The sequence below is a fragment of the Manis pentadactyla genome, chromosome 9, assembly GCF_030020395.1.
Source record: "Manis pentadactyla isolate mManPen7 chromosome 9, mManPen7.hap1, whole genome shotgun sequence".
Lineage (NCBI taxonomy): Eukaryota > Metazoa > Chordata > Mammalia > Pholidota > Manidae > Manis > Manis pentadactyla.
Genome location: NC_080027.1, coordinates 58,325,626 through 58,427,653, shown reverse-complemented (window position 1 = coordinate 58,427,653; position 102,028 = coordinate 58,325,626). Strand labels below are relative to the sequence as shown.

Sequence of the window (102,028 nt, the reverse complement as noted above, 5' to 3'; positions counted from 1 at the left end):
GTTAGAAATCTGTTGCTTTCCTTAATTTAAGGAGCCAGACAGGGCACATGTATGCATTCCAAAGCTGCAGGGCTGTGAATAACCTAGTCATCTGTTTTCCTTGCCTTCAAAAGTTCTTTTTCTTTCTGTATTTCTCAGGGTGGCAGCAGAAACCAGATGGCCTAAAATGGGATTATTGACAAGAGTTTAATCAAAGGACTATTTACTGATATGGGCAGGTTTAGGCAAAGTAATATAGAACTGTTACCTTTACCCCTAAGGAAGCAATAGCAAGTAGACTTAACATCACTAGGCTTGAAAGGCAAGGGGAAGGAGAAGTTACCAGGACTCAGGGGGGAGCCAGCCTGGGCTGACTGGGCCCTGTTCAGAGGCAGGGAGGGTTCCTGGGCTCCATGGCCTGTTCTCAGCAGTCCTCCACCCATCTCTTCCTCAATCCACATTGGATGGGCTTCACTTCCTTGCTACTTACAAAATGTGCCTATTCTAGTTTAATAAAACCCAAGTAAATCTCCATCTTAGATTTGTCCCTGAGAGTCACTTGCTTCCTCCCTGCACTGCTTTCTGTGTATAGTAGACATACCACCCTGGTAATGGGGCTGCAGGCCTGGTGAAAGGCGAGGATGCTGACACAGACCTGTGAGTTCAACCCCAGGCTCTACCACTCTTTGGCATGAGCCCTGGAGCATATCACTCAACCTCCTCTGCTTCTGTTTCCTTGTGAGCAAGATGGGAATAATATTAGCCCTTGCCTCATATGGCTATATAGAGGATTAGAAGATGTCGTACCAAGGAAGCACTCAACCAGCTGCTGCTGCTCACCTACAGGTGAGATGGTCCCTGTTTGTCATTTGAAATCTGCAAGAGCATCTCTCTTTTCACTAAAAGTCCTCCTAAAGTAGAAATAAGCACTTAAAAAAAATCTCCCCATACAAGAAGATATGTCAAAGAAATAATCAATCTCCCCAGGTTTTCTTCCGCCTGCTACTTCTATAGCTTTCCTCCTTCCTTCCTAATTACAACCCTTAAATAGAATTCGTGCCACATATCGAATTTACCGAGTATCATAATTCTTCCAAGTGGTAAAGACACCTCAAGACAAATGCTGGGCATAGAAGCCACAGGGCATAAATATGCAAAGAAGTAAAAAGCTAACCTTTTCAAACAATAAGGTTTCTCTCTCACTTACCAACTTAACATTTCCCTGTATGGCCCCGGAAGATGACTGGTTAGCCAGAGACGGGTAAGATTCCTCAAGGGAGGAACAACCTAAGACAGGCACAGTCGCAGGGGGGCCATCTGGTGAGAAAATGGGGATCAGCAGAGGTGAGGCTTAGAACCTCACCCCCCCCTGTTCTGAGAGAAATCTTCTGCATACGTGGATGTTTTATTGCCCTTGCCGAGCTTGGATTAACACATAGTCTACAGGCACACACCTGATCATCTACATTTGCTCTCTTACAACACTAAACTATGTTTTCTACCTTTATCTTAAAACTACCTACCACTTCAGCATTTTATTAAAAATAATAATAATAATAATAAAGGGAGAAATGTGGGATCCACATATAAATCAAGTATAAAAAGCAAATGAATATTCATATTTGAACTGTTTATAGTTCATAACGCATGAGCAAAACCGAAAGCTTCTGTGATGACTGCCCTTGTACTGTTTACCATGTAACTTATTCACTATGTAAGAATTTGTACTCCATGTAAGAACTTGTTTGTTAAGCTTCAAAAAATTGGAGACTGACGAAAATTAGGCTTGGGGTGGATTAATGATTGTGCATTGAGCATTGTCCCCCCCATACAGAATTTTATTGTTGTCAACAACCATTTGATCAATAAATATGAGAGATGCCCTCACACACACACACACACACACACACACACACACACACACACACACACACAAAATATATATATATATATATATATATATATACGCACTTCCAATTGTAAAATAAATAAGTAACCGGGATGTAATGTATAGCATAAGGAATATAGTCAAGATACTGTAACAGCTTGGTAGGGTGATAGCTGGTACCTAGAATTATCATGTATATAAATGTTGAATCACTGTGTTGTACACCTGAAACTAATGTAATACTGTGTGTCAACTACCCTTCAATAAAAAATTTAAAAATTTAAAAAAATTAAAAAAAAATCTCCCCACCCAAGAGCTCTCCTATACAAATGATTAATCTGCAAAGAAAACTTGACTCAAAATCACATGGTGGGGGACAAGGGGTGGGTTTTTATCTCATATAAAAATCACCTAATAATCCTCCCTCTGTATCTCTATGCCTCAGCTACCCCCATTCAGACCCATCGTCACCTCTCTCCTTTCCCAACCTTGTTTCTTATTCTTAAAGAAATTCAGCTAAGCTCTGAATCCTCTCCCTAAACTATGAACTTAATCCTCTAGGTGCTCACTAAAGCCATATGCTGGCCCTCCCTGGGTTGGAGACCATCTAGTGACCCTCTCAGATATTTGTGCAGGCATAAGGAATTCTTCCAAATACACCACAGCTTTCCACAAAACGAATAATGATGAATGAAATTTTCTTCAATTCTTTGCATGCATATTTTTTGGTGACTAATTTCATAAGAATTTTTGTTACATTGAATCCAAATTTTCCACAACCCTTAGGCTCCCCATTCATTCATTGACTAAAATTTTCTTGACTTCCCATTGTGTCACTCACACAGCATTAAGCCCTAGGGGCACAGCAACAGACAACAGTAAAGCACTCCCTGTCCTCATAAAGCTGACACCTTGAGTTATTTCTAGCACAAGAGGTTAAGAGGTTGGAGCACCCTCACACTGCCATAGCCAGAGATCATATTCTCTTCATGACCCTAAGCCATGACCTTTCTCCCTGGTGGGTAGACCATTCTCAGGCACTGAGATTGTCCACAGTTCATGCCTAGGGCTTCTGACTTCCTGCTCTGGAGCAGAAGCCATTGTCTTGGAGCAGAAGCAATGCTGGGCCAACTCCTGTTGCCATGCCACACAGCCTGTCCAGACTTACCTTCTCTTGCCTCCAAGGGATGTGTCTTGGCCTAGGACAGTGGGTGAGGATGTTTAGACCACAGATAGTCCCCTGTCAGTAGAGGGTCCATGTTGTAGTAGAGAGAGCCTAGGCTTTAGCATCAGAGAGAACTGGATTTAAACCCAAGTTCCAGGACTCCAAGGCTGTTGGCCTTTGGTGAGTATCTTGATCTCGGCAAGCCTCCTTTTCCCCCTCTGTAACAAGGGGACGGTAATCCCACGTAACAGGGTGGCCCTGAGAATTCATGATCATATATACAGCAGGTGCTCGAGTCTTGTTTGAGTTCCCAGAGAAACCCATGGAGGGTAACCCTGGGAACACACATTGGGGAAGTGATGAACAGCCTCTTCCCTGGTCAGTCAAAAGGGACTTTTAGAGTCAAGGCTGCCTTGCCAGACTTGGCAGTTATTTACTCTCTTCTCAGTCTCATATCTCTGAAGTGCCTCAGTGGTTCCCCAATGTCTTCAAATAGATCATTTTTATTCTGGCTTTTAGTTTTTCTCAGAGAAAGCATTAGTCTAAAAGTTGTACATCTCCATCCTTCTTGATGTTACCAATAAATTTCTCATGTTATCTTTCTCTGTATTGTCCTTATTGAATGCTTTTTCTTTGCAATTATCATTGCAATGGTAAGAATCCTTGTCCAAAACCATAAAACACCCTTGTTCATAATTGTTTTCTACCTGATATTATAGAAAAAGAAGGTACCTTATTTTTCTCTCAGGCTATGTTCCCCTAAGATTCATGTTCAGTCTTGTGATTAGGAACATTCTGCAAGTAGAAAGCTCAAATAAATGAGTTATGCTACTTCTAATCTCATTGGGTTCCCTGAGTTTTAGGAAAATGTCCTTAGAGACATATTTTCTACCTGCAAAAGAACAGTCCAGGAAATTGGACTTATGAAAAGTCCTTTGGTGGCACTTGTCCCTGGCATGGTGACAAGCTGGCCTCAGGTTCTAGTAAAGAAAACCATGCCCTTTGCCTTTGAGAGCTGGTAAATGGCTGTTAAACTCTTGCCTTGACTAACATAAAATCTAGAAATATGTCCCACCAGTTCCAATTTGGCCATTGCAACCTCTGTGTCGATTTCAAAATAGAAATATCTTGGAAACCGTTTATTATTAGCTTACACATATTAGTTTTGGGAACACTCTGTAAGTCTCAAGATTTTGTACTGACTGTTCTGGCTGTGACTTTTAGTCAGTTTCATAGCCAGTCTCCATGAGGAGCAGAATTGAAAACATCTGATCCTCCCGTAGTCAAGTCAATTGTATTGATAAAAACAGGTTCACCACAGAATTCTGGACTGTTCTCTGCCAGTGATTACTCATTCCTCAGAGAACTCAGGCAGACAGGAAGGGGCCACCATGAGATGGTGTGACAGCACAACAGACTGTCAGCTCCTCACAGGCAATGAAGCTGCCCCTCTGATTTACCCTCAGAGAGAGGAGCTGACAAGTGAAATCTGAGTATCAGGGTACAAGGTAGCTATAAAAATAATACCACCTACAGTTGCCAATTTTTTCAACCAAATATATGCTTTATTCTTATAACACAGTTTAGTACTCAGAAATCAGTTTCCCTGACTCCAGATATAATGTTCTTCCCAGTCTAGCACTCTGCTGATTCTGTACCCCACACACATCCCTTGATTTCTGAATGCTTTCTTAGGGCTTGGCCATAGGTGAGGGCTTCCCAGCCACCGCAGCACACAGTGAACTCACCTGGCCCTGCATCCCTCTATTACAGCAACTATAACATTGTACTATAACAATTTGTTTCTGTGTCTCCCTCCTCCAACACACTGTGAGGTCTTGAAGAACAGATTGCATGTCTTTGAATCCCTAGTGCATGGGACTTGTCCTGCAATTTAGAAGATTCTCAGCAACTATTCTTCTCAAGAAGCTCCACCTGGAAGTCACAGTGGTGTCCAACTTCTTGAAAAGCCTGGCTTGGTCACCAGGTCTCACAGTACCTCCGGTGGGCATCTCCCACTCAAGAGAACAGAAAGTGTCCTCCGGAGCCGTTCAGTCTGAGGAAGGCTCTCACCTTTCATTGCAGGTCTGCTTGCTGTCTCTGGGAAGAAGAATAGAGGGAAGGAAAGAGTTGCTCAAAGCTGCCTTCTTTCCAAAGCCAGTGATGGTTTTTCCTTGTAGCTTCACCATAGGGTGGATCATGCAGGATAGACAGGAGTTCCTGTTGGGAAGACAGAAAAGATAGGAAAGTCTCCACTGGCACCTCTTAGGAACTGTCACCCACAGCTGTTTAGTTACGCATGAATTCAACAAACAGTATTTGAACTTACTTGATCAAGCACTGTGCTGTTTCTGTATAGAGCAAACTCCTTATAAATAAATATCTGGTTGATAGACTCTGTTTAAGCAACCTTGTCCATTTCATCTCAAAAATGTCTTGATTGATATCTAGTAAACACTGAACACTCAGGGCAGTTCGCTGATACTCTAGTACACCTGGACACCAGAGCACTGAATTATCTGCTTCACAAGAACCAACAGAGTCTGTTTCCAGCTCTGATTCTGCCAGTTGGACTTGTACAGGTAATTATCTAGTTTGTCAAAATACAATGTAAATCAATAAAATATGAATATGAATGGAGAATTATAATTTTTATGTAAATTTAAGATGAATGCTTAAAAGGGCAATAAAAGCTAGTCTCAAAATTATTGTATTGAATTAGCCTAACAACACTAAATTGAAAAGATTTAGCAGTATTAAAAGTATCCTCATGCAGAATGCTACATAGATAATGTTAGGATCTCCACTTTAATAAATCCAAATTGCATATTATAGATGATGCTTAATGGTTTGTCTGCAAGAAGGAATAGAGCTCTATTTGTTGACCCATAGTCAAAGGAAAGTCCTTCTTTCTCTTTCACTTTTGGTGAATGAAGTCTAAGTAAAAATAAAATATTTTTATTTATTCGAATGTATCTTTTTTTTATAATTGCTGTTGAACAGAAGTTCCAATTAACTATCTACTTGTAATCTTGAAAATATCACTCATAGCAAAGTCTCTCAGTCATTCTGTTAATTCTATAAATAATAACTGAGCATCTTCTGTGTTCTAGCCCACATGCCAAACACTGGAGATTCAAAGACAACATACCCATCTTCAAGGAGCTAACAATTTTCTCATGTAGGACAGACTGCCGCACAGAGTGATACATGCTATCATAGACTGATGTTGCGGGGTGGTCAGTGGTGCTCAGAGGAGAGGTCATCTAGAAATTCTAAGTTGTCTTGCTTTTCTATCCTGAAGAAGAGTGTCACATCTAACAGTCCCCGTGAAGCATGACAGTATGGATCCAGGAGGCCCCTCGTGATGGACAACATCCTCAGCAAAAGTTTCAGAATTGATAAAATCATTAAATTCATTATGCTGAATCCCCTACCAGCTCTCAGTCTGCACTCTTGACACCACACCAATGCACAATCTGTGAAAACATTTTCCAAGGTGAGTGTCTGCAGATGCTCAGGCCACAGTATTACACCACTACCTAGTCCCACTACCCTGTGTTCCAGCAGAGGAAGCCCTTGCCCCCAGGCAAGCCCGCTTCAGCATCCTAGGACATTCAGGAATGCAGACCCTCCAAGTCCTGGACTGGGAAGAACACTGGACCTAGAGTCAGGGAACCTGGATTCTCATGCTTTACTCCATGAACTGTTCGAGTCATTAGCCCATCCTAGGCAGCCTTAACAGATAGTGAGGTCATGGGACTGCCCCAGTCTGAATCTTATGCCATTTGTTGTTGGGTACCTGTTTTTGGAATAAGTGGACTTCACCACAGACATGGACTAAAGGTAATTCTGTTACACGTCAGGCAGCCTCAGTGACTACAGTCACTCTGACTATAATCATGAGCATATACTCTTCTCACCTGAACCTGTCTTTGGCAGCTACCTGGAAATCAGAGAGCTTGCCTCATGCTCTTTCTGTTTGACGGTAAGAGAGTGTCAATATTGTCAATACATCAATGCTGGCTATAAAAATAGACAAGATTTTGTTCCTGTTCTCCAGAAACTTACAGCAGAGTGTGGAAGAAGAGAGTTCCTTACACACACCTATCATATTGTTTTAATTGGCTCTGAATCTTTCCAGGATACAAACACAGAGATGGGGAGCAGAGAGGAAGATTTTGTTCATTAATGTGTATGTGGTGGCAAGTGGATCTGGCAAGACTTCTTGAAATACTTGGAATTTGAACTGATGCCTCCAAAGTTACCAAGCAAGTACCCGTGTCACTTTGGCCATCCATACCAACCTTTTGAGACAGGCAAGGAAAGAGAAATATGATCTGGACAGATGGAAGTGGGAGAAGAGGTGATTCATAGCGGCATTGTTAATAAAAGCACAGAGGTTGTTTAGAGAATGGTGATCTGCATGCATTCATTCCCTGTAACACCCCAAGTATCTGGTCATGGTTGCTAGATCCCTCTTAGGAAGGATCATAAGGCTGCAGTGCTGTGAGCAATGAGCAATGAGTAATGTCTGTGGTGGTTTTGAAATGATAGAGGTTGGCATAAGTTTTGCAAAATTAGTTGGAGTCAACTGTACAATGCTGTCAAATCCAGAGAAAGCAAAAATGGCAAATCCTGCTCCCATGACCTTCCTCCTTGGAATATGCCCAACTCTACAGCATCAGAAACCACAGCTACAAACAAGGAGAATGGTGGTAGGTTAAGAGGAAGAGAGAAGTGCAGAATGTACCCCCTCTCTGCTGCAGTCTTTTTGCCTGCAAAAGGCCAAATTGGAGCAGGGGAGATGTTCTTTAAATTGAATTAAATTCATCTTTAAATTAAATTCAACATTTTATTCTTCACAAAAAAATTCAACTCAAATTTTTTATAGCTTTGATATGAATGACGGGTTAAGAGTTGGTAAGCAGTTACCAGAAATCTCATGTTTAAATTCTGCATTTCATCTTGTACCTCTTTTGAAGTGTAGTATCTATAGTATCTTGATATTTAGATCAAAACTTCTGTTTTAACATTCTGTTCCACATATGAGAGAACAGTGCATATCAGCTCCAGAAACTCTGAGGAGATCATTGAGAGAAGATATGCAGGCTAGGTGTTGACGTGTAGCTAAAATTTTATTTAGTCATTTTGAAACAGAGATTAGAAGCAAATATGACAAAATTGTAAATATATTGCTCAATTTTAATGGTGGGTATGTGTAAGAATGCCCTGTCCCAACCATCTTCATACACACACAGTACATTACCGAACTTCTGGGTCCTTTATATTTCAGTGAGTAAAATAGTCTGTGTAATTTTAATTTGCATATCTCTTATTTATAAGTTTGGCTTCTCGTCTTTCCATATGTTTAAGAACCATTTTTCATTTTCTAGACACTTTGAAGTCAATTGATCCACTTGTTAATTTAAAAATTAAAGGTAGAAGTATATTTACTCTTCTGAGCTAACAATAATAAAAGATGTAAGAATGGAAAGTGGCCCCTAGAGAAAGGGACTCTGGGAGACTGTCACTTTGTATACACTTGTCTATCATTTGAAAAGAAATTGTACATATGAATCCATACTGCTCTGATAAAGGAAACAAACAAACAAACAGAGATCAGGCCATGCTGAACTTTCGATCAGCTATCTTATACTTTATGCTTTAGGGATAAAGTCTTACAATGCAAGCTCACATTGCTTGACATTGCTACCCAGCTCACGATTGTCAGTTACAGGCTCCAGAACAGAAGTCACTTCCTGGCAGGTGGACAGGATGGGGTCGGATGGGAGAGGCTGATACGTGGAAGCGGGCAAATGCTGAGAAACATCTCAGTGAGGGATCGTGTCTCAAACAGCTCTGCTCTCTGAATTGCCAGCAGTCCCTGCACGGGAAATCACGGGTCTGTCCAGTATCTTGATAAGCCTTGCCCAGCCACCAGTTTTCACTCCAGCTCCTGGATGCATCTCCTGATTGAGAGGATAGAGAAGTGTCCTCTGGTGTCACTCAATCTCAGAAAGACTCCCCTTCTGCCCAGGTCAGCTCTCTACCTCAACCAGGAGACTGGAGGAAGGTAAGGAGATATACCAGCACGAGTCTTATTCTCAAAGCCAGTTATGATTGTTGCTTTACGTTCCCATTTTGTGTTTCTTTTTAGGGTTCTACATGCTGGGGTCCTGGTGCATCCCTTACAGAAAGGCAGCTCTACTAGCATCTTAGGGTGCTTGCAACCCCAACTATGAGAGATCCCAATGGGGATCCATCTCTCCATCTTCTGATCCATCTCCCCATCTTCTCCCCTTCGTTCCATCCATCCAAACCTGCTGTCATGGAGAGCATGTGGCCTCTGGCATTACCTGAAGGAGCAAGGTAATGTGTGGCATTACTTGCCAGGGCTGAACTACTATTAACCCAGGTTTCACTGTTTGGCTAGCTTTGTAAAGCTCTTTTGTCTTGTGGATCTAGCAGATACCCAGGAGAAACAACCCAAATTGGGATAAGTGAGGGGTGTTTCATGAGGGAAGTATTTGCAAAGACGGGCAGGATTAAGGGGAAGTGATGGTGCCCCACACGGATGGAGAGGAGCTGCCCTGGCCAATACCCAGCCCAGCAAGGAGAGAGCCAAGCAATGGAAAGCCCACATCTTCCACTCCTGTTCTTGTCTCCTGCTATGTCCCAGTGGCTCAATTCAACCAGAAACAGGAAGGGCAGGAAACCCCCTGCAGAGGTACATGGAAGCCACCCCCTGGGATGCCAAACAGAGTAGAGAAGGATGGGAAGGAAGTGCTCATGGTAAATGGAGACTATCCTTCAAGTCTCCTCATCCTCCTCACAGTTCTGGAAAACATAGCTCAGCCTAGCCAGGTTGATGCTTTCAAACCCACCAAGTTGACCCCTTATCAACTTGGCACTTAAAAACACCTCATTGCAGCATAGTTAATTCCAAATAAATATAATAAAACAAAGTCAAGCTTCTCCCTAGCACATATACCTGCCCCACATATACTTGAAGCATACCAACCTTTTCCCCAAAAGAGGATACATCTTTTCATGCACTATTGACCATTTGTATCTTTTATAGACATGTCTGCTCAAATCGGCTATCCATTTTTACTGGGTTGTTTGTCTCTTTATATTGATTCATTGGAATTCTTTATATATGCTAAATAAAAATCCTTTGTACAGATTTATGTACTGCAAATATTTTTTCCCAGTCTGGGACTCGCCTATTCATTTTTGAAGTATCTTTAGGTGGATAGAAGTTTTTGTTTTTTATGAAGTCTAATTTATCAATTTTTTTCTTTTATGGCTAGTGCTTCATGCATTCTAAGAAACCTTTGCCCACAGCCAAGGAGACAAAAGTATTCTCCAATGTTTTCTTCTAACAGCATTATAGTTTTTGTTTTTACATTTAGAAGGATGACCCATTTCAAATTAATTTTTGGGACAGAGTTTGAGGCAGGGGTCAAGGTTCATTTTTCCAGTAGAGCTATCCAGTTGTTCTAGCACTACTTGTTGAAGACATTCTTTCCTCCCTATTGAATTATTTAATCCCTCTGGCAAAAACCACCTTTATATGTATGGGAATATTTCTGGGCTGTCTGATATGTTCTATTAGTCTAGTCCAGTAGTCAACAAACTACAGCTTATGACCAAATCCAGCTCATTGCCTGTTTTTGTACATAAAGTTTCAATGGAACATAACCCTGTCCATTTACTTAGATATTGCCTGTGGCTGCTTTCACACTATGACAACGGAGTTGAGTAGTTGTGACAGAGACTACATGGCCAAAAAGCTGTGATATTTACTACCTAGCCCTTTACAAAAGAAGTTTTCTGAGCTCTGGTCTATTCTTAAACCAATACCCACTGTTCTGATGACTAGCTTTGCTGTAAGTCTTAAAATCAGGTAGTGTATGTCCTCTAACTTTGCTTTTCTTTTCAGAATAATTTTAGCTATTAAATCTTTCATACTTGGATATAAATTTTAGAACAAACTTCTCATTTGCTACAAAAATCTTCATGGGATTTAAACTATGATTATGTTGAATCTAGTAATTAATTTGGAGATAATTGACATCTTGGAATAAAGAGTATTTGAATTCATGAACATTGTATATCCTGCTAACTATTTAGGTCTCCCCCAATTTTCCTCAGCAACTTTTTGTAGTTTCTACTATACAAATTTTTGGGACAGAGTTTTGTCCCAAAATCTTGCACGTCTTTTGTCAAATGAGAGTTTTATGTTTTCTGATGCTATTGTGCATGATATTTTTTACTTCCTTTTCTGATTGCTTATTGCTAGAATGTAAAAATACAATTGGGAACAAGATGGCCGGACAGGAGGCCCCTGACTTTCCCTCTTCTCATGAAGGATCAATTCCCTCTGAGAGAAATCCGGAAACAAGTTGAGTGACCCTACACACCAGGAGACAGGGAAAATGAGAACTTATTTTTGATCATGAGAATGAAGGAAAGAAAAAGAGAAGGAAAAGAAGAAGAGCTAGGAAGATGGCAGATGGCTGGCTGGGTACCAAGTAGGGCAAAGGCCCAGTGAGAAACCTCTAGTGAGAGAAAATGGACATGTTTATTTATAAAGAGAGTATTCATTTATGTGATGTAATATATGCCCTCTTCCCATGACCCTCACATTGTCAATGAAGTTTACACCACAGTTAACAATAAAGTGGGTAGGTTGGTGGGTGGAGGGGTAATTGTGTGTGTGGGTATGTGTACCTCAGGTTAGATGAGCTTCTCTCTGGGAAGATACACTAGAGAAAAAAAGAGATCAGCTATAAACCAGATTCTGGAGTCAAAGGTACATTAAGAATGTAAGGCCCCCAAAGACATCTGGTTTATGCATTACAGTATAAATTGAACATGAGGCCAAAAACTAAAGAAAAACATTCAGGTTTGGGGACAAAGTGATGCCAGGAATGAGACTGAAGTGCCAATCTTGCAAACTCCTTTATGGCCCTGAGTTTTATAGCAGTCAACATAAAAACCAAAGTCTTGTTAGTCACATATTCATGATATACAAATAAGCCACCTTTCCAGGAGAACAACAAGTGTACTTGGTCCTAGAGTGTACTTTGCCCCCAGGACACTCTTACAACAACATTCTCAACTACATCCTGACATCAGACACAAACACAAGCCTTGGAGCCAGCTACAGACCTGGAGCTCATAACTCATTCATTCTCCCTCTCTTGCAACTTTCACTACAGACTGTGGCCACCCAGGATCCTGGAGAAGCTGAGACAAGAGGGAGTGAATTCAGTATGAGAAGCAAGTGGATCCAAAAGCAAGTGGTGTGAGAGGTGGACTGTAGCGGGTGCTGTCAGAATGCCTGAATTCCTTTTTCCAGTTTGTTGTTCTCATCCCCTAGCTGCCAACTGAATTCCTGCTAACAGCTCACACTTGGAATCCACCAACCAATTGTCCTTGGGGGACCGGAGCCACCTCCAACCCAGGCTGCCTGTAACGAATGACTGCCCAGTGTTGGCGCGTGTACAGAAGCCCAGCTCCCTTGACCCCAGATGGGACAAACTCTGGTATAATTTACACTCCAGAGCTCCCTGTATGATCATGCCAAGGCTAGACTTCACTGAAATCAGATTCTTGCTCAGCCTCTTCCCCTTCTGCATCTGACTTTCCCCATTCCTCACAGGTTTCTCCTGAGAGCACAGGAATCCCCACGTTGGATTCTGCTTCTAGAGATCCTGACCTGAGACTACAAACTGATTTTGATTTCAATGTGAACACAAAAATTTAAGTGAAACTTAAATTGAAGTAATGACCAGTGCAATTTGAAAGTCATCCTCTAGACCACTGAGTCCCAGCCCTGTGATTGAAATCACCTAGCAGATTTCTTATAATGTCATTTCCTAGGTCCAATCCTAAGACCTCCTTAACCAAAACTCTGCAAGTGTGACTTAGGAGTGTCCATTTTTTTTAAGTGCTCCTTGTATTTATGGTTATTAAGGTTTTGGAACCCATTCGTTTAAACAAATCATTTGCATTGGATGCTATCAATATACCTCTATATGACCTTGTGAGATGTGCAAGATGAAACTTTGAGGTCGCTCCCAATACTACATGTCTGCAATTCAGTTAACTATTCATGATAAACCAAATCCCTTGCTCGAATAAAGAAGTGATCTTGATTTTAAATCAAACTGAAGATGATTATTTACTACAAATGTAACAACGTGAAATTTGACATAAAATGCTTAAATATCATACAGGTTTAATTGATTACATTTTACAAAATGGTAATGATCCTTTTTATTATATAAATTATACGTGATCCTATACTGATTAGAAGAGAGTAGGTAATGCTGCGGTAACAAACACCACCGAAATCTCACTGATATAACAGTAAAAGTTTAGTTCCTTTTCATACAAAGTCCACACAGCATGCCTGGGCACCTCTTCAGGGCAGCTGTCCACCAGGTCTACCACTCAGCAGTGCAGGAAGCTTCCATCTGAAGGTACTTCCATCTAAACAGGAGGCATAGAGTTCACTGATGCTGGAAAGATTCACACTGGCAATTAAACGCTGTAGCCCTGCAGCAAACCTGACCATTTCCATTGATCACCCAGGTCACAACCCATTGGCCAGAATTAGTCATATGATCCTACAACAAGTCCAAGAGCCTAGGAAGAGCAATCCCCAAGGAAGGGTAATCCTGCCATATGACCAGAACAAGAAGAGAGCTGCATATTGGGTAGCAATGTCTACAACAGTTATTAAATTAAATGTGGAAATTTAATTTAATTAATTAAATTATTCAATTTTAATATAATAATTAAATAAATCATTTATTTATATTTATATTAATTTATTAATAAACAAATAAATTAAATAATTAATATAAATTAATTAAATAATTTATATATATGTATTAGATTTTGGTTTATTTCTTTTTAATCATTGAAAATGCAAGTTATTTTCAATAACATTTATTTTTATCTTACAACTATGTATCCTCACTGTGGAATATTTTAAAAATACATCAATGTATGCTGAAAAAACTTAAAAGCCTTGCAATCTCACCTCTAAAACATAACTACATATGATTTTTTATATCATTAATGTACAGTTACTTGAACAACATTAAGGTTACTAGACTTCCCCCCATTATCAAGTTCCCCCAACATACCCCATTACAGTCACTGTCCATCAGCGTAGTAAGATGTTATAGAATTATTACTTGTCTTCTCTGTATATATCTGCCTTTCCCGTGTACCCCCCCTACATTATGTGTGCTAATCGTAATGCCCCATTTTCCCCCTTATCCCTCCTTCCCACCCATCCTCCCCAGTTCCTTTCCCTCTGATAACTGTTAGTCCATTTTTCGGTTCTGTGAGTCTGCTGCTGTTTTGTTCCTTCAGTTTTTTCTTTGTTTTTATACTCCACAGATAAGTGAAATCATTTGATACTTGTCTTTCTCTGCCTGGCTTATTTCACTGAGCATAAAATACCCTCTAGCTCCATCCATGTTGTTGTGAATGGTAGGATTTGTTTTCTTCTTGTGGCTGAATAATATTCCATTGTGTATATGTACCACATCTTCTTTATCCATTCATCTACTGATGGACACTTAGGTTGCTTCCATTTCTTGGCTATTGTAAATAGTGCTGCGATAAACATAGAGGTGCATCTGTCTTTTTCAAACTGGGCTGCTGCATTCTTAGGGTAAATTCCTAGGAGTGGAATTCCTGGGTCAAATGCTATTTCTATTTTTAGTTTTTTAAGGAACCTCCATACTGCTTTCCACAATGGTTGAACTAGTTTACATTCCCACCAGCAGTGTAGGAGGGTTCCCCTTTCTTGACATCCTCACCAGCATTTGTTGTTGTTTATCTTTTGGATGTTGGCCATCCTAACTGGTGTGGGGTATATGTCATTGTGGTTTTAATTTGCATTTCTCTGATGATTAGCGAACTACATATGATTTTTAATCAAAGTTAGAATCACACTATTTACACCTAATTGTAATACACATGCTCTCCTTATCAATATACAAATTCAGTTTTTAATTTCAATTTGCTGATGATCATTCACTGTGATTTCATGCAAGAAACTTCTCTCTGGGCCCCAGTTAGACCATCTGCAAAATGAGGATGTGAGAAGAGATAATCTCTGTAATGCCTTCCATCCAGTAATTTTTGAGTACATGCAACTCCTGATGCCTGCACATGTTCCTCTCTGCCTCCTCCTCTCACCCACAGGCTACACTCAGGACTAATTATACCTTGGAGAATGAAGACCTTAAATGAGACTACCTCTGATTCAAATGTCAGGACACAAAACAGCTTCCAGAGGTAGGGCTCCTGTGTATCAAGGTGACATCCATAGGCTTCAGTGCTTTCACTCTGATAATGCAAAATGTCCTCAGGGCCCTGAGTCCCTGGCCAAAATTACTGTTACAAATTTTTGTCAAACTGGACTAACCATTACTTGGAATGGATGAATCTTAGAATCTCTGATTAGAAAAGAACATTGGGAGTTGTTACTCCGCAGTAAAATATAAGCTCATAAAACAAAGACTTTTCTTTGTCACAACTTGAAAACACACAGATTGTACACCCTGTCACTTAGGAAGTTTCTGGGATGTAGTAGCTACTCAGTAAGTATTTGATCATTTGAATAAGTGAATCTACCCTACCCTTTTTGAGCATTTCCCAAGGTCTCCTGCAACATCTGCTTTTACATCTCTGACAACTGAGAGTTGACTATGTCCTGAAATAAACAATCCCACTGTTGTACTGAGAGACTGGTGTAACTGGAGGGCAGTGGTGTTGAATTCAATGTATTCTCTACCCCAACTGCTAAGTCAAGAACTGAATAGTAGGGATGGATGTGCCAAATGGGCAGAATTGGCTTTGAGAGTAGAAATACAAGCCTCAGAGACTATAACCGTCCCTTTTAGACTGTTTTTTACTTTACAGAACATTTTTGCCCTTTTTTTAATCCTTCTTTGAGGGTTAGGCAGAGGCAGAATTTAAGCTCACGAAGTATTTGTTGAATGACTGAGGCTTTCTGCAATTTTCCATAGGTCACCAGGGGGCGCACTTGTTGCTTAAATGGTCACAACACAAGGATCCCTGTGGCCAGAGACCCCCAGAATCTGAGGGCAATAATGGACTTAAAGAGTAAATAATCACAGGCATTTAGGTCCTGTCACCGGCCCGTTCTGCAACAAAGAAATGATGCTAAAAGTAAGATTACACAGCAAGGCAGGTACTCTGGCCATACCACATCTACTGAGAGCAGTGGGCAGAAATCTGTCCTTACCACTGATTGCATAGCCAGAAGAGAGCCAGAGGACAGCAAACCACAGACCTAAGGCTGAATATTATGGCTCAAGGTGAAGCAGCCACAAGGCCTGCATGACCTTGAAGGAGAGTCATAGAGACATTACCTGCTGGGGCTACCTTATTTTCTAAGTCTCTGGCAGTCTCCTTCTAAAATATTAGGGCTAGAAGCATTTCCTCCAACCTTCTATTTACAGATGGAGAGACTAAGGCTCAGAGAAAAATCAATTGCCTCTCCAAGGTCAAATGACTAGTAGGGGCAGAGCCAGAATTAGAGGTCTTTTTGCTGAGTATTTAATGTTTTGTCTAGGGAGGAATGGTCTTTCGAAATAGCCTTTTGGATTCAGAACAGCCTAGACTATTGGATTGATCTTTTTAGAAAGGGTTATTGGTTGTGACATCTTTGCTCAAAAGAGAAAAAAAAGAGACAGAAAAAGAGAAGTGAGGGAGAGAGGGAGGAAGGGAGGGAGAGGAGGGGGGAAGAAAGGAAGACAAGAGTTTTCTGATGGCCTTGTCTCCAGGCAGCCTCGGCTTCTCTCCTCTTCCTAGCAACTGCAGCCATGCTGCATTGTTCGAAGTACTCATCTTTTCTCAAAATCAAAAGACGAAGGATAACCTCCCAAAACAAAAGGAGTTTTTTCTTCCAAAGGCTTTGATAAATCTAAATTCAAGGGCCAAAGAGTCAAGGGTGAGCAAGCCTTCAAAAGCCATCCACAGAGTAATGAATTTTTGTAAGTAGCACAACTCATTTCTGAAGTGCAGACTTGGAGAGCCTTGGAAGCCAGACCCAGGAAAGGCCTTGAGATCATTGTATTCAAACACCTCACTTTATAAATGAGGAATGTGTGGTTCACAGATGGGAAGGGGTAGTGTCATACCTCAAATGCTTTCAGAGGCCAGGGAAATTAAGCCAGTGGTGATCAAATAAGAGAGATTTTATATATGTTACAGAAGATATGTGACTTTCCCCTTTAAGAAAAACAACAGAGCAAGTTAAGAAATGGCAAATAACACATGCCCTCAATACTGGGGATAAGAGTAGGGACTGTGGCAAACTGGACGTGCCCCACCTCAAGGGAACAGCTTCACCCAGCTACTTTGGTCTCTGCCATGGAGGCAGGTGAGCCTGAAGTTGCCGTATCTTCTGTTATTTTTTTTAAATATGAATTTGTACTTGAAATGTCCTAACTTTTTTTAGTGATGGCAACTATTTTGAATTAGTTGCAGACCAAACAGAACCCTTCTGAAGTCTGGATTCAGCCACAAGTTTCTGGACTAAGCACACAAGATTCAGGGCCCTCTGGACTAGGTTACTGGGAGATGGTCGGGAAGGGGCCTTCTGGGAAACCCTTCTTAGTTCAGCCATCACTTGCTTTGTGACCTTCCAGAAACCACCTTTCTCTGGCCTCTGTTTCCTCATCTAATGTATAAGGGAGATGAAGCAGGGGATCTCTAAGGTTTGATCTGACAGTCTCAGGGTTTCTGAGTGTTCTTTACAAATGGAGAGCCTAAATTAGCAAGGCATTGTAGGTAGATCATGAAATCTGGAGGCAAAAGGTCCACAAATACCAGTATCTCTCCATGTCTCTGTCCCACTGGAACTTCAAACACCGCACATCCAAAACTGAGCGTATCACCTCTCCCACACAAATGGCTCCTTAGCTAGCCTTTACCCACATTGTTAAGCACCGCCCCTCACCTAGCTCCCCAAGTCAAAACCCTTGTCCTCACCTTAAACCCCTCCCTCACCTCCAATCAGAGTCCTGTTGAGTCCATTCTTTCTCTCTCAACTCTGTTCACTTCCTTCCATCTCCAGTGCCAGCATCCAGGCAACCATGATTTTCCCCTGAATCATGGCATCAACCCTGTCTCCCTACCTTCATTCTTGCCCTGCTCCAGTCCCTTCTTCATACTGTAGGCAGAGTTGTCTTCATAAGACACAAGTTCCCAGCTTGAAACCTTCTGTGGTTGCCCTCAAGGTTGCCCAGACTCCTTAACATGAGGCCCTCCGTCTTATTCTGGCCCATGCTCAAGCCCCAGCCCTTTCTCTTGCCACTGTCCCTCATGGTCTGTCCCAGAGTTGGTGAACTCCTAGAGAGACGAAACTGCACCTTATTAACCAGGGAGTTCCCCAAACCAGGTCACAGTCCTGATCCTGACAGCCACTTGCTATTTGATGGGTGAGTGAGTGAATGAATGAATGAATGAATGAGTGAACATATGAGTCCAAGGACTCTTCCACTTACTGGCTGTGTAACTTGGGCATCTGTGCTCTCACTTTCTCCACCGGTTAAAATGCCTATCTTCACAAACTGTTATGAGGAGCAAATTACATAGCAGGTATAAATGAGCTTTGGGACCTAGAAGCAGAATCAGTTACTACACACCTTCTGTGCTTCAGCTGCCTAGCTCAGTATTTGCCTCAGTACCTGCCTCATGGCCTTGACGTGTGAGTTACATTAGTTAACACATGGAGCATGTTTTGAATAGTACCTGGCACTTTGTAAAGTACTGAGTGAATAAGTATTATAATGGTGGCAATGATGACAGTGGTGACTCATCTTTACAAGCCTCTGAGGTGTCAGGTGTAGTGGACATTTTTGACTGCTCTTTTGGTAACAGATACCTGGTTTCCTTTTGGATGAAGTCTCAGGTAAAGTCTAGATGGGACTGTCAATCAAGGTGTGCCCTCCCCTAGCCAGAGGGGTGAGCCCACAACGAGAACTCAGCCAATCAGACTCTGACTCTCCCAGTGAGTCTTGAGTGGCAGAAAGGAAGAAAAAAAAGTTAGGTGCTCATGCATCCTTATTGTGACATCCGGATGTGACTGTGGAGGTGTTCCCACCCTTGCAAACTTCTGGAACCTCCTGACTCCTACCTTTCCAAGCATGGTTCTCCAGCTTTCCCTTCCATCCATAAGTTCTCTCACGGGTCTTCCAATAAACTCCCCTTTGCCTACCTTAGCCAGTAGTCATTTCTGTGGCTTGCTGCCAGAGAGCCCTGGCCATGCACTGTTCCAGGGTCAGACTGGTCAGCCATTAATACCCTGTGTGACCTCGGGCAAGGCATTCCTCCTCCCTGCACCTTGGCATACTCCTCCTACAGTGGAGGCCTTGACCATGCTGATCATTCCCTGCCAATTAGTAGAATCACCTGGGGAAACTTAAGGCTGAGCCTCACCCAGATCCTACTGAATCAGATTTTCCAGGGGGAGGCCTGAGAATCTATATTTTTTAATAGTTCCCCCAAGTGATTCTGAGACACCAGCTTGAGAAACACTGGACTGGACTGCCTCAGAGGGTCCTCTGAGAGCAGAAGGGCTGGAATTCTCAGTGCTACTATGCTGCTGCTGCTCTTCAGGATGCCCACAGTTCAAGTCCAGGTCCCATCAGTCGCCCCACTTAGAAACCTCCTGTAGCTTCCTGGCATATTTGAATAAAACCCAAATGCCTCCCCCAGCTTTCAAGACTTCATGCCGTCTGCCTCCTGCCCTCCACTTCCACCTCATCTCTCTCTGGCCTCCCTGCTTTGCTCAGGAGAGAAAGTTATGCCTGGGAAGCCCTTCCCCTATTCCACATGGCTGGTTTCTTCTGTAACTCAAGTCTCTGTTCAAATGTTGTCTCCTCTGAGAGCCCACTTTGAACACGCAGTCAGAAGTTGCCTCTCTCCACTTTACTCTCCATTACCCCACTCTCTTTGCTTTTCCTTCATTGCACTTACCACTGTTTGAAATTATCCTTTTATTCATTGTTTTAACCTACTTCACTGGCAGTGTGCCCCGCTAGAATGTAAGTTCCCTGAGAGCAGGGAAGGTGGCTGTCTTGTTCTCTAATGTGCACCAGCTTCTGGAACAGTGGCTAGCTCAGAGTAGGTCCTCAATAAAATATGTGTTGAATAAATCTGTTTGCAGAAGCCCAGAACAGTGACCATGATGGGGACAAAGTTCTGACTCCCACTCATCCTGAGACAAGTGTTGCTGATGTTTCTTCCTGGGATCGTCAGCCAGGCACCCTTGGCCTTCACCTTGAGCTGACAGGCTGCTGTCTGCAGCTCCCAGAGGCTTGGCCCAGATCTGTAGTCAGCAACTACAGCAAGATTACATCACACCCCCACCCGCACATATCCCAGCAATTGGTCTCAGCTAGGCTTCTTTTCTGACAGCCCTTGCTAATGTCCTTGGCTTTTCACTCTTCAGGCTTGCAGCCAGCAAATTCGACTCCAGAGTTGAGCTCTTAGGAAACACAAGGATGTCCTTCCCTTTGAGTCAACTGTTCCACACAAAAGCTCTGCTTTTATTTTCCCATCTCCATCCCCATAGCATCTGCTCCAAATCCCAGATCCTTGGGAATGGTACTTGGATACAACTCCTAGACCCCCAAAAGGATCACCTTTGCTGATTTAGGTGTGGGGATAACATCCAGCTTTTGTTGAGAGACCCCACCAAAATCAGCTTCATGAATTCCATTTATGCATTTGCTGTAACAATGATACTAAGGTCATTGGCCCCAGGGATCCTAACGGTCCACCATCAGCAAACCTTCTGAGAGCTAAGTGCTGGAGCTGCCGGAGTTCTTTCTGGACAAGAGTAAGGGAAAAGAAAAAAAGGATAAAAGAGGAAAGAAAATACAAGCTAGCAAAAACAAAGGGACCTACTTAGCCCACCTTAGACATATCAGTCTCTTCCTTCCTTTCTGAAATAATCATTCAAGTGTTCAACAAATATTTATTGAGTACCTACTATATACCAGGCATTATCTGTGACCTTTAGGATATATCAGTGATCCAAATAGACAACAATATCTGCCCACATGGATCTTGTATTCCAGTAGAATAAGATAGGATGTTTAATATCTTAACAGTGAACATAGTAAACAGATAAATTATCTAATTTATACTTCACAAACAAATGTATTAATATAGAATACAGTAAAGGTCTCATATGTTAAATAAAACATATAACATAGTTTATAAATGAATCATCCAATATGTTAAAAGATAAAATGTGCCATTGTGAAAGAAAAATAAAGGGAGATAGGGGACTGCTGAAGAGAGCAGAGAAAGGCAGGCTCCAGTCTTCATTAAGGAGAGAGGCCAGGGAGGCCTCATTGAGAAAGTGACCCTTGAGCAAGGAGTTGAAGGATGGGAGGGCGTCGGTCTGTGTAATTGTTTCCTTTTCTTTTTGACATTAGAGATCAGAACCAAATTTGAGGCTCAAGCCCAGGACTCTAGAAGTCCCTGTGGTCTGCAAATTTGTGGTCATTGTGTCTTAGAGAAACCGGAGAGGACAGTGGTTAAGGGCATGAGCTCCAAAATCAGACTAAATCCAAACACTGGCTCTACTACTTACCAGCCATGTGACCTTGAGCATCCTAGTTAATCCCTCAGAACTTCAGTTCCCTATACCTCAAAATGAAGATAATAATAGCACCTACTCTCAGGGTTTTTTTAAGGATTAAAGGAAATAATGTACACAAATTCCTTTGCACACAGGAAGAACTCAAAAATCAGCTGTAATAATGAAGCCTTGGTCTTGTTTCTCAAAGTTTATTTACATTTTCCTTGGTCCTGAGTTTCTATGCTTATTGATATTTTAACATTGTTTTATGGTTTCTGCTCCTGTGGTAAGCTACTTCAAATCCTTTGTGGATGGGGGTGGTTCTAAATAAGTAAGTAGATAAATAAAAATCTAGATAGAGGAACATTTTCACTGAAGCAAAACATTTCATTACCAACAGAGTGGATTGCAACTGAGGCCAAAAGCAAGAAATATTTACTCCAATCCCTAACGGCCCATCAAAAACCACCACCAAGACACTCACTGGTTACCCAAACCATCTTTCTCTCCCCGCCCACTCCTCTTTCCCCAACCTCTCTTCCTCCCTCCATCATGAGAGGGTCAGTGAATCACACAAAATGGCACAATAGGCCTAAACCCTCACAACCTCATAACAGCGTCACTGCCATAAGCCCCACAGAACTCTCCTTCCGCATCAGAGGAGAGAAAGGAAATAGATGGGGTTGCTTCCCACGGTGATGGGGTTTGGAGAGAGTAGGGCTAGCTCAGTGCACAGAGTCAGACATCATTCATTAGCAAGCACCATGGGCACGGGAAAGTCCCTGGCCCTCTCTGGGCTTCAGTTTCCTTATCAGTGATGACAGTACCTCCCTCCTCAGGTGCCTGTGCAGACTAAAGGAGAGGGTGCAGGGAAGCCACACAGACAGCTTCTTGTTAAAGTCCTTACATAACTGCACCCCGGGGCAGCACTCAATGGACTATGGGAATCTGAAACTCTTCAACAAAAGGGTGTGCAGGGCAGGAACAGGGTGAGAAGAAATGGGACAAGGTATACCCCTATGTGGTAGAAACACCCTACAAAAGCAAAGGTCAAAGAGAATTTTTGGAGCCCCTACTATTTTCTAGGTACATTGTCATGCCTCCTCCTCACCATGACCCTTTCAGATGGGCTTTGCTATCCACATCTGACAGCTGGGGCTGCGCTTGGAACCCAGAGCACAGAGCTAGAAAAGTCTGGGAGGCAGCTCTGGCCCTCTGAAGTAGACTTTATGAAGGGGAACGACCAGCCTCCTTCACGGGCACCACTGACAAGCCTGCGAGGCCCCCGTGCCTCCGTGGCATCCAAGCTGGCTTCAGCAAGAGTCTGGGCCCTGCGAACATGTGGAGGCCCCCCTGGCTCCTCCTACACACCTTCCCGCCCCCCCACTGCCCAGGGCCTTCACTGTCACTGCACTCCTGCTCTGTGGGCTGCGGCTTTGCAACCCACCATGTCTAAATTTGAGACACACACACCTCACACATCAACTGTAAGACGTGAAGTAAGTCACTCATTCTTTCTGGTTCCTCTTCTGAAAATGGGGATAACAAAATGCCTACCTCCAAAAGTTTTCATGAAGAATAAATAGAGCAGCGCATCAAAAACACACAAAATGGTGCATGGCACATACTAAATGCTCATTTATGGTAGCCGTTTGTTACTCTGAGGACATCGGAAAAATCAGCCTTATGCTGGACCACAGCAATGATGCTCTCCTGGTGGAAGAGTGGGTCCTTGAGCACCAACTGACATGTCTACCCACACTTCCATACAGGCCAAGCATCACGGCCTACTTACCTGATATCTGATCCTTCCTCTCCTCCCACAGGAAGCTACTTGAGGATAACAAGAAGACCTTGCTGGGCTCTATGCCCTGCCTAGGAACAAAAACTAATAAAGGCCCAGGCCTCTCGTTTCCTGCCCTTGATTCATAAACATATACTGATGGGCCCTTCTGTGCTGGGAACTGGGGAGAGAGCACAGACCCAGCCCTACCCCAGGAGTCCATAGGGCACTTGGGAAAAAAGACAACTGCTATCACAGTTCCTTGTGACAGACGGGTGAGTGACAGAAAGGAATGAGTGCTGAGTGTCCCTGGGAATATGAGGGATAGTCCCACGGAAAAGGAAGTATCTGCACTGGACCTTAAAAATTAGGAAGGACATAGGGGAATGGCATTCCAGGCTGAAAGCAGAGCGTGAACAAAGCCTAGAAATGGGAAAACAGCTTGTTCAGAGAACAAAGTAGTTTGGTGAGGCTGGAGGACGAGATGCCAGAGGACGGAAGTGAGAATGAGAACTGGCAGTGACCGGCCAGTGAACAAATAGAAGTCATGACTACCACGGAGAAAATGGGGGTGGAGGGTGCCTGCTATTTAAAATAGGATGTCACAGAAGGCGTCTTTGAGGTGACACATTTAAGAGGTAGAGGAGCAAGCCATGTGACTATCTGGGGGGAAGTTTTCCAGGCTTTAAAAATAGTGCAAAAGTACAGAGGCCACGGGGTGGCTGCCATTTTGGTGATGCATTAAAAAGGCCAGTGTGAATGGAGCAGTAGAAAGAAAGGGAGTCAGCTCATGAGAGGCCTCGGAGGCTGTTAGCCTTCTCTCGTAGGAAATGGCAAGCCACTGTAGGATTCCCAGTAAAAGAAGGAACATTGTGATCTGACTTTTGTTTTAAAAGGATCGCTCTGACTGCTACGTAGTGATTCCACTGCAGGGGGCCAAGGGTGCAAGAAGGGAGACCAGTAAGCAGGCTACTGCAGACATCCAGGCGAAAGAGAATGGTGGCTGGAAACATGGTGGTGCACCTCGGTTTCTCCATGTAAAACGGAGCTTAAGATCCCTGACCTCGGTACAGCCCAAGGTCTCAAAAAGCCCCCATAGGATGGAATATCAGGAACCTCCCGCCGGCCAGGTGCCAGCCTGGAGAATGGGGGATTGTGTTGGGACACATGGGCAGCTCCTTGAGCGTCCGGGCTCCTGGTGCCCAAGAGAAAGCCAGGACAGGTGCGCGTTCCGCGACGCGCGTCAGGCAAGCTAGACCAGGCGGAGGGAGGTCTTGCTCCCCAGAGACTGAACAGGGAAGGGTGTGAAGGCGGGAGCCTCCTCCGTGCCCTGGAACGGGTCCTGGGCACCCGGCACGGAGTGCGCCCCGGTGTGCAACCACTCCGCTTGTGCAGGTGTAGGCATCGTGTGATCATCATGCGGGGAGCGCCACAGCACCTCCTCCATGCAACCCACCCCCACACCCCAGTTCTGACCCCTTTGTCTCGCTTCGACCTACTCCCATCTGTCTACCTGTCCGTCCCGCACCAGATTGGTAGCATAGGGCCCCGCCGGGGTCCCTCTGGCGGTCGCCGTAGCGGCACAGCCCGGGCCCGGGGCTCCGGGAAGGAGAAAATCATGAATGGAACGGATGCGGGGCTCCCGCTCCCCCGCCCTCCCAGTCCAAGCAACCTCCGCGCGGGGGTGGCGCGTGCAGGCACTCTGCGCGGAGTTAGGGGGAGGGGGCTCCTGAGATCCGGGTCGGGGATGAAGGGGCCGCGATCCCGCCCTTCTCGGGCCCTGGCGCTGCCGGAGCTCCCCGCCCGGCGGTCCCGGGGGCCCTGCGTAATTCCCGGGAAGCGGCGCCTACCCGCCCGGGGGCGGGGCGGAGCAGGGGCTAGTGGGTGCCGAGCCCACCCGGCGGCTGCGCCCGACACTCCGCAGCTGAAGCGTATTTGATGGGGCGGTGGGAAGAGGGAGCGCGCACGGATCGCGGGACGGAGCGCTGGGCGGACGGACCGACGGACGGCCGCCCCCGCACACGCAGACGCAAAGAGCTCAGCGCGGCCCCCGTCGCACACACACTCGCGCAGACACACACAGGAACGCACGCAGACACACGCACACTCGCGCGCTCACATCCTCCCGCCAGCCTGCCCGCCCGCTCGCCGGCGCCCGGAGCCCGCTCTGGCCGGTAAGTGCGGCGCCTCCGTCGGCGCCTTTGTGTGGGGAACCAGAAGGTGGAGGGCGCCGGGTCCCTCCTGGGGCGGCCCCACAGCTGAGACCTCCTCCAGCCCCCAAGGCCGAGAAGCCGGAGCCCGCCACCGCCACGCCCCCATGGGGCTCCCGGCGCCCCCGGACTGGGGAAGGGGTCCTCCACGCAGGGAGGGGGCCCGGCACTGGGTAGTGGGGACAGAGCAGCAGCCACTCCCCACGACGCTTGTGCACAGTTCCGGGGAAGGATCAAGTGGTCCCGGGTCCGAGCCTCCGCGGCCGAGGCTGGTGCGCGCGCGGCTTTTGGCTGCGTCGCCTCTCCATGGTCTAAAGCTCCGGAGGGACATTGGAGATCGCCGCTAGCCTGCTGTCTGTAAACCACAGCTCCGAGCCTTCCCCTCGCTTCTTCTCCCCCGGACTGGGTAGCTTAAACTACCCACTCCCCCACCCACCCCCAGAATAAAGCCCAGCGCCTTCCCTTCCCCCAGCATGTCCTTTTTTCCTAGATGAGGCCCAGGCCCCTGCAAAACGTGGAGATGGCTGGGGTCAAAGCCTGAGGGGCTTACCTTACCTAGGACCACGTGGCTTAGAGGCTCGGGACCAGATGAACCTTTGGAACTCATTTAAACCCTTCATTTTATAGATGGGGAAACTGAGGCTCAATGAGGTGGCCTGAGCAAGGTCGCTGAAGAGTTAGTGACAAAGCCTGCATTGGATTCTGGGGTTCCTGGCTTTCATATTTTATCCCCTCAACACACATAATTCAATCCTAGCGCCACTGAATGCCCACAACCCAAAAACACATGAGTGTACCAGGAAGGTCTTTGTAATTCCAGCCCTGCCCCCACATGGAAAGGCCTGTGCCATTCATTTGCTACCATGCTTACTATTAAAAAAAAAAAAAAAAAGTTTGGGCTTTAATTTGCCTGATACCGACTCAAAGCGGAGCTCTCTTATGCAAGGACTCCAGGTTTGGTACTTAGTTTGGGAGAATGAAGCAGCCCTAGAAAGGAGATCTGATTCCAGGGTATTAGTCCTGGTTCTCCCAGGAATCACTGAGCCTGTGTCCTGGGTTAGGCCAGTTGTTGTGACATTTCAGAGTCAACACGTTCCCCCCCTTTGACCCGATTGTGTGCCTTTCCAGTCTCTCTCCCCTCCTCCTTAAGGACCTAGGTTTTCTAATCCAGCTAAATCCCTGTCATCTGCCCTTCCTGGAGGTCCCAAGTTTTCACGCTGGGCAGCCCCTTCCTCCTTGATGTCTGTTGAGCGCAGCCTCTTGATGTTGCTGACAAAGCTCTGGAGCAGCTTGAGTTACAACCCCATCAGGCTCTGATGGTGAGTCAGTGCAAGGCCCCCTCAAGGGCAGCTGGTGTCCCCAGAGCTGAGCCTGGTGCAGAGATGGAGCCCCAAGAGGTATGTTGAAGGAGTACAAGCAGAATAGTGAATGGAGACTTTGTCAGCCTCTTTAAGGAGACTCCGTTGGATGGGGTAGTTGGCAAGGTGGCAATGTTCCGTCCTCAGGGCCTAAGGCTCTTGTCTCAAGACCTTTCTTGAGTGGGCTGAGCAAAGAGCAGAGCCAAGGTGACCAGGTGGCATAACTCCAGGGCCCACCACCCACAATGTACTCCACTTAAAAGGCACTGTGCTCCAGAAGCACCATTCCTACAGACTTCATGAGTGATGGCTGCAGGTTTTTGCAAGGCAGCAGCCCCGACCCTGAGTGAAGAGATCTGGGTTCCAGGCCCAGTCCCCTCCTTGCTGGCTGGACAGTTTCAGTACATGCTCATAACCTCTCTGGGTCTATTTCTCCATCTGAAAAGAAGGTGACTGGATTAGATATTTTCAGGATATCTTTCAGGTCCGAACTGTTGGAAGGGAAAGGGGGCATTTATATTTATATTTATATAACTGCTGTGGGTCTGGTTTTCCTCTTCCATCACTCTGTGAGGTAATACAATGAGATGAGATAATGTATGTAGGATATTTAGCACAGTGCCTAGGACATAGAAAAAGCTCAGGAATCCATAGCTATAAATACCATTAGGGCTGCAGCCTTACGGCTATATGGTCCACTTCTTTCCCTCTTCACATTGCCCAAGGACCTGGGGTTTTAGAGCCTCAAAATCCCATCCCTCCAAAAATTCCTCCCCAACTGACCTGTTCCTAGACTCAACCATCCTAAGACATCCATGAAACCTCCCTGGGAGAAGGAACATTTTTGTTTATCAGTTATCTGAACCTAAGCATGATTGAATTTAATAATTCATGTAGTGTCAAACATTAAGACACAGAGTCAGCTTCTCTAAGGTGCATACTTTAAAAGTCTCAGAGCCAGAGAGCTGTGCCTCCAGCACAGATCATATGAGTCCAGATTCTAAACTCTTTCTTTCATGTCAGATTGTCTGTGCTTTCCAAGACAAGTCCTAAAAGAGAGACAGATGACCTCTTGGTAAGAGTAGAGAAAAAGGATGGATTTTATTCTCCTGGGAAGTCAGGGATGGCTTTTCGGAGAAGGTAGGGTAGCATTTGCACTAAATGATTTGTATGATAGGAGACTGAAGGGATAGCAGTGGAAACAGCATGAAGAGGAAACAGGCATTGAGGGCTTCCTAGGGCATTTGTAGAAACTAAAAAGTGGTTTGTTCCAACTGGAGCAAAAGGATCGAAGAGCAGCTGTAACAAGGAAGGCTGGGTGGACGTAGAGTCAGCTGCTGGGGGTATTGAGTGCTGAGCTAAGAGATTGTTCTGTAGTTTTTAAGTGGGGAAGAGAGACATGATCAAACCTGGCCATTAGGAAACTCGCTCTGGCTGCCCAGTGGAGAACAGCTTAGAGAGAGAGAGCCTGCTGGCCAGTAACCCAAGTAGGAAACAATGGCATTGGTCTAGATAAGAGATAAGGAGGGTCTGGTCTAGGGGATTGTAAGAATAAAGAGAAAAGGAGTTGTGATGCAGGAGGCCACAGTGTCATCAAAATTGGCAGCAGATTGGACGTGGGTGCTAGGGGGAGAGAGGAATGAGAAGGGATGGCAAGGTTTTGAGCCTGAGTGTCTAAGGATGCTGTTCACACAAGGAGCCTGCTAGGAAGGGGAGTGGGAGGCTTAGGAGCAGGGGCCATGAATCTAACAGGGAGCCATAATGAATCCTACAAAGCTGGCTCACCCAGTACCCCAACTGTCAAGAGCCAGTTTGTTCATTCATTCATTCATTCTCCAAATATACATAAACATCTGTTGTGTGCCAGGCTGTTCCAGGCTTCTGGGGATACATTGCTGAAGGAGAAGAACTTCCTGCCCAAACTCTACCAAGGGAGTCAGAAAATAAAACATAAGCAAAGTTACAATATTTTGAGGGGTGAGCAATGCTCTGGAGAAAAATGAGGGATGGTTGGGGGAGTGGAGGAAGAGATTTGCCTTTAAATAGCATTGTCTGTGAGGAGGTGATAGTTGAACAAAGACCTGAATGAAGTGAGGAGGAGGCCTGGGAGAACAGCATTCTAGGAAGAGGGGCCCACAAATGCAGAGGCCCTGGAGTAAGAATAGCTGGGTGCTTGCAGGGCTCCGGAAGTGTGGCTGTGAGAGAGAGGCCCAGAGGCAGGGTGGTAAGGAGAAGGTAGGAGAGAGAGGTGAGGCCAGGTCATGTAGGTGCTTCCAGGCTGGAGGAATAAAAAATCACGTGGTGCTAAGGAGTCCTGAGTCCTGTTTTCCTTGTATCTTTAGTGCCGAGCAAACCAAGCCTGGCACTCAGCAACAGCTCACTAAAAGGTTGTTGAATGAATGAATATTGGAAATGACTATTTGTGTACAAAACTGCCTATCTTGGACTTATATGAACCACTAAATAGTTATTATGCCATAGTTAGGGCATAGTAAGCTGTAGTGTGATCAAAATGATGAAGCTCAGATGATTTGAATGTGTTGCCATTCAGGCATGAAAATTTGAGACAAATCTGCATATTTAATTCAGTATGGCTTGCTCTCAGCACTGCTATTGATTAAGACTAAACGGTAAAGCATACCTGCACGGATGGTATGGTAACATTTTTGGTCTTCTCTTACCCACCTTCCGCTGCACATCTACAACCTTCTGGCTTCATTCCATATTTCCTCTGTGCAACTCCTTTGCCCTCAGCCACTTCCCTCGGAGAGATTTTAAAGAAACTCATCTCTAGCACAGAGGTCCATACTAGCAGGATAAAGAATTCTTCCCTTCTCCAATAAATTTCCAAATTCCCCAAAAGGCAAGACAGGGCAGTGGGATGAGAGAAATTATTTATAGAAGTATAAATTCTTCAGGCACCTAATTGTTCAAATAGATCTACAAGTGGGAATGGAAAAACTCCAGAAGAATGCTAATCATTTAAAGCTTTCATCTGCGTTACATTGAACACAGGATGTATGTGAACATTTCAAAATAGACAGCACCCTTTACTAAAAATTTTAGAACTCAACAGGTAATACGTTCTTGCCAGCGTGGACCAACACAGCTGTCTGTCTGTAAGCACCTGTGTTCAGTCCAAAGCCTACTCATGGTTAAGTGCCTGGGGCAAGGCCCTTCCCCCTCTCCCAAACTCAGTTTCCCCATCTCTGGGAAGTAGGGTTTGGGTTTCTGGGGCCTCTGAGGCACCAAGCTCTGTGGCCTATGATAGCTGTGGGCCCACGTTATTTTCTTCCCGGAGGACAGGGATCACTGTCACAGTGTGGGGGTGTGGCTGTCTGTGGCACTCAGGTGATTTGGTGGATGGGAGGCAGACAGGTGGTCCTGTCATGGAGAAGATGGGATACTCCCATTAAGCAGATGGAGCCAGATTTTAAGCTGGATATTAGGCAAGTTGACATGTGATCTAAGCCTTCTTAGAATCAGAGACTCTCTAGATTGTCCTGGTCCAAATTCTATCGGATTCTATATGTGTCTTGTCATCTCTAGAAACTGGAAACTCATATCAGCCCAGGAAAACAAGAAACCCTTCTAGTTTTTTAACAAAGCCATCACCAAAAAGCTCCTCCTTCCTTTAAACCATGGCATTATGGAAAATAAGGTTTTCCCCCATTCTTCAACATTGTCTCCATCTTTTCTGCATCTGGTAAGATGTGGGGTGAGCATCTTGGCCACCAAGTCTAGCAAAATTCCGAAATTGCAAGACTCAAATGGAAGAAAGCTTTTACCACTGGTTGTGGCACATGGAGTAAAAGCCACCCTCCTTCCTGTCCCCCAGAAGCAACCCTGACTCTAGTGTCCTTACCTGGGGTACAGTACGGGAATTGGAAGGGATCCCCTCTAGAGAGATGTGGGGATCCACAGTTTGTAGATTGGTGGGGGAGCAAGCCTCCTGCTGAGAATTCCTAACTTTGGACAAATGTAGGGGATAAACTGTTCATGGCCAAATCTCCTAATTACTGTGATGGCAAAATAAAGACCCTAAGTTGCCCTTCCTTTGCATGACAAGGTGGTTGGTCGGTTGAAGTCATTAGAGATATACCAAGCTTCAACATGTCTTTCTTAAGAGTTGAAATATTCCCCCTCTCCCCCAACTCTCTGGGAGCCACTGCTGAGGGACTGTGGCCTTCTGGGATGGGTAGCATGTGGGTGTCTGGAGTCAACTCCAACACAAATTGTGTATTTCATCATCAACCTAACAGTGTTGCCCAACATTTAAAAAACATACATTGTAAAAATAACACAACTATACCATAGAACAAATATGAAGTTACCATGATTTTGTTTGTCCCATTCCATTTCTTCTAATGATCAGTACTTTTTAATAGTTGAAATCCATCCGCAGCTAGTTTTGTACCCTACATTTTTCACTTCGAATTTTATCGTGACCTCTGTGTTCATACATGATCATCATCTTATCCTCAATGCTTAACCGTGTTTTGTTCCACCATGTTTTCATTGGTGGACATGGGCAGTAGTGATTATCAAGCACAGCGTTTCCATCTCAGATGCTCAAGGCATCTGTTTGAGGCATCCTCAAGAGGGCATGATGTGGCCAAGGGGGCTTAGAGAAGTGCGCAAGGGAAAGAGAGTGATGACTGTGGACAGGTGCAGGTTGGTTTCGTGGACACAAATGTCATGGCCCTGGGTTCTGGGGTAAAAGGAGAATGGGATGCTGGAGCGGGAGCTGGAGCCATGGGGATGAGGAGAGCGAAGTCAGGAGTCAGGAGGCCGACGTCCGCAGAGCAGTGAAGGTGAGGGAGGGGCATCCAGCTCTGCCAGACCTCAGATGGAGGCCCTCCAGTATTTTTCTGGTTCACTATGGGGTGCTTTTTAAAAATATGGTAAAGTACCTAAAACTTACTATTTTAACCGTATTTAAGTGGACAGTTCAATGGTATTAAATACATTCACACTGTTGTGCACCATCCCTGTCTATCCATAGAACTCTTCATCTTGCAAAACTGAAACTCTGTTCCCATTACACGATAACTCCTCATTTCTCCCAGCTTCCGATAGCCTGTATTCTCCTTTCTGTCTCTATGGATTCACTTATTCTAGGTACCTCATGTAAGTGGAATCATACGATATTTGTCCTTTTGTATCTGACTTACTGCACTTAGATAATGCCCTCAGAGTTCATTCATGTTGTATTATGTATCAGAATGCCCTTCCTTTTTAAGCTGAATAATACTCCATTTTATATATATAGCCCGTTTTGTTTATACATTCATCCACTGTTGGACACTTGGGGTGCTTCCACCCTTTGGCCCTTTGGATAATGCTGCTATGAACATTGATGTTCAAGTATCTGTTTGAGCCTCTGCTCTCAGTTTTTAGATATATACCTAGAAGTGGATTCACTGGATCACATGGTAATTCTGTGTTTAACTTTTTGAGGAACCATGGAGTGCTTTTTTAAAAAAGGATTTTGGTGGGGCTAGAATGAAAAAGACCACTGAATAAAGTCTTAAGAGTTGGGAGTCTAGGAAGAAGCCATTAATTTAAAAAAGTAAAGTTTTGTGGATTCTGCATGGCCTTGGAGGTCATACAGAGGGTACGAGAGGGGAGGGAATAAAAATGAATCCAGCTTCCACTTCTGAAGAGTTTCTGTGATGTAGAGACATTGTGAGTAGAAAAATAAAGCTCTCAGGAGAGATGTTAGTGGATGGAATTCATTCATGCTTACAGGTGTTTACTGCACCATGAAATCATCACGGCCATGAGAATCCTGCCCTCAAGGAGCTTACAACTGCTGGGAGTGCTGGAGAAGTAACCTGGCAGCAGGGTCTGTATTGATGTGTGCCATCATGATGATAAGCACTGACTTATTCTGAGTGCTTACCACATTATCTCACCTAATCTTCCTAACAGTTCAGGGCAGATTTTTAGCCTCAGCTTAAGGATTCAGAGATCTTAAGCAAACTTCCGAGAACACACAGCAAGTAAAGGGCAGAGCCAGAATTCAGACCTAGGCAATAACTGTGCTCTTGTGACAGGCCAGGGCTGTGGGAACACAGGAGAGGCACCTGCCCAGCTTGGAGGTCCGAGAAGACTTCCTGAAAGAAAGGGCCAGGTGTACATTTTACTGGAAGTCGGCTGTGTTTTTCTGCCCCTGATTGAGGAAGATGGTTTACTGTAGCCGCTGCGTTAGCCAGTCCCATTTCCAGAGACTCTCACTCCCAGGGCACCCCACCTCACTGATAGTCCATTTCAGAAGAAGATGGCCATTCGTTATCTCTGTTGCTTATCATGAGACAGGGAGGCCGGGGTGGGCCATGTCCTTTTCCCTCTGGCATCTGCGGCCTCTGACTACCCTAGCTGTCCTCCCTTCAGCCCCTTGTGGGGGCCTCAGAGGGCAGCCTTGGACCAGCAGGTGGGAGTTGGCCAAATACAAGGCCCAGGAGTGGCAGGGGAGGCCATATGTGCACTTCTGCACCACTTCACTGCCCCGAGATACCTGGACCTTGTGGGCAGCTGTCACCACCAAAGCCCTGCTTTCCCCAAACCCAGATGTAACCAGTTCTCTCTGCTCTTTAAACCCCTTGTGGCTCCCCGTGGCTTGCATACAATATTGTATGATTGCTCAACAAGGACCTTCCTGGCCTTTGAATGGAGAGTTCTTTGTTGTGAAGGCATCCCTGTCCCTATCCCCTAAGTATTTGCCAGTAACAACCTTCAGTCACTGTGACAACCAGCAACACTCACACACTTTTTCCTGAGTGTGTGATATATTTTTAAGATATATTTTATAAACAGGGAAACACACAGACCTTAAGCATTCTGAGTTTTGGTGATTGAAAGAAATCATACTGCCATCACCATGACTGGGATGTGGAGCAGACCCATCATCCCTGAAGATGCCCTCTTCCTCCTGTCCAGTCAGCACCTGCCCTCCGAGGGAACTGTTGCTCCTTCCATTTCTGTCATTGTAGATGGTTTGTCTGCTCTTGATCTTCATGTAAACAGAATCCTAGCATGTGGTCTTTTGTGTCAAAAAGTAGTTTTGGAGACCCATCAGTGTCCTTGCACCTCATCCCCTGACTCACACAGATTTTTAAATGCCACCTAGAATGGCGATCCTGCCTTAATCAGGCTGGGGACAATGGCCCGTGAGTTAAAGGCAGTATGTCTTAGCCTGATGCACAAAGGCCTCTGCCATGTGATGAGAATCCCCTCTCCTGCCCTGTCTCCAGCCACACAAAGGGGCCCTCCACCTGGCTCGCCCTGCCGTTGCATCTGTGCAGGCCTTTGCCCCTGCAACGCTTTCTGCCTGGACTGCCCTCCCCACTGTCTGCTGAACTCCTGCTTGTCCTTGAGATGCTCGGACATCATCCACCCGCGCAGCTTCCCGGACCTTCCTGTCGTGCCCTCCCAGGCCCTCCATAAGACGGCCTCAGTTGACATTTAGCACATTTCTGACTCTACTCGCTGGACTAGAAGCTGGCCGAGGGCAGGGGCTGGGTCTTAGTCATCTGTGTATCCTTATAGGCCTAATCCAGAGCCTGATAGTAAAGAAATGGACATAAAATTATAGCAGACCTTGTCTCAAAATTATCTTGGAGGCAGACTGGGTTTAAACTATCTGCAAAATATATCCCAAGCCACCCTTAAGCTGATAAAAGAAAGGTGGTCAAGAAAAGCAGTATAACCCATATCTGAGTACAGATGATAAATGTAGAGTGAAACAGTGCCAGTGAGGCAGAGACTTCCAGCCCTTCCCCAGAGGACTCTGCGTCATGGGAAATGACATTGATGAGCACAAAGTTGTGCAGCAAAAACAGCCAAGGGGACAGAGAGAAGAACAGAGTCAATCAGGGATGGCTTCCTGGAGGAGGTGAATTCCAAGGGTTTTCAGAGAGGAGTATTGAGCCATGGAGTTACATTATCAGGGGGGATACTCCATAGACAGCCTTCAAGCATGATACAAGGCAGCTGAATCAGGGGCCTGATCTGTCCTCTTAGGACCCTGGTCCTCAGTCTCAGTTGCCCTTGCCTCCTCTGTCACTCCTTTTCACTCTCTTCTTCCTCCTTCCCGATCAGAGTGTATATGAAAGAGCCGAATGCGTATCACCCTGCCTTCCATCCCTCCTCCTCTGCCCTGGGCTCCCTGTCGTGGCAATACAGAAGGAGGCCTGTCCCTAGCCCTTCTCAGCCTGGGCTGCTCACAGAAGCAACAGTTCCCTCGGAGGTCAGGTGCTGACTGGACAGGAGGAAGAGGGAATCTTCAGGAATGATGGGTCTGCTCCACATCCCAGGAGAGCCAGGGAGCAGCCCCAGGTGGGATATAGTCTGTTGCCAGATTCTGAGTCACAAGTCAAATGCTGGGGAATGGAATCAGGCAGAAACAGGTCAGCGTGCACTCGACTCACTGGGGAGGCTTCCTGGAGGAGGCATGAGCTGAGGCAGGTCTTGGTAGGACAGGAGGCCACAGCTCACAGAGAATGAGCAGGCAGAGCTGTCCAGGAAGGAGGAGCAGGGGAGACAGAGTGCGTGTGGCTGGGAGGTAAGGCAGTATGCGTGGCAGAGAAGGATTTGGGGAATCCTACGAAGTTGGGTTTCCAGTTCTTTAACCCACCCTTCCCAAGGGCTCTGGGTCTGACTCTGGGGACCTGGAAACAACATTCCAGGGGGAAGAGGACTCAGTTCCCAGTCATCCTCAAGCTGCTCTGAACTGCATTTTTCTTGTGCACTCCAGGAACCCCTGACAGAGGCTAAGGAAATAGGAAGCTGACCCCTGCTGTCTGGTACGAAGAGCAGGAGCATCTCCTGCACTGGGCTGACTTAGTGGCCAAGGGTGAAGCCTTGAGCAGGGCCAGCAGCAACGAGGAGGAGGGTGTCTGCTCAGGGCACCTGGTGCTCTCTGTCCTTCAGCCACTTCCACAGTCTGCCACAACTCCGTGGCAGGCAGCTCTTACTGCTGCCATGTCCCAATGGAAGAAACAGGCTCAGAGTGGTTAAGACACTGGCCAGGGACCGCGTGGGGAGAAGGTGGCAGAGCACAATATTTCAACCAGGCCTCTCTGTCTCTGAATCCTTCCTCTTTCCAGAGAACCATGGTTGCCTTAAGGTGTGTGACCTCAGAATGGTAAGCCTGTCATGTTCTGGGGCATTTTACCCATGACTGAGGACCTTTGTTGACAGCCCACCCTGGGCCCCAGGCTTCTAGCGGTTCACTGGCACAAGGCAGTAAGAGCATGAGCTGTCCTTGGCCCAGGACCAGGCTCTGTCCTGTGTACTCCATTGGTGACCCAGGTGACCACTTACCTGTGTTCATGCCAGGCCCTAACCCCTCCAAGTGCGTAGTATGACCTATGCAAAATGAGGAAATGATGCCTTTTTCAGCAGGTTGTAGCAAGGGTCTAGTGAAAGAAGGTATTAGAAAGCACATGGCACATAGTAGGTATGCAGCTGATATTTATTAAATCTGAATTCAGGAGGTGAGACCCTTTTCAACCTTGACTCCTAGTCCCATCTGGCTTTCTTTTCTTTTCCATTCCATCTGACTTCCTGGCTCACACTCTGCTCCCTTTCCTGGCAAAGGAGCCTCAGACCTAGCTAATGTTTGCAAATGCAGACTCTGCCTTCCCTGCCTCTGCCTCAGTTTGCCTGAGTCTCCCATCCATCCCTGCAGTGCCAGGATCTTCCCAGCCTGTGGGATCACTGCTCCAGGGTTCGTGCAGTGTACAAGAAAAATGCAGTTCAGAGCAGCTTGAGGATGAGTGGGGCTTCCCCACAGAACTGAGTCCTCTTCCCTCTGGCAGGTTGTTTGCAGGTCCCCAGAGTCAGACCTGGAGCCCCTGGGAAGGGTGGGTTAAAGAACTGGAAACCCGATCACAGAGGGTTAAATCTCAGGGTGGGGGCCATGGTGGAGGACAGACCTCATAGTGGGGCACGCAGGAACTAGAGGCCTCCCTAGCCTCAGGCGGGAGCATATCTAGCTATGAAGCCCAGCTTCCCCCCACCCCCACCCCTTGAGTGCACAAAGAGCAGAGGTGGTGACAAATGGGGCCATCAGGGACAAGCTGGAACCAGGCACAGACCGCCATGGTAGCCCAGGCCGGGTGTTGGCACCAGAGACATGTAAGGCTGAAACCAGAGGCAGGCAGACAACAGAAGCACAAAATCCTTTGTGGTCAGGTGGGTGTGTACCCACCACAGGCTAAGTCTGAATTCTAGCACCAGGTGGAGTGGGGAGAGCCACATGAGTGGACAAGGCCCCAGGCCTAGAAGGCAAATGACCAAGACAGAGACTGCCTGCCAGGGCACCAGGCCAAAGGCCAGGTGCTGGGATTGGGCTGGCAGAGCCAGACAAGCAGCAGAAGGAAGAGTGTTGTTAAAACTCAACGATATTAGGTGACACTGTATGTTAACACTTATGCACCGTGTGCAAGGCATTCTTCAAAGGGCCTTATGTTTACTCAGCACCACGATAGTATGAGCGGGGCACTGCTACTGGTCCTGTTTACAGAAGAGAGAACTGAGGCACTGAGAGTTGAAGTAAAGCTCCTGACCTCCCCCACGACTGGCAGCATCATTCCTAACATCCATAAGTTTGAAATCAGCCATTTGGGAGCACTGACACCATGGAAACTGGCAACTGCCACAAATTAGGGCTTTAAATTATTTATTTATTTATTTTTTTCCTGAGAACCAGTTTACTAGTATACCACAAGACTCATCCTAGAGTCTTCATGGATCTCACCTATCTGGTGAAAGAAGAGCTGTATTAACTGAGAAGCAGGTAACACCTGACACACAAGATGATGGTAACAAACATTTTCCGGAGCTTTCTGGGTCCTGTACTAGCATTTTCTTTGCATCTGATGTAAAAACTTCATGTGAGGATCAAAATTCATTTAATCTTCTTAAGAAACCCTCTGATGTAGAGACACTGTTATCCCCATTTCACAGATGAAGAAACTGAGGCACAAAGAAGTCAAGTATCTGGCCCAGGATCGGGTAGTCACGGGAGGACCCCTGATTCATACTTGAGCAGCCCAATCCCAGAGCCCATGCTCTGTGGTGTTTTTAATGACTGTTCATACATGCTCAAACTCTAGCCCATATTTCATTTATTTTTTTGAGAAAGATGTCTTGAGTACCTGCCTGGTGCCAGATAGAGTATGAGGCAGGGGAAACAGGAAGGTCCATGTCAGAGGCTGTACACTGAGTAGTTTAAATAAAGCTTGGGCCTGGGGTTGAGGCAAACTGAGTCTGATTCTTGGTTCTGCCACTCACCAACTGTGTGACCTTGAGCAAGTGACTCAGTCTCTCCTAGTCCCAGTCTCCACGAGTGTAGGCGGGGGATGCTGACTGTGTTTAGCTCATAGGGTTAGAGTGAGAAGTGAATGAAGTAATGCAGGTACATGGCATGGTATCCAGCACACAGTAGGCACTCCTAAAAGGAGGTAGCCATGATTGTAAACCCCAGGTTTGCATATAGGTAGCCCCGCATGAGTCCGAGATACAGGCATTGATAGATGATTACCAATCAGAGGTGAGAGCAGCCGGGGGAGTACCAGGTCTTCCTAAAGAGGGTTGGGGGGTTCTGCAGGAGAGGTGGCAGGGGAACAGGGTCTTGAAAGGGTTTAAAGCAGAGAAGGGACAAAGGGGCTTTTCCAGTGAAGCAGAAAGTGCTTTCCAAGGCTTATAGGTAGCAGTGAGCGTCTAACTGAATGGAGATACCAGAACACCCCCACGAGAGGTGTGATCGCGCCTTCATGTTTATGATTGTCTGTTTTCTCATTGTAAACTAAACTGTACCTGGGGGAGGGGAGCTGTAGAGAGAGGGAGCAGAATGGAGTGTTTCCAAGTCTTAGAGAACAGAGGGTTAAACCAGATGACCTTTGAACTCTGAAATCCTGCTCTTTAGTTGATCTTTGGGCTCCACCACATGCATAGGACTATCTGATCGTCACAGCTGAACCTGGCAACCATCAGTAAATGGCTGGGGTGGATCTGCCCTCCACACTGGAAGGCTGGGCAGCCTTTGCCAGACTTCATGGACCAAGGCCTTGTTTCCCTGGTACTGGGAGCACCCTCTGCTGGTTCCCTGCCACTCCACCACCATCCACTTCATTAAACCTTGGCAGCCCTGGAATTGAAGGTTGACCTTAAGGAAAGGCCTATAAAAGGCAATAAATTCAATTCCTTTGATTTTCATTTGGGGCTACTAGGACTCAGAGGAAATGACTGGCCCAAGGTCACATGGTGGCCTAGGACTAGAGCCCAGGGCTGGCCAGTGAGTGTATTTGTTGCTCTAATAATGGAACACAGCTGCCACCATCCCACTCCTTACTCAAGCCAGCCTCCCAAGGAGGCATCCCTGGGCTGCTGCTTTCGGTAGCGAGACCTAAGCACATGGTCCAGGGCAGGACATCCAGTCACTGTATCCCTGGGGAGGGCACACAAAGCTGATGGCCCCATGACAGTGAGCTTCAGGGCCTTAGTCAGGGGCCAGGCAAGATGGAATCACCTCGGCTCCTCCACTAATCCACCCACTGTGAGCCTGGCAGAGTCAGCTCAGTCCCTGAACTTTAGTTTCTTCATCTGTAAAATGGGGTTACTTCCTCATGGACCTATGGTGAGGATTTGTTAAAAGAACACATACAGCACAGGTGCTGTAGTCTGCTGTTTTATTCATGTTCATCTCTTCCTGTTTTCAGAGCATTGTTTTCAACAAAGGCTGGAAGCCAGAAGAGAAAGGGCTCAGGAACATGGCCAGTGAGGGGCAGATCTGTCATTACTAGCTGTGAGGCCTGGGGCAGACCACTGTACTCCTCTGAATCTCCATTTCCTCATCTAGAAAATACAGGTGTGAAAGTACAGTCCTTCTAGAGCTGCTCTAGGAATTCAGGGCTGCCTTACCTCTCTGGAAGGAAGGAGATAGAGAAGCAAAACAAGAAGGAAAAATGTCACAACAAGCATTTCAGTCAATTTCCCTGTCCCATGTCATATTCCTTTTCTACGTTCCCCTTATCAGACTGAATTTCTCCCCATTCCTTGAATGTGCCCTGCTTTTTGTCAACTCCAGGCCCATTCACATGCTCCCCTTCTGCCTAGAACACCCCACCTGCCCCTGTCTTATTCCACAGCTGCTGACCCTGCTCCTCCTTCAAGCCTCCTCACAGCTCCCTTCCTGGGAATCCTATTAGGGGCCTGGTCAGCACTCCCACAGCACCCTGCATTTCTCCCATCAAATAGGACACCAGCGGCCAAGCATGGCCACTGCCATTTGCTTACCTGAATTCCCATCATTCTGTGAGAAGCTCTAGTTCATGGTATTCCCAGGGTCTTGGACCAGGGCCTGCACACGGTAGGTGTTAGCTAAATACCAGCTGAACAAAGGAATGGTCCAGACCCTGAATCAGACTCACGTGAAAGATGGAAAACTGTGTTGCCTGAGCCCCTCTGTGGGCCAGGCCTCTCTAGCTCCCTCCTGTCTTCCCTTCCCTTGGGTCTCTGCCACACCTACAACCTGGTCTCCCACCCACAGAGCAAGTAAGGAGAAGTCACTTATCTGGGCACATCCCAAGAAGAGAACACGCAGACCCTGTGTTTGGGATCCAGAACACTCCAAGTTTGCAGTCTGCTCAGACATGGGGACAGATGGCTGGACAGTGGGCAGCTGGGCAGGGCGGGTAGGCAGCTTGGCAGGATGGAAATAGCAGTGAACTGAGCGTTGGGAGTCCTGGGCTCAGAGCCTGCCTGCTCCACAAGTATGCTGCCTGCATCAGTCTGAGTTCTTCAGTTGCCAGCAACAGAAACTAAGTAACGTGGGCAAAAATAGCCATTTATTAGAAGGTTTTGGAATATGACAGAGAATGACATGTAACTGACCTCTGGTCTTGGGCCCTCCCTGTGGCAAGGAACAGACAGAGCAGCAGGGGAAGGGAGAGGTAACTCCCAAAAGGAAATCTGGATTTTGTTAACTACCTGAAAACAACTGTTCACACACTGTGTATGACCTGAGGCAAGTCATTTAACCTCTCTGGCCTCAGTTTCCCTCTCTGGATGTTCTAAAGCTGGCCTCTTCTCCATTCATATCTCCTGTGTGCTTTTTGCTAAGAAAGCTTCTTGCCCTGGCCGCAGATGGCACCTTTGCCCATGCTGACTCCTTGGGAATGCGTTAGGAGCCAGAATGCTTACGCTTCCCTGCAGCTCACCCCGAGAAGGGCGAGCTGCCTCCACATGCCTGCTCTGGGACCCATGACTCGTTTGCGTGAGATGGTCAGCTCAGTCATTTGCTTTCCATGAAACCAGCATGAGCTCTGCCCCTCTGTGCTGAGCATACTGGATGGCTTTATGGGCCTCTTTCTGGCTGTGGTCTGGCCATTTTTTCTAGATTGGCAAACTCCTACCTAGATTCTCCTCCACCCCTGAGTCCCCTCAGCCACTAACCCTGAGACCCTGCCAGTGCCCTCCATTTGACCTTTAGCGTCTTTATCAACAGGCTTAGGCCCTGAACACCTGGGATGCAGAGGTGGCTGAGGGGGTGGGGATGCTCTCAAGTCATTGGAACCTGTGGGGGGCAGGTGCAGAAACAGCTAACTATAGCCGCAGAACAAAGTAAGAGGCGGAGAGGAGTGTGAGCCAGGGGCTGTGGGGGAGCTCAGAGATGGGAGAGAGCTTAATTCCTCCCCAGAGATCAGGGAGTGCTCCATGGAAGAGGTGACATTGAGAATGAGTAAGATTTGGTAGAAGAGGAAAAGGAAATTCCATGCTGAGGAAATAGCATGGACAAAGGCTTATAAGTGGGAGTGGATGGGTTTGATTCAGAAAATAGAGATATCTGGTGGGACAGGAGCTTCAGAAGGGTAGAAAGAGCTCCATGGTGATAGTGAGAGGTGTCCAGAGGACGCTGGGGCCCCAGGAAGCATGAAGCCCAAGATAGAGGGCATGTCTGCCTGGGGTTGGGACAGCAGGTTCCTGAGGGATGAGCCTCACACCCAGGAATCCTGGCTTTAGCCTTCCAGCTCCTCACCCCTCACCCACCTGAGAAGGGGGCACAGGCTCCTCTGCCTCCTTCCCCAAACCTGTCAGCTATTTCTTGCATAAATCTGGGGTGAAGCTGACAGCCACTCCAGGATGCCTCTTAACAGCACCCACCCATCCCCCTCCAATCCTCCAGGCAGAGGTGAGGTGCTCCCAGCCCTGCCCAGAGAGGCCTCTGTTAGAACTCTTCACCCAGCCCCCTGCAGCTCTCCGCTCTGTGTCTCTCCCACCAGCCGCGAGCTCTGGGAAGACTAGATGGGCTGGTCCAGGCTGGGTCTCCAGCACCCAGCCCTGGTGGAGTAGCTGCATGGTACACATTGCCTTCACACACACAAATGAACAGATGGCAGTGATAACATCATCTTGGGGCTGCAAGGGGCTTGGAGTCTGACCACTTTATTTTATAGATGAGGCCCCAGGAGCCCAGGGTGAGAGAGGATTACCCAAAGTCATAAGCATGTTGGGAGCAGAGTTTAAAAGAGAAGTTTGATTTATGGCAGCACTGTTCACAAGTCAAAAGGTGGAAATAACCTAGACATCCATCACTTGATGAATGGATAGATAAAATGTAATGTAGCCACACAGTGGATATTATTCAGCCATAAACAGGAGTAAAGTACTGGTACATGCTACAACTGGGATGAACCTAGGAAACATGCTCAGTGAAAGAAGCCAGACACAAAAGGCCACATACTGTATGATTTCATTTATGTGAAATATCCACAAGAGGCAAATCTGTAGCGTCAGGAAGCGGATGAGTGGGTGCCTGCGGCTGGGGCGGGGGGAGAAGGGGAGTGACTCCCTAGCGGGGCCAGGGTTTCCTTTAAGGGTGACACATCTGTTCTGGAACGAGATCATGGAGGTGGTTGCATAGCATTATAAATGTATTAAGCGCCACTGAATTGTCCACTTTAAAAATGGTTGAAATGGTGACTATTATGTTATGTGAATATTTACACAAAATAAAAGTAGTAGTTTGGGAGCAGATCAGATGCCACCAGCTGGTCTAACGTCCATTCCTCAAACACATGCCTCTCGTCCCCTTCCCGTCACAGACACCTGCCCAGCCCAGACCCTGAACTGAACCTCTCAGTTCAGGGGAAGCCCTGTGGTGAAGTGGAAGAGGGCTGCCCCACATGGGAGGCAGGATCTGTGGACGTGAGGCCTGCTTCTTGCTGATGTGCCTCTGCCGAGGCTTGGCCCTCCCCACCTCCCAGCCCACTGACCAGCCTGCTTCCGGTTAGTGCCCCATGTTCCCTGCATCTCAGGCCTCTGTGCCTTGCTCCTGCTGTTTGCACTACAAAGGAAGTTCTTTTCCCTTGTGACCCCTCATCCACCTGGAAACATCCTTTAAGAATCAGTTCCTATCTTCGCCTTGCTGAAGACTTCCTCCTCCCACCCCCTCACTACAAGCTGAGCTTCCTAAGGTATGGGGTGCAGATGCCCGTTAAAGCAGGTGTGGGTGCAATCATGTTTGCTCATATGTCTCCCAGAGAAGACTGGAGCTGTGTAGGGAGAGGTCTGGCTTGTCCGCCACTGTATTCCTAGGATAGCTTTTGGTGCCTTGCTCCCAGGAGGCACCCAGCAAATGCTTGTTGAATGAGGCAGTGGCTTTGGGAAGGTTCTCTCCCTCCTGGACATGCTCCATCAGTGAGGGAGGGACAGGCTGGGTGATTTCCAAGTCCCTTTATCTCTGGAGTTCTCCGGTTCTAAGAGCCAGCAGTAGGGAGCCAGGCCAGCTTTCTGCTCCTGTTGCCCAAAGGAGGGAGAAGGAGCCTGCAGTAATCCCCTCAAAGCAGCTATTACCGCTCTTTGCAGGGAGGAAGGAGAGCAGTGCCCAGAGACTGGGTCTCTCCATCCAGTCTGAATGGACCATCTCTTCTCTTTGGAAATCTAACGGAAACCCTGCCCTGAACAACCTAGACATGCGGTGTTGGCTGAGGTTGCCTGGAGCCCTTCAACCACAGGGTCCAACAGCACATTCTCGCTCCGTTTTCCTCCACAGACGAGAGGTGCTACTCTTTCAGCTTTTCTGATTATGAAATTAGTCATTTTCTAGGAAGCTTATTTATAGAGTCTGCTGTACACATGCAGCACTGAGCTATTCTGAACACAGCTTGGGGCCTGGGAGGCTCAAGGTGTGAAAGCAGCTGTGAGTCACATATGGGTCCCCTTCCAGAGGTATCTCAGGACCTTGGTTCCCTTTCTGCACCCAAGCCAGGGACCAGCCCTCATGGGGTGCCCTCCAGCTGGGGTGCCTTTTAGGATAAAAAAAGAAAAAGCTCAGAATTGGGAGATGGGGATAGGTGTTCTCAGTCCCAATCTCCATGGCCACCAACTCGCTATATCACCTGGGGCAAGTCAGAGCCCCATTCTGTGCCTCAGTTTCCTCCTCTGCTACAAAGGGCCTTCCAGATAGGTGACTGCTTTGGACAACAACCGTGGAGGAGGGTTCCAAGTGGCATCACAGAGACCTGCCCTCAAGTCAGCTTAGATAATGGCCATGTCTGGGGCTTCTGAGGCTTTTTCAAGAAGGTCAGAGTGATGTTCACTTATTTAACAAGTATTTACTTATTGATGACCTACTATGAGCTGGGCATCATGTGAGGCTTTGAAGATACAGAAATGGTAGTCCCTGTCCTCATATAACTTATTTCTAATGATAGTCAAGTAATGACATAAATTAAAATGAAATTTCAAACTGTGCCAAGTGCTATGAGTAAAGAGCCCTGAGAAGTAGGGCTGGGGAAGCTCTCCAGGCAGAGAGAGAGCACATGCAAAGGTGTTGTAAAGAAAAGAGCCTGTTCAGTGTAGCTGGAATGAGAGATCAGAGAAAAGAGGCAGAAAATAATGTTGGAGGGATAAGCAGGAATCAGACCATGTAAGATCTAGTAAACTGTTCAAGGATGTATATCTTTGCCTTAAGTGCGATAGGATGCCATTAAAGTATTTTTTCAGGGAAGATTATATGATAAATGAGTTTTGAAAGAGTTGAGTCTAGCTCAGGCCTGTCTCACTGAGTTGTGCAGGTTGTAAACTGTATAACCTGGGAAGCCATATGTATTGGAGCCTATCCGGAGAACGTTTTGGAGGCCAGCACGAGTAGATGCTGGAGGACCACCAGTCATCAAAGGACTGCTGCGGTAATCTAGACAAAAGATGCCAACTTGGACCAAGATGTAGGTGGTGGAGATGGACCAAAGTGGAGGGACTCAGAAGACATTTAAAGGGCCTTGATTCCAGCAGCCCTTTCTCCACAGGAGAGAGGGAATTTGGGATTCTCAGAGGCTCTGCCATTTGAAGTAAGGAAAAGATAAAATAATGCAATTCCAGTTGAGAGCAGATGTCAGAGGGTCACCCTTAAACCAGACTGTCTCCTCTTAGTGTTTCAGAGCTGCATCTGGGCCCAGAATCAGCCTCAGGACCAGTCCAAGAGGCAGGATTGCAGGACTAGTGGGCAGAAAGGCAGCTGATCTCTTAGACTTTCTAGAAGTTTTATGCTAGCAAGATTGTATTAAAGTTTCTTTTGGTTGCTAAGTTCAGAAATCAAAATCCATTGGCTGAAGCTAAAAAGTTGAAATTTATTGAAGGATCCTGGGGCATCTCATGGTCTTGACAGACACATTGGCCAGTCAAGGCTCAGGATGGGCAGAAACAAAGCAGCTCTGAGGCCCTCGGCAGCAGATGGTTTGGGACCATCTCTCCAGGGCACTGTGGCTACCATAGTTCAGCACCAGCAACTGCAGGCTCCAGGCCCTCCAGAAGGCATCTGAGAAGTGCAGGGGAAAGGATCTAATTAACCCCGTCTGGTTGGTGGGTCCAGCCCTGGATCAGTCAGCTACTGCCAGGGGTCAGAGACACGAAGGACAGGTGGGGCCACTGGAGCCCACAGCTGCATATCAGGCCATGCCCAAAGGGGGGGAGCCGCTGTGAGCTGTGCAGTTGCCTCAGGATATGTCTGTGCTGTAGACACTTCATGGGGTCTGGCTCATCTCCAGCAACTTTTTTCTACTTTATTGGGTAAAAAGCTAGATGCCAGTATAGTCCTAGAGGGTATCCTGATGGGCTAGAAAGAGGGTTTTCTGATTTCAGAAAGAAATAGAACATTTAGAATATATGAAAATACATATATAGCTACCTTTTTATAGCTATCTCTGGAGAAGAGTTTTGCATACCACTTCCACTGCCTGAGGCAGAGGGCACTTGCAGGCCTCGGGCTGCCGGACACAGACTGTGTGTTACCCAGACCCCTCTTCTTGCTCACCCATGGTTCAAACCCACAGGAATTAGGAGACAAAGTGACACAGCAGTGGGAGTATGAGCCTGGAGTCCTAGACCATAATTTCATACCCAGCTCTACCCTAATGGGTTGTGTGATTTTGAACAAGTTACTTAACTTCTCTGAGTCTGTTGAATGATCCCTTATTCATGGGGTCATGATGGAGACTCAGTATGATAAGTTTGTTAAGTGCTTTGCACATTGTAAGCCCTCCTTCCACGGTAGAGATGATGGTGATGAGGATGGTTGAAGAAGCTTCTGCTGGTTATTCCACATGGAAGACACCTGCAGAATTGTGCTCCTCCTTCTGCAGTTTGGCTCCACCGTGGGCTGGTCTTTGCCTTGGTCCCCATGATGGAGTGGGGTTATTCAAAGAGGCATAGTGCAAGAAACAAAGGCTTTTTATTTTTATCTTTGCTCAGGGTTTTGTCTTGATCCTGGCTCAACAGCATCATCTCACATTTTTCATCCTGCTGCAGGAGAGAGAGAACCACACTGCTGATGACTCCAAGAGAGGGGCCCTGGACATGTGCTGCAGCGAGAGGCTGCCGGGTGAGTCTTCACAGTACCTGGGTGCCCCTGGGCCCCGAATGGAGGGATAGAACCCCAGATGACACTAGGGCAGGGGTCAAGCCTGGTTACCTGTGAACTTGCTCAAGAGGGATGACTTAGCTGGGCCCTAGGTCTTCATTTAAATGAGGATTTGTTTTCTGATCCCTGAAGTCTTTCTGACTTGTCATTTGGAGCTGCTCTGGGCTCACATGGATGCAAGTGCAGGCAGCTGAGGGTGTGCTGGGAGAACAGAACAGAGAGCTGGGGAGTCTGGGTTGATCGGGCCGTGACACCGAGCAGTGGTGTGTCAGGCAGCCTTCAAGAGGTAAGGTTAGGAAACACAACCTGAATGTGACTGAACCAAGGGTGGAGTGGATAGTGTGGAGAACTACCTGACAGCCCTGTCGGGAGGCCTGGCTACAAGCATCAGCTGTGTGAGTGACCACGCTTGTGCGGAGCCTATCTGGCTGGACCACGGCCATTACAGTCACCCCAGAGATGACATCAGGGCACTCCTGCCCATCGGGTGGCAGCATGTCCCAGTTGTAGACCAAATACCCAGGTCAAATACCCAGGAATAAAGGAAAGGAGGTTGGGGTAGTTTTTAATGCTTTTTTGTTTGTTTTTAAAGAAGGGTGTGTTTTTTTCCTTCTTATAACATATATCCGTTAGAGAAATATTAGAAAATAAAGACAAGTGAAAAAAAAAAAACAGAAAAGTGATCATAATCCCACAACACAGCGTACATTTTCCTGTCTCTTCTTCTAAACCTTTTTGTTCAAAAGCAGCCTTTTGAATTCTAACTTTGAGGTTCCCAAACCTGTAGCTTGTCAGAAACCTCATGATTGGCAAGGAAATACAGAGTGGAGTCCTCAGTGACACTCTTTAAGACAGACGTTGAAAACAACTAGGTATGACTCTGGAATGATGACTCTAAAATAAGCAGTGATTTCAGTCACAGCGGGGAGCCAGTGCTCTAGCTGCTGATGAAGCCCCTCAGGCCTCCAAGAGTGAACCCTCTGAGGAATTCACGCCTTATCCAGTAGGGTGCGCCATTGCTCAGAACACTTCGGATGGCCGGTTGAGATGCCCCAGGATGGGTGTCATCTTACAGTGGTCGTTGTTGGGTCACAGAATAGCTAGTTTGAAGAAAAGAATTCTCCAGAGGGATATATAGAGCTATCTGCACAATCTGAAAGGCTGTCTTGTGGAGGGGGCAGCATAGTCATGCTGTGTGTATTTTAGGAGGCCAGCATAAATCCAATACATAGAAATTAAAGAGGCCTGTGGCCCGTGGGATGCAGAACTTTCTTTCCAACCCTAAAAGTGATCCAGCCATAGAACTTGATAATTCAAGAGGAAGACAATGAGTGCTCCATCACTGGGAGCATTCAAACACTGTCTGGATAGATATTGGAGAGGAAATTTCCACAATAGGTGGGAAGTCGAGATGACATCAAAAATCCCTTTCAACCATTAAACAGTTCTGTGATTCAGATATGAGTCATAGAATTCCGAGATGGTTCTACAACCAAGGATGGCCCCACTGGCTCGAAAAAAATCCACGGAAAAACAGGACATGACATATAGGCGTCCAGAGAGTAGCATGGTGTAGAAGAAAGCATAGGGTTCGGCATTTGAATCTGGCTGTTCTCCTTACAGGCTGTGTGTTTATAGACAAGTCACTTACCTTGCCGGGCCTCTAGTCCTCATTTATAAGTGGAAAGAACAACAATATGAATATTCGTTCTCACAGCAATATAAATATCCTTACAAGGATTAAATAAATGTAATCACATCAGCATTCATTCAGGAAGTACTTACTGAGCACCAACTATGTGTCAGGTACTGTACGAGGTGCTAGGGACATAGTGGTAAATAAAATAGACATAGTCTCTGCTCTACTTAGAGCTGCTTCTGAAAAGTGGGATGAAGCCACAGCAGAGAGGCTACAGTAATAAGCATAACATGTTTAATCCCAGCCCTCTCTCACATTCCTCCCTGGAAGCCAGCAACCAGTGTAGAATGGAAGAGGAGCTTTGGTCATCTCCATTGGAACTGGCACATTGCCTTCCTTGTGCCTGGCACTGTTCTAAGTGCTTTTATGTGTATGCCTCATGTAATCCTCTCCACTGCTCCAAGAAATCTGGATCATTTGTTCTCCCCATCCTAGAGGTGAGAGGACCAAGGCCCAGAGAGGTTAGGGAGTCTGTCCAAGGTCACTTAGCTAGTACTTGGTGGAGTGAGGATTTGCCCAGGTAGCCTGTCTCCAGAGCACATGCTCTGGGCCACTCCCTCATTCTGCCTCCACTGTCACCACAGAGCTACCATCATCCTCCGGCACGCTGTGGACTGTGGCAGGAAGGCCTAAGGTGTGTCTGTCCCCAGGCAGAAGTTTGGAGGAGACGGGCGATGTCACTGTGCCTGTCCCCATCTGTGTCCTTCCCTGGAAAGCCCCACCTGCTAGGCACCAGGCATGTTAATGCCTCTCAAAACTCCCATGATGCCATCTTGATGTGATATTGAAATAAGCTTTTGTCTCTTTACGCCATGGGACCATGAACTCTTTGAAGGCAAGTACCTGTCTGTTTCATCCTCCATGTCCAGCATTCATGAGCTCATTGCTTCATTCATTCACTGACTATTCATTGAGCACCTACATGTGCTGCATACTCTCATAAGCACTGGAGATTCAACAATGAATCAAACTGAGAAAACTCCCACCCTCACAGGACAGCATTCATTGTGTCCTGGTTGAGAGTAGGGATTCTGGGCCCAGGCTTGGCTCCACCACTTACCACTGGGGTGATTACCAGGAAGCTCCTTAACCTCTCTGTGCCTCCCATTTACAAAATGACAAGAACAGTATTCACTCCCATGTAGAGTTGTTAGAGGATTAAATGAATTAATAGAGGGCTCAGAGCAGTGTGTGGCATGTAGCAAGTAACATAAAGGCATTTGCTATTAAGGGAAAGACAATAAATAAGTAAAATATATAATAGTATGGCAGATGGTAAAAAGTGCTATGAAGAAAATGAAAGCCAAGGAGGGGAGGTGGGGAAGGACTCAGGGGTGGTTTGGCATTGTAAATAGGGTGGTCCTGGAACCTGGTAAAGAGCAGGCTTCCGCAAATGTGCATCAGCCCAAACCGCTGACCTGAGCAGCACCTTGGATATAAAAGGAAATGGAGGTATAAAGGCAAAGAGAATTGGGGTGCTGGGCCTTAAGAAGGAGCCCATGGGCACTGCAAGCAATTACATAATGATGGTGTAAAAATACAGCTCTTGAGTAATCTCTCCCTCTCCCTGCTGCCTTCCCACTGGGCAAGAAGAGAGGCGAGATAGAGTGAGAGCCAGATGTTCCTTGGTGACTCATACATTCCCACACGCACTGCCGGTGGGGGCAATATGGCTAACGCTCTCGGCCATGGTCACCTGGACCAGAGCCAGCACCAGGCGGGTCATATAGTCCTCCCAGATTGAGATTTCTGGGTGGAGACATCCTCAGGCATTGCCAGCCACTGCCCCTCACCCCACCCCGAGCCCGCAGCTGTCCCCAGGACAAGAAGTGCACTGTCACACCCCTGGGGCACCCTATGCATATGCTCACACGCTTGTGTTTGCTCTCATTTGTCACAGCCTTTCACTCACGTGCACGTACACACATACCCACGCACAGGTACCCAGGCATGCACCCTCTGTTGCGCGCCACCTTGTCACACACCCACCTTTAAGCTCCCTTGCCTGCAAGCTTCTTCCTCTTGCACACTCAGGATCTCTTAGCTCCAGGGCTCCATCATCCACCCCCTTCCACCAGACATGCTCTTAGTGACAGACAGACTTGCTTGTTCTCCCATTCTGAGTTAGGTCTCTTCCTCTCTCGCAACCGCATCCCCTTCTCACGCGCGTACAGACAAGCAGGCACATTCCTTCCCTCCCGTGCTCTGTTACCTGCTCAGTTACACCCAGTCCACAGGGACTGTGGCAAGCACTGGTGTTTCCCAGCATTATCGCCACTCCACACACACATATTTTTCTTCTCCCTCGTGCACACACCTTTTCACATGGTCACTCTCCTTTCCTGCTCTTTCAGGCCCCTTTACTTGCTCTATTACTTGCTCACCATCACCCAAACACATTTATACATTCACGCTCACACTCCCTGCTTCTCTGTGTGTAGGTGTTCACATTTGCAAGAAACCAGGCAACCCTGCTGATGGTGGGGCTTCTGCTCCTTCCCAGCCAGCAAGAGTGAGGGCCTCGCCTAGAACTAGCAGCTTCCTCAGGGGCACTTGGTAGAGGCAGGGGGTAGGCAAGGTAATAGTAAGTGTCAATGTTGGTTCCACATCATCAAGTGCTGCTCACAGTATCTCCAGGGGGCCAGCTCATGGGCAGGCCTACTCCTAAGATTTGCACACTGAGGCCAGACTGCAAGTGAGGCCCCTAGTGGTGCACCATGCCCTTGCTCAGCCCTGCACACAAGGGCCCTTGTGTGCATGCACGTGGGCACATCAGTCTGCGTGTCCAAGCATGGTCCACACCCAGCCCAGTAGCTGCTCTCTGGCCACTCTCAAACCTAAAGATACCCAAGCAGGAGGCTGTGTCCATCCCTCGAAGGGTGTGCCTGCACCCATGCAGGCTTCAAGCCATTTGGGCAGGGAGCTGTGGAGTCCTCATAGCCAGAGGATGGCCTGGAAAAGGGAGCGTGGGCACGCCTCCTGAGTACTGTGGAGTTCCTGCCCTATGGGGAGCGTCATGGCCAAAGGCAAGGGAGCAGAGGGCCCAGGTCTACTCACTGCACCCTCGCCACTGCACAGGAGGAAACCTCTGCTTATGTGCCTCCAAAGGGACTGTATGAGAATTTCCTTGAGCAGAACCACCAGTTTTCAGACTTCTATTTCTACTTCCCAGACTGGTTGTACTGCCAAGGATATGGAAGGCGGCAGAGCAGGGAGAACCAGGAGGAGTGGTGTGGGTGGGATGGATAAAGGCTGGGGGGATCAGCAGGGCCCGTGCATGCTGGGCCTTTATTGGTGGCCCTGACAAGGATTTTGGTCTTTGTCGGAAGAACAAAGGGAAGCCATTGAATTAAATTAAAGCAGGGGCTCAGATTTATCTTTTAAAAAATAGCAGCAGTGAATCTTTAGCACTGGAAAGGCCCTTAAAGACCCCTAGTCATGCTCTTTGGCTTCACAGAAGGCCTCTGAGGCCCAGGGAGACAGTGAGATGCCCCGGGGCCACATGTGCACTGGAGGCGGAGCTAGGACTGCTGCGCTCACCCGCCCATCTCAGGACGCTGTGTCCGCAGTGTGAGCCTCCCTGGCTGCGGAGGGCCACCTGAGGGCAGCTCACTCTAGGCTTGGGATGTGTCAGTCTGCTGTCTTGGTGATCTTGGATCGCTCGTGCTCGCTTGCTGTCACCTGGGCTGTCCTAGACATCTGAGGGCACTTGTCAGGACCCGGGCATCTGCTGCCATGGGGCTTCGGCTTCAGCCTTCAGATACTCACAGGCAGCCCCTGTGAAACTTCCCATGCTGGCTTAACGAGCAGGAACTGAACCAGAGGGTTAAAGATGCACATGCAATCCTGGCTCTGCTCTCACTCTCTGGACCTCAGTTTCCTCACCTGTGCAGTGGGAGGGTGGAACGAGATGCTCTCTCAAGTCTTTCCCTTCCTCCCAACGCATGAGTGTAAAAGCGTATAAGCACTTGAGACCTCTGGTACCCCGTCACCCCAGGGTCTCTCTGTGGGTTCTTTTAGTTCCCAACGTGGGCAGCTGGGACAGAGGGACTGCTCTCTCTGAGTTTCATTGACCCTTTTCACCCTGTACTTCTGGGCCCCCACTCCAGAGAGGCACAAAGAACTGAGCCTTTGTCTGCAGCAACAAAGCTGTTTGCAGTTTCAGATAGAGCCATTTTCTTATATCCCATCCAGAGAGTACTTGAGTTGTGTTTTGTTTTGAAAGCTTGTTAGCATTCCAGATTTAATTAACTGGCAGAGACAAAGCTGTGCCACTTCCACCACCCCCAGCGCATGCCCACTTCATCCTCCATCCCCAGTGGGCAGCCAGCAGCCGCCAAGCCCCTGCCCACGTGGGCCAGGGCACCCATTGTCCTCCTGGGGGCCCACCTGGCAGATGAAAGGGAAGTCCTTTCTGCTGCCTCTCCCTCATGCTTCCCTCCCCTTCTCTTCCCCTCCTGTCTAAATACTGCTACTGTTACCGAGCGTGCACTGTGTGCCAGGCAACAGACTAAGCACTTTGCATGTTTTCCCTTATGGTATCCTCAAAACAGGTGAGTCTTAATATATCTTTAGTCCAGAGGAGAGATTAAGTCACTTACCCAAGGTCACAGACATAATAAATGGCAGCGTCGGACCTCAAACCTAAGTCTGTGTGACTCAAAAGTTTTTGCCACAAGCCACTGCAAAAACCTACCTCCCTGGAAACAAAGCCACTTGTGGGGACAGGAAGAGCTGCACACAGACTTGTAGATCCAGGTCCTAGAAATATTTCTTATTGCTCAGAAATCGGCCTCCTGAGAGTACCCACGCTGGTCCCCGAGAGCACCCACACACGGGACCCCGAGAGCACCCACATATAGGTCTCATTCTTGCCTTCAGCATGCCCCCTTCCCAAGCACAGCCTCTCAGGTGTCTGTGAACAGCGTGCACATTCCCCATCCTCCTCCCAAACCCCGTCTCCAGACTAAGCATCAGACACCCAGCTCCCCAAACTCTTTCCCTCATCTTCATCCCAGTCCTGCTTTTTCTGCCCCTGCCACTCCCTGCCATGCTGGGTACAATGGACCGTGTCAGGAGAGAAGGCCTGTCCCCACTGCTCTGGGATGGCCCCTGTCGGCTCTGTCCTGCAATGGGCTGAAGCTCCTTCTCAAGCTGACTTCCCCTGACAGGCAGGGGGAAGACGCAGCAGCGGGCCAGCATGGGGTCTGGTTATGAAGACAGATGCTATAGACCAACTGCCTGGGTCTGAGCCCTGGCTCTTCTGTCCACAAGCCGTGATGGCCTTGGGCAAGTCACTTAACCTCTCAGACTTCTGTTTTCTTGTCTTTAATGTGAGGACAGTCCTCTTGCCCATCTCCTATAGTGGTTATAAGGATTGAGAATATATATTTATAAAGCAGCCATGAGGGTACTTAGCACTGTGCCTTGTTAGGCCTCTTAAGAGAACAGACAGAATAGAATTCTGTGGCTTGAAGGAGGCAGAGTTTGTTTAACCCAAAGCGCAGACCCACATCTTTCACTTTGGGCTAGTCTGAGAACCAGGGTCCCCAGTTTGAAGCAAGTCATTCAGGAGAGTTCTGGAAGGTTCTGCATTGGACAGGAGGTAGAATAATACAGCTACCCACCCCCTCCTCTTTTGTGTTCTGACTTTCTCACCTTGCTGGAGGTGGTTCCCAGAAGTTGACTTTAAACACAATACCCAGAAGTCCCATACAAATGACTGCTTGACTGTGCACCGGGGCCTAAGGTGCAGGTACCCCCCTGCTTCATCAACCCACCCACTGAATGTCAGGCTGATGGCCTCGATTCAGCATTCAGAATTTCCTGAGCACCCACAGTGTCTAATGTACTTGCTATCTCTCATTCTCACTCTCTCTCTTCTCTCTCTCAGTCTCTCTCCACCAGGCAGCCTCGGGGTAATTAGATTTTCACCAGGGCCACTGCAGGTTTCCAGAGCAAGTGTCCCGAGAGAACAGCCACTCCGTGGACTTCTCTCACCTAGCCTTGACAGTCATACTGAATCACTTCTGCCACATTCCCATCTTTAAGGCAGTCATCAGTTAATGGGGAGAGGACCCCTGTGGATGGGAGGCTTGTTGAAGAATTCACAGACCACCCCAGGATTCAAGTTAGAGAGGTTAAACAGCTTGCCCAAGTCATGTAATTAATAAATGGTGAGCACCCGTGTTCTATGCCAGAATCCTCTTCACCAAAATCTCGTTCCTCTTCCCATGCCATGCTGCCTGTCAGGGGCACTCAGAGATGAACAAGACTTGGGCCCCACCCTCACCCAGCTTGCCATCCTGCTTACCCAGAGGGATCAAGCACCTACTCCCTGCCAGTCCAGTCTCTTGTCATCTCTCTCCCTCCTTCTGTGGATTGTCAGCCTTGTCTCTCGCTGACGATCAGGACTGATGAGATGGACATGTTGCAGGGAGCTGGCACACATTCCCAGAACCCCACACCCACCATCAGTTTGCCTTTGCCCAGAGAGGCTGGAATTTTTTTCACCAGGGCTTTTCTCACCCCTAGGAGTTCTGATGGTCAGTATTAGGATCGAGACACACAACATCTCAAGGGCAAGAGCTGGTGCTTGGTAAATGTTTGCCAGATGAAAACATTGTTTTAGGAAATCTCTCCCCCAACACACCTCATCTGACTCCTAGTTTGCCTACTGTGTACAAAAGTTAGCAGCAGGAGGCCACCACTCCAGGCTCTCCTGGTGAGGGCAGAGACCACAGAAGTGCCTGTGCCCGGTGAGGCCAGGCTGTCCTCCTTACAGCCCAGGGCAGTGCAGAGGAGTGTGAGGGTAGAAATGGCTGATTGGGCCTATTTCTTCTCAACTCTTCCACCCCTTCTCAGTTCCCCTAGCAGCCCCTCCCTCACTTCTGCATTCAGGACTTACTTAAACAAAACTTCAGAGTAGGCCTGGTCAGCCTGCCCTGCTCTATCTCCTGTGAGTTTCCAGACCTTTCTGTGGAATAACAGAAAGATCATAGACTGTGGAGGCCCACAGAACCCAGGTTCAAATCCTAGTTCTACCACTTCCTAGCTCTGTGATCTGGGGCAAATTGCTGAACCTCTCTGTGCCTGTATGGCTCCCCATGTAAAACCTGGATAATAATCTCAACCCGCAGCATGGTTGTGGGTATTGAATGGCATGAGTCTCATGATGTGCCTGGCTCAATGTCGGCAGAGTAGGAGCCTAATGGAGGGTGAGTCTTTCCTCTTGTTAACCCCTCCGCAGGAAGGAGCTGTTTGGAAATGTGCAGGCTTACCCCTCATCCCTGGCACACTCCCCTCCAGCCCCACAATGAGATAAGAGCAATAATCCTATAAACAAGTGTCCGTGTCTAATGATGGCACTTCAGGCACAGTGATGGGCTGTGGAAGCCAGCACCATCCCCCAGACAGATGAGGCCATTCTTGTGAGACACCGAGGGGTGGGATTGTTGGAGCTCTCTTAAAGATGATGTGGTGTGGAGGGCAGAATACCTGAGTTAGTCTCATCTGGTGTGTTGGTTAATGGTGTGGGCTCTGGAGAGGACTGCCTGTGTTCTAGTCTGAGCTTACCCAGTTATTAGCTAAACTTGGCTAAGTGACTTGACTTCTGTGCCTCAGTTTTTATCTGTACAATGGGAGTATGAATAGCACCTTCCTTCGAAGGATTGCTGCGAAGATTTGGTGTGTGAATATATGTAAAGCACTTAGAGCAGCACCCAACACATGGGAGGCACTCAATATGTGTTAGCTCCTAATAGTGGTCTCTGTAGCAGCTGATGTCCTGGCTCTGCCACTGGCTGTTGTGCAAGCCACTTGCCCTCTGGGCCTGTTTTTCCACTGGAGGAATATTAGCATACTGTAACAGATGCCAGGTTTGGGGCCTGGCAGGCTCTGACCGTCAGTGGTTCTAGAAGCCCGGGTGGGACTGAGTGTGACGTTCTGTCGGCCAGGGCCCCCTGTGACTGTGTGGTAATTGGTTGCACGGTCATTCCTGGCCATGTTTGGGAAGGGCAGAAAGGCTGAATGGGACAGAATTGGCCTCCTCCTGTAAACAGGAACAGGCTGAGGCAGCCTTCTGCTCAATTCCGGTGGGCTGGCAGCCCGGGAGCTCCAAGGATGAGTCACTGACGGCACAGCCCCGGGTTCTCGAGCTCAAGCGTTCCAACCCCCAGGGCACACGGTAGCTGCAGAGCTTAACGGTGGGATTCAGGTGCTCGGTGACAGGAGAGGGATCGTAGTGTTTCCACATGTCCCAGGTAAAATCCGAAGACTGTTTGCTGACAAGCCTTACCAAGTTCCCTAGAGCTTTGGCCTGGGATGCTGAGCTTGAAGACTTCATGACACATAAGCCTTTGAGGAGCCATCAGCTGGGAATCAGGCACAAAAGCTGCACCACCACCACCCGCACTAGCTGGTCAGGGTTCATGGTTTCCCCGGGCACAGGCATTCCCTCCCTCTCACACCCTCATGACCTCCCTGACTTGGCGACAGAGCCCTTTTCCTGGTAAGTAGTATGTTAAAATAAAAAAGATCACTAGTGTCAGGAAGCCCTGGGTTTAAATCTCAGGTCCGTACTTAACTTGGGCAAGCCACCTATCCTTGCTAAGCCTCGATTTCCATGCCTAGAGAACCCCCCTCACTCTGCACATGAGGCAAGCCCATGAGGAGCCTGATGCTAAATCACTGTCAGCCAGCTGCCTCTGAGTCAGGGTTTCATGCGCAGCAGGGCAGCTACCTCTCTGTGAACTACTGCACACCCTGCCCTCGACACAGGCAGCTGCCTCTCACTGAGAGAACGTAGCTGATGATGTCTGCCTCACAGGGCTGCCGAGAGAAGCACATGCAGCTGCATGCGCAGAAGCGCTATGGGAGCTGCACAGAGCCTTTCCAGGGAGGCGGCATCATCATTCCCAGAGTAGGGCAGTGAGGAAGGGTGGGCAGGCAAGACATAATCCCTGGAGTGAGACGGGGAAGCCAAAAGGGCAGATGGGCCCAGGACCAGTGGTCCCTACAGTGGAGGGATGGTTTGTTCCCTGCTGTATCCCCAGAGCCTAGCCCAGTGCTCGGCAAGGTATACCACGGGTGCTCAATAAGTGTGTGTTGTGCTCTTATGAATAAGCAGAGACTGAAATCAGATACATTCCCAGCCATTTCTCCACCTCCCCTGCTTCCAGCACTTTCTATCACAGACTTCTACTCCACACTCCTGAGATCACAGGACGCCCATAGATCCCCTCCAAAATTATATGCAAAATATAGTAAATATATCTCCCTGAGTAAAGAAATGTTAGATACCTGTCCAGAAAAGCTTTTAAATAAACACTGCTGTGAAAGGCAGGCATCTACCGGGTATTTGGTTGGATCAGTCTGGCCCTCTGAGATATGCATACTAGGCCCCAGCCTGTAGTTTTTCTCCCACTCCCTTACAGTGCAAGGCAGTGAATCTGCCATCTTTCATATGTAAAAGGGATGTATGTGTTAAAAGTGATGATTATGCATCTTAAGGGGGCCTGTCTTCTGAGTGGATGTTCTGCTGGGTGGTCCCCAAAGAGCCATGCAAACTCTATCTCCTGTGCCCCACCATGATTAGGGAGATGTGACAGGTGGAAGTCAGGCCCCAGAACCTGCAATTAACTAGGCCTCCTGGTATCTGAACTCAGAATGAGGATCTCTTTTCTAAATTCTTTTTTTACTATAAATTCATGTGTGTATGTATATACACATATATTTACATATCTTTGTGTATATGTGTTTGCTTATTGGAGGAAATTGAGAATATTTAAACAATGAAAAAAATTGCCTCTAACCTCCCCCTGCCCCAAATAACTATTGTTAATGCCTGGCTTCTGTTCTTCTCATTTGCCATGTATGACATTCACTGAGCACTTACTATGTGCCAGGCATTTGCTGTGCTGCATGCCCTACAAGTACCATCACCTGTTACCCTTTCATCTTAAAGTGGGTATTTTCTGCCTTTTTATATGCACATTTATACTTTCCTAGTTTTCCAGGCCAAGGAGTTCATACCGTTTTGTAACCTTGCCTTTCACACTTCACACCACTGATATTTCTTTCAATGTTATTAAATATTTATCAACAGTCATTTATAACAGTGGCATGATATGTCATTGCAGGCAGGTTCCATGCTTCTCAGACTGGGGTGCGTGTACCCCTGAAGGCAAAGCCACAGGACAAATTATAGCACATTTTCCAGAAGCATATATTTGCCCTCATGCCTTTGGGAGGGGAAAGAAACCATTATTTTAAAATCAAAACAAGTGCAGATGTACCATAGTATAGAACTCAGAGTACCCATGAATTTTAAAACAAAGCAGCAAAGTCCAGGATCATACAAGCTTGCTGTTAACTCCCCCAAAAACCCATGTCCCCTGTCTGCTGAGGATGGCAGAAACATCTGGAAAGCACTGGGTCTAGTTCAAGCCCCTCTTTTTACAGATCAGGAGACTGAGACCCAGGTAGGAAAAGGGATTGCCCGAGGCCCACAGCATGTGCATTGCAGAGCCAAGCCAGATGACCCCTGGTCTGTACCCCTCCCCCCTTCTACATTTGGCATCACCCTCCAGCTGCTTTTTCTGAGGATTGGGCAGATGCCTTGATACTTGATTAATCAACCCTCTGCTTATCAATAGTGGAAACTCCGCTTCCTTAGCAGCAGCTTTTCCTTTATCACTTGCTGGCCAAGATCTGAGTTGTCTGCTCATGTGGTGAATAACTATACCCTCCAGGGGCAAAGGTAGATGCCCATAGACTCCACCAGCACTCAGGTTTTTCACATAATTGTAAACAATGTATCCACTAGTCTGTTTTACCCATGAAAAGGGGAGACTTTTAAGGGAGGAAGTATGTGTTATTGTTATAATCTGACAATTATTGACCACCTACTAAATGCTAGGTGCTATGCTGAGTGTTTCATTTATAACATCTAGAGTCTTTATCACAGCTTTTCCCTTTTATCCCCTTTTATCAGGTAAGAAAACTCAATAAAAGGTTGACACCTGCCCATGATCATTCACTCATTTAGTAAGTACTTACTGCAGACTTACATGCCAGGACTTGTGCTAGATGCCATAGACAATCATAATGAGTAAAACTGATACCATTCCTGCCCTCATAGAATGTACAGAGGAGTGGGGGAGATGATATTCAACAAATGAATTTACAAACTGCAGTGAGTATAATGTAGCCCAGAGCCCTCTAACTACTTTGGTCTGAATCCACCTCAACCACTTACTAGCTAGCTGACCTTGTGCAAGTCTTATAATCCATCTGCACCTCATCTTCCTCTTCTGTAAAATGAGTATCATAGTACTGATTTCATAGGAGTAATGTGAAGAGTGAATAACATGCAGAGCACACACAGCAGGGCTTTGCACTTTCCAAGTGTATTGCTGGGGCTAGTGGCATGAAGGAGCGGCATGGGGTGCTAAGCATGTTTGATAAGGGAGGACCTACTTTGGGTGGCATCTGATTGAGTTCTACAAGATGAAAAGGAGTTAACCTGGCAAAGTGTGTGAGGGGCAGGGGAAAGAACCCAGGCGCTGGAAGGATGTTCCAAGCAGAGGGACTAGCATGCGCCAAGTATGGGAAGGGGCAGGTGCTCACCTGAGAACTGCAAGGAGTGTGGTTGGCACATAGCAAATGGGGAGCAATACAGGGTTAGCGTCTGGAAGGAGAAGCCTGTTAGACAGACATAGCTGTCTCCAAGGCCTGGGCTCTTTGCACCACACTGTTGATCCAGGCCGTGGCAGATGCTCAGTAAATATTTGTCCAGTGAGCAAGCAAGCACATGAACAAACTACGTCAGCATCACGTGGTCTTGGCTGTGGGTGTTCCATTATCCCCAACCAGGAAGGAATTCATACACTACCCAGTGACGTGTGGGCAGCCCCATCCCCTCTCGTGCTATATACTTTCATTTTGCTGGTCCGTCTCTTCTTGGCAGTAGACTGAACCATGTGGGCTTGATTTGGGACCTCCAGCATGTGGGACTCACCAAGGTAGATGCTGCTGGAATCCTTATACTACAGCCAGGGCTCAGCTTTAAGCCAGTGGTGTTCAGACATTTTTATTACTAGAACCCTGTAAATGATCTCAGAGGAAACCCAATATACTGGAGTGGGGACAAGCAAAGCTTCCATGGTTGACAGGCATAGGGACTCAGAGCACTTGGTCATAGTCGGTGCACCTGAGAAAGGGCTGGGGCTGCATAAAGCACAGTTAGAAAACCAAGCACTGGGCCCAACCCCCACTTTCCATGTGTGGAAACTGAAGCCCAGAAAGGGGGTGACTCTCCCAAGGTCACACAACTAGAGACAGACCCAGAACTGGATCCCAGACATTTGATATCTATTCTACTGCACCAGGATTTTCCTCCCCACCACTCTGACCACCCCACCCTCTTCTCACTAGGGGGTCTCGAGGTAGAGGAGGGGCATGTGCCAGTGGTCTCATCAGATACTCACCTTCCAGCCCCAGTCAGGGCACAGACCGTGAGAGACAAAAATCCAGAGGGCAGGCGTGGGTGGGCTGTTCAGGGTCATGGCCTGGTTATAACATGTCTTTTTCTCTCTCTCTCTCTTTTAATTGAGTTTGAGGTGGTTGTTTTTTGTTTCCTTAAGAAATGGAAAAGAATGAGGCTGCGTAAACACAACGATGTTAACTCCCTGAAAAACCTCATGCCATTTTAACTCTGTTACTGGAGAAATAAAAGAGAAATAATTTGTCCACCCACACTTAGCTCTTTCTGACGAAGGTAGGTGAATATTGCTTTGCTAATCGAGGGTGACAGCTGGAAGTGGAGCCACGCTGCCTGATCCCGGACTGAGAGGAAGCCAGAGCAACCCCAGAAGGAGCGGCCCGCCGTGAGTCGGCCGGGCCCGCATCATCGGGCGGCGTGTGCTCCTTCCCCAGGTCTGCCCCAGCCGGTAGTGATGGAGGCGCTGGACATGGCTGAAGGGCTTGCAGACTCACAGAGAGAGATGCCTCCGCCCCCACCTCCTTCACCACCCCCAGAGCCAGCTCTGAAGCCGCCACCTCGAGGAGCCGGGAGCCACTCCCTAGCTGTCAGGAGCAGCCTGTGCCTGTTGGCTGCCTCCCAGTTCCTGGTAAGGACATCACAGGCCTCGTGAGGGCCTGGAGGGCGGGCTGGTGGAGGGACCAGCCCTCCAGTGACTCCCCAAGATGGCAGCCTGGGGTACTGAGGGGTGAGGGGCCTTCTTGGTGTCCCTCGCGGACTCCAAACCCACAGGTTGGTGGGAGAAGGAGGCTGGAGTTCTGAGCTGCAGCCTCGATAGCTAACGCTTGACACCCTGCCCTTCCTAACCTGAGAAGCAGGAACTCAGGCATCGCCCAACTCCCAGCCCTGCAGGGGGTCTCTCTGAGGACTTGCTGACTGTGGAGGCACCTCTGGGAAACTTCCCTTTGTGTGTGGGTATCTGGGTCCCCCCTCTGACACGGCCCTCTTGGCTCCCTGCAGTCAGCTCTTCCGCAGGGAGAGTCCTGGGGCCTTCTCTGGACACACAGTACCTGGGCCCTTCCTTCAGCTACTCAGTTGGGACCTTGGGGGGCCAGGTGGAGGCTGAAGGTGATCTCTGCAGGTGAACGTGGGGGCAAGGAGCCCAGGCTCCGAACTCAGTCCTCTCTCCCTGGCTGCCCCAGCTCGCCTGCGGGGTGCTCTGGTTCAGCGGCTACGGCCCCATCTGGTTGCAGAGTGCTGCAGACCTCATCTCCTCCTTGTTCACACTCCTGCAGCAGCTGGGACCCACGGTAAGTGAGCTCCAGGGAGCCCCAGGGCAGGAGAGAGCAGCTGGGGGGTCTCCAGTCCCACCAACCCCCAGATGGGGCCTCTGAGTTCAGAAGATAGTTCCCTGAAGCTCTTCTCCCTGCTTCCCACCCAGACTTGGCCAGCAGTTTTCAGAGCCTCTGTTTTGTCGCTGTAGAAGCAGGTGATAACTGCCCCTGCCACTATCCTGACCTGTTTGTTCCATGTTCCCCAGGCCTGGCTGGGTGTTAGGACCTGGGAAGTCCCCAGTCTGCTGCTTGTCTCTCTGTCTGTGGTCCTGGTTACCATCCTGGTAAGGCGCCTCCTGACCCAACCTCCGGGCAGCCCTCCTCTGACCCTGGTGCCCCGATCCCCACCAGCTTCCACCTGACCTCCAGGCTAGATATCCCAGGAAGGGGTGGGGATGAGCAGTCAGTCTTCTTCCACCACTATGCCCAGGCTGGGGTGAGAGGCACCTTCTTCCTGAAAATCAGCGTGCGGTGTTCTAGGCTGGGAAAGGGGCTGAGGCGGAGAGAAGACTAGTGTGAGAGACTCCATACCCCACCAAGAAGACCTCAATCTGCAAGAAATTGAGGGTCCAGGGGAGAAAGGGGGCAGGGAGCGCAGACGGGGTGGAGCCTCCCATCTAGGCAAGGGACAGTGCTGTGTAGATAGTTCCCAGGAGAGCAGAGCTTCTCTAGACACATTGAGGGGCAGGGGCACAATCTCATGGGCACCCCATCACCCAGGGGCCCAGTGACATGGTCCTAGGTCCATGGTGCCATATGCCCCCAACCAGGCGTGGCACCTCCTGAGGGCCCCCCAAGAGCCAGCCACTCCAAAGGCCCCCGAGGACAGGCGCCAGTCAGTGAGCCGCCAGCCCTCCTTCACCTACTCGGAGTGGATGGAGGAGAAGGCCGAGGATGACTTCCTGGACCTGGACGCCGTCCCTGAGACTCCTGTGTTTGACTGCGTGATGGACATCAAGCCTGAGGCCGACCCCACCTCACTGACCGTCAAGTCCATGGGTCTGCAGGAGAGGTGGGAGGGGTGGAGGAGGGGCGGGCTCTATGGGCCCTTGAGCTCTCAGCTCCTGATCAGAAGAGCAGATGCCTGACTCTCACTCCCAGGGCCCAGAACACAGCTAGTCTCATAGCTTAGCCACATATTAGAACATATTCACATATTAGAACTCCTCAAGGTGAATGCTGAGAACTGTTACACCAGCACAAAGACATACACAGTATATGCACATGAACCCTCACAATACACTCCTGTGCTCAGGCTTGGGTAGGTTTCTTTACTGCAGGACTTGTCAGGGCCTTTAACATGCTTGTGTTAATGTAAATCAGCAAGGGGGTAGTGTGTGCATTCCTCAGAGTCACTTGACCACAGAACCCTACTTACAGAGTGTCTCATACTGTTCCACATAGCACATTTTGGGAGATGTCAATGCCCTCTTTTCAGAGCTAAACTAGATAAGCCAGATCACACCAGATCAGAGTTACCCCCATATCATGGCAAGAGCACAGGATGAGGAGACAGAAAAACAAAATCTTTTTGTTTCAGCTGTGCCATCCCCTTACCCTGTGAACTTAGGCAATTCTTGTCCCCCCTCTGGAGCTCAGTTTCCATTCTGTATAATGGGGGGGCCATTCCTGTCCTTTGCCTTTAGACACAGAAGAGCTTGTCCAGCGTAGACATCCTTGTTGCCGCCCGGCAGCCCCTTGACCCCCCCCTTTCCCTGACAGCGGAGGTCCCAGCCTCTCCTGGTGAGACGTCCTTGACTCATTGGCAGCCTCATCCTCGGGCTGCCAGGCCCAGACCTGTGATTCAGAGGGTCAAGCCCTGCTTCTGCACTAGGCAGGTGCTCTCTCTGTGAGCTTCCTGGGGACCGAGGGCTGGCAGCTGCTTCCAGCAGTGGCAGAGGAGAGCCTAGGGAAGGTTGTGCTGTAGTTGCCTCAGATGGAACCTTTGGAACTGGGCCGCCAGCCCTGCCTCAGATACTCTGCTGCAGGAGGCAGGAAACAGGGAGTCAGACCCAAGCCTCCGGGCTGAGACTATGTCAGGGATGCTGACACTCCTCCTCCACTTCCTGGGGCCCACCCTGTTTCCACCCCTCATCTCCTGTGGCTCTAAGGCCCCGAGCTGATGCCATCCCTGCCCACTGAGACAAATTCCCCTTTTCTCCATCCTTCCAGGAGGGGTTCCAATGTCTCCCTGACCCTGGACATGTGCACACCGGGCTGTAACGAAGAAGGCTTCGGCTACCTCATGTCCCCACGTGAGGAGTCGGCCCGTGAGTACCTGCTCAGTGCCTCCCGTGTCCTTCAGGCCAAGGAGCTTCATGAAAAGGCCCTGGATCCGTTCCTGCTGCAGGCAGAATTCTTTGTGAGTCTCCCTGAGCCAGCCACCCCTCGGTGGGCAGACCTTTCTGCTCACATTAATCACCCAACTAGCAGGGCAGCAGAGCAGCGTGCCCAGAGCTCATCATCTGGTAGCTGTCCCACTGTCTTGGGCAAGCTGTTTCCCCTCTGAGCCTCAGTTTCCTCATCTGGAAAACTGGGATAAAAATAATAGGAATGTGGCAAGAATTAGAGATTAATAACATGCAGTGTGCCCAACCGGATGATGGGCATAAGTGGTGTCCCGCAGTCTTTATCAGCCACACTGCTTTGAAAAGTCATGGAGAGCCTTCTCTTCTGACTCTCCTGCTTTCCCACCCTCCTGCTGCCCAGCATCACCAAGCTTTGTTTAGCCTCCTTTGAAGTTTCTCCAGGCTCCTCCTCTTTTCACCCCTGTGGTTTGGGTTTTGGCTGGTTCTAAGGTCCTCCCCTCTAGACCTCTGCAGCAGCCTCCACTGGCTCCTGTTGGACTTTGCGGAGCCCATAAATGGCACCCCTGCTTTACCTGCCTGAGCACTCCACCAGTTATTAGCTAAGACGCAGATCACAATATTGCCTCTATTTTTGTTGATAAAGGATAGGTTTGAAATGCAGCTTGTGTATATAGCCATAGTGAGCTTACTAATACCGACCCCAGAATTAACAAACCTTCCACCCACCCCAGGCGGTGCTGGCACATCAGGGGCCTCACCCCATGGAGCACCCCTGTAATTCTTTCAGGGCAGGAGGAGGAAGGAAGGGGCTGGGGCTAAAAGCCCATTCCTCAGTCAAACTGACCCATCAGGTAACTTGCCTACCTGTGTGGGCAGGAATGGGTGAAAGACCATGTGTATTTTGCGAGAGTCCCTCCTGAGAGAAGCCAGAGGGATGGGGGGCACCCTGTGCTATCCTCCCATCTCCCCTCGCCCATGCCTTGGCCCCTATGTGTACCAGGTTTCTCTGCCCTCTGAGAACACCTGCAGATTCTCCAGAACTCAGCACAGCCTGCCTTATTGGAGTTGGGCCAGCCCCAGCCTCCTTTTCTGGCCTTATGCTCTCACCCCTGCCAACCCTCCCACCCATGCCTTTCTCTTCCAGTGCCCTTACTGGGTGTTTCTAGAAAGCCTGCCTTGACCACCCCAGCCTCAGCTCCCACTCTGAGTTCCCTTTGCCATCACCTCCCCTTGAGGAAAGGGCTTGCATCCTCTCTGTCAGTAGATCATTGTCGATTATGCCCAGAGAAACACAAACATGGTCTGCACATCCCCTCCGTGGCACTTCTGTACAGGTTTTTTTTTTTGACAACCCTAGAAGGAGGATATTATGATCCTCATTTCACAAAGCCCATAATCAGTATGTCCCCAGACAACGAACACCAAAACTGTCTGGCCAGCCCTCACCTGGACAGCTGGAAGGGGAGTGAGGAAGCGAGAGGCAGTGGGGAGTCACCCCAGAGGACATGGAGTTTGGGGTGCAGCTAGAGTTGAGCCTTAAAGGTGGCAACTGTTTAGAGATGGGACTGGCAGGGCGGCCGCAGGGAAGAGACCAGCAGAACTGGAGCGGGTTGCCTGAGGGCAGCTGGTGGTAAAGAAAAGGCAGATCCAAGACAACCTCACATGCCAGGCAGAGAAGTTTGGAGTGGGAAATGCTGACAGAGAGTGACTGGCAAGTGCAAAATACAGCCCCGGGAGCTCAGAAGGAGGCTTCTTCCTGCTGGAGGATCAGGGAAGGCTTCTCGGAGAAGGTGGTGTTTAAGATGGACAGGACAGAGAAAGATGAGGATGAGGGTGGCTGTTACCACAAAGCGAGAAGCACAACTCAGGGTCCTGAGGTGTGTCCAAGGCAGGAGCACAGGTAAGCAAAGCCTCTCCACTTGGCTGCAGTACGGGGAGTGTGGGATGAGACCGTGATCAGCCAGGTTGCTTTTCTCTTCTTCGTTGTTCACCATTTATTGACTATCAACTGCGTTCCAGGCTCAGTAAACAAGAGTCATGATAACATTTGTTATGCACTCAGCATGTGCCAGGTACTGTTCTAAACGCTTTTTATGTGCACTCACTCACTTAATAGTAAATACTTGTTGAATGAATGCATGCATTCAAGCAAACCCCTGGACTAGAAGTTAGGGGCGCAGTGACCTCTGGGTTTAGACATCTGTGAGAGCCAGCCTATAGCTGCTCACGTCCATGTCCTCTTGCAGGAAATCCCCATGAACTTTGTGGATCCGAAAGAATATGATATCCCTGGGCTGGTGCGGAAGAACCGGTACAAAACCATCCTTCCGAGTGAGTACTCACTGTCCCGGGGGCAGGAGTCGGCTTGCCCTCACCTAGGTGCCCCCTCACTCTGAGGAAGACCTCACTCCACAGCTGGGTCTCAGGGTCATGCAAAGAAGGGATGGAGAACTGGGGCAGGGTTGGGGGTTGCCCAGTGAAGGAAAACAGCCTGGGTGAGGGCAGACGTTTGTTCGTTCCCTCACGCGGCACTCTGCAAAATGTTTCCCTTGCCAGTGCCTGGCTGGGCTATCTGGAAACCCAGAGAGAAACAATGACCATAAGAGCAGCTCCTAGACCTTGCGTGGTGCCTGAACTATTTTCACATCCTTTATCTCTTCAGAGTGGGCAGATTTTAGGGAGAGGAAATTAAGATTCAGAGAGGGTAAGTGGCTCATCCACAGTCACACAGCTAGGAAGTACAAAACTGAGTTTTAAACCGGGCTTCTCTGACCCCAGCATTGGGCTCCTTTGTCTGCCTTGAGTTCAGTGTGGTTGGATTGTGAGCCCTCCCACAGGCAGAGCCACCCCACAAGACAGTGAGCTGCCTGTTGGGCCATGAGCACCCTGTCACTCAAGGTCTTAAAGCAGTTCCTGGGGAGGTCTGAGAGGGATTTTCCCCTTTGGAGGCAGGCAGACCAGGTGACCTAATGCTCCTCCTTCTGCCCTGGGGTGTCGTTCTCAGGTAGCTTCCATCAGGCCCCTGTGTGCCTGTCACCCCTGCCAAGTTCCGGCCCCAAGCCCCAGGGCTAGCTTAGGGGGTAACTTGCTGAAAGTGAATCCCCACAGACCTACTCTGCTCAGCTGATAGAGTAATGAGGCTTTAAAAAAGCAGTTTTGCTATCAGCATCTCCAACAACATGTAAGATGTCATGACTTATTTTTAACTTTTAAAATATCGACTTGTGGTTGCTATGGTTACACAGTCTCTAGGTAGTTTCAGTTAAACAAAGCACCATTTAAGGCTGGATGCATTATTCAGGGATGCTCACCTCTTCCCTCATCTTGCCCCCTCCACCCCCCGACCCTCCACCCTCCAGAGGGAGCAGGTTGAGTACCCCAGGGCTTTGCTGGCCACTCAGAATGGCTCCTGGGGAGGGTGGTAGCCCGGCCACCGCTCCACCTGGTCCCCACTGGATTGCTGAGAGGCCTTGAGCCACTTCTAACTGTGCCCTCTGCCTCCAGGCCCCCAAGCCCAACAGAGAATCTCTCCATGGCTAGCAAGACTTGGCCATTGTGGCCTCAGAGACGGGGATGGGTCAAGGGAGGTGACAGAGGGCAGGTCTGATTTGTCAGAAGCCTTTCTGATCCAGAACACCCTGAGGTTTGTTCTCTCACTCATTCAGCGCGCGTTTCCTAAGCCCCTGCCCCAGGAGCTAAGAATTCAGATGTGAATGAAACACAGACTCCGTGCACAGGGAGCCTACAGTCTAAGGGCAGAGACAGAACTGCAGGCAGTTATAGTAGAGTGGCGCGTGACCTGGCGGGCAGCCCTGAGGGCAAGATGCAGGGGAGTAGTTTCTGCCCTTTGCCACTGTGTCCCAAGTGCCAATGGCACATAGTAGACATTCTGCTCCTACTTCAGTGAGTGAGTGGATGAAACACTCTCAAGTCTAGCTTTCCCTCTCCTCACTGAAAACTGACTTGTTTGGGGTCAGTGCTTCTATGTCATCCCATTCCAGGGGTACCATGTTCATAGACTGCATTGACAGAACACCCCCTAGAGTTGTGCCAGGTGGGGCAGCCCCAGGACCCCTAACATTTCTTACTTGAATCAGGGCAGCAATCTCCTAAATGGCCTGGCTTCCACATTCTCCCCTCCTATCTGTCTTCTACATTGTCACAAAACTGATGCAAAACAGAAATCCAATCATGTCATTCTCCTTAAACACTGTCATCACCCTTGTAATCCTCAGGTTTAGGTCCAGCCTTAAAAGCATGGTTTGAAAGACCCTTTGTCAAGTGGCTCCTCTCCAGCTCCTCTCTCACCAACCTCCACCCTGCCCTGTGCCCTGGTGTCCCCTACTCCTCCTCCTACTGGACCTTAAACCCAGCCCAGATGTCCCCTCTTCCAGGAAGCCTAACCACTCAAGGGCCCCTTCTGTTCACTCAGCCCCGGTGCTCTCAGACCACACACTGCTAGTCTTCTTCCCAACACTGGGAAGCAGGGACCACATATTGTTTATCTAGGAGTCTCTACCCTCAAACACAGTGCCAGGCACGGAGGCTGTGCTCAGTGGGGTCAGTACCATTCCCATTCCCACGGTGATTCTCATGTATCTTCCCGATAATCCTAGGAAGTAGGCTTCTTTACCCCCATATTACAGATAGGAAAACTGAGGCTTAGGAAGGCCATGTCCTTTCCGAGCATACACAGCAAGTCAGTGATGGTATATACTCAAACTCTTGCTGCCCCTGCTGTCCAGGATGTGTACACTAGCTGATTCCTGTCTTAGCTTTCTCCTCTCCAGAACATGAGGCACAGTGAATACAGGGCAGAGTAAGGGACACAGGCAAGAGGCAGGCATGGATGAAACTGAGGTGGAGATCCAGGGCCTGTCTACCCTCCTGTTCAGCCTGGACCCTCCCCTGCCTGAGTGGGCCATGAGGACGGGCCAGTGTTATGCTACTGGGCAAGACACAAAAGGACTATGAGAGTCCCAGAAGACATGTGGGTGTCCTGAAGTGGGCCAGACAATGTGGACCCTGCACCTGAGGGATTGCGCATGTCAAACCCCAGCCTCACCTGTTTCCTCCCACCCCAGACCCCCACAGCAGAGTATGCCTGACCTCACCAGACCCTGATGACCCTCTGAGTTCCTACATCAACGCCAACTACATCCGGGTACGTAGCCCCATCCTGGCAGTCTTTCTGTAAAAGGGAGGCCCGAGCGGATGAAATCCATCCTCCAGGCTTGTCCGGAAGCCACTGTGGCTTCTGACACCCCCCTGGGAAGGACCCCAGTGTGCCGACTGGGCTGTGGGAGCACTGTGTCTGACCCTGACAGCTGGACTTGGCTGCCTACAGGGCTATGGTGGGGAGGAGAAGGTGTACATCGCCACTCAGGGACCCATTGTCAGCACAGTTGGCGACTTCTGGCGCATGGTGTGGCAAGAGCACACGCCCATCATTGTCATGATCACCAACATTGAGGAAATGAATGAGGTAGGCACCCCTGTATTGTTACCAGGTGTCTTCTGCTGCTTTGGGCCCGAGCGTCTTGTTTCCATGTTAATCCTTACCACAATCTTGTGAAGCTCCAACGTGAGGAAGTGTGAGGTGCATTTGCTCAGGACCACACACATAATCAGAGACAGAGTCCGGATCTGGCCTCTCCGCCTGCAGTGCCCATGATCTTAATCAGCATACTCTGCTGCCTCTGTATGCAAGGCTGACCCTGGCTATTTCTATACCCAGAATAGCCCATTTCACTGAATTCCTAGAAGTCCTTCAGAATGTGTATCACTTCCATTTTCCAGATGAGGAAACTGAGGCTCAGAAAATGGAAGTAACTTATAGGTTATAAAGCTGAGATTTGAATCCAACATTCTAACTGCAATCCTGTTGCCCTTTTATCTCTCTCCCTGCTGGCCCTGGAGGGGCCCTGGGGAGCGTTTGGTTGGGGGGCTGGGAGTGTGTTGCAGCCTGGTCTGGGCCCCTGCAGAAGTGCACCGAGTATTGGCCGGAGGAGCAGGTGGTGTACGACGGTGTGGAGATCACTGTGCGGAAAGTCATTCACACTGAAGATTACCGGCTGCGACTCATCTCCCTCAGGGTGAGGCCTGGGGCTGGGCTGAGCTGGGCTGAGCTGGGCTGTGAGGATGAGGGACAGGGACTTGACTGGGGACTCCACAGATAACAGGGCCTCAGGGTCTACTGTAGCTGAACTCAAGGCCTGTATCACTCCCAGGATTCACTGATAAGCAGGGATGAGGGGTGAATGTACTGGGGCGCCAGGGACAGGACCAAAACCTGTTCATGCTGTTGGGCTGTCTTTCTGTCTACAGTATCATTCATAATGCCTTCCACCTCTGCTTCAAATGCACCCAAGTCCAGGACTGTCTGGATAAGGGGTCTCCAACAGCCTCCAGCACTGTCCTTGTAACTGCAGATCCACTGTGACTTTGAGATCCCACCTAGAAAACAGCCCTTCACCTGGGATGCAGAGCTTCTGGCCTGTAGTACCCACCCTTCCCACCAGAGGGAGAGTTCTTCTTACTGTATATGGGTTGCACGGAGAGGTTGTGGTTACGGAAAAAGGGGGGGGGGAAGACATAAAACATGAGCAATACAAAACAGCCCAGAAGAGTGGGGGAAGGTATCCTCCCACCCTGAAGTTGTGCTTCTCCCAGGCTCAGCATAACAGAGGAGATTGTTCCTTTGGAATCAGGAGGATCAGTGGGTTCTGTTTTTGAGAAAAGATAAAACCCATGTTTGGAGAAGGTGGAGCCCACTATAATAACCCCAAGGCTGGAAGAGGGGAGTCAGGCACCAGGAAGCTGACTCCTTATCCAGAAACAGCCTGAAGCCCGCTGATGCTGGCAGCCACAGGGGCCAGCTCGAGGCCTGAGACTTGTCCCTCTGAGCCCACCCACTACCACTGGAGAAGGTTCAAGGTGGAGTGTCAGGCAGCACTCAGCCCCCAGAGGGCAGTGCACACCTGAGCAGCTCCAAGATGCAGCCCTTGTGGAGGGCATGAAGGGCCAGGTAGGAGAGAGAGGAGGCACTGGTACCTGTCACAGCCAGAGAGCCCAAGGAGCCAGCTTCCTGCTTCCCCAGAAAGCGAAGCTGAGGTGAGGTGGGGCTGCCTCATCTTGTCAGTACCATGGGACTGGTTAGGGCAGAACCAGGGCAGCTTAGGGGTATTTACTGCTGTCCATAAGCCTTTACAAACACCTGCCCTGGGCCTGCTTCTGGGTTGAGTACTGAGAATACAGAACTGTCCAAAGCCTGGACTCTCTCTCCAAGGAGCACCCATACAATGGTAAGTACTAACCCAGAGATAGGTAAGAACACAGAAGGTTACCAGCTGGGGTGCTTCAGGATGGCTTCCTGGAAGCAGGGATGCTGAATGGGGTTTTGAAGGATGAGTAAGAGTTGGCCAGGGGACAGACAAATAGGGAGAGTATTCCAGGCAGAGAAGAAAGTGAAAGGAAGGGCATGGAAGATGGAACAGCTGTGTGTGTGTAGCAGAGGTTTTATCTGTAAACCATTTGGACTGCAGGAGCATTGAGTACCAGTATGCAGGAGCAGGAAGGAACCTAGACAGGTGGACCCTGTCCCATGTGTCTTATTTGCCAGGCTGACGTCTAAGGAGAATGGGTTTTATTCAGAGAGCATTGAGAACCATCAAAAGGTTCTGAGCAGGGGGGCAGCATTCCAGGTCTATGGTGCAGACAGGCCATCTTGATCACTGTGGAGATGGGCAGTCAGGGAGGAGGGAGAGGCCTTGCACCGTGGAGGGATGGTAAAGGCCAAAGGGAGGCGGTGCGATGGAGAGAAGGGAAAACGAGCAACATGGGGGGATTGGGGCAGGCAAAACATAGTGATGAGATTAGAGTCCTGGGGCCCTGGGTCATGTGACTGATGGGTACCAGGGCTGTTTGTTAAAATGAGGACCCAGGAGACAGGCATGAACTGGAGGAGGGAATCTTTGCCTCAGATGATCCTGGAGTTGCTGGGGCAGAACTGATGTGAATGCCAATGCCACTGTCCAGCCTTCACTACAAGACCGGCTCTGGGTCTCTGGTGCCACTGGGCAGGTGGCGTGGATACCAGAGGCCATTGATCCCACCCTCTGTGTCCTCCCTCCTGTGTCCTTCCTCCTCCCATCCCAGCTCCATGTCTGGGCTGGTTTGTGGGCTCAAAGAGTTCACGTGTATCTGGGGCGGGTCTCTGTCTCCTGAACAGAGTGGGATTGAAGAGCGAGGCCTGAAGCATTACTGGTTCACCTCCTGGCCCGACCAGAAGACCCCAGACCGGGCCCCACCACTCCTGCATCTGGTGCAGGAGGTGGAGGAGGCAGCCCAGCAGGAGGGACCCCACTGTGCACCCATTGTCATCCACTGCAGGTGGGTCATCCTGGCCACCCACTAGGGCAGCACGGCCTCTCCCTGCCAAGGGCTGCCCCACTCCTCACCCTGCCCATCTGCTCTGCCCTCAGTGCAGGGATTGGGAGGACCGGCTGCTTCATTGCCACCAGCATCTGCTGCCAGCAGCTGCGGCAGGAGGGTGTGGTGGACATCCTGAAGACCACCTGCCAGCTCCGTCAGGACAGGTCAGCCCATGGGTAGAGGTGGAACACATGGGGAGTGAGAGCCTCAGGGCAGCAGGGAGAGAGACATGCGTGCATGAGGTGAGGGGCAGGGGGGCACACAAGGTATGGATGACTGGCAAATAGGGAGTGGGGAGGACCGATGGGTAGAGGGGCTAGATCCGGACTGTTGGTGGCTGGATGAAAAGGGAAGGGCAACAGCGCTGGTGGGCAGGACAGGGCTGAGAGTGGCAGGGTATGTCATCTCTGTCCTGCTATCTTTGCCAAAACTGGGAGGACAAGAAGGAGCAGAGGGGAGTGGCAGGCAAAGGTTGGCCTGACCAGGCTACACAAAGGCAAGGCCACTCACAAATGATTGGTACTCATGGACTTGGGGGAGCCTCCTGCAGCCCATCCCTCCACAACCCCACCTCCACTGTGCGTCTCTGCCGGGCAGGGGCGGCATGATCCAGACATGCGAGCAATACCAGTTTGTGCACCATGTCATGAGCCTCTACGAGAAGCAGCTGTCCCGCCAGTCCCTGGAGTGACTGCGCCCCTCCCCTGGGGTCCTCTTGGCACCACCCTGCCTGAGTCTAGGCCTTGCCTTGGGTACTGGCCTGCTCCCTGCCCCTGGCCCCCTGCTTCCTTCTCTGCAGTGCTCCCTCCCTCCTCCAGCAGCCTTGGCCTGGCCCCTGCCCCCCAACATAGCTCTTCCTACTGTACATACTGGGGAGAGGGGCAGGGTCTGGGAGGGATATGCCAGGCCAGGCCTGGGGCACCAGGGCATGACCCACACCATGCAGACCTGGGGCCTCAGTTTTTAACAACAGTTCCACTGCTACTCCATGCAGAACATTTCCATGCCGCCCCCAGTTGTCTTGCCACAAGGTGTTCTGTCTGTTCATCCATCTCTGCTATCTGTACCGGACACTGTGTCTCCTCAGCCCAGGAAAGGGGTAATTGAGCTCCAGCCCCTAAGTAGCCCAGGCAGAAGTGCCTGCCTGGGGTCCCCACCCCCACTTCTCCCAACAGACAGATTGCATTTTGCCCCATTATTGGGACCAGGATGGGGAGCTCCTGAGAGGTTGGCAGAGAGATCTCAGCTGGGGCAGAGGTCTCTGGGTTGAGGTCAGGGGAAGTGGTATTGCAGCCAGGCTGGCCTCTTGGTGTCAGATGCCTTCAGGAGGCAGTGGCCAGCATGAGAGGCACTGGGGAGGAAGGGGACAGATGGGGGCCATGAACCCAGGGGACCTGGGCCTGGCAGGGGTGGGAGAAGGGGAGCTCCAAGGGAGGGTGGGGACTGGGCCCCAGATCTGTGCAAAACATTTTTCTGCATCACTGTGGGGAAGGCCTTCCCAGAAGTCTCGCTGTGTGTAGTTCTGCGTGTGTTCCTGTGTCCACGCGTGTGTAGAGAGCCCGTCAGCAGGGCATGCATGATTCTGGCAGCGTGTGTTATCTCGGAGTCACATGTTTTTATTGCTGACTTTAAATATTTATTCCACGGCAGACAGAGACATTTGGTGTCTGTTTATAATTTGCTCGTGGTCATTGAATAGAGCAATAAATGGAGCATTTTGAGCAAAACTAGCCTCTGGATCTGTGTGATTGTCTCTTTCCTGCACTCCCTGCCTCCCTGTGCTCTGGTCTTCCTGAGCCTCCTCGTAGTACGCAGGCTCCTGCACACAGCTTAGCCCCCAAGCTCCCTAGCACCCCTTTGTGGGCATTGGGACTATGAGGCAGATCCTGACTTGGAAAGCCAAGTCCATGCAACAGGATTCTCACACACCCTCCCCACCACCACCACCCAGCCTGGCTCCGTGGGCCATAGGACGCCTCAGGGACAGGTGTGGGAGGCTTCCAGAGAAGGCCAAGTGGCTGGCAGGTGACCAACTCCAACAAATGGGCCAGAGAGGCCAAGCAGGGACAGAGGGACATTCAGGTCACACCCAGGCCCCTCCCTGTTACCCCTACAAGTCCCAAAACTGCAACCTGGCAATTTCCCTTGTAAGGTGTGGGCTAAGAGTGGCCCCTCCAAAGGAGCCCAAGGATTCTGCCTGGGGGCTCAGATCCTGAGCCGTCTGTAAGCTCCTGCTCTATTCTTACCTAGGCCCCCAGCAATGCAGCAAAAGTAGCTGTGGTGCCACTGCTGGCAGGCAGGGGTCACTCCAGGGCAGGACTGCTGACCAACCAGCAGACCTTACAAGATACCAGATCCTATGTGGGCTGGGGGAGGGTCCAGGCACGCAGGTGTGCACAGGCAATGAGGGAAGAACAGGGAGTGGCTTGAGCAGCTGGGATGGGGCACCAGAGGAGGAGGACATGCTCCCCAGCCACCCTCTCACAGGAAGATGGACCCTCCTACCCTTCTACTCAGATCAGGGGATTAGGCTACAGGAGTGGGAAGCGGGGAAGAGAGCTCACGTGTCTCTCTCCCACTGGGTGGGCCTGTGAGGCCACTCATACTGTGCAGGCACCACCACACACGCAGTATGCCATGAATCATGCCCCCTGTATCTGAACACAATGGCTTCCCTGCTTGACCCACCCACTGGGCTGTGTGTGCATATGTATGTGCATGTGCATGCACCCACACACATACACACACACACGCTACCCTGAGCCCCTCAGAAAGGGCTCACCCAGCAGCAGTAAAAACCAAGCCCCTGTTCCCCACAGAGAAACAGGAAAAAGATTCCTGGGCCACCACCCTCATCCCCCTGCCTGCTGACCTGAGCATTTCCTCCAGGACTGGCTCCAGCCTCCCTTCTTCTCCACTCTCCTGCCCCACCAAAGCAGTGTGCCACCTAGCTGAGACAGCTGATAACCCAAGTAAGGGGTCTCCTCTAGGCAGCCAGGCATTTAAGAAAATGATGACTCCTGGTAGCCCCACTGTCCAGGCAAAGGAAGGAGACTGGCCAGTCTACCCCAGGCACTACATGCACCTGCATGGCCGTGGACCCAGCACTCAAGGACTAGGAGGGACTGGTCGTGCCGAGGTAAGTCTTCCCTCTTCCCTCAGGAAAGGGGCAGAGGCTGCTATCTTCTGAGCCCAGAAGGGAACAGCAGAGACCGCATTTGGGGGGAGGGTCCCAGAACCCACAGACAGAAGCAGGCCAGGCAGAGATCTATCATGGGGGGAGATAAGGTTAGGCCTCAAACCACCTGGTTCAGACAAGGTTTTAGGGTCCATTGGAAAGGCACTGGACTGGGAGCCAAGAGGCCAATATTCCAGTCTGACCTTGGACAGGTTATTTCTCTCAGACATCAGTTTCCTCATATATAAAGTAGGGGTTTTAAAACTGCCAGGCTCATTAAGAGGTACATCCATTCATTGAATACTATGTCGCTGTTAACAGGAATGAGAAGACTATGAATGGGTATGGTGATATCTCCAAGATGTAGTAAATAAAGAAGGCGGCTGAATAGTGTGTATGATAGACTACCACATGTGTAATAAAAGGGATGAGTATACAAACACCCCTATTTGCATGAAGGAGCTTCAGAAGTAGTCTAGAGAGGGGGCGCTCAGGAGCAGGAGGGAGCCTTCTCACATACATATTTTTTACATAGTTTAATTGTTTTTTTTAACTATGTGACAGAATTACTGATTCAAAAACAAAGTATAAGTAACTCCGCCTCTGTCTTTAGGATGTCACAGACCAAAGCAGACCTATAGAAATGTGCTGTCGTTGGCCTTAGCATTCCACTAATGCCAGAGGCCCCCGGGGCCCGGGAGGAAAATCTGCAGCTTCCTTCCAAGGCTCACTCCAGTACGGCTTAGTCAGGAAGTCCCTTCTTAGGTCTGACTTCATTCCCACCTGAGGAAACATCCAATCCTGCCTCCCTGGTTCCATGAAGCTATCCACAGATATCCCCAACTCCCTCTGGGCCTTAACAGATCGCCGGGTGACTCTAAGCCTTACATCCTCCTCCAAGAACTTGGAATGGTTTGTGATTACGCCATAGGGGACAGGCTCATTAGTCCTTTAATCAGCCTGGGAAAAGGAGGAAAGAGGCCAGAGAGACAAGGCTTGCTGCCCAACCCCCATCCACCCTCTTCCGTGCACCGCCATCTCCCCTTGTGTCCACCTGCCCTGTCCCTTCCCCCCACACACACACGCATAAAAATCTCTCTTAACCTCCCTCCTACTCCCTTTCTTGTCCTCTATGGCCTCCTCTCCCTGGTCCTCCGAGGTGTGTGCCCACGCCTGCTGTCACCGTGGCGACCATTCACCACAAGCAGATGCAGAAGCACGTGTCCATGGAGCTCTCCACCGCCCACATGCACACCTTCTCCCACAACCAAGATCACAGGATACAAGTAGAGTGGGACAGGGGCAGGGGGTCGTGATGGGACAGGCTTTCTTCCTCCACATCTAACCCCTGGGTGGACTTAGTCTTTGCCACTCCTGAGCCCCTCAGGAGCCCCAGATATAAAGAGCAATGCTTTCCCAACCTAGGCTTCTAATTTGTGCTTTGATGAAGCATCAGCCAGCATTCACCCACAGATCAGATCTCCAAGAAAACAGCTTTGGAAAAATCAGTCACATGGGTGTGTGAATGACTGATGAGTTTAACTGCTTGAGGAGATCAGAGCCAAGGGCCAATACACTTCATTGTGATGGGAAGATTTCGGGCACAGAGGAGCTAAGGAGATAGCTACCTTACCAACTGATGAGTAATGCAGACCCTGCTCCATGTAAGATACGGGAGACCGGGAGCTCCAGTGGAGAGAGCATGAACCCAACAACAAGTGGCCTAAGCTTCCCGACTCTGAACCCTCAGGGACCAGACCTGGCGGAGGTCAGACAGAAGGGGAAGCTGAGAGATGTCTCAGAAAACACATTGTTGGGTAATGTCTCTAGCAGAGAGTGATTAAAAGATGGCAGGGGGCCAGTCCTCCAGGCCATTGTCCCTCCAAGTCCTCTGTGCACAGATGGCAAGGCCAGAGACACTCTATACGAACCCTCCTGGTTAGTGAGGCAGAGCGAGTGAAGAGCCAGAACTCAGGACCAGAAGTTGCAAACAAGTGATTACAGCAGTGATTCTCAGCCCCAGCCACATATTACAGGCATCTGAGTGTAGGGGAAGGAGGGAGGAGAGTAGCAAAAAGAGCCATACCCGAGTGTCCCCCGTTAAATCAGGTGTTCGGGGTTTTCTTTTTAAGCTTTCTGGAGATGCTAATAGGCAGCCAGAGTTGACAAACATGGGCTAACAGAGCCCAGGCAGAGAACATAAATGTGGGGAAAAAAACCGAGGTGAACTGGAAAGGACATACCCCATCTAAGGGGGCAGCCACTATTCACCTCCCACTGATTATTACCATATGAGAATGCGGGACAGTGTTGAGAATCCAGAAATCTGAATTTTCATTTGAACTCTAGATTTTTAGACGTAGGGTTACTCTGTTTGAACATTGCAGAGATCAAATAAAACCCATCTGCATGCTGGGTGCAGCCTGCACACTGCTTGTCTGACCTCTGGTGACTATTTAAAAACAGACCACATAGTTCCCTTACACATTTTTCGCATCTTAGTCCTTCAGGTTACTGAGGATAATGCAGGCTTCTGGTTCACTGGGGTGTTATGAGGATTAAATAAAATAATCTTTGAAATGTGCTTAGCACAGTTTTTGACACAAGAAAAGTGCCTCATGAATTAGAGCAATTATATTAAGTGTTAACGCATCAGCCAACAAGATTTTCTGTAGTTAATACTAAAAAAAACTTGTTTTCCAAACATAAAATTACACTACCATATTGAATATGCTCTTTCAGAAAAGGAGATTCCCATATGTAGTCCCGTTGGAGCAGAAATGTTTCCTGCCCTTCACTCAAGAATCACTACCCCCATGGCAATGAATGCTGAACCCACAGAAGGGCGGGAGAAAGGCCTACAGCAGAGCTAGGCTAAGCTACCAGGCACCAAGCAGCAGTAGGACAGGTTCCCTCCTAATGCTCCTGGGAGGCAGGACTGCCGGGAGAGAAGGCCAAGGGATTGAGAAACTCCCTAAAGAGAAGCCTGCTTTTAAAAGAGGACAGAGAACAAATTGGACACAGGTCTGTGGCCCAGTACACTAGATTGACCTTTGAGGGGTAGGAGGGGAGTTGGCTTCCCCCGGTGGTTAATATTGGCCATAACACAATGACCCACGACTCTGCAGTCCTCTTTCCTTAGCCAAAGCTGGTCCTGCCCACACTCACCTAAACCGCTCAAGAAAGGTCAGCCCTCCAATGCCTCCAATGGGCTGACTTCCAAGTGGAGCCCATTCTGACCTCTCGCCTGCTACCACAGAAGTTGTGTTGAAAAAGTCCTCAAGCACTGTAGAGTTCTTCAGCCTGGTGACCTGGAGTTCTGACACCCCGGCAGGAGAGAGTCCCAGAGTTCGTGGAGAAGCCTCAACCGGTCACTGCAACTGAGGGTGCAGTGCTCCCTGTGTCTCCCCAGATCCCTGGGTGCTTCTCTGTCTTCTCCAGGGCCCAGCCTTCACCACCACCACTCCTGTCCCCTAGAACATAAACACTGGAAGAACCAGACCGAGGAACCCTTCCCTGCCCCGGGGACAGGGTGAGACCCCTGGGAGGTGGCAGGGAGCAGGTCGGAGGTCCAGCCTGGAGCCTAAGAGGCAAACATGCATCCTTTGCCCATTGCAGGGGATAAAGCCGTGTTCCAAGCCCAGGTGCAGGGGAACCCCAAGCCCAGCATGTCCTGGGGGAGAGAGAGTGGCATTCCCGTCAAGGAGTCTGCCAATCTACAACAGCATTAACGAGGAGCGTGTGCTGAAGCTGTGGGAGGTCCAGTCACTGATGAGGCCAGGGACAGGGACCCCCCAAGGTGGACACCGGTCCTCTCAGGAACCAGAGAGCCACAACGGGACCCAATAACTGGGCGATGAGGAGAGGCTGTCGCTGTCCTAGAGCAAGGGCAGGATAAGAGGGGCTGAGTCAAGAGCTGAGGCACTGCCAGAGTAAACAGGGGTCCAAAGTTAGAGGTGAGGCAAGGCAGAGCTAGGGCAAAGACAAAACAAGGAGGGGGCAGGCCCAGTGGAAGCAAGGGGCCATTCCAGAAGGTGAGTGGGCCAAAGGGAATGCAGCACCAAAGCAGTGCATGTGGCTAGGAGGGAGCAGGGACCTTAGTGGGTGGAGCGAGGCTGAGCTGGGGCCAGGCAGGCAGAGGTGCTGATCTTAGAGCAGGGGTGAGGATCAGGGTTCCTGGGCTCCTTGGGGGAGCCTCCCCAAAGAGTCTTGCCAAGGGCCCCTCATCCTTGGGTCTAACCAGCTTCTGCACCCTCTGAGGAAAGGCAGGGATGGGTTACTGGTACACCTAGGCCTATAACTACTCCTGTCACAACTGGTCTTGCCCCAGCTTCACACTGTGAAACACAAAGCACCTCCCCTCTCCACTACGGACGGAAGTTGGTTCGTTCTCCTCCCAGTGATCCCATTGTTGAACCCTGAGCCCCCAACACAAGCTGCTGCAGAGTCTCCCTACTGGCCACCCCTGACATAAACTCATTCATTCAACAAGCACTTTCCAAGAGCCCGCCGGGCTGTAAGTGCCATACTCAGGCACCAAGGGAGCCTTATTCACCAGTTTCCTCTGGGGCTCAGCCCAGTGCCTGGTACACAGGGCTGAATATGTGTTAAAGGAAGTAGTACTCAGCCCAGTGCCAGAAACTGCAGGTAAACTGGGTAAGCTGCAGGGACATAAGAGGAAGCCTCTCTCTTCCAGGAGCTCACGGCCAAGAGGAAGAACACAGGATCAGGCTACAAACATATACACTCACACTGATTGCAGCCTGGTACCTGCAAATCCTAGAGGCTGCTCCATCCTCCACAGGTACACCCATACTCGGCTCCTCCCGCAGTCCCCAAAACATTCTCTTTTCCCATCTCACAGAGAATCTCCCTGTGGTCCCCTCCTCCCCACCGCCCCACCTCTAGTGGCTTTAGTCTTATCCAGTTGGAGCCACTGACCTCGGATAACTAGAGGTGCATTGCAACAATGACATGCAGACACCATCTAAACCGTGTTTTTGCTGGTGGCAGAGTGTGAGCCAACCCCCTAACTTGGCTTTTTCTCCTAGGGATCAGACTCCCCCATCTAAACCTGTCCCTCTCTCTGTCCTCAGGTCAAGATAAAATGGATTTCTAAAAGATGTTGAAGAAGAGGTGAGACTGGAATGCTCCTCTGCTCAGGTGCTGCCCCCACCCTCCAGGCTAGAGCTTCTTGAGGCTTTTCAAAAGAGCCCTGAGCTAGTGGCCCAAGAGCCAAGAATCCGTGCAGTGGGGAGGGAAATCTCAAGGTTAGGAGAGGCTCCCTCTGCTTTCAGAGGGAGGCACTGAGTCCAAGCTCAGTACCCCCCACCCCCTTGGTACCCCCTGCTCCCAAGAAGCAGCAGCAGAAGGTGAGGATGAGAAAGAGATGCTGGAGATTTTGTCCAAGTTGCCCAAGAAGGACTTTGAGAAGGTCTGCATGGAATATGGTTTCACTGACTTTCAGGGTCTGCTCAAAAAGTTCAAAGAAATGAAGAAAGTGGAGGTGGAGGTCAGTGCCAATCGGGGGCAGGGATCTGAAGGTGGGGGGCTGGGCCCCACCAAGTGTTAGTGCCTGTGTGTCTCCCAGCAGCGAGGTCTCCCAACCCTGCACACACACACTCAAAGGTACACTTCCTGCTGCCAGAGCAGGAAAGGAACTCAAGTCACCTGCCTTCTACCTCTCCTCTCTTCACTACTCCCTCATGTGCTTGCATGGACTTGGGAACTACACAGACATGGCTCAGATCCTGGTTATACTACCTTAATAACGGTGTGAACTTTAGGTGCCTCTCTGAACCTCAGTTTCTAATCAGCAAAGTGAAAATTATACTTTCCTCTTTCATTCGTTTTTGTATTGTCATTGCCATTCATCCACTCAACCAGCACATAATTATGAAACATCTACACTGGAGTTAGAGAATCTACATAATGGGCTTAGGTACATAGTGACTGTTGTGCAAATGGTTCCTTTCTCATCTCCCATCATATCTGGCTCCCCCTAAATCTTATAATTGATCAGTGGCAGGAGCTTGGGGGAGCATGGCTATCTAATCAGCCTAGTCATTTCAGGGGACTCCTCCAGTATTGGGGACACAGACTGAGCAGATTCCAGATGACGCTGACCCCTGCCATTTTGTTATCACAATCTCTCAGACCACCCGGATTCTGAAGCCCCTGGAAGACAGAGAGGCCAAGATTGACACCACAGTGGTCTTTGACTTCATCATGGAGCTGAAGGACCCCAATGTCGATGTGATATGGATGAAGTGCGGGGCACATGGCAGGGCCCACCCTCGTAATATCATTTTCTCTCTGCAACCCTTCCTTTGCAGACCGTCCCGTTATCCATCATCCATGTCCTCACTTCCATCCCAACAAAAGGATACCCCCTGGGATGGTGGAAACTGGCTGGGCTCTATTCTTAGCTATTTCACCACTTAGTTGTTTGATTTGAGACAGTTATTTTCCTCCGTCTATGCCTCAGTCTATCCACCTGAACAGGCTGGATTAGATAGTCCTGAAGGTCACTGATGATCTATGGCTCCAAGAGAAAGCATCTAAAGAACTCATGCATATTAGGAGTTCAGGCCTTGGAGGAGGCAGGGACCCTGGATCCCACAGAGCCAGACAATGAAGCTAGAGATCTTAGGGGCCTCTGGGCATGTTTGAGGATCTTAGAAAGTTAGACACGTCACCGTCCAGCTAAAGCTGGTCTCAGGGAATGCGGACCTCTGAAAGTCTCCTCCTAAACCCCTTCATCAGCTTTTCTACCTATTCCATGGGGCAGGGTAATGAACCACTGGGGATCCAGTACTCTCTGGGCAAGTATGATGTGAAGCAGATGGGCACCAAGCACATGCTGGTTATTACCAATGTGAACTTGAATGATGCAGGTGCCTACAGCCCATCCATGGGTGACAACTGGATGAGAGTAGAGCTCACAGTGCTCAATATGAGTGGGCATCAGTGGGCACAAGGAGGACACAGCAGGACCAGGAGGGAGGCAGAGCCAAGGATGGAGTCCATGGGAATAAGGGAGAGAGGACTGTGGGACTGTGCAGGAAAGGACTGCCTGGGGAATGGAAGTTAACAGAGGAGGGAAACATGGGCGTAAGGGAGAAGACTATGAGAGAGTAAGTGCCGCATATGAGAGAGTAAGTGGGCAGTGTAGCATAGCTGTTAAGAGCACAGTCTGTGGAGTCGCACCACTGGGATTCCAACCCCAGCTTGTCATTTATGAGCTGTGTGACTTGGAACAAGTTATTTGACTTCTTTTTGCATTATTCCCATCTGTAAAATGGCAAATAATAGTAAAATCTACCTGCGTGGGAATTGGATGCATTAATATGTGCAAATTGGCTAGAACACCTGGCATATATTTAGAGCTACTTAAGTGCTTTTGAAAATTGCTGTTAATATTAGTGGGGAGGAGACCATAGGAACATCATGGGAAGAGACTCCAGGGCTCACAAGCAGAATGAAAATGGCACTTGCCACAACCGTGGGCTACAGGAAGCCCATGATACCTGAGTCTCCATGTGCCCATCACCATTCCACCCCTCGGAAGGGACCAGGCCTCCAGCTCCATGGCAGCCTTTCCTACTCTGCTGCACATGAGCCGCTGAAGTTCACGGGAGAGATGAAGCCAATGAAGGTCACAGAGCACCAGACAGCTGTGTTTGAGATCCGCCTCCCCAAGAAAGTGCCCAGCTTTGTGTGGAAGTTCAATGGGAAGGAGCTGAAGAGGGATGAAAAATATGACATCACAGTGTCTGAGGATGGCCTGACGCATATACTTAAGGCTAAGGATGCCAGACTCAGCAACAACGGGGAGTTCTCTGCCGTGGTGGGGGAGCTGGTGCAGAAGGCCCAGCTCACTATTGCCCATGAGTGGTGGGGCCAGAGCTTGTGGGGTGGGCTTCATGCCACAGCAACTTCCACGTGGGCAGTCATCCATCCATCCACCCACCCATCCATCTTGTCCTTGCAAGGCCCTGTGATGGGTACTAGAAAGAGAGGGTTCTCTTCTCCATTAACTCCTAGATTAGTGGGAGAGGAAGGAGAGAAATTAAATTAGAACAAAAGTTCTCAAGCCAAGGAATCAAGACATACTGGGGTCTTATTATCAGCTGGGAGATCAAGGACCAAGAAATCATTAGCCTTTTTGTACAGCATACCACTCCTGACTATTCACTGGAGAGTTGCACTTGATGGTGGATACCTCAAGAAGCATGTTACACTTGAACTACACTTGACACTTGTGACACAGAATCATCATTGCTGTGGAGGGAAAGACAGAGGTGGTGTGAGCCCAAAGAAGGGGCACCACCGGGCAGGCAGGAAAGGTGCGATGAGGTGATGTCCAAGATGTACCAAGAGGAACAAAAAGGAGTTCAGGTATCAGAGAAAGGGGAAGAGGACAGGAAAGTATGAGGAGAGGGAACAGCATGTGTAAGCGTCCAGCCACCAGAGAGACAATGTAGTTGTGACTGGAGTCCCAAGGGGGCATTAGAGATCTTAGCTGCAGTGCTTCAGAGAGGTCAAAGTCATTACCCCATTTCACATATGCAGAAACTGAGACTCGGAGAATAAATGCAGTGCGTATGGAGAGCTAACTGTATTATTATGGAATAAATACAGTCAGCTAGCAAGTAAGGGGCAGAACTGGGTTCTCCCAGTTCTGCTAGGTACATTCATGGGTCACATGTTGCTCACAGATACACCCCATGTCACAAGTCACAAGTGGGACCACAAAGAGGAACAAAGCAGCATGAAACTGCAGAAAGGGGAGTAGGAGGTTGATAGCAGGGATAAGCATTTGTCTCTCTGTCTGTAGGCATCCCCATCAAGTTTGTGAGAACCCTCAAGAATGTACGTGTGAAAGAGAGGAGCCAAGCATGCCTATGAGTGTGAGCTGACATCCAAGGATGTGACACTGTCCTGGAAGAAGAATGGGCAGCGGCTGGAGTTTGGCACAAAGTACAGCATGATCCATGAGGGCAAGCAAGCAGAGCTGGTCATTGAGGATGCCCAGCTCACTGAGAGTGGTGAGCACGCCGTAGGGGCCATGCAGGATGGGAACCCCACTGAATACTGCAGAACTGCCGTGGTCACCGGGGAAGGTACACACGCCCCCCCATCAGTTCCCACTGACCAACCCTCCCAACCCTAGCAGTTCCCTACCATAAACATTGATCAACCCTCCTACTAACTCCAGCCCTCACCAGACAATGATCAGTTTCTACCTCCCCACTCTATCCACCCCCATCTCCCAAAGTCTGACCATCTCTGACTTCCCAGCCCCTGAACATTTCTACCTCCTAGACCCTGGTCATCCCCCATCTCTCAAACTCTATCTGAAATTCCTTGATTTGATTCATCCTTCACTTTTAGACTCTGATCATCCCACACCCCTTGACCCTGACCAGTCCCTACTCATTAACCATGACCATTCCCCACCAACCCTGACCACCCTCAATTTCCAGTCACCCTGGGCATCACACAGACCAGCATAACCACAACCAAACATCCCAACTTCACTACCTACCTGCATACCCACCATCTATTCCTTCAGCTTAGCATCACAAGTCCCCACTGGCCACCCTCTGATGATGAGCCCCCATTAGCCATCTCCCCGTCTTCCTGGTCACCATTTCCCAGTGCCACTGACATTTCCCCAGTCCCCCACCTACTTGGTCCAATTCCCCCGCTGACCATTCCCAATTGCCCACTGACCATTTCCATCATAAATGAGTTTGATAGAGTGGTACCCCTGCCCCTCCCCATGGCCACTGCCACCAGGATTTTCCCATGAGCCCCTTCACCCCAACACCCTAACCCAAACCCCTGCTCCTTCTCCCCAGAGCATCTGGCCACAGTGAAGAGTGGGATGTCCGATGTGCACGTGGCTACTGGGAGCCTGACTGAGCTGTACATAGTGCTGAACAACGAGAAGGTGGAGGGCATGTGGCTGAAGGGTGGCAAGGAGATCCGAGGCAGGGGATTGGGAAGGAGACCAAGAAGGATGGGGCTGACTGGGTGTACAGTCGCACTCAACGCCTGCCGCTCGCCCCCAAGATCACAGACTTGCCTGGCATGCAGATTGTGAAGCAGGGTGCGGTGCACATGCTCATCTTCCTCAGTATGGGCCCCGAACATCAGGGCAAGTACATTCTGGGCCAAGGGCGTGGAAAGCAAAGCCTCCGTATTCATTGCAGATAAAGTCTCCACCCACTATAGACAAAGCCCAACCAGACCAGGCCCACCGACAAGCTTGTAGCTCTTCCCCACTCCCTGTGGGCTCCACCGGCTCCTCTCCTCCCCAATCCCTGCTGGGAAAGCTTTCCCTGCCACCCCACCCCACAGATCCTCCTACCATCAACCCATCAATACTGGAGGCACTGGCACTGCACCCCATGACCATGCAGGTGAGCGACACGGCGAACATCGAGGTGCCCTTCCGAGCAAAGCCACTGTCCAAAGTGACGTGGTACAAGGACGGTGTGGAGGTGACAGAGGAGGAACATGTGTCCATGGAGGGTGGGGAAGATGAAGCGCCACTCATCATTTCAGACTGCATGTGTGAGGACAGCAGCCTCGTTCTGCTCAAACTCGAGAATGACCATGGCAGAGCCACGGCCACTTTGTACCTCAGTGTGCTGGGTGAGGGCAGGACCCTGGCTGGAATGGGCCAAGGGCACCTGCTGCTCAGTGCTAGTGGGAGCCAGGCTGGGGATAGAGCTGGAGTTTGGGTTGAAAATGAGATGGGAGCCCTGACTTTGCAGCCAGAAGCCCACTTCTTAATTTCCTAACTAGGTGGCCTTGGGCAAGATTAACCTTTCTCACCTCTGTTTCTCATCTGCCACGGGGTGATTTTTTTTTTAAGTATCTATTTCAAGTGAATTTAAAGCACATAGCAGAATGCACAGCACATAATAGACCTTAAAATGTTACATAAATATTGTTATTGACTTGGAGATGAGGACATGGTTGGAAGTAAGGTGGAAATGAGATGAAGGATGGGATTTAGGGATGGAAGTGAAATTGGTTGGGAAGAGTATTGGAGTTAGAAGTGAAATGGAGTGAGGGGAGGTGAGAGCGAGCTAAGAATAAAATGAGGTTGGAGAGAAAGATGGAATGCGGGTGGGAATGGATTTGAAAGAACTGGCCTTAGTGAGCTCACATTCAAAATGCAACACACACACAACACTGTTACCACCTCCCCAATCTGCACCTCCATCAAGGTGTGGGGTGAGAAGGTTTGGGTTTCAATGCAGTTCAGCAGTGATTGAGCACCTCCTCTGTGTTCTCAGTGCTGAGGACACAGAAATGAAGTATCCCCAGCAGTCCTCCAACCCAAAAGGGATGAAAACTGGTAGACATTTGATTAAAACATAAGGCACCAAAATACCAACAAGCACTGCAGTTCTAGATGCTGACAGGAGGGGAGATCTTGTCTGGAAGGGGACAAAGGTGGATCAGAGGAGGCAGGATCCCCTCCGGTCTCTAGTCTACCCACTCCTTGGCAGGCAGGAGTATCAGGGGCAAGGATCAAACTCTTAGGACAATTCTCAGAAGGAGGGGCAGTGGGCACAGGGAAGGGCGAGGGATCCAGAAAGCTTGGAATCTAGCTATGTCCCAGCCTGGATGGACCTCTGGTGAGTGGAATGAAGCCCTTGTGATCCTTTGCTCCAAAGCCCCATTCTAATACAATCTCCTGTCCTAAGACCATCCCAAGCCTTCCCAGGGCCAGGTAGAGTTCCTGGAGCTCCTGGGTAGTTCTGTGCATACGAAATAGAAGGCTCCAAAGGACAATGGCGGGTGACCTGTAACGCAGTTCACAGTGGAACGGAGGGTGGTCGGCAAGAAGTCCTATATCAAGATAGGAGAGGTGGGCAGCAAAGTCACTGAGATCTCCATCAACAAGGTAGGAGGAGGAAAACCCTATCAGTTTTGTATCCTGGCCATCAATTCGGAAGGAGTGAGTGACCTGCTGGAGACAGATGAAGTGTTTGCAGGAAATCCTATCGGTCTTTGAGATAGCTCCATGCTCAGTGGGAAACTGCGGGGTCAGGATGGGGGCTGTCAGCTAGTGAGGAATGCTGGTCTGTGGGGAATTCCAGAAGGTCACCTCTCTAGCTGTCCCATGAGACGGATGGATTGCAGAGTAAGGATAGAACACCGTTTGGAACAGGAATTGTCAACTTTTCCAGTTAGATCACATGCACAAAACTGTCTTACGTATATATCCAGAACTGTGCACAATTCCAAGGAAATGCGTCTATTTGTTTCTCCATTTCAGAAATCATCCTGCATCCCAATGAGAGTGATGTTACTCTAGGAGTAACCTTGAATCCATTCTGATTTTTTTTCCAAAGAAAACCCTTGACAACATCAGTATTTTAATTATGATTGCTCAGTTAATTACTTATTACACTTCTCCCAGCTGATCTCTATGGCTCACTGTGTCAAGACAGTACATTAAGAATGATGGCACTACCCGGAAGATGACTGGTCAGCCAGAGACGGGTAAGATTCCTCAAGGGAGGAACAACCTAAGACAGGCACAGTCGCAGGGGGGCCATCAGGAGAGAAATTGGGGACCAACAGAGGGGAGGCTTAGAACCCCACCCCCCGTTTTGAGAGAAATCTGCATCGGTGGATGTTTTGTTGCCCTTGTCTAGCTTGGATTAATACTTAGTCTATAGGCACAAACCTGATCATCTACATTTGCCCTCTTAGAGCACTAAACTATGTTTTCTACGTTTATCTTGCATCTACCTACCACTTCAGCATTTTATTTAAAAATAATAATAATAATAATAAGGGAGAAATGTGGGATTCACATATAAATCAAGTATAAAAATCAAACGAATAGTCATATCTGACTTGATTGTTTATGGTTCATGATGCGTGATCAAAACCGAAAGTTTCTGTGATGACTGCCCTTGCACTGTTCACCATGTATGAACTTATTCACTATGTAAGACCTTGTTCATCATGTAAGAACTTGTTCGTTGTGCTTCAGAAGATTGGAGACTGTTGAGATATAGGCTTGGGGTTGATTAATGACTGTGCATTGAGTCCCCTGCACAGAATTTTATTGTTGTTAACAACCATTTGATCGATAAATATGAGAGATGCCCTCTCAAAAAAAAAAAAAGAATGATGGCACTGGAGAAGACATAAGTTGCAAGGTTCAAGTCAGTGATTCTCAATCTTGTCTACACATTCGAATCACTTGAGATCTTTAAAAGAATGCTGGTGCCTGGCCTCCACTCCAGGCCAAGTAAGTTAGAGTATCTGGAGGTAGAACCCAGATACTAATTGGTGGTGGTATTTTTATGTTTTTACTCCCCACTTAATATGCAACCAGAAGCTAAGTTTTTTGAAGGAGGAGGCCAGAGATCAGCCTGGGGTGCCCCCTCCTAACCTCTGCCCTCTGTCTCCCACAGAGCCTCCTGGTCTTGCCTCCCATCCCCAAGTGGTTGATATGACCAAAGAGGCTGTGACCATCATGTGGAATGCCCCCACTCAGGATGGGGGAGCCCCAGTGCTTGACTGCATTGTGCAATGGAGAAAGAATGGCAGTAACTATGGGTGCCAGTCCACAAGGACCCCATCCAGGGTGAGGTTGTAGGGACAGAGGCCCAGAAGGGGCCAAGGGAAGCTTTGCTGGGTGGACCCATGTACCCCTGCTGCTCTGAACATACTCCTTCCACCAATTCCTTCAGGGGTTTTAATAGCACCCCATGACCCTCTTTTCCATGTCCTCTCACTTTACGGTCTCTCACCCCATGGACTCCCTGGCTTCATACCCCTCAAATTCCCATTTCAGATGCCAAGTATACCATGGACAGTCTCCTGGAGGACACAGAAAATAAATTCTGAGTTGTAGCTGTGAATAAGGCAGGCCCCAGACAGCCCAGTATATCATCCAACTCAGTGGGAGCCAAGAACCCTGTCAGTGAGTACGGATGGGGCTGCCAGGCCCCAACACGTAATGGAATTAGCCCGTTCAGAGTAGAGAGAGGATTTCTTCTCCAAGAAAGTCTAACCGGAAGGGTCACACAGTCTCCACTCTCTGGGAGGTGCCAGTCTGAGGATCAGGATTCACATGTAAGAAAAATCCAGCAAATAGAGAATGAGAGTCAGGCACAGTAAGGAGGCAGGGTGGACAATAGTTTTTGTCACACTTTGAGTATTTCTGGTTAGGTAAGGTAGTAGAGGCATGTTTGAGGATGAGTGGGGGTATTGGGTAGATGGTAGAGAGTGTTGAGTTTAGGAAGTGAGAGGGAGGCACTGCAATGAATGGATGTGGGGAGATGGCTGGACTTTTTGAATAAAGGGGCTGAGTGTGTCGGGTATGTTGAATTTGGAGAGTAGTGACTTGAAGGGTGAAAGTGTTGACTCAGTGAGAGAACTGAATCTGGAGCTTGTTGAATACGCACGGTTGGGAATTGAGGGTGTTAAATGTGGAAGCTGGAAGTAAGAGTGAAAGTAAAGTTTTGTGGGAATTGAGCATGGAGTTGAGTGGAGATGAGCTGGTGGGCTGACTGGATGTCTGTGCCATCCAGAACCCCCAGGATTGGTCCGGGACCTGCACGTGTCTGATTCCTCCAACTCCAGTTTCTCCCTGATCTGGCGGGAGCCTGCAGGGAGAGACCCACCCTCCAGCTACATCCTTGAGATGCAGGCCAAAGACACCAGGAGTGGTCCAAGTGCGCAAAGATCTCCATCTTGGGCACCTGCTACACGGTGGGAGGCCTCACTGAGAGGTGGAAATTTCTTCTTCTGAATCCGGGCTGTGAATAAGGCTGGAGTCAGGGAGCAGGACAAGGGGGTCCGTGCCATGCAACCAGCATGTGAGGGCCCAAAGAGGCCTGAGATGTAGACCCTGCCATCCTAGTTCCAAGCCTTCCTCTCTGAGTCCTCATCCCACAGGGTAAAACTGGGTGATGCTGTGATTCCTTCATTCTTGCTGTGCCTGGACAGGGCTAGGGGTGACCCCAGTGGCTTCCCCACCCCAAAACAACTCCCTCTTATTGTGTGCCAAATAGCATCTACTGTGTGCCAACAGAGGTGTTAGAAACAAATACAATACGGGACCTGCCCTGAAGAGTCTAACATACATATAGAGGGAGATAGATATAAAAATAGATGCTTCCGAGTGTTGCAGGGCTGCTGGCTGGCTTGTAGTGGGAGCAGGAGAGGCTGGGAAAGGCTTTGGAAGGCAGCTTTAAGCTGAGTCTTCCAGAAAGAGAGGTCCAGGGCCCCACTCTGTCTCCTCCATCTCAGGAGCCCCCAAGTTTGACCTCAGTGAAGAATCACGTGGTGGTTCGGGCTGGGACAGCCCTCTGCATCCATGCTGCCTTCTGTGAGTCATTCCCAACCCTGGCCACTACATGCCTACCATTTAATGAAGATGGCTACTGTAGCTATCAGAGTCTTTGCCTCTGACTCTGCCCCTCTCCAGACCACTGACACTAGAGCCTGGCAGGAGACTCCTGAAAGTGGAGAGGGCCCACTCCCAAATACTACCTGGGTGACCCCTGATGCCATCTCCTGTCATCACCCAGGGCTCACAACCACCCAACATGATCTGGCAGAAAGATGGCACCCCTACCAAGGGCCAGGAAAGCATCACCAAGAGCAAAAACTACTCCCAGTTCCTCCTCAACAGCACCAAGCACTCTGACTTAGGGGTGTACCGCATCTTGCTCCAGAATGAGCTTGGAGAAGCATACTATGACATCCATTGCATGTGGCAGGTACGACAGTGGGCAGAGGCCTCAGGGAGGTTTCCCTGAACACACTCCAAAGTAGAGCTCCCCACTGTGGTTTGGGTTCCTACCCCTGTAAAGTCATGCGTTAAGGTAGTGAAGCCTTCTTTGACACCATAAAGCAAGACTTTATCAGCCTTTGCTTTAAGGGAGAGGTTGTTTCTGCTTTTTCTCAATGTCCTGAAGCTCCAGAGGCATTGAACTAGGGCCAAGACCTTGTTCAGTTTCTGCAGTCATATCTGGTTGTTTCAGGGCATATGAAAAGTATGGCCAGCAGAGCAAGCAGAGAATAGGCAAGAGGCAGGAGGAACAGATGGAAATGAGTCCACTGAAAATTGGGGTGACTTCTTAGAGAGGGTTGGAAGCTTTATAATAAAGCCCTAAATCCCTAAGGGATGAAGGATGAACTTTAACTGATTACTACATGCCAGGCACTTCACCAAACATTGCTATGATAGTTATTGCTGGCTTTATTTTGCAAAGGAGGAAATGGGTCTCAGAAAGGATAGGTAACTTGCCCAAGTTCATAGGGCTAGTAAATGGCAGAGTACACTTAAGAAATAGTTCTGACACCAACACACCAGCTGCCTGAGACTCAAAGAAGGGAGTGCCTCATCCCATCCCCCATAGGGCTTGGCAGGTGGTTGAGGTGGGGGCATTGCCTCAGGCCCCCCAGGGTGGCTGATGGACCTTCCAGCTGTTGATTTTCGGCAGCAACCCACAAACCTACAGCTGTTTGAGGAGGTCCCTAACACGGTGACTCCGACCTGGAACCACAGCCCCAACGTGCAGGAGGGCGGTGAGGCGCACTATGTCATCATGAAGAGGACTCGAGCACTGCCACCTGGTTCACAGCGACCCAGCGTGCGTTCCGCAACAAGTACACCATGACAGGGTTGCTCCCCGCAGGAAGTACTGCTTCCGAGTTGTGGCCCAATTGACAGTGATCCGCTGGACTCCAAGGATACGTGGCTCGTCAACAAGGACAAGAGTAAGTCAGGGGACTTGTGGGGTTCGGGTTACGTGTGGGATCCCTGATGTTGGGAACAACACTAGAGTTGCAGGGGTGCCCAAAATTTAAGGTAAAACCTGAGAACCATTGAGATGGCAGGGTTCAGGTCTAGAATGCTGGGGAGAGAAGTAGAGCTCAGGAAGCCCACGGGGAGGAAATACCTTAGGGATATTCTGAGGAGTGGGACTAACATGGAGGTGGGGAGGTGGAGAGGTGCCCTTGAGGGCAGGGATGAGGTGGGGCGGTCGGGGGGAGGGGCTGGAGGGCCGGAGGGCAGGGCGGGTGTAGAGCTGAGACTTGAGGCGGGCGCGGAGCTGGGCGGTGAAGACTAGGAGTCTCCGAGGAGTGGGGAGCGGGGATAACGTCCAGGAACCCTGGAGGGAAGGGGTTAAGGCATCGGACATGACATCAAGGGCGAATTAGGAGAGAGCCGAGACCCTGGAGGCTGGGATGTCACTGGAAAGCTTGGACCGGGAGTTTAAAGCCAGATAACAGCTCGGGTTCGGGTCGCTGGCAACTGGAAAGAAGTCTAGGACTCCTGGTCTGATAAGAGTAAAATCCCAAGGACTGATTTAGGTCGTGGAACACTGGAGTGGCAAGAGGGTAGGAGGCTGGCGGACGAGGAACCTTTAAACCAGTATAAAGTCGGGGCCCCAGAGTTGACCGCGTGTGGGAATCGGGGTTCCTAGAGCTGGGACTCCCGGGCGCCCTGGAGCTCTAGCAGGTGGGCGCGCTCAGGGCCCGCTGTGTCCGGCCCGCGCAGACGAGGACCTGAGCGCCCCTCTGAAGCCCTACCAGCAGGACTGGAGCCACTCGCCGCGCTCTCTGACCCCGCTCAAGCCGCACGTCGCGCTGCGCGGCGAGGACCGCACCACGACTTGCGCCTTCTTTGGGAACCCGCGGCCCGCAGCGACCGTCTACAAGGGCGACGCCAACATCACGGCCAACTCCAAGTTCGCAGAGTGTGCACGATCTTCATCCCCACCTGCACGCTCCAGGAGGGCGGCGAGTAAAGCGTGCCGGTGGACAACGAGCGGGGCAAGCCCCACAGGAACTGCACGCTGTCTACAGCGAGGACCCTGCGCTGGCTCGGCCTGGCGGCAGGGGGAGGGGCAGCCTGTGTCCCATCTGGGCCAGAGGCTCAAAATGGCCGTGTCGTGGGCTGACGATCAATTCTTAAAATGGCAGATACTGGTTTTTAATGTGCTCACAGGTGGTGCAAACATTCGCTAACGTGCCATAGTTTGTACCACTCTCCCATCCTCTCCACCTCATTTGTTGTGTGCTTGCCTCCTACAGTCCCTCAGTAGATTGTGGTTTTCAGTCGTTGGCCAGCCTAGACCTGCCTTGATAAAAGATACTGGTGACCAGGCCTAAACCAGACCACCAGTTACAATCTCTCTGACAGGATTCTGGAAGTAATCTGTTAACAGAACTTTCCAAGTGATTCTGATGTGCAACCAAAATTGAAAATTACTAGTCCAGGATAAGGACACCTGAGAGGCACAAATCCAGGAGGCTGAAGGGTACCTAGTGGAGGCCCTTTCTCTGCACACGTGTGCCTATGTACAGGACGTATTTTATTTCTTCCTTCACATTCTACCATCTTCACAGCTGCACAGCTAGTAACATGAACTTTCTACATGCAAAGGTGACCTGCCTTGCTCCTCCATGGTTCTAGTTTCCCATGATCTTGATAAAATCTCAACCAACAAGACTCCCCACACCCATCTACCTCTCCAGCCTCATCCCTTACCCCACCCTGAACTTTCCATGGCTCAGCATTGGTGTCCATGGTTTCCATGGATACAGAACATTTTCATCCTATTATAGATGCCTTTCCTTGAGAAAGGACCATGTCCTGTTGCTGTCTCTCAAGTACACAGCTAGGGGTCTGGGCCTGAGACGTGCCTCCAGAGTGGCTCCTGCACTGTGTACTAGAAGTAGGCCAGGGAAGGCACTGTGGGAGACATTCCAGCTTTCATTCCACAGCTAGAGAGATCCCTGACAACTTAATTCTGGTTGTACACACATGGGCCCAGGGCCCTGGCTTTACCATTGACCAGCCATGTCACCATGGCAAGCCTCCCTCCGAGCCTGTTTCCTTATCTATTTCATAGGGCTGTTGTGATACTTAAATGAGATAGCACATAGGAGTGCCTGGCACGTGGCTGGCAAATATTAAATGTGGAACAGTTGGCAGCTCTTGGTCCCACACACTCAGCTGACCTTGAGATACTGGCGCCCAGGCCTAGGCCCAGCCCCAGGGGAAGATTAAGGTCCCAGGCCCCGTCCAGCCCCTGGTTCCTGCATAGTAACTGCAAGTCCAGCAATTTGGAGTTTCCCTTGCCCCTAGCATCATTAACACTAAAATACTTGCTTTGCTCTTTCAGACAAAGATGACACGTCAGTTCTAGCATCTGTCACTGAGAGTCTGCAGAAGAACTCAAAGTACCTTATGTGAGCTCCATCCCCAGTCAGGGGGATGATGTGATGTGGCTCTGTTGGCCTGTCCTCTGCATGGCCCCAGTGAGGGCAGCCCAGTTGGCCCACTGATGTTGTCAATGTAAACATTCAGTGTAGGGATGAGACAGTAAACGGACCGGGCTCACCCTTGCCTGTTCCTGAAGGTGGTGTGCAGTGGGGACCAAGGAGATGAACTTGGGAGTGGAATGGGGATATCACAGAACCCAGACCCCTGAGAGCTTGGTCCAAACCCCCTTTAGGGAGTGTCCAGCCCCTTTTAGACTGAGCCTCAACTTGCCTTCCCATCCTTTACAGCCACACCGAACCCTTCCCACTTGGGATGGGGCAAGTCTTGCTCACTCCATCCTTACCCCCATTCTGCTCCCTCCCGTTTCTTCACCAGGAAAGTCTGTCTTCAGAGTTCTGGGATTTGAAGGAATCAGGACCTTGCCTCTTTAGTGTCCACGGTTCTCACTGTGTTTGGAATTAGAGCATCTCGGAAGCTAAGGGAGTGGCCACCCAGCTCACTAGGTTTCAACTTAGGTTTTTCAGTGGAATCCTTAAAAAAAAAAAAAACCGTAAGAAGCTCCTGGATTTGAAACAAGGATAGAGGGTCTTTGGGCCTCCCTATTGTGTTTCCCTTTTGTTATCTAGGGATCTCTGTAAAGACCCTAGTTTGAAAAGCACTGATTCATCCACCACTCACATGGGACCTGAGTATTCTCTACCATATTCCCACAACTGTACACCCCCTCTACTCATGGCATATTCACCATCGCCTAATACTTCCCTTTCTACTTCTGGGTCACGGCACTGCCCACTAAGATGCAAATGCCCATGGAGTGGGGTGACACATTATTATTTTGCAGGGCTTCATCTAAAGTATGAATCAGCAAAACTAATCTCATTCCTCCCAGCTGTTCAACTGCACCCAGAGTCTAAGAGAAAGGTGATGCTTTAAGGGAATCTAGATCATCATTTTGGAGGAAGCAGGTCTGGTGTGGGGAGGGGAGGAGGTGGGCAGTGGTAGAGAACACTCAGTAACTAAAGTCATCAAAGGTGCTGGGAGCCCATGCACAGCAGAGTGCATCAGGGATAAATTTGGACAGTGGCAAATACTACCCATCCCCCACCCTCCTGAACTACATCCTCACCCGTACACATGGCCAGGGGAGTGAGACCCACTCCAACCAGTGCAGTGTCACTAGAGCCAGGAAGCCAGCCCGGCGCCAGGATGCACTGGCAGGACTGTGTTCCAGGCTGTGAGGGCATACAGGGTCTCTGGACAGCACATGCCACACAGCTAGACAAGTAGAGCAACCAGTGGCCCTTGGTTTTTATTTTTATTTTTCACATGAGCAGTAGAGGATGGAGTTGTCCCATCCTTGCTTCCCTTGCATTGAATGTGCCTTGGGTCTTCTGATCCTAGAGTGTCACTGGAGCACCCTCCTTTTCCTCCCAGTACAGGAGGGACAGGGAGGAAAGCAATGGGGGGGGTCCCAGCTTCTGAGTCAGGCTCAGCACCCCCTCAGCACCTCCCTGAGGCTCTCTCCCTACATGACTTTGACAGACAGCAGGACCGAGACAGATGGCAAAGAAAAACCCAGAAAGGCTGGGCAACAGACTACACATACACACAGACTCCCATGCAGACACACACACATAAGCTGGCCCTGTCCTTTGGCATGGTTCACCCCAGCCCTGGAGATAGGATCTGAGGGTGGTAGTGTTGGGGCCTGAGCTTTAGGCTGACCTTTGAGAGAGATGGGACTATCTTGAGTCCTTGGGACCCCAAGCTCCCAAAGAAATCCCCAATCTTGTCTCAATCAAACACCCCTTCACCTTCCCAACCACCACTCAGAGATTAAGACTGTTCAAGTAACAAGGATAGATGAGAGAGAGAAAGGCTCTACCCTTACCCAATCTTCCCAACAAGGGGCCTGTGAAAGGGGCTTCAAGCCCTAGCCTTGGATCGTCTCAGCAGATTCTCCCCTCTTCCCTCAACTCCATGTGAATCAGGAAGAGTAGGAGTGGGCAGTCAGACCTTTCCATCTAGTAGAAGTTGGGGGACATCAAGGGGCTGAGCACCATTGCCCTCCTGAGGGACTTTGACAATGCAGTGGGGTACAGGAAAGGAGATGTCTACTTCTGGCTCCAGCCAAGAGCATTAGGCTGGATCTTTCTAGCTCCTGGCATTGTCTTGGACCACTAGCTTTACTAGAGATCCTTCTCCTGCTTACCCCCTCAAACTCGTGTATTTCTTGGGCAGTTTCTTCAGCCCCAGGCTGGTACTGCAGCCATCCCGACCCAGCTCTTGCAGGCTCCTAGGTTCTGGACCCCAGCTCCAGAGAGAGAGAGGGGTGACCAGATCCTAGCGTCCTAGTTGGTCTTGCTTCGTCTATCATCCTCCACTGGCTCCCGGCTCTCCACAGCTGACAGGGCGATAAACATCTGGGCAGCGTAGTAGGTAGACATGATGAGCACCCGTGCGTAGGGCACAGGGAAGCAGAACTTGTTGAGGGCAAGGGTCAGGTCTGAGATGATAAAGAGCAGAGCACCACTGACTGCTGCCAACTCAGTCCAGCGCCAGGCGGCCCCGACCAGCTGTAGCCCTGCCACAGCCTGCCAGCTCATGAAGCCAATCACGGCCACATAGACCCCCACCAGGTAGGTGAAGGCACCTGAGAGGCATGGGTAGAGGAGGGCGTAGGACAGGCCCGATAGCACTGCCATCACCAGACCTTTCTGAAGAGCCAATGACCGCATGCCAAAGGCGGAGGCGTAGAGCACGTGGGCCACAGCAAACATCAGCAGACCTGGGAATAAAAGAGAATGAGGGGATGCTGAGGACGGGCTCAGGTGAGTAATGAGTAAAAGGGAGTTGGGGTGGGAGCCATGCTAAGCACATGACCCAGGAGCTTTGATTAGGGAGTACCAGGGGTGGGAAGAAATCTGCAAAGGTAACACTGCCCACCCCCACCCCCTGCATTCCCCTGAGGACCTCCAGAACTGATGGCCTGATCACCTGCAAGGTCACCCTCCTACAAGAGCCCCACAGTTCTTGGCCTCAGAGCCCCTCAGATTCCCCTTATTCTTGTTCAAAATCCCCTCCCAAATCCTCAGCCCCCTATGACCCTCTAGTGCCCAGCCCCAGGATTCCTCCCAGGCAGCTACTGTGGCAACTGACCGTGCGTAAAGTAGCCCTGGTCCTGCCAGATGAGGAAGGCATCACCTACAGCAGAGAAGACGAGCCCCACAAAGATGCGGGTGGCGCTGGGGTGGGCCAGCAGGAATCCTAGGCCATGGGCCAGAAGGAAGAGGCAGAGGCAGAAGATGGGCAGGCACTTGATGAGGGCGCTGAACCATGATGGGCTGGATGAGGGCAGCCAGAGCACAAAATACACACAGGTGGCCTTGAAGAAGGGCACCAGCTTGGGTCCCTCACTCTTTACCTGGAGGACATAGGACACGAGCAGCACTCAGAGCTTAGGAGCTCAGATCCAGCACCCTCAGCCCAGACATCCATGCAGAGAGCCCCACCTCCCAAGCAGGGAGGACTGAAACACAGAAACCCAGTGTGGCCAGCCCAGCCAGCAAAGTGTGAACATGCCATCACTACCCAGAGGCTTAATTGATAGGAAGAAGGGCTGCACTGTTCCTGCTGCCCCAGGCCATTCTTGACCCTGGGGCAGGACCAGAATGGTCACTCACTAGGCAGAAAAAGGACTTGAGATAATGGCCCTTTCTGCAGCCCAGTGCTTCTCCCTTCCTGGGCCTTCCTTCTCCCTCTCCAAAGCCCCTTTAGTCCCTCTCTGCCAGCAACAGCCCCCAGCTCTCTGGAATGGAGTGGAATCAGCAGGAAACCACAGAGACGCCACAACTGGCCACCTCGTGATCCTCAGCCGTGGGGCCAGGACGCAGGCTTAGGGCCCTGGCAACAGTGGGTGAGTGCCAGGAATGCATGAGGGTGGGCACTGCCAGTCACCTCAGCCCCCACAGGCGCTCCTCAGCCTGTACTCCAGCTGCCACAGCCTAAAGGTACCATCAAGGGCAAACAGAAAGATGGGAATGCTAGCTACAGAAATGGACCCATGAGTTGGAAGAAAACAGTCCCTGAAATGCCAGTAATTTCAGGGGTTAGGGGACTGGAGGAGGGTGTCACTCTAATTTCCCAGAAAACGAGAGCAACTCAAGGCACATCAGAAAGAGAGGAAGTAAGAGGGGGTAGGGTTCTTTTCCCAGCTTTTGATCTAAAGCCAGCAGACAGGCTTGGAGGAGTGGGGAATTGAGAGAGGGAAGTTAGAGCAGCTGACTTGGTCTCAGCCAGATTAGGGGGGAGGGCAGCTAAAGAACTTTGTGTCCAAGGCTACCTCAGGCACTCTCCAAGCTTGGGCTTCTGGTGCACAGTCTCTGGGGGCTATTCAGAGCAGCTGTTGTTCCCTGGATACCTACACTCTGACCAGCCTATGGCTGGGTGAGCTGTCCAGCAAAGGGCTCTGGGGACACACTCAAGACTCCCAGACCACCAGTTACCTGTGGACTGATCAGACTATGAAGGAGGTTGGGAAGAGCACGTCGGTGGGTCCAGGTCCAAGCCTGTCCTTACTCTGCCAGGAGTGGGAGCAGGGGGAAGAACTAAGTTCATTCCTAGAAGATTCCACCATCCGCCATGGCTCGTCAGGGCAGGGGCATGGGCAGAGGAAACTGGAGAAGAGGCAAAGCCCCACAGTCCCCAGATTTCCCCAGCATCCACCTGCCCTCCCTCAGAAGCCTCAACATCTGCTCCGTACTCCTCCCCCAGCCCTTTATTTCCTAGGAGAAACAGGCAGTTGTGGCTGGGGAGACTGTGACCAGACATAAGAGAATCCAGAATTAGAAGGGTGGGAAAGAGACAAAGGTTCGAGTTGAGAAACAGTGAAGAGGTGTCAATAGAAATCACCCCTCTTCCTCCAGCGCATTGTCAATGGTTCTTAGACTCAGGGGCATCGCCTCCCCGCCCGCGACTACTTTATAAGATGAGGAAGGGAAGTAAACACATTTGGGACAAGAATCCGAGCAGGTCCCAGTCACTCTCCTGCCCTCTCCCGCCGCCTCCCACGCCTCCCTGTGGTCTGCCACACCGAACCCGGCGGCCCTCTGCAGTTCTCTTCCTCTCCGCGGCAGCGACCCCGCCGAGCCGCGGCAAACATAAACATCAACAAAGTCACGCTTCCGAGTCACGTGCCCACTTTTTTCCTCGCTCCCGCGGGCGGACGCGGGTGCGCGGAGGAGGGGCGCCGCGGGTCTGGGGAGGCGGGGGCCGTGCCAGCGCCCGCCTCCCTCCCGGGGCCGCCGGCCGCCGCAGAATCCCTGCGCTTCCTCGGCCCCCAGCAGCTTGGCCCGCCGCAGCCCAGTCCCCAAGCCGGGGGGCTCCGGCCGCGGGAGACACTGGCTCGCTCGCTGCTCCCTCACTCACCACAGTGACCGGGGACACCATGGCGGCGGCGATGTCCGCGCGCGCTGCGGGCTGCAGCGGCCAGGTGAGAAGACTAGGACGTAGGTAGCCCGAGGTGACGGAGAATACCTCCGGCGCGCCGGGCGCTGGGATTTCTTTCTGTCCCACGACGTCATCGCGGACTCGGCCAATGAGCTGGCTGGAGCCGTGCCGGGGGGCGGGGGGGAGGCCGCCTGGCGGCGCCGGCCGGGTCCCGGGCTCCTGCAGCTGGAAAAGAGGTTTCTCTCAGGGGCCGGGAGGCGGGGCCCTCGAGGCTCCACCTTTCCGGGAAGCCGTGCCAAAGGCATCCCGGAACGTGACCCTGATCCCGGTCCCTGGGTGAAAGAGCTTGGCTGAGAGGCAGACACGTTCCTGCCCTGGAGGCATGGCTACGCACATTTTCTCATAACCCGGGGGAAAGGCAAAGACATTTTCCCTTTGGACGTTAAACATGCAGTCCACACGGACACAGTTGCAATTAAAGCCACAACCTTCACTGTGTACAAACATGCATCCAAATGGACACACGATGGTCAGAGGACACACAGCCTTCGACAGGAGAAGAGACAAATAGGTACACAGCAGCCCTAGACCCACAATCCTAATATACACACAAACACACAGAATCACAATTTCCCCTTAGGCACAGAACATAAATGCACAAAACTGGACAACCGTATGTGCACACACATTTATTATTAACATAAAAACGGAGACGCAGTAGCCTGTAGACCCATAACAAACACAGATACTGCCCTTAGGTACACATCTCTCACAACTCAGAGACAACTGTACCTACACACAGGAATGCACCAGGAATGACAAGACAGGCAGACCTGAGGGTTTTTAAGGACCCAGAGGAGTGTGAACCAACTTTGCCAAGAATA

At 49.6% G+C, this 102,028-nt stretch overlaps 3 protein-coding genes and 1 long non-coding RNA gene across 5 annotated transcripts; 3 read left to right on the top strand and 1 right to left on the bottom strand.

Annotated features, from left to right (window-relative positions):
- The first annotated feature begins 7,975 nt into the window (after window positions 1-7,975).
- LOC130684891 (uncharacterized) lies at window positions 7,976-13,213 on the top strand. Its single transcript, XR_008999254.1, has 3 exons — window positions 7,976-9,108; window positions 11,341-11,721; window positions 12,263-13,213. It is a non-coding gene; the product is annotated as an uncharacterized LOC130684891 (long non-coding RNA).
- A 12,057-nt stretch (window positions 13,214-25,270) lies between these two features.
- On the top strand, window positions 25,271-75,016 carry PTPN5 (protein tyrosine phosphatase non-receptor type 5). 2 transcript variants are annotated; one of them, XM_036920153.2, is made up of 14 exons: window positions 25,271-25,650; window positions 46,803-46,932; window positions 61,607-61,800; window positions 62,354-62,461; window positions 62,692-62,769; window positions 63,256-63,497; window positions 64,658-64,847; window positions 67,041-67,125; window positions 69,879-69,958; window positions 70,142-70,279; window positions 70,779-70,889; window positions 73,025-73,185; window positions 73,278-73,391; window positions 73,825-75,016. In XM_036920153.2, the coding sequence occupies exons 2-14, from the start codon at window positions 46,908-46,910 to the stop codon at window positions 73,916-73,918; spliced, it is 1,620 nt and encodes a 539-aa protein (XP_036776048.2). In that variant the 5' UTR covers window positions 25,271-25,650; window positions 46,803-46,907; the 3' UTR covers window positions 73,919-75,016. The 2 variants fall into 2 exon arrangements, with proteins under 2 accessions (XP_036776048.2, XP_057363441.1); XM_057507458.1 differs by having other exon boundaries at window positions 25,272-25,650; window positions 46,860-46,932.
- A 2,492-nt stretch (window positions 75,017-77,508) lies between these two features.
- On the top strand, window positions 77,509-95,666 carry IGSF22 (immunoglobulin superfamily member 22; the record flags this gene model as incomplete). The annotated part of the gene is given in 38 exon segments (XM_057508207.1): window positions 77,509-77,666; window positions 77,668-77,685; window positions 79,660-79,743; window positions 79,745-79,791; window positions 80,024-80,117; window positions 80,119-80,164; window positions 81,339-81,376; window positions 81,378-81,421; window positions 81,502-81,541; window positions 81,744-81,778; window positions 81,781-81,917; window positions 82,562-82,681; window positions 83,196-83,358; window positions 84,022-84,294; window positions 85,245-85,312; window positions 85,314-85,530; window positions 86,272-86,403; window positions 86,493-86,577; window positions 86,579-86,622; window positions 86,771-87,070; window positions 88,135-88,437; window positions 89,863-90,000; window positions 90,003-90,035; window positions 90,246-90,374; window positions 90,985-91,113; window positions 91,116-91,192; window positions 91,194-91,272; window positions 91,706-91,727; window positions 91,729-91,782; window positions 91,983-92,207; window positions 92,443-92,483; window positions 92,888-93,013; window positions 93,016-93,093; window positions 93,096-93,125; window positions 93,128-93,181; window positions 93,966-94,157; window positions 94,160-94,270; window positions 95,590-95,666. Coding segments are annotated over 38 exon segments (4,041 nt in total), but the record flags the coding sequence as incomplete, so codon positions are not given.
- Window positions 95,667-96,972: 1,306 nt separating this feature from the next.
- Window positions 96,973-101,384, bottom strand: TMEM86A (transmembrane protein 86A). Its single transcript, XM_036920152.2, has 3 exons — window positions 101,124-101,384; window positions 98,856-99,120; window positions 96,973-98,484 (listed from the first exon to the last, which is right to left on the bottom strand). Exons 1-3 carry the CDS (start codon window positions 101,142-101,144, stop codon window positions 98,048-98,050), a joined length of 723 nt encoding a protein of 240 aa, XP_036776047.1. The 5' UTR covers window positions 101,145-101,384; the 3' UTR covers window positions 96,973-98,047.
- Window positions 101,385-102,028: the final 644 nt, after the last annotated feature.

What these genes read in the sequence shown, in the direction of transcription:
- PTPN5 (XM_036920153.2), top strand. Translation starts at nt 46,908, where the DNA reads ATGTGCTGCAGCGAGAGGCTGCCGG. An exon ending in TGGCTGCCTCCCAGTTCCTG is followed by an intron (nt 61,801 to 62,353) that starts GTAAGGACATCA and finishes TGGCTGCCCCAG; the next exon opens with CTCGCCTGCGGGGTGCTCTG. An exon ending in TCCATGGGTCTGCAGGAGAG is followed by an intron (nt 63,498 to 64,657) that starts GTGGGAGGGGTG and finishes CCATCCTTCCAG; the next exon opens with GAGGGGTTCCAATGTCTCCC.
- TMEM86A (XM_036920152.2), bottom strand. Translation starts at nt 101,144, where the DNA reads ATGGTGTCCCCGGTCACTGTG. An exon ending in TGGTGTCCCCGGTCACTGTG is followed by an intron (nt 99,121 to 101,123) that starts GTGAGTGAGGGA and finishes TATGTCCTCCAG; the next exon opens with GTAAAGAGTGAGGGACCCAA. An exon ending in CCAGGGCTACTTTACGCACG is followed by an intron (nt 98,485 to 98,855) that starts GTCAGTTGCCAC and finishes TTTTATTCCCAG; the next exon opens with GTCTGCTGATGTTTGCTGTG.